At 41.1% G+C, this 142,894-nt stretch overlaps 4 protein-coding genes and 1 long non-coding RNA gene across 8 annotated transcripts; 1 reads left to right on the top strand and 4 right to left on the bottom strand.

Annotated features, from left to right (window-relative positions):
- Positions 1 to 18,980: 18,980 nt before the first annotated feature.
- LOC100645174 (protein drumstick) lies at positions 18,981 to 41,008 on the bottom strand. Of its 3 annotated transcripts, XM_020866155.2 has the most exons (4): positions 40,787 to 41,008; positions 32,941 to 33,504; positions 27,080 to 27,684; positions 18,981 to 22,873 (listed from the first exon to the last, which is right to left on the bottom strand). In XM_020866155.2, exons 3-4 carry the CDS (start codon positions 27,307 to 27,309, stop codon positions 22,798 to 22,800), a joined length of 306 nt encoding a protein of 101 aa, XP_020721814.1. In that variant the 5' UTR covers positions 27,310 to 27,684; positions 32,941 to 33,504; positions 40,787 to 41,008; the 3' UTR covers positions 18,981 to 22,797. The 3 variants fall into 3 exon arrangements, with proteins under 3 accessions (XP_020721814.1, XP_048267213.1, XP_020721812.1); XM_048411256.1 differs by lacking the exon at positions 32,941 to 33,504; XM_020866153.2 differs by lacking the exons at positions 18,981 to 22,873; positions 40,787 to 41,008 and adding an exon at positions 23,376 to 23,523 and having other exon boundaries at positions 32,941 to 33,468.
- Positions 41,009 to 43,200: 2,192 nt separating this feature from the next.
- LOC100645299 (protein bowel) lies at positions 43,201 to 50,622 on the bottom strand. The gene is made up of 3 exons (XM_012315455.3): positions 49,724 to 50,622; positions 47,189 to 47,981; positions 43,201 to 47,021 (listed from the first exon to the last, which is right to left on the bottom strand). Exons 2-3 carry the CDS (start codon positions 47,968 to 47,970, stop codon positions 46,169 to 46,171), a joined length of 1,635 nt encoding a protein of 544 aa, XP_012170845.1. The 5' UTR covers positions 47,971 to 47,981; positions 49,724 to 50,622; the 3' UTR covers positions 43,201 to 46,168.
- Positions 50,623 to 61,522: 10,900 nt separating this feature from the next.
- On the bottom strand, positions 61,523 to 119,459 carry LOC100648997. 2 transcript variants are annotated; one of them, XM_012315456.3, is made up of 18 exons: positions 118,935 to 119,459; positions 105,794 to 106,236; positions 102,777 to 103,069; positions 98,292 to 98,677; positions 93,139 to 93,480; positions 90,978 to 91,122; positions 89,778 to 90,171; positions 89,149 to 89,533; positions 88,488 to 88,703; positions 87,329 to 87,850; positions 86,976 to 86,987; positions 86,163 to 86,456; positions 85,209 to 85,512; positions 83,025 to 83,297; positions 68,280 to 68,704; positions 67,476 to 67,661; positions 66,337 to 66,683; positions 61,523 to 65,872 (listed from the first exon to the last, which is right to left on the bottom strand). In XM_012315456.3, exons 1-18 carry the CDS (start codon positions 119,100 to 119,102, stop codon positions 65,821 to 65,823), a joined length of 5,187 nt encoding a protein of 1,728 aa, XP_012170846.2. In that variant the 5' UTR covers positions 119,103 to 119,459; the 3' UTR covers positions 61,523 to 65,820. The 2 variants fall into 2 exon arrangements, with proteins under 2 accessions (XP_012170846.2, XP_012170847.2); XM_012315457.3 differs by lacking the exon at positions 86,976 to 86,987.
- Positions 119,460 to 123,355: 3,896 nt separating this feature from the next.
- On the bottom strand, positions 123,356 to 124,367 carry LOC105666397. The gene is made up of 3 exons (XR_002308293.2): positions 124,218 to 124,367; positions 123,901 to 124,027; positions 123,356 to 123,548 (listed from the first exon to the last, which is right to left on the bottom strand). It is a non-coding gene; the product is annotated as an uncharacterized LOC105666397 (long non-coding RNA).
- Positions 124,368 to 124,997: 630 nt separating this feature from the next.
- LOC100649230 (potassium voltage-gated channel protein Shaw-like) lies at positions 124,998 to 134,115 on the top strand. Its single transcript, XM_003400261.3, has 7 exons — positions 124,998 to 125,226; positions 126,784 to 127,178; positions 128,180 to 128,632; positions 130,780 to 131,067; positions 131,674 to 131,883; positions 133,091 to 133,273; positions 133,842 to 134,115. Exons 2-7 carry the CDS (start codon positions 126,882 to 126,884, stop codon positions 134,079 to 134,081), a joined length of 1,671 nt encoding a protein of 556 aa, XP_003400309.1. The 5' UTR covers positions 124,998 to 125,226; positions 126,784 to 126,881; the 3' UTR covers positions 134,082 to 134,115.
- The last annotated feature ends 8,779 nt before the right edge of the window (positions 134,116 to 142,894 follow it).

The following is a 142,894-nucleotide window of genomic DNA, read 5'->3' as shown; positions in this document are numbered from 1 at the left end:
CTTCGTAACTTCATTCACAAAATATCTCTCATTGTAAACAATTGATTCATTATTATAAGATATATTAGAAGGTGTAAATATGTAAGATTTTTGTTGTATAAAGTATATAAATGTATAAAGTATCAAACGACGCTTCACAATAGTTGCCAGTGATAACCTGATTCTCTCAAAAATTAGAGCAAATATCGACATTATTCTAAGACTTGTAAGGGAACGTTTACGTCTTAAATATACTCGAACGATAAATATTAACTCACCAAAGTCGTTTTCCAATTTCCCCAAATGTTCTCCACTTACTCCAAACGTGCCAGCTTCCACATTTTTCACTTGATAAACATGCACTTCACTTCATAAATATACACTAATTAACCTGACAAATTATGGTACTGCATACGCGCGGGATTGCGCATGCGCATTGAGCGTATCCGTTCGAACAAAATGTACGTTCGACGCGTTTACGCGGATGGGAGTGTTCACGATTGAAATAACATTGTGAGCTGTGTAAATGGCCCGGAACACGATTATCGCGTTGGAAGGGAGATGGGAGGCGAGTGGAATCCGTCGAAAATTGAATCCTTGTAGGAGCCGCGAGGGGCGCGTCTTTAAAAACACATAAATTAGAGGCAAACGACCACGCGAGAGGGCAGCATCGACGGTAAATTATGAATCGCTGACGCTGCCGTGTGTACGCTGCTTCTATGCCTCGAATGTCCTCGTCTTTCAACTCAAACACGACGATTCCCGGACCGATCGGAGAAAGTGGCTGAAGAAACCGAATAAAATATACATTTGGCTTCTCGCGATCGACCGGCGGAAACTATCGAAAAAAATGTAAACGAATCGTTATGCTCGCGTTGAATACGATGGCGATCGATCTATCGAATGCGAGTGTGTAAATGTGTAGATGCTGCGTTCAACGGGTCTGCTTCGTTCGTTCTTTTCGATCTCTTTGACAAGAAATGGAATTTCAAAACGGAGAGTGCTAATGGAGGTAAATTTTATACATCTATTATATGTATGTACACTACTGTTCAAATGTATCCAGACACTGGTTTACTTTTAACAAGACGTAATTTCAGTAAGAGGTTATGAATGAAAAATATTTTTGGTGAATCTGTTCTTTGTTATTATTACCCCTGTATATAGTAAAATGTACAAAAGAATTCGCCTGTGGAATCAGTTTATTGCCCGAGAAGTTCTCTATCGTCACGTTGTTTATTTTCTAACCTATATAAGATATTCTTAAATTGATTAGAAAACTTCCTTCTGATTATTTCTTATAATTAACTTGTCAATAGTTCACAAAAAAATGTTCTGGGTACTGATGATAGTAGAAAACATTGAAAAAATCTCATATATAAAGTATTTGTTGATATGCATATTTTTATTTATATTTTAGTTTAGCCAAAATATGTAGATATTTATTTCATACTTTAAATATTAATATGGGCTCATACATGTTGATGTTTTGAATATCGAAATTAATTTTCATTCATAGTGGAATTCATTTTCATCAGTCATCAATTCCATCGTTCATTTACTCATTTCATCAATTTTTTTGACATTATTTGAATTTTATTTTAAATCAACGAAAAATTTAAAGAAAAATTTACTTAGCAATGTAACTAAAGAAGAATTATGTATTTAATGAGAATGTACATATGTAACAAGAATGACAAGAAGTCACGGTAGGATCATCGCGAAAACCAGCGGTTCTCAGTATTCAAATGTGACATCGATAAAAATTGAACAACTATTATATTTATCTTGCCAGTTCTTTTCTGAAAACATAGGAAACAATAAATAAGTAAACAGCATAGGTTTACAGGGATTCACTGTGATCCCTAGAAGGAGACGAATGGCAAAAGTGGGGCCTGATTTATTCGAAATTACGTTAGCCAGCGGCCATCGCGCGTTACCTAATTGAGAAACGCGATGGTCGGTGAGTTATTATCGCGGTGTAGAGCCGCAAATAGTTTTACGACTGTGAGAGAAACCATAAAACTGGGAAACAGGTCGGCAGATTCGAGGAAAGCGTGGTAGACGAAACCGTGGTAGTTAGGAAAGGGTTAAGGCCCTGTTCAATTAGCGACAGGATAGCGTCAAGGAAGTTTCGATGCGGAGGGTAATTAATAAGAAACTTGTTTCCTTGCATCTGGACAGACGAAGACAGGGTAATCAGTCGTGATTTATGAAGGTAGAGCATTCTTATGGTATGGAAGGAAGATTTAATACGACGTGAAACAGAGAGTATCATTTTGTAGAGTGATGTAAAGGAACGCGAGTTCAATGATTGAATTTTTCGAACATTATGTACATGGAATATAGAGCAAATCGTGCTTTAGGAAATAATAAGAAATATTTAAAGAAAAGGATTAGCGTTTAACTGGTCCAGGGTCTTCCATAACTGGTGCGTATAATCACGGGAACGAGGAATAACAATCTTTCATAGAAAGTTTCATATTCTAAAAGATTGGCATTAAATATTATCTTAGCAAATACCTAACGTACGTTGCCTACTTACGTTTACTTATGTCTATTGCACTGGATAATGGAGAATACGCAGTGAAACAGGATATTACACGATACGATGAATTTGATTACTTTACATAGAAATTTAATACGAATGCCAGAATCGTGTATTTCACAGAGCAAGAAGCATTTTCAACAATTTTTAATGCAATAAAATATACCGTGTACGAATATCCTGTTTCATTGTTTGTTCTCTAATACGACTAGACAATTAAACTCGAAGGTGAGGAATCCATCCAATAAAGAGAAAAGGGAACAACGGAAGAACATTAGTGAACACTGGTCTCCCTCTTTTTCCTCCTTCTTTCACCGTGGTTTGAAACTTGCTTTTCTCGGTGTCTCCGCAAGTTAAGCGAAGAAAATAAGAAGGGAAGAGAAGACAGGGCTGGAAAGAAGGACGCAGAGAGAGGCGAGGGTCCGTTCTGTCTCTTTCCCTTGTCCCAGCTCTTGTTGGCTCTCCTTGTCGACCGCGACATAACGTGCCGTCGGCCACACGCGTCGACAAGTAGATAAACCGATTGATATACGACCTACATCCTACCTACCTTCTCTCTACCTTGGGCCGTGCGCTTACTCGCGCTCACGTGCACGTCGATTCGACGATCCCTCTTCATTGACCATTGCTTCTTACGATTAGAGTCGTCGTGGACATCGTGTAGAATTAACCCTATCATCGTGGTCGAATTTATACAACACAATCACTTGTCGTTAGGTTAACGCAATCGTTGAAGGAATTAGAGCTACATCATTTATTCTATCTACTTTTATACAAATTTTAGAAAGCGCGAAGATATACAATTCCTTCGTGTACGTTTATTCGCTGTGGAATTTCAGGAAAATCTATTTTTTGATTAATCGAGTAATTTTGGCGAGGATTTTATTTTCGAGCGAGATCGGTTCCTGTTCGATAATATTTTGTACTTATAGCAATGTGTCGTAACTGAGGCGTTGAAAAAACTGCACGACTGTTTGTTTTAATGGAAAGGGACCTAAGTACGATGAGAAAAGTTACAAGTTGGCTTCTCTAATTCCTAATTCAGTCCGCAAAATACACATGCTCTTCCATTCTCGTCAAAATCGCGTCTCAATCAAGCGGAGAGGAGAGGAGTTCCAAGCGAATCAACCGGTCTATTAATTTCCTTCAGCAGCATTTATTACCGACTCACATGCTAATGAGCAGAGTGAGTCAGAAGAGACAGCCAGCCTCTAAACTCTCGAGACGAAGCCAGTAAAACCGATCGTGCTCGCTTAGAAGATCCGCGAGGAAGAATTTCCCCGGATGCGGTTGCTCGGACAGGCCAACCGGCATTTATAGTCGTTCGAAAGCGGTTTCTCGGCAAGGATCTCGCGATACGCGGCACGAAGGCGACGATTTGTCCGAGAAATGGTAATCGGAGTCCCGCTGAGCTCGGTAACGAGATTCGAGCGGGCCCGAGGCCCTCGTTTCCCAGGGGGAGGATCGATTTAAACGTTCGCCAAGAAGGTCGAGATTCCTCGGCCCCGAGGAGTCCCGAGAGCGTTCCCGAATTTAGCGAAAGATTGCGACAGCCAGTCGTATATATCCTAGCATACGCTAAAACGAACACAAGAGGATGCTTTAAGCTCGATGACAGTGCTGTCAACGCCTCTGAAGGAAGTACGTGGCGACAAAAGGAGTGGTTTTAGGAGCGAGGTATTACAATGGATCGTTTCGATAATTCTTTTGTGGAAGTAATCGTTCCCAGGATAAAACTGAGAAGGTAGGATTATTGGACAACGGAATGGAAATTAATTTCAAGAATTAGAATAATTAGAATTCCTGCTACTTAATCGTCAGTTTCGTAATTTCTTTCACAAGTATCTTCCTCTCGTTCATTCATATCTCTAACGAGAAGCGCGCATATCCGAAACGAGTCGCGTTACATCATCCCCGATGAATCAACGCGGCGACCGCGGCAAGGTCCAAAGAAGCTGCGAAGCGCGTTCCTAGTGTCAATTTTACTCTGCAATTTCAGTCCATAATTCCAGACGCTTCAAGGCCGCGTGTCGGTGACAGCAGAGTTAAGAACAACGTTCGAAAAGAATACTGGAAAGGACGCGTTAAAAGACGTAGGCTTGCAACACGTTCGGAATCACGCGGCAAACGGACCGCGATGAAAAGAAAGAATAAAAAGAGTCAAGTGTACAGGGAGGAAAGAAAAGGAAGAAAAAGGAAAGAGAAAAAGAGAAACGTTGCGGGTCCGATGCCGGAGGTCGCGTCCATGTCGCGTTGCAAAAGTGTCGGTTCGCGTGCTACATCCGGCATGCAGTTCCATGCACGGTCCAACGCGTGGTCGTAAAGAAAAAAATATGGATGTGTCTCATCCCGGATTCAAATACACACCCTCGGCTCCCGGTGCCACATAAATTTAGTTCAAGCCGGTGTAAAGACAGCGATGCGCCGCATACCAAAACGTTCCTGTTCCGTGTTCTTCATGGTTAACAAAGTAGATCCCCGGGACGGGCTGGCGTTTCTCCATCCTTCGTAATCTAGAAGCGTGCATCAAGGATTCGCATTTGAATCTGGAGAACATTCATGACGGACGGGAATTATATTCGGGACCTATCTTTTCGAACATGTTTCTGTTTTGGTCGGTTCTCGATCGTGTCCGTGTAGTGCAGGTTATTTTTCGGCTTTTTTCCAAATCGTTTTGGATATCTTTAGCGGTGATGTCGAAATTTTTCTTCTTGAGCAAGATACAGGTATTATTTATTTTGTGGTTGCTGAATTGGTTGGATTTGGATTGATTGTCAAGGTACCTCTCATCATAGCCTTCATCGTACGTTTGATTTCGGTGTATACGAACTTCTACCGCGGCACTCGATCGATACATTTTCATCATTCGTTTCAAGAGTCCAATCCCAGACCACGCTGGATCACTAGGTACCCACAGGCACCCAACGTTCGAAAGATCCGGAAGGTTTAATTGGTCATTTCCGTTGGTCGATTATCGCCATTCTCCTGCCAGAGATAATAGTAGCGGCGTGGCCACAGTTACCACGATTTTTCGAGTGTTTCATAAAAGCAGCAACAGCCTCTAAACGGCAATAACAGCGAATGAATACGGTTGTTCGGGGACAGAGAGCCGAAGAGAGGAGAGCGAGAATATAAGGCAGTTATTTACGAGACAGCGCCGCGGCGTAACGAGCGTCCACGAGGCCAACGAACGACTAAGCGGCGCGACACCGATCTGTTCTGGCCACATCGTGAAATTTCACGCAACAAACGCGTTTGCGCTTACCCCTTAACCGCCTTAAACCTTTCCCGGATTGCATTCGATGGTTGATCAAATTTTACGTCTATATTCGAGGCTTACTGCCGTTTTATGATCATTCTCAGCTGGCGATTTCGTAAATGACTCGAGATCACTTCGTTAACGAAACACGTACCTTTGTATCCGATACTCTCGTGGAGAACGTAGGTCAGTAATTGTTGCCGTTATTAACCAAGTATAGTCGACTTTTTGGTCGATTGGTGAGATTAATCTGATACGTTTGAGTCTCGAATTCGTGCAAGTTTCGAATCACTCGTTCAACGAGTAGAGACCTAATCGAAATTGATCCGTCTTTACCAACTATTAATTCAGTGATCGTAGAAGGTTTCTAAAAACCCGGTAGATAAATCGACACACTGCCGAATATCTCGAAATATCATCCTGCTTCGACCGATTTCTCCGCATAACCCAAGGTCAGCGGAGAGGGTACCGACTAAAACCCTCGTCGAGAACTATTAACAACACCGGGAGTAAGCTCGAGGTGGGATCCAGGCCCGAAAGGACTTTCGAATGTTACACCACTCTCGCTCTCGGATATTTATTATCAGGCGTCGATCGCATGAATCGCCAATCGATATGCCATTCGTGGCCGTCCAAGGAGCGGGACACCCCGCGGACGTTCTTGCGATGCTTGACACGACCTAACAAATGGCTGTTTTACATCGGCCAGAAAATGAAGCGAGCATGACGAGTTGATTTTCGGTCTCGGCGGGAGTGTACACTCCGCGAGGATGATGCCCACGGGAGGACTCTCTCCTGGCAGAGACAGAGGAACAGGACGAGGAACGGGACAAAGACGGAACTCTGAGAGGAAGAGAGAAGGGAAGATGAGTCGTGAGACAGACGTAGAAACGAGCCGGTCGATCAGATCGGCTAGGAGAAATAGAGACGAAGGGAACGAGTTAAAAAGAGAGGATTCCAGGTGAGGACCAATGACTGGAGGGAAAAAGGTCGAGCTGGAGGGGCAAGCAAGAGAGGAGACACTCCTACGGTCGAGAGGAACACGAGCCAAGAGGTGTTACTTGTCAGTCCTCGCCTCGAGGCAATGACAGCCGTAGCCAGGGAATTAGCATGGGATAATGGGACGCGGTTGGCCCGGTACCCCCACGGGGGCCAATGAGCAGCCACAAAACCGTAGCTGGAGCCGGGACGACGCTCGAAACGAGAACGATCGCGCCGAAACACTCGACTGGAAACTCAAATACCTCTGAGTCATATCTACCAAGTGTTTTTCTTCTACTAGTTCTTCCCTTTTGTTTCGTGTTCCTGTCGATGACGTTGATGAGCCACGGACTTGATCCGCTAGGACGCAGCAGACCATTTCGGAGGCGTTCGTTTCCGAATCCGAAGGGGTAGCGTGGCGGATTTTACGTTCGGGCAAATATGTCTTCTTGGTTGTTTCTGGTATCGAGAAGGTTTGGCAATAAATGGGCTCTCTCGATGAAACAAGTTCTGAAAATATAGTTTGCTAGAAAAACGACACAAGTAGCGAAAAACGAAGATTCCGAAATGAGGAAAATCAAATTTTAGAAAATTTTCGGTCTCCGTTTTTCCACGTCGAACAATCGAGAAAATCTTCGAATTTCAGAAACAATTTCTACAACTCAAACTCTTAACGTTTCCACGAAATTTCTAAAATTCGGTCCCCCGATAAATTCCACCTCTTATCGGCATCGTGTCACCGAAGTGCTCGAGCGCGATGAACGACGCGTGTCCACCTCTTTCGAGCTAATCTCTCGATATGATAATTGAATTACCTCCCGTGCAGCATCGAATAACGAGAAAAGAGGGGAAGATCGAGTGGAAGCAGAGCCAGGGATCGAGCGACAGGCAGCGTGTGACGAACCTCCACGCCCCTTCGTGACACCTCCGCGTCGACCGGCTGTCACCGATCTTTTTCTCCGCTCAGAGACGCGGATGATCCCTTTGCGACACTCCCACATTCCCCGATGACGAGGCTAGATCACGTCCCTCGATAACGCTGCATCTGGGCCGCCTCGCCGCTGAATCGTTTGCGTTCTTCGAACCACAAGATGCCTCGTTGAAGACACCTCGTGCAAGGGGTGGAGATCGATTAATCCCTAGAAACTGTGACTGGTAAATCGATTTGGTATTTTTGGTGATCTTTCGTATCTTTGACAGACGCTTTCTATGATCGAAGACTATACGAGAACTGTACGACGTAAGCCAAAATTTTCGTTCTTTACAGGAGTAATCTTAAAATTCCAATAGTTTCATTTTTAACTACGTTTCAAATCTCAGAAAACTTAGTTGCTATTTTATCAATTAGAGAGTTTTATTTTATATAGTTTTAAGTTATTAGTTAGTTATTCGTTTGAGCTATTGCGAAGCTTTACGCACGCTATTTAAAAATAAAGTCTATCAAACCAGAATTCTGAAATGTATGTAGTAAACGATTTCGCACAGACGCCTATGTGAAGGAATTTTGAAAAAATATCAATGCATGCAAAAGCTTTTAGAATGTGAATAAATTAGCCAATATCGCGGATACGTTCGCTCCGACATTCGAGAGCGCAACGATCACTCTTGAAGAGACCAGGTTCGATTCGCTTCAAACATTCCCAAGTTATCAGCGTGGGCGGGTTGACAGAGAGAAAGGACGAGAAGGTGAAAGATAGAGAATAGGCTGCGAAAGGACTCGTGTAATATGTTTACGGAGAAACGTGAGTCGAGAAATCTGCTGGCCCGGTTTGGCTCGCGTTTCCGCGGCTATAATTTGCATAAAACATCACGGTCATTCACTGCTTGGTAGCAACAACCATATCTAGACGGAGATTACAACTGCGTCCCGATTGATTTCGTAAATGTAATTAACGGCCGTAGCCGACAGGCTGAAGCTACTTTACCTTCTGACGATTAAATTCTTAAGAAGCAGTGGATGTCGAGGCGATTGCTGGGTTTTCTAACTAATAGGTATCAGGAAAGGTTTACAAGGTACAATAAAATTGCACTGGAAGATAACGTATGAAAGGTCGCATTTGAATATCTTGCATTTTTCAGCTAGATTATATCGATAAATTATTTAAATTGTCTGCAATATGGTTAATATTTTATCCTTCTTTAGTTTGCATATCTCTGATTTGAAATAATATCGCGAGATCTCCGATTAATATTTTCCTCGGTGCGTGAGAGAATAAGGTGTTGTGTCTTTAAATTAATATTCCTCGAAATATTGCAATAAATATTGTTACACGCGGCACATACCTGTAATTATCGAACGCTCAATGACAAGAATTAAATGATTGCCACTCCTCGATCTGCCGATATAAAATACCTGCAATTGCGCAATCGGCATATCCTTGTATATCGGTATATCGTTGCATATATTTGTAAGTAGTAATTACCAGCGAAAATAAAATTCACAAAAATCTCGTAAATAGTATAAAATCTCATATTGGTCACTGTTCACCCAGTTTGCGGTATGACATAAAAAACGGTCCGTTTTAAAAGGGTTAACACTCTTGTTGAGGCGCGATACAGTCGATAGCGAAGTTCCACTCCGAACGAAATAGTCCGTAAAGCAACCACAACGTGAAACCAACGCAATAAGCTGCGTCAATGGCAAACGCGAAGCCCAATCGGTCCATAATTGTAGCCGTTCAAACCGTAGGCATCGTTCGAGCATCTCGCGTGTCTCGTCACCGGATTCCGGTGCAATTTTCCGCGGGACGACGCGTAAATCACCCTCGGCCGGGCCTCGCGCATTAAATGGACGCTGCACCTCCCAGAATTTCAATTACGAGCTCGCAACTATAAAGTCATTGCTGAATTATTGCCAACGAAGCGGAGTCGTAAGAAGGTCCCGATCCAGCACGTAGAATTAATTTCTCTAAAAGCGGCAATAATTCCTCGGTGAACCGTAGGTCGTACCGATCGGACAAGCGTTGCTTTCACGGTAGGAGAGGGACGTTAAACGTCAACGTCAATGTTCCGCGGGCGTAAATAATCGTTATTGTTAAAGCTCGGACCGGCAGCCAGCGTCTTTGCTCCTCTTTCTTCCTCCCTTTCTAGCCTCTTCTCCTCATTTTGCGTCTTTCAACTCTCGATGTCTCTTCCCTCTCTTCGTTCGTCCCTTCGTTCCTCGTCTCGCATTCTCTACGTTCGTCTTTTGGCTTTGTCTCCTTCTTTTCTTCCCTGGCCTCCGTCCGCGGACACAATGTCCGTTCCTCTTCGTAGCTCTTTCACTCTCTCGTCGTCCCGTGCGAGTTGTGACTGGTGAGTCACAACGAGGGCCCGCTCGCGTCGGCGGAGGTGGCTCTTGTCTCGTAATTTATAGATCGTGGCGAATCGTCGAAGGAAGACGGCGGAAGAGCCGCTGGACTCCTCGCGAGACAGTCTTCTCGATGTTCACCTCGCATATGTGTTTCCCGTCCGCTTCGTTCCATTCCGAGGTGACGATGCTTAACAGCGGTGCGTGAGGTTTATGAATTGAGAAGTTGAAATGAGAAACGATGCGAGTGGCAGAATGCAGGCGATTAGATGTGGTTATCGACGAGCTTGTAATTTTTACGAAAGATCTTCTTTCTTAGGGAAAAAGAAGTAAAGGGAACGCAATTACGTATGCGTGCTGCAATACTAGACTATGTAATTTTAACTGCATCATAGAGTAACGTTTACAACGTAGCATAGATACAGTGATTACAGTGTGTTTGAAACAGTATCACGAAACGATGTACCAACAACGCGAAGGTGGAGAAAACCTGGAACGTAGAATCGTACAAATCTCAAATACTGTTCGTTCTTGGCAGTTGGATAAATTGATAGCTCACAATTATTAATTATAGTCAATTTTTTAATCCGTTTAATTCCTTTTTACTCTCTATACCGATTCGGTTTAATTTATTACCGAGTTATGCTGTTTGAATAATATAGATTTTTCACGCGTGCACTTTACTATGTAGTTAAAAGATTTTGCAAATTCTCTGTGCTGTTTGCTTCGTACTGTTCGCCGTGTTTGATTGATAGCAGGAAATTACATATCGAGATAATAATTAAATTAACATTAGAGTGCATTCATACTTGAATTCTATCAAGATCTGTGCCCTCTGTATCATTAAACGATTTTTAACTCCAACTCTTTTTCTTTGCTTCGTGATTTCATTATTTCGAATGAGAGAGAACGAATTTTTCACAGAAATTTTATAACACGGTTCAAGCTTTTTTCATTTCAATCCCTTTGGCACAAACTTTACGCTTTAGTCGGCGGTAAACGTTTCATCCAATCAAGAACGCTTCTACGTATCACCGTAAGAACCGACGAGCTTCGCGCTTTCCAGTCGGATCGTCTATCTTCCCAACAGCTCCCTACGCCTGTCTCCCTTAATTAGCACGATGCTGGTATCAGCCAGAAAAAAATCTTGCGATATCGCCGGTTTTCTATGATCGACCTCTGCGGTAAACCTAACCCAGGCGCCACGAGCCGGGGAATCATCTCCAGAAGTCGATGGGAACCGTGGTGGCTCGGTCTTCACATATTGTGCCAACAATTAGGTGAAAGGCGCTCCCACAGATCCTAGAAGCGGCGACTCGCGGTGCACCGAGGGAGAAAGAGAGGCCAGAGATCGAGAAAGAGACTTGCAGAAGGGGGGCAGGCGGGGGGGACTGGATCGTTTAATATACTTACCGAGCGACCAACCGACCTACCTACCTACCAACCTACCGGCTGGCGATGTAGTCAGTTACTACGTCGTGTACCGAGAGCAAGCCTGACAGAGACGGAGACGCGGTCGAGCAAAACATACCTCGTGTTCGCCCAAGGGGGACTAATCTAGCTGGTAGTTTGACGTGGCGATGATGCGGTAGTAACCTTTAGGTTACTTCTCCTTCTGCTACTCTTCGACCTGATATCCGCACCCACGGCTCTTCCATTCCTTCCTTTCTCATTCATCGACCTGGATCTTCTTCGTTTATGGATTTCTAGGTTTATTGGGTAGTTGGGTGGATGCGACAAGAGGAAGGATACTTGATTCGAGAGAAATTTGCCCGAGGTTGTAATAAGAAAGGAAATAATAAAATTTGATTACGCTTAGAAAGATTTTTTTAATTTGGTCTTGGGAAGATAACGCTTATAGGCTTATAGGACATTTTTTAATAATAAATATAAAAAAGAATTTGATATTTCCATAATGCTGACGTACACGTACCTATATTATAATTCTTGTCAACAGCAAGACATCGTAATCGTAAATTAATTAACAAGGTTTAATTAAATATCGCATACTTGCCATTTTTACGCGTATGTTTATTCGTGACTTACAGGTTAATTCAACCATTAATTTTGTCTGGTAAAATAGGACTACCGTGTTTCTTCTTAATGGCCTGTTCTCACGCAGATTAGGATTATGAGTACATGCAGTGGATGCTGTTAGTAGGAGGGAATTTTTCGCATTCTTTCAACACAAGCCATCAAAACTTCGCTTTCACTTTCGCCCACTGGTGTTTACTTTCCAAAATAATAGTTCGTGTCGACTAGTCACATAAATCTGGATTTATTCCTATCTTTTAAATTGCTTTAAAAAGTTATCCGCGTGCAATGTACGTTCACAGAATCGTTACATAGGAAAACTTGTACGTAAGCAGAAACAAAATATTTTACTACAAGTCGTTTTCATTTCGAGCGAATGCCGTGCAGTATAATATCGATGGATGCGATATCTTCATTGAAAGTTCGTGACAAGGCTATTATTTGAGTGACAATCGCCATTACAACAGTCGACGAAACGTTGCCTAAATTAATTAACTATGCAACCGTAACCTTTATACGTTTCTTCCTGCATGTTGGCGTCCAAAGCGATATCTACAGCATCCATATCCAGCTAGTTCTGTTTTCAGTTACCTTTCGACCGTTCGGATCGTTTCTTGATTTGCAGGTTGATTTAGCTATTAACTCCACTTAACGAGGCGCAGCTACCAGACTCATTATTAATAGTACGTTCTCACGCGAATTAACTCCGTAGACTTCTAACGAGAAATACTGATATTATGGTCTTTCTAATTGACAAGGAACGCTTTCCGCGATTGCTTAACAGATGCAGAACACCTGCACGAGGAAAAAGAGATATTTTACTGTTGCGTTCACGCTGTCAGGCTCGATTTCTATTGTAATCGGTTCATGCAAATGAAGGATTTAATTAAATAACTTTCACAGCCGCAAACAGATACTGTGGTACACAGCTTGTCCGTGATAATGTTGATTGGTTCTCGGATGCAATAGGTTAAGAAATGTAATATCTAGTTAATTAAGCGTTTGCTTTTTCTGATATTATAGTCGAGGATATAAAGATTTCACTTTTATTCTAAACAGTTGGCGTAAGTAAATCCTATTATTTAGGTTATCCTGATTAATTAGATTCAATTTTCTATCGCCGTAACTAGCCATTTGTTGAGAACAAGAATCAGCGCGCAGAATACATGCGACCGGTAAATAAATAATATTTCATTAATTTCCCCTTAACTCGTTACCTTTCCCATGCTCCTTTAATCACGGATCAGTTTTTTATACTTGGTAGTTGTGGCGATTAATTTCATAGATCGAATAATTAATTCGTTCGTCAAGGTAGAGCTACCAGTTTCTGTATTTGTGTATACAATCACCTGTTTCGTTATTAATAGGTGGCTCAGGCGGGAATTAATCACAAACGCAAACGTTGCTGCAAGAGTTGCGGTCATTTTTACAATTCCACGCGGCGTGGATGGAAAATATTGCCGCTGCTTTCGCAAAAGGGGCTCTGTAATTAGTCACGAAAGCAATTTCGCGAAACGTACGTTTACTTAGATAATTAACAATTATAAATAATACCGTTCTGATGTCAGTAGCGAATTATTACACTTGTAATTTTCTTCTCGTTATTTATCGTAAGGTATTGAAGTAAAAGAGAACGTAAAAACTTGTAAAGTGTTTTACGATCGAACGGATCAAGTTCCAGCTTTGAACGAGAAACGGAGAAAAGTTAAAACGTTATGTTTAAAACAATTATATCTAATATCAAAGAAAATCAGTCGATCGTTCGATTTTAATATACAACACAACATTAATATACAATATACAACATAACGTATCGTACTTTTACCCATACGTGTACGAACCCTTCGCTAAGTGACTCTGTCATAAATGGCTTTTATTCAAGAATATTAATTACACTTCATCGTAATCGATATTATAGAAATCAACCATCGATCAAACAGCTGTATCGAGACGACAACTATTACTTTCCATAATTATATTTCATTCCATTCGTATATACACAAGCGGTCACGTTCGTGTACAACGTTCCGCGATTATATTACATATCGTTTTACGTATAAGGCTAATTTAATCGCGATTAATAAAATTTCAAAGAAAAGTATTCCTGTTGTTGATCGCAATAAGGCAGTTTGAATCCGTATAACCATAATTGTAATTGATAATTGATCGCGTGTCATACGTTGCACTATTATCATTGCGATCATTAATAATACGGTTCACATCAATTGTGATTATTAATAACACAGCCGTGGTGTAACGGGCAATGTAACTGGCGTTCAACTATGGGGTATTAATCTCCCTGTTAGTTTGACGTGACGATGATGCGGTAGTAACCTTTAAGTACTCTGCCTTCTGGCACTATTTAAGACGGTATCCACACCCACGGTTGCCTCTCTCTTTCTTCTCCCTTTCTATAATCCTATTTGGATTTTTTTTCCTTGGCCCTCGGTTCGTTCGTTCGTTCGTTCGTTCTCCCCTGAATACCGTCACGTTTCAAAAGTTATGTCTTTCTAGAAGTTGAAAATCCGAGTTCGTTGCACCCTCCACTGTGGCATCCGAGCTATCGTTCAATTTGATGGCACATGAAATGTGCATCGGACGAACGATTCCACGCTGAAAACGGTTGTTGGCGTTGTCGTTTATTTCGATTTTCGTTGATTAATATACGTGCTACCGAGAGCTTACGCGTTGTTACAGATACTCGGAGAAAGGTTCGGTGTAGGTGTTACTAATCGCCGTTTTCAATTAGCCCATTTGGCGAACGTTTCATTTCGTTAAAAATATATGCCGTCCATATCGAAATATTCGCTAACGGATCCACGAGGAAACGTATTAATTAATACATTTATAACGCGTAATACAAATCTCCGACAGAATAAATCACGATATCCATTCTCTTACCTCTTGGTAATCTATGCAATTCCCACAATCCTGTTTTATCCGCGATAATCTATACTCCTGGCTTAATAAAGTAATTAACGAAGTACATCGCGTAATCATTGGATACGAGGCAATTATATCGAGCGGCATTGATCGTGTCGGACGATTTTCAAATCGATAGGATCTTGGACACGTAATATGATTAGCCGCAACCCTCGCGTGCGGTCAAGACAAACAGAAACTACAGTGCTGCTTTTCTTTTCGTCCTTCTTCCCTCTCACCGTTTCTTTGACGCGACGATGTTACTGTAGTAATAACCTTTAGAGCAGTTAAGCGTTCACCTTTTGCTACTACAAAACGACGCTCGCTTTCTCACGTAACTCGTCTCTCTTTCTTTTCCCTTCTCTTTCTTTTCCTCTCTCTCTCTTTTCCTCTCTTAGCTGATTCCCTTGCAATATTGATGCCCTGCTGTCTTGACGTTTATATTTAATAACCAAGCGTTACACGGGTAGCCCCGATTGCGTGAAACTACGACCTACCGTATTCCATTAATACCTGCTGTTCCGAGTCGGCGTAGACCTGTTCGTTTTTGCTGTTAACGACCTACGATTACCGAGTAAACGCGGTGGTTATGTTCGATGAAGGGATTGACGAGCTATTTCTCGGATTATTCGGATTTCTGGCATCGCAGTCTCGTTCGGTTTAGTTGCTGATAAATCGTGATCGCGGAAGAGATCATTCAGAAACAAACGGGGGATATCGTAGTCCTCGCGTTCTCGATACCGATAAAACTTTGATTATTCGAGCTTGATTCGTGGCACACGCTGTTCGTATGGTCCAATAACTTTGCTTCTGAACGAGAGAAAATCGTTCACTTTCAACTATCTTACGATAGGGATAAAGACGTAATAATTTCTTTCCATTTCCTCTCAAATTTTTCATTAGAAAGTTCCGCCCTACTAATGCGTTCGTATCTCACTTACCAAAGGTTTCAAATGCAAAATTCGGAATACGTTCGTGTAGGTACAGGTGCATTTTAAAGAGATATTTGCAACTCAAAGAAAGAAGTGACGATCATTCTTCGAAGTGGACACAGTGAGTCGATAATCAATTTACGAGGCCTGAACGACGAACCTTGCGAACTTCGAGCACGCAAGGTCAGCCGCGTCGCACTAACGTTTCCGCGTTCGAAGAAACTGCGTCTCTGGCGGAGTGAAAGCGGCTCGTGGCATTGGTGCTATTATAGTAGCGATCGTCGAGTCGTTTTTCACCGACCTTTCCCCCCAAAACGGATCGCGGTCACGTCGGCTGCAACGCGAAGTTCACTTTCCGCCCGCGGAGGTGAGAGCTGCATGGGAAGCTTCTGCCCGCTACCTTACCACTTCGCACATGCTCATAACTTGTTCTTAAGTATGTGGAAACGCTCTCGTGCCATGGCAACGGACTTACGCGAGTCGAATTAACGCTGGCCATCGTGTGCCAATCGTTCGAGGTTAAGGGGATGCCGATAAATCTGCTTAATCCGCCGCTTCACGTGTTTAACGCGTTGTGCGCTTCATTTAGTTTTTGGAATGGAAAATTAGTATTCTTGTTGGTTCTGGTGTCAACAATTTTTGAACGGTTCTTGTATTTTCCAACATTCGGTATCTAAATAACCAATGTCGTTTAAACGTTGCTTCCTAACCGGAAACCTAAACGCCTGTAGGGAATCGTTCGACGTTTAATTCAATTTCGTTGGAAGAAACGGTTCGCGTATTTACCTCGGGCAGAGCGTGGATCACCGATCGCGAGGCAAAAGTACAAAGTGGCCGTAAAGTGGTCGTAAAACACGGACTCGGTGCCTCGAAGATGGAAGAGGAGGAGGAAGAGGATACTTAGCAGTAATGTTTCGGCTGATAAATTATTCAGAGGCGCATGTTACGTGGAGGTAAAAGAGGAAACCTGGACAAAAATGGGGCTGTAGACATTGTAAAAATATTCCTAAATCCAGGTAAGACGGGAGACACGGAGATGGACGCGGAGGTGGAGAGGCGTGTAACGCTCGTCTCGGAAAGCGCGCATCAACGGGTCGTATTCAATCACCGTGACATTCAGCTCACGACTTTTGCCCCAGGAGGTGAGAGCAGCTTCCAGCAGAAGCATAAAGCGAACAGGATGCACCGTCTGCAATCTTGTACGCCCGCGCCGTGCGCCTCTCCGATCAGGCTTAAAGCCTGTTGCACAATCGCAAAATTCTGCACGAACCACGGACGAACTATAGAAAAATCAAAGTCTCGCTGACCAAGTGAAAGCGATACGTTTTACACGTATTTCATACTTTACGACGATCTGATTCGAATTTTATCGCGCTGCCTGTTCAATGGATCTCCGATGTGTTTCGTACAAGGTCGCAAGCATTGTGAAAAAAACGAATATTAAATGGGTACCTTGTACATATCCCGTCGAATGCACCTACCTCTCCTTCTTCCTCGATTGATCGATAACTGCAGGATATACGAGTACATTGTCGTCCTTCCGATAGATCTCTCAGGTGTTGTACGTTTTAATGCGCAAAATTCCATATCGCCGGTATAAAGTATCACATTGTTCGAGGTAAATTTAACGACTATACGCGTTTAAAACGAGGTAAACGTAAAACCGAGGTAAAAACGAGGTAAAAACGAGGTAAAAACGAAGCTGTAAAAATGTGCTTAAGAAACTCATCGTGAAACGTGTACCAGGAAGAAATACGTTTAAAAAGGCAGAAACGTATTCGAGCGGAGCATAGCTAATGTTTCAATGTTTGCCGATCCCTCCTGCCCCCTCTAACCGTTCGCCCGCCCAAGAGCCTCTTCCGGTCACTGATACGTCTCTTTTTCGAATCCGGTAAAGCTAATTGAGTCAAGACGTACTGTTTCTCTACGGACGACGTATTGTGACAGGAATGATAATTTCGTGCAAACACTCGGCTATTTCACGCCTGCGGGAGGCCTGTCTCGATCACGAATACTCTGCTTATCCTTTTCTCCTTTTCTCGCCTCGTTCGTTTCTTCTCGCTTGTTACGATTCGCGTGACGACCATTTCGAAGCGATGCCTGGCTACGACTCATCAGAAACTCGTTTTAAATATACCACGATCTCGAGAACGGGACAATCAGAGACGACTTTAAATGACCCTGCGTTTCCATTTAAATCGCCCGTCCCGACGTGTTGATATTTCACTGTTCGAACATTATCGTCGTTGCCCCGTGATTTCGAACGGCTTCCTTGGCTAAATTGTGCGAGGTTTTGACGTTGAAAGCATCGTGCTGCCTTTCCTGCTTTTCACTTCGCTATTATGGACCTTATTTTTATCTTTTCTTCTTTTTTTTTTTCTTATTATTATCGTATTTTGATTCGGTGTTTTATCAATATAGTTTTATTTATCTCCAATATTGAATTTCGTCGTTACTACGTCGTAGCGCTAGAACTAAACAACCAAAGCACGAAGTTGTAGTCAGCTATAATTTCTCTTCCTTGAAACAAAGAGAAGTTGTAGATAGTCGAGACCTACCTACCTACGATCCGTCAGAGTGTTGTACACCTTCGCAAAATCCTTCCTATTGGACTCGTCCCAGCAAGAAAGAAACGCGACCTGGGCTGTGTAGCGATGCATAGATCACCGTCAAAACCCTCGAACAGATCGAAACGGAAGAGAGAAAGAAAGGAAGCGGAGGTGGAGGCTGCTGGGCCGAAGTCGTCCATCAAAAGACCCCGAGGGGCCCATTAAAATAATTCAATTAAACGGACAACAAATCAGCCTCGGTTCGAGCAGAGATGCGAGGCATCGGGATGAACATGGTCATCCGATAACTTTCATCGGCTGGACTCGTCGGCCATGGAAAAAACGATGGGACGGCGGATTTCGTGAAAATGTGCTCGCTCGCGCTCGCGCGGCCCGCACAGAAGAAGACGAAGAAGAAGAAGAAGGAGAAGAAGGAAATAAAGGCAAAAAAAAGAGAGAAAAAAGAAGAAAAAAGTGCGGAACAGCGTTTTACGACTTGGCAAAATTTATTGGTAGGCCGGTAGGGTGGGACGTGCCCACAAGTACAATGCGATTCCCCGAAAGCACACGGAGAGGTGTCACGCATACTCGTGTCGTCTTATCTCTCTTCGAGAGAAAAGCAACAGAATCACCTCTCGCTCTCTCTCTAGCTCTCATACGTTTTCTCACACTCTTTCACGCACACATACGTTCTGTCTGTTTTTCACATTGTCACCGGGCTGACCGTGCGCCTCGGTTCACTTGTAAAGCTAGCGATACAGGCATATAGATATAGATACACGTTACAATATATAATTATAATAATTATAATATAATATATAATAATATATAATATAAAATATAATAATAACATTATTATCACTTCTATTAATCGGTAAAAACGTGAATACAGCTTCTACGGGGATCGAGAGGCCTATCGATTGGCTACGATGCGCATTGACTAACGACTATTCATTTTTTTCAGTTTTCTTCCATAACGTTCGTCCAATAATTAATAATTATATAATAATAATAATAATAATAATAATAATACGCACGTGATAATCGCGTTGTTCGTAATACGATACAATAATAGAAAATATAGCGATAAATTGTCATTTTCAAGGTATATACAAAGCGCGACTTTGATTTTCTTTCTTTTTTTTCCAACTTCGCTCCTTTTCTTTCCCTAACTTCCGTTCCGTTCCGGAGAAACAGGTCTCCCGAGAGGATGACAGCTGAATTTAATACAATTTCAATACCTCAAGGGATCGAGTCAAGTTTTATATCGCTTTTTGTCGATGTGATCGCCGCAGACTTTCGATGCTGACGAACAATTGACCGATCGATCCATCTCGAGCACCCTCGAGACGTCGCAGCTTACGAAAGTCGGAGTCGTTCAAACAATTATTTTTACTTCTCATCCACGCCGTGTGTAAGTGTTTAATTTACAACGTGGACGCGTTAAAACTAGTCCCGGAAATTTGTCGATCGTGACCGACACGCGACCGTGTCAGAATGTATTCCTAAGAAGAAAGAGAATAAAAAATGAAAGACAGCTGTGCAGCTCGAGTCGCGTGTAATACATCATCCTTTCAGGGAAGCACGAAATTTAAATTTTGCGCAAGGTAATTATATTTTGATCGAACGTTCGGTGACGGAAAAAAGAAATAGTTGTTTCTTCGTCTATGGCGGTCTGGTTAAATACATTGTAAGGTGACTGGTGATTGTCGGATTTGAAATAGTTTCTTAAGGAAATTCTGTTATTTCGAACGATCGATAATTTTATACTTTCGATATTTCTTTTTCGTCCATTCATCGAAAACTAATCTTGAAATTAACAGAAAAATATCCTTGAAATAGAAAGCCAAGAATAAGACCTTGAAACCAAAAATTACCAATGACATCTTCAATGGATTCGAACATGCCTGACCGGTTTCCGTTTTCTCCCAACGCTTTTCCCAACGCCGATGTTCAGCAACGAAGCCACGAGAAAGGTTACGAAGACGAAAGAACGATACGGTCGCGCCAACGGTTGTCCAGTCTAGGAAACGCTCGATAGCAATCGATCATGCCGTTCTCGATCGAACGGCCGAGGTTTCGTATCCGCGCGAAATCGAAGAGACACTTGCAGAGTCGACGGTTCATCCACTGGAAACCGATTCCAGCTGACTGCTATCTGCGTCAGCGGACTCGCCTTGTTTCACATTTCCAAGGTCGTCTGGTCGCGTCTCCGGCTAGATGTTGCTTGGCTCGCGATTTCGGTTCGCCTTGGTACGCTATGGGACCACCGAGATATCTTGATTCGATTCTTCCCGTTGAATCGCGTTGAATCACGCGGAACCGAGCCCCCGAGACGACTCGACTGTGATCCTGATGGCCAGATGTTGATGTCGGCCCAAGAACGCGTCGCTCCAGGCTTGGGCGTGGTCCCACGGTAGCATCCGGTCCTCAGCAGCATCTTTGAAGCGGGTTATTACGCGGCCTAATTTGGAACTCTAGCCCGAGGTCCTCGTGTAACACTGTTGACACGGAGCCTTCCTTTTTTCTCCGCTTGTTGCCACCTGCTCCTGAAACGAGCGGATCTTCCAATTCAAATTAGCCGCTTCCGGGCCAACGTGAATCCCAATCGGCGATTCCGAGACCCCTTTGATATTGAAATTCAAATTTTTCGATGCTTCGTTCGCCGGATTCGTGGCCCCCGACAGGCATTTCTTTCGTCAGATTAATCAGTCTGATCTTTTAATTTATTTCGGACCACCTTTCCAAAGATTCTCGTGCGTATGGATTTCCTCGTGCGTGTTACAGTTCCTTTAATAATTTCCGATCGAATGTTTCGAATTTGGTAAGTCGAGAATGGCAAGCGATGAAATTTCGATCTTACGGACGAAAGCGTGCGATGATTTTCTTCGTACGACCTTGGCCTCGTTGCTCTGTTCCCATGGATGCTCGAACTGAATTACGGCGGCTTTGCTTTCCATGATTAAGATGTTACTTAGCTCGGTCGGGAGAAAGCAGGAACCACGGGCGAGTAGATTTTTCGAGATAACGAAAACTGGTTGGGCATATACTTCGTGTTCTTCGAACGTGTCGCTGATAACGAAGTTAGATTTCCCTGTCTGCCTTTCCACGATCTTATGCAACTCCTGACTATCCTTCACCGGCGGACATTCGTTAAACACGTTGAAGTAGAACGATTTCGTTTGTTATCTCGCACGTTCTTCGAATTGTCGAGAAATTTCGATCGAGGAATGCTTGAAATACTCTCGAAAGACCATAGAGATCCGTTTAACGAATGTGAAACGTGTTGTGATCAGATCTTCGGTATTCTAACTTCCAGCTCTCGTCTTGGTGTGAATTCAACGATTCGATTAATTTGATTTTGCATGGAATCCTCGGGAGCCTCGTGTCGATGAAATTCTAACACGGTTGACACCATTGACGTGATTCTTCTTGTTTTGTTTCTGTCTCTCCATGTCTTTTGTCGCGATGAAAAGTCTCGATGACTTGCTGTGGCTGGCGTCTAGGTGTCTAGGCTCGGAATACAGGAAAGTGGCAGAAGCGAAAAAAAATAAAAAAAAAAAAATAATCGGAGAAGCGGAATGAAGGAGCGAGAAGCGAGGTTCGTAAGACAGGCGAGGAGACGATCAGTAATTACGGAACTGTTTCCCTTGCGACTCAGTAGGCTGACGCGCTGCGTCTTTTCGAGTTGATTAATTAATCGATCGACTCGGAATACCGACAGACGGACATCGAGAAGAATGGACGCGTGATCGGGTCAAAAGATTCTCGGAATTTCGACGTGGATTTTTATTTTCATCGTTGGATCGTTGTCGAGAGCTTTTTTTCTATCGTTTTTCGTGTCACGCTCGTTCTCCTTTCGTTTCTTTCCAATGCAAGGAGTCTGAACATTTACCGAGTTCAGATCTCGTTCTTTCTACTGATTTTTCTCTCGTTTCTTAATTTTTGAATAGAACTGGAAGAAGAATAATTCAACATAATTCACTATCGACTCGATGTAAAGTAAGATTTCTAATTGAAGAGACGTTCTCTATATTCGATCGTCATTTAAAATTAGTATCTAGAAGCTAATTCTTTCTGAACAAAACGGCCGACACGTTATTCCGTTCTTACATTTCATATGCATGCTCGTATGTATAAAATTCCATCGTCGTACGTTTATGTACATACGTATAGGCTCCGTCGAAATTCCAATAAATATTTGTTGAACCACAACCACGCGGTATGAAACTAGCCTAATCAGAAACAGAGAGAAACGCGTCTCTACGGGAGAAGATTTAGGATATTAGTTGGCCGGATGGCTTCTAGTACCTAGAGTAGCCATTCGAATAGCCATTTGAGTAGCCGTTGGAGCCCTTGTAGGGAACAGAGTGTATGCTCCTGGAACAAAGATGGTCGAAATCGGAAGATGAGGAAAATTCTCTTCAAGAAGTTGTCTGCTTCCTCTCCCTCTCCCTCACTTTTTTTTTCTTCTCCTAATTAGCAAATCAAATTCCACCGCTTCGCGAATAGCGAGAGGGGTTGTCGTGCGCGCTCGTGTTAGTATCAGTAGAAATTAGAAGGCGATAAATGCGATCGTGGATCGTCGATCGTAGCAGAAACAGCGGAAGAATATCGAAAAAGGTGATAGCGTTGATAGAAGTGTAGATCTTTTATAGCATGCTGGGTGTATTCTATCCTTCGTTGTTCTTTTTTCTTTATCTCGTGGTGGCGGTAGCAATACACGGAATCGATGATCGTGCGTTGTTCTCACGATTGCGACAGGGACGTAACGCGGCAAATTTTGAGTGACGAGTACGATAAAAAAGAAATAAAAAGATAATAGAAACAAGAGGGGAAGACTATATAAGTATATATAAATGTCAAACGATAGAGAAGAACGTGGATTGCAACTTTTTGTTTTTATAGGCTGTTGTTGAATTGTTAGAATTTCTTTTTGTTGATCATGTTGATATTGTTGTTGTTGCGTGTACATTGTGTGTGTGTCAAGGTGCAGGAGGTTCAGAGCTCCCGCTCACCGCCACCCACATCTACAACAGAACAGAAAACAAGACCACCGCCGTTACATACAAGGTATCCATTAGTATCCACCAGTATCGAAGATTTATTTTATCGCTCGCTCGTTCGAACGTGCGTGCGCACGCTCGCTGGCTCGCACGTTCCATGCGGAGGCAGCATTATTTCAGACTGATTTATGGGTCAGACTGATCTTCAAAGTGCCAAGACGGCGTCATGGGAGGAAGGACGTGAACTTCGCGGATCTACGCGGATTCCCTCACTACCTTCTTCGTTTTCCTACGCGAAATTACCACGGTGAAGGTGACACGTTACCACTACGCAAGGCCAATATGCCGCGAAAAGGTCACGCGTGAAAATGACCCGGTTCGCTCGATCGTCGACGAAATTCAGATCCAAAGACAATTAGCTAAATTATCGAAAAAGTATTCTCTTCTCGTTGTCTTCAAAATCAATCGAGCAATCAATAATTTTCTAATACAAACTGATTTTCTAAAAAGTTGATTTCTCTGCTCTTCGTCCTTTCACTATTTCGTGCACGAATGCCAAATATCTCTTTTTAAATATTTTAGAACAATATTTTATGTATCCTTTTTTTTCATATACCTTTATATACATTGTGATCCTTCCCCAGCTATTAACTTTTAGAGTTTTGCGTTATGTTAGAGCGGAGGTTGCTACTAATTGTTAAATGATTTACGAAGTTGCGAGACCGGTACACGATACGCCAAATCATTCTCGTTCCTGATAAGTAAATTTCGTTTTTAATGAAGCGATGTCAACCGCTGGAGATATCGACGTTTTTATTAACTCCATGGTATTTCCGTAAAAGCAGTAACTTTTTCGTTTAAATTATACCTTTATATATCATGCATTTTATGCTAGCTCGAGCATTCGAATTACTACGTTTAATATCGAACAGGAAGAATAACAGAAGTTTCGTCTCTCAGAATTGCTTGAAATACTGGTAATTTCAGTCAAATTAAAGTTGTACGTAAATCAAGTAATTTTGGGACTTGATTAAAAATTCCCAGTGATTTTAAATTTCAAATTCTTTTCTTCTCCGTATTAACAAAATCGTTGATTTTCTTTGCAATCAGCGAAATTGCAAGAAATATAATTGTTTATCGTTTATAGGATGCAACTAAAATGAAAAATTTTTATTCATATATGTAACAACACGCGAAGTATATCTTTCTTGAAATGGAAAGTGCGATTTCAACGATACAAAATTTTATAAAAATTTGCATTGGCGGAAATATTTGGCTGTCAGTGTGCAAAAAATTACGATTATTAGGGATGTATTTTATATTCGGTTGACGTTTCATAGCCAATTCATATTTGATTGCCGATTGTCGACGACCGACGGGTCGCGAAGTTACGTCCGGCTGAAGCGAGCAAACTTTCGCTTTTCAATTCTCACGTTTTATCGTAAAAAGCTAGGTATTTTCGCGAATATTTGTTAAAACAATGAAATTCGTTGTGCCACAACACGTAAACCTAATTGACGAACAAAATTTATCTCGAAATATCTCGTCACTCGTCGAAACACGTTATAATACGTCTTGGAATAAAAAAATCTTCGTTATTTCGCAGGATATTGGATAAAATTATCTATGTTCGATATTTTACGATACTTCTAAAAATTCGTATAGAACGGGTCTACGAAATTTCACGAAGTAAACCTTTTCGCATGGAAAGTGCGGCGAAAGATTCAAACGTCAAATTCTTAACCATATTACTCGTTTTATCGAATATGAAAACTGTATTTTTATTTTGAACGAACGTGTCTGTGCTTCGTTCGACGACGATTATTCGCAACCGAGTTTCTCGTCGCGATTTCGCATTGAAACGACGATGGATCCGTCGTGATGGGAAAGGAAAAGGATTGACGAATCGTCGGTGGGAAATCATCCAGCAGGATGAATCACTAAATGAAGTACTGTCTTCGTTGGATTATACTTTTTCGTCTTACAAAAGGTCCTACTGGTGACCCGACCGGTTTTCGAAGTGGTCCCTATGTTCTTGCTCGCTTGGGTCAATACACAATATGCGCGGCTAGTTCGTTTTAAATCGATAGGTTTCGAACGAATGCACTTTCGTCGTATTTTACCAACTAAACGGGACTGAGAATCGAATGGAACGGAACTACCATCGAAATTTCGGGAAACGACTCGCTTCGAAACGTTATAACGTTGAATTTATTCGTTATTTCTTTGTGGAAATGCAATTTATGTTTCGTTTAAAATGTTGCTTCGGTAATATTGCCTTGCTTTTATTACCGAAACGTGATTTTTGTTTTACATTTTGAAACAAATGTACGAGAAGAATTTAACGACTGTATTTAAAGAAAATATTATAATGTTTGACTATGCTAAGACGATTCGGCAGAAACGTCAACTTTTGTAGCTGAGTTTTTTTCGCGAGTTTTAACTTTTCTTTTAGATCACAATTTTATTACCGAATCTACGTTTATAGTTATATACGCGAAACGCGAAGATTCTTCCGATGAATTTTCGAAAAACGATTATGTCTGTTAATTTTTCTTTCACGTGACACTTGAATTTTGCAACGTATCAAGGTTAATACTTTAGCGTTAGAAACCATCGAAACGATGAACAGTTTAACGAAAGGAATCGGAAAAAATTTGTTAAATCACTCCGCTTATATCTTTGTCATATTTCCACAAAAAAATTTTAACGCGAGCACTGCTATACGGCTATCAACGCAAACGTCACGAAAAAGATATCGATTTTTCATGTTAAAACACAAATTTCAACATTTTCTGAACGGAATTTTATCAAGTTATTCGAGAACACCGATTCGAGTACGCCCGACACGAGAGATATCGATTTATCACTGTTCGAACTTTACGTTACCGCACTTCACGTTCAAGAACATTCGCGACGGAACACGAATCGAGCACAGACACGTCTTTCAGCTACTGTCAATCTTCGAACGAGCCATAGCGATCGATTTTTCGGGACCAGCTCCGAGAAAGTGATCGCGCGATCGACACCAGACGTCGAGAAAGACGTCAACGAAATTCGTCTTCAGACACCAGGATCACGTCGAACTTCACCACAATCTCTCCTCGAAATGGCCACGAGCTCGTCGAGTCTGTCAGTGTCACGGGCACGGTCCGCGACCTTTTCAGCTCGCACTAGTTCATTCATAATCATCACTCGATGCAACTTGCTATCGCGACACGGCAATCCACGATCAACCACATCACCACGGGACCGAACGAACAAAAAAAAACATAAGAAAAAGAAGAGAAAGAGCAGAAAACAAAGTATAACAAAGACTACTGCACTGTTAACCCGTACAGAGACGAAAAATAGCGATCCTGGGTCTGATGGACGTCTGATCAGCGCGAAAATCAACCACGGAATTAGTCCCGTCGCCGAGCGGCGAATTAGAACATACTCGATAAAAAAAAATGTTCATATGTACGTATATACGTGTCTTTATATATGTATCTACATATACACGGATATATAATAGAGGCATATAACAGACGTATGCACGTACATAGATATTTAAAAGAATATTCCGGGCGAAATGTACCTGTGTTGCTTGAGGTTATCCTGTCGCTTGAAGGACTTTCCGCAGACCTCACAGGTGAAGGTCACGTCGTCCTTATGGCTGCGCTCGTGGATCATGAGGTTGTAGGGCTTCGTGAAGCGCCGCTGGCAGTACTTGCAGACGAACTCTACCGTGCACTTGGCGCGCATCTTCTGCCGGCGGCCGAACTCCCTGCCGTGCCCCTCTGTCTCCATCGGCATTATCGCGAACATCCTTATAAATTCCCACCGCTCCTTCTCTTGGTCGACTCTCTGTCTCCTTTCCCTCTACCTCCTCTCTCGCGGTCCTGCTAACGCCTCGAGTCACTCCCTCCACCAGGTTACAAGCCTATAACGGCGTCTCTGTCCCTCTTGTCCCGACAAGGGGCACGTTTTCTCTCTTTCACCGAGCTTCCTCTCTCCTTTTGGTCCCTCTCTCACGATGCTCTCTCGGTGTCGCTCTTCTCCTCCTGCGCAAACCTAGTCCCGACCGGCTAACTCCTGCGAGTGAGATCACTCGGCCTGTACCTCCTCGCGGGAACACGCTCTCTCTCTCTCTCTCTCTTCTTTTTTTCGTTCTCCTTCTTTTTCTCTCCTAGCTCTCTCTACCTGCGGGAAATAAAGGAGCAATGATTTTCGGATCGATTCCCGGAGACGCGACCGCTCGATCCGCGCTGCATGGCAACGATTAGGTACCAGAATGGTACCTAAAACCCGGCGCGGACAAGCGACGCGACGTCGTTGCGATTTTAAAACGGCGACGCTTTGCGGCTCGGCAAGATCGTATTTTTAATAGTACAACGCAGACGAGCGTGCGATCCCATCGTTGGGAATGCGCAGACGCACGTCGTCACCGCTGCGAAATCGCAATCGCATCGCTCTTTTGTATCGAGGTTTGAGGATTTCTCATAGAAATGAGAAATAGTCGTAACGATTGCAAAGCAGATACTTCTATGCAACCGAAGATTCCTAACGGACGTGTACTCGAACGAGAAGTATTCCCAACGAAAATTTCGCATTTTTACGTGATTCCAATTTACGGAATTTTGATGTTGCTGATCGTGCAGCGAAAGATCGACGGAAATAAAAAATTCGTAAGATGGAGATTGGTCCACCGAATGCGTTGGTGGTATTGCATCATTAGATATACGAACAGGCCAAATTATATCGGTGATGTGGTGCGATTCGACGAGTTTAGCTGTGATGCAAGCGATCGACGCGCCGTCGATTTCGCAGTAGTAACGCTGTATGATTCGACAGGCACATGGGTATTTTCCACGAAGAACGTTAGGAAGAGGTTGCTCGAAGGTACTTTGGATAGGGTAGGGACATCTTGAAAGAATCGCTCTTTACCGAGATACGTAGTTTTGCACGGAATCGGGCTTAGAAAGTTACCTCGAACAAGTAGTGATGGTAAATGATTACTTGTACAGTCTCCGAGATGAGGCCCGAAGCAATCGAGAAACTTACGAGTATGGGATTAATGGAGCATGCGGTGTCATCTCCTTGGACACGATTTGATCTCGTTGATCCATGAAAATCATAATTTTGCCTGTAGATTGAATACGAAGATGGTCGAAGAATGAAGCGAAGGGAAATGAACGCAAAGATGCGTCGACTTTCGAACGAACAAGATAGAAACTCCACTATCCTGGACGTGCTGTCCTTAGAACGCTAACAGCTTTTTGCACGAAAAATTGACACGTGGAAACGCGAATCCTTTTGCGTGAAAACTTGAGAAAGAAGTACTATGTTTCTGAACATTTCATCCCGTAGAAACTGGTCTCAAAACTTACTACTCGCATAATCAAATCAATTCTGTTGTACAAACTACGGCCTGCAAATGGCTTTATCGCTAGAAACGGCAAGACTGTCAACGTCGCCGGCTGTTCATCGGGTCCTTCGCTCTTCGAAGTCCGCTGTCCGACTAGTTACGGAGGAGTGGAAGAAGGGGTGTTCGGAAGTAACGAAGCAAGTTAAAAACGAACGCAACGCCGGAGGAAGCTTATTGCTCGGCGAGTCGTCGAAAAGAGAGGTCCCGCGGAGTGGAGAGGCAGCAATAAAAAAGGCCCCCGGGGTCTGATCGCGGGGTCCGCCGCGGCCATTGTGCAGGAGCCACGTCCGGTGCTACTGGTAGCACAAGGTAAGCACACGGCGCACGCTCGAATAAAGTGGCGTGTCCGAATGAGTAATAAGCGTGGCTGGGCGTATCCCGGTTGGTTAGGCTGCCTAACGGCGGTGGGGCCTAATCGGAGCTGCGTGTTACGCACGAATCTGCTCTACCCGCTTTTTGCTTTCCGCCTCTCCGTTTCGTTTCAGGCGAACCGCCAGATCGGAGCACGCATCAGTGATTCGTCTATTCGAGATTGCGTATAGGCGAAGAATTTCATTTATTCTCACAAAAATGTCGCCCTTAACTCACATATGCTTCGACGTTTCTTTCTTACGATATCTCTTAATATTTCTTTGCTATTTGGAGTTTGAATCAAACGTATTTTACGCCCGGCTTATCGCCAATTCGTAACATCGCTGATTCGTGGCTATGACGTGAAATTTACGCGATTCTGAATCGAAAAAGGGAAAGTTTATTCTTGGAATTTACTGTTATTTACGCCACCTACTTTTGGTTTAACATCGGTGTTATATGGCAAGGGGTTGATCGTCGGTTCACTGGTGTTTCTCCAGCGTCTTCTTCTACTATCACGATGTGTTTCTATAAATGCAATTGCGTTATATTTCAGTGTACTTTAAACGAATGTTGAAGTTTTATCGAAAATAATAGAGTAGAATGGCAGTCTCGATCGAAGAGGGTCTCGTTAAGTAGAATAGTCCGATCGATAGTTCGTTCCTGACTTTTCTGTATAGTCTACCTTGTTCGTCCTTTTCTATCGTCGCTGCTAGATTATCATCCTGACATTCTACGGTATTGACTTTAACTTCTAACATTCGGAGCAACACAAATTTTTCTTGCACTTGCAGATTATTTTAACGTCGATCTTCTGAATCAAAACAATTATACCGACTTCCTTTTTTCTACTTTCCTTCCGAATTCTTCCGATATCTATCGGAAAACGAAGATTCTTATTTTGAAATCTCTAGAAATTTCTACGCTGGATCGATCACGTTACTCGATATTAATTTTACCAGAAGCAATCATCCGGCACAATGTCGAAGCTCGTGTCAATAGTCAAGTTCGTACATACGCCTGTCGTAATCAAGAGGTCAAAGCTAATGTATGATAATGTATGATAATAGGATGTATATGGAAGCTCGTAGTTATGATCGCGTAGTACGTCGGAGGTATCTGCGAATGAACATACCCACGCAAATTATGTAGCCATATAGAGGTGAATTTTACGTTATCGACAAACGATCTTCGTTTACCTTGGGAAATGCGTAAGAAAAGTGAGCAGAATGTCATTTATTTTTATTCCGTCTGATCTCGGATGTTTTTTCCACTGGCCGTTTCTCTAAATTGGAAAATATCAAGCGTGTACGCTCGAAGGTTGAGAATACCGGTATAGCTTTTATGGACAGGGTCCTTCGCGCGGTCACGACACTGTCATCGTAAAATACGATTTCGATTCATCGTAAGGAATAATGGAGTTGTTTAGGGGGCTGTGAGGAGAATAAAATCATAGCGTTAAACCGGGCAACTGAGATTTCTTAATCCTGTTAGACACGCGTGCTGCAATTCGATCAGGCTGTCGCGTTCTAAGAACACCGATGCTAACGCGTGTTTCACTCGTGAACACGGGCACGTCCCACGAAAGTTAAAGCGTACTTGTCATCCGCCGAAAGTTATCGTTTCGGATCGGTCGTGGAAACGTGGTCGTGATTCGCATGGATATGCGACTGCTTCTTTTCGGCGGGAAAATTACGCTTCTTAGGTAGCCACGAGTCTATCGCGCAGATTTCTAAGTATGTAGTGTTAGATCGTATGGAATGGCCAACTTTTCGACTAAATACTACGCTGTTTAGAAACAATGCCACCATTTAACCATGTTCGTTGAATTTTCACGCTATAATCTCTCGCCATCGTCTTACAGTCAGAGACTATTCTGAGAACCCGTTCAAATCCCATTCGTCCTACATCTATCTCAGAAGACAGTCGTTTCAATCGACTCTGATAACCATAATCGCTACTTAACCCCTCCTAATACCGGCACAAACCTTGCAAGTATTTCCCATTGACCGTCAGAAGCACCTAACCCGCTTAAAACTCAAATTAGGTCAAGCTGCGCTAATGGCGCGGAATTTTCCACGTCGCTTTCGTAACGAGTCATTGACCTTACAAGAGCAACTGGATAGTCAATCGTAGCTGCAATATTCCAGTTACGAAGATTCATAGCGATTAACCCCTTGTCCAACGGTCAAGTGAAATATTCCACCCCCAAGGAACTGACAACGAGCTGGAGGGTTGTTCTCGGCTCTGGCCATCTCATTCCTCCGACAGAAGCGTTCTTTCGGAATGGAAAGCGATTGCCTCGCGACTGTCGACGAAGACAAGAGGTTCCCGCGTTTACGCTCGGTCCCTCGCGAGCAAAAGGACGGAGGGCACGGATGAAGAGGCAGCCAATCAAAGAGAGGACGGAGTGGAGCCAACCAAGAAGCTCGCCTCGACGTGCGTGCACCCGTTCTCGTATGTATAGAGGAATAAAGAAGGGAGCAGTAGCCTTCGTTCGTTCGTCGGTAGCCAACCAAAGAGAAGCTGCTACTGTGCACCGCCCTACCGCCGACTACCGGTTTTCGGCCAGTCGCTACCGAACCTCCAGAGAAATCCACCAAGCGGAACCACACCCTCCTCCTCTGGATCGACGTGGTACCCTGGTACTGGATCAACGTGCAAGGGCTTGTCCGTCTTGGAAGGGCGATTCTTTATTACAATTCTTCCCTGGCATCCAATAGGAAGGGAAATGCCGAGGCGATCGATGGCGAAGCTTTTGGGACATTGGATCGATCGAAGGGTCGACCCTTTTGCGGTCAACCAGATCGTACTCAGCGACTTAGCTTCGAAAGTTGTTGGCTCATTATCGAGTTAGTTGGATATAGTTTGATCAAGGGGGTTGAGAATGTTTGCGAGGGTGAATGATCGAAAGAATGCGAGATGTGAATGGCGAGATTCCTATCGTTGATAGAAATTTTCGATAAAAATTTTGAGAGAAAGGGTCGATTGCGAGATTTATAACGACGAGGGATCGAGAAATTAAGTATTTGGAAAATGTATATTGTATAAAATGTATATCCTGGATTAAGACTATCGTCCGGATATTATAATTCAATCAGAGCACGCGGGACAACGAATTTGAACCTAAGCCACCAGTGGTTACGTTTCGAATCAATCACGTTCCTCCAAACATAAAAAAAAAAACTATTACACCAATGGCACTGGTTTGAGAGCGTTCGACGAATAAAAGATTCGGTACAGCGTAGCCTGGTAGCCAATCAAAATGAACCAGCTACCGTGTACCGCCCTGTGGCACGCTACCGGTTTTGGGCCAGTCACCACGAAGACTCGAGAGACATCAACGAATGTGGACCACACCTTTTCCCGCCCGCGCGATTCCAAGTGCAATGAAGCGCGAACCCACAGTCACGAATATTAATTCGATAATAATGAAAATAGAAACAAATTATACGAGAAAGGAAATTACAGATAGTTAAAAATATTCCAATTTTAGGGCTTGTAGGATAAAAGATATTCTGTAAAAAGACCAAACAGTATCAAACTATTACGGTAAATAATGTAAACAACGAAGATGGAAAGGTGTCATCGGTGAATTTTCATCGTATCGCGCGAGAGCAAACTGTCACGAGCAAGAGGAGGCCGTGACCAAGAAAAAAAGTGACGAAAGACGCACTTACCGGTCGAAGTAGAAAGCACACGCTTCGTAGTTCCCTCTGAGGACGCGATGTTTGCCGGACTTCTGGTCAAATAAACGTCCCTTTGAAATTTCTTTGGAACTGCTCAGCGAATATGCGTGCGTTTGTTATCCGCGTAGGGGAACGAGGGAGTGTGAGAAAGAAAGGGAAGAGAATCCTTGAAAACTGGTTGGAGACGTTGAGATTCTCTATTGGATTCTCTATCGAACGTGTGTCGGGATGCTGTCTTCCGGGCTGACAGGTCTGGACCGTTTGGGTGCGCGGCGTCGACTGAAGCTCCGTTTGCCCGCTCGGTTCGCTGGTAGCCCGAATAGGTAGGCACACCAGAAGACGGTAGGATGCCGTGTGTAACCGCCAAAGGTCTCCTTCGTCGTCGTCGTCTCGCTTCTTCTGGTTGGAGGACCGGGAGACACCTCCCTACCGAACCAACTCACCGATGCCCACCAGTTGTGTCGTTTCGTTCGTGTGAGCCTCTCTTGATTCTACCAGAAACGCTTCAGGATCTTCCTTCCTTGAACAACGCTGCCACTACTAGTAGTAGTAGGACTATAAAAGTAGTAGTAGTAGTAGGAGTAGTAGTAGTAGTAGTAGTAGTAGTAGTAGTAGTAGTAGTAATAGTAGTGGTGGTAGTGAAGAGAAACATAGAAGAGGAGGTAAGGATCGAAGGATCGCGGAGGAGGAACGGGAGCAGAAGAAGGAAAAGGAAGAGAGGGCTAAACGAAGAGGAAGACGCGTTTCTTATCCTCGGAACTTGTCTCTCTTTCCTTCTGGTGTCCTTGTCTGACCAGTCGCCGAATAGCAGCGTGGTTATTCACAAATCCTTCGACGACGCGGCTTCCTGAGCTCCTGGGATAGTGGTCATCCGCCCTCCCCTTGCTCCAACTGTTCCTCAAGTTGCTCCCTCTCTTCCACGATCCCTTCCACCGGGGTCCGATAGGACCGCCCTCGTAACCGTTGGATCAGAGAGCATCCCTCTTCGCCCACGCGAGAGACCCTTTTCGAAACGGTCTTCCCACTCTTCGAAGAATACCGACCAAGAGTTCTTTCGTTTTCGCCCTCTCTCTGCATGCCTGCCCCCCGCGGGGGCGGTAGCTAGGCCAGGGTACAAAGGAGGTAGCGGCGCTGGCCGAGCCACCGCGACTATTACCCATTTACCGATCTCTCTGATTTTCGTCTCCAACCGCGAAAATTTGTTTCCCGTTTCGGCGAAAAGAGTTTAGCCTTAGGAGGTAAGGAAATTCGGCTGGAACGCGGCGCGAAACACCGAAAGGCAGTGCGCCGGTGTACATGTCACAGCTATGGACCTGTCGCCTTTGTCGTGGAACAGCGGCCAAAACGAGTTCGCGTCGTGTGTCAATCTGCTCGCCCACGCGAAAAAGCGGATCAGCTGGAATCGGTTCCTGGAAGAGGATCCGCGGCAGCGGTGATCTCTTTGTCTCTATCGAGGCCTCTCTCGAGGCCAGAAAGAGTGACGCTGACGAAGGTGTGGGAGGAAGCGGAGGTGGAAGGAGCGTGCAAGAACGAAGAGCGGGGGCTGACGCGATGCCGCGGGGGTTCCCAGGGCACGTGGGAAATGCACAGTAGTCGATGTCAATCCCCCCACCAGCCGGCGGCCAGCGTGGGTCCTGTCGGTCCCCGTCGGGCCCCACTACGGCCCACTGCGGACCCGGAGAGCCATCGCCAGCGTACAGGGTACCGCCCAGCGAGATCTCGCGGTATCGCTTCATTGGACGATTCAATGGGCTATCGCCTCCTTCGCGAGCCACCAGGATGATCGAGTGGTGGAAAAATTCCACGGGAAAGGCTGGCGGAACGCGTGGAAGAAGGAGCGACCGAAGAAGACCAGTGAGCGATCGGCAACAAAGAGAACGCCGACGTACCGCTTGGAATCCGATTGTAGCCACCGGGCAGCGTCTCCACGCCGGTTCGGACCGATCTAGCCGAAGATGAAGACGACAACGATGACGGGGAAAAGACGTTTCCAAGGGCTCTGTCCGACCCAACTTCTTCACCGCGTCTGATCTCTTCGATAGGAATATTTAGGGAAGCAAAATAAAAACCGGCATCCGCGAGCAAAGGATTAGGTTTCTTCGAGATTTCCCTCGCAGATACGCGGAGAAATCGATGACAGCAATTCCGATGCTGACACAGCTAGAAATTTATGGAAATTTATGACAGCCACTGGGCTACAGCCTGGATGAAAAACGGTGACGAAGGCGATCGCTTCGGCCACTGTTATTCGCGCGATTGTCATTAATTCCGTCGATGGATTCTTTGAGAAATTTGAGAAATTCGAATCCTATTACCGAATTCCTTCGAAGATCGAGCAGGGTACGTTAGAAAATAGATAAAGCGCGGCTGAATTGACTTTTGCCCGTTATCGCCTGTCATTCGGATTGCCAATCCGTTGGACGTCTCTTTTCATTACTCTTATTTGAGAATTTCCATAAATTTGCAAGTATTAAATCGCAAATTGCATCGTACGAGTTCTAGGATCGATAGGTATCGTCGATATTATATCGTCGATATTATACAAAGATGCTGAAAACCATGAAATATTGAAAATGTTATCGATTGTCTGAGGGCACTCTTAGATAACAAATTCCGCAACTGTCGTAATCGTTCTCACACAGATTGCTAATTTATGTGGGTCTTTGTGAAATTTGCTGTCAAGCAAAATGTCTGATATTGCGAGTCAAGCTGTAGATATATCGGAGGAATATTTCAGCAACAAAATTGAAAAATTCAACTCCAAATAGACGAAGAGCAACTTTCCTGAATAGATCTGTTTCCTTTGCAATTAATCTAACGATCAAATGAATGGTCCTCAAATCGAAAAATTCTTTTCCCAAGCGTATACTTACGAGGAGACGGCGAACGAAATTGACCGAAATACGTCTTGCCATTTCTTGCCGTTTCCTTGTCAATTAACGACCGTATGAGTTACGAAAAGTTAGTAGAACCGAGATAGAACAGTTCCATAAAACTTTAACCGACCGAAGGGTAAAACGGAAGTTGTTAATAAAATCCTGGTCGTAACGAAGGGAAGTAACAAATATTTTAAATCCCGTAGAACGAAAACACGTTCAGATAAAAGAAACGAGAAGAATGCGTTGACCGACAAAATTGACAGGCGACAAACCTGTGATAAGGATGTTTACGGAGGACGTATTACCGAAAACTATGCAAACACCGATCTCGAAGATAACGTCTTGGGCTTTTGATTTCCTGTACCGAGTTCAAAGAAGTATCCGGAGAAACTGAAAAATTGATCGTATATGCAAAGTCGATATATATCATCAAGTAACCTGATTTTTATTTGACTTTTAACGTTTTATTTAACCTGAACTTTCCTGCGATTAATCGCAATCCGGTAAAGAGTTTGAAAAGCTTCGTAAGCTCGATAAATATCCTCGATCTAATCTTAATATTAGTAACAAAACTTGGCGAAGCTATCGTCTATCTTTAATATCTTACATTTATCGATTTAATAAGTTTCTCTCCTTTCGAATCGTGTCGTATTGCATATTCTTCTGCAACAGCAGCGAACTAACGTAAAATGGGTTTAATGATACGTTGCAATAAATTAGTCTAGAAACACAAACGTAGTTAGAGAAAGTAAAATATGTATTAACAACAAGCAATTTGAAGCAACGCGTTAATGATTTCTGCTAGAGGAAAGTAATTCCATGATCGTCGGACGCTGTTTGTTCGAATCTTTTCGCTTGTTTGCGCAACGGTGATCCCTTGTACATTTCGTAATGAGAAATTTAGAAAGACGGCGTACGACTTGCGTGTCATTAGCGGTGGGATGACGCGCGTTACGTAAAGTTAAAATCAACTAGATGACTTAGGCTGGGTTATACACGAACTTTACCTGGTTTCAATGGACAGTAGAATAGGCCGCTGATCGGACCAAGCGTAAGTAGAACGAGCATTCGCGATGTACGGCGGAAAGATGTAAGAAGAGAGAAATATTTTATCGTATCAGGGCCTTTATATTATCGCTTTCGAAGGAATATTTCTCCTGTTACACTAGACTTTTGCGCTTAATTTATGTACGTGGTAATCCTCGGTACGAGTAAATCTACTTGCTGCTGCCAAACTAAATGAATCCCGTTTAGTGGTTCGATTTGAACGTCTCTATCTGATTATTCGTGCCATTTATTAACTCCGCTAAAGGCTAATACGATTGTCGAAAGAGTAATAATAAATATATTTCATAAATTATTCCAGCTGGAGTTAAATATAAACTTTCTTCGCGTATTGCTTCAATTCCACGATGGCAGACGATCGTCGTAACGATAGGATGGAAGAAAGATACTGAAAATTGACGGTATCTAACACGTAGTGCAGTAAGGAAGTAAGACAGCGCCTAATGTTACTTCTGGAAGCATAGTGTCTCGTATTCCATCGCGTTGTCGTAACAACTGTCGACTTGGGAAAAAAAGGAACGGAATATCGAGCTCGATGAACGTTTCGGAGTAACGCGTATTCGGTAAGCGGGGATAGATCACAGAGAGACCGCCGTGTTGGCGCAGGAAACGGAAACTGGCGGAAACAAAGGCCGGGCAAACAGACGGCATCCCATGGGGAATGTTACCAGGGCAAATAGCGCGCGTCCTCGCTATCGGCCCGGTCCGCGACAAATATTGTCACGTTCTTCTGGCACCAAGGGAAAAAGGTACTACGTGGTACATACCACGGCTCGTTTTCGACCTACGGGTCCCGTAGGCCGATAGATTAGGTCCTAGCCACACGATACCGTGAACGCCATCACCTTCGCCCGTGGGCAGAGATAACGAGGAACGATCGAGACAGGTCCACGTCGAATTAGCAGGTAGGTCCCGAGCTTCAGCATCGACGAGGGTCTGGGGCTGGCTGCTACGCGCCCCAAACCTTTTTTTTCGGCCCTCCACGGATGTAGATGTTAGTGATAATATATAATCAGAGCGTGCACTTCAGTTTAGCGTATGATTACAGGCTAAGCCCAATTAATCTTCCCCGATATTGCTCGCTATTGCTTAATGATATCGCTCGCGTCCAAAGTCGAATCGTTCGACAGCCACGTGTGAATTTTTATGCAAAGAGACCAGATCTCGATGGGACTTTCTCCGAGAAGAAGTTCTCGATGCTTCGAAATCGTTTCGCTCGTGTGAATTTCCTTGAGGCTTAAATTGGATCGTATCTAGTCGATGTCCACCTGATGAAACGTCGCTTCTCTTCGGTTTCAATTTCACGGCTCGATATCGCTCGTTACGTTTCCATCTATTCCAGAGAATCGCCCTTTCTTCGCTATCTTCGATCTTTCTATATCCGCCTATTCGAAGATCGAACAGTCAAAAGATAATTAAGCAAGGAATTAATATTACATATTCTAGCAACTGCCTGGTAATGTAAACATTATTAAGTAAAATCCTTTGAAAGCATGGATCGATCGTCGTGAACGAAGAAGGGATCGGCCAGCGGAGGATTTTTTAGGCCACCCAGTCCGCGAAGCAGCCTGATATGTCTGAAAACGTTGTCAGACACGACGATAATAAGTGTCTCCCAGAATGGCGGCTACATCAAAGCTCCAGTCGCGTTGTTGGGTCGGCGCGAAGTCGCGAGTCGCAGATACGCAGACGCACCCAATGGCAACGCGTCTGTATGCATACGTCTCTGCTTCGTCTGCCTAATGGTTCTTTCACAATTGGTCGTTTCGCAATCGCGTGAATCCTTTTTACCGCCATGCGATTTCTCGGTGGAAAACTCGCGCGATCCATTTGTACGCGCCTACCCGCCACTCTGCTCGCGATTGATAACGAACAGTGGATGGATTAGGCTCATGGTCGATGCTTTCGTATTCGTATTCGTATTCTTATTATTTTTTTTAAAAGAAACGAGAGAACTTGTGATTATTTATACGAGGCATTCGGAACTATCCGGATGGTGGTACCGGATTTTGGTTCGGAGCAAGCGACATTTTAGTCGTTTTCGAGTTAAACACAGAAATTGTTAGTTAGTCGTGACACTGAAAATTATTATATCCTTTAGATTTTCAACCATTTTGCGTATCTTACTCGATCTTCGTCTAAACGATTCGCCATATTCTTCGCAACGATGTATCGATAAAATATAAACTTTTGCATAAAATTAAATAGCAATTTACGTGAGATATAATGAGATTCAGAATACGATCTTTTACGTGCCAATTTGTACTCTAACTTGCTGGAAAGTATCGCAATTGCCACGGTTGCGTAAAAAACGAAGAAGCGTGGTTTTGCAAAGTGTGAAAAATTGTAAATTTCAAATAGTTCGGAGTAAGAGATATAAATCGTCGAAGCTTTACGAGTTCAAGCACGCACAAAGTGGAAATTTTATCCTAAATCGATCTATAAATAGATCGGCGAAATAAGGAAGCTCCGTTCATAGAATTCTGTGTTTTACTAATATCGGTAACGTCGTTCTTCCACACACGCGCGCGCACACACTCACAGATTATGTACTTTGTATTTTTACTCCACCGTCGGACGTTAACAAAGTACAATTCCATAATTGCGGCACTTTATTGTCCATCGTTATCAGTTGCACTCGTTAACAACTTAGATAAAGAGATTAGTTTCAAAATGCTCGCTGATAATCAAAATAGAACGCAACGGTTGAATCGTGTTGCGCGTTTTATCGAGACTCTATTAAAAGTTCTCAAAAGTAATTTTTACCTCCGCCGTACACACATTTCCAATTAAACTATATTACTAACGATAGATAAATGTTAGTTTCTTTATCGTTCAGTCGTAACATCTGCGTAACTCGAACTCGTTGCTCTACTATTTTCTAAGCTCGAGCTTATTCATTCGTATTTTGCATATGATCTCTATCGATCCTTTGATCGTTGAAATCGTCGAATTAAATTATTCCCGAATATCGAAATATCCATCCCAAAACATTATACGCTGACACATCTCGCAAACGATAGGGAGATATTTCCGGAGCGTAAAATTTCTCGATTGATGGCGAAGAATTCGATTTACGTCGCTGTGAACGACGCTTAATCGAGAGCCTACGGAAAGGTACCACGAACAGTTCGCTCGCATAATGGGCATAGGGCGAACCCAAGAAGAATCGTGGACCAAAGCCGCACCTTGTGCTGGCCACGTAAGTATGCGACGTGCACACGTTATAATGCTACGCCCGCGAACGTACGAGGGAACTAAGGTTATTGCGACCACCGTGGCGCTCGATAGAGCACCGCTTTCACCTACGATCCTCCTCCACCCTCGTCTCGTTCATCGATTTTATTCTGGAATTCGATCGTTCCGCGAGCCGATCATCCTTCGTCCGAATTTCGACAACGATAAAGGGAACGCGATGCGACGATTATTCTTCGCGTTCCATGCATCGTCTTTCTTCTATCGTACGAATAATTCGACTCGAAGCTATTCAACGTTTAATTCGTCCATGTCAGTCGCATCGTAATACCTATGACCGTAATTGACTGTGAATTGGAACGCGTAGGAGCGTAAAGGCAAGCGTGCGCGTCTTGTGACTTTTCCAACGAAGATTTCACCATGCAAATTTCGCCGAAGCGCTTCGAAGGCAGATAAGAAGCCCAGGTGTGTCTTTTGTTTGCTGATCGAAGGAATACTTTTGTCAGGCCGCCAAGATATCGTCAAAGTTTATAACTCAGCTACGCGTCTCTTGACTTTTATTTTCGCTGTCCGAAATATTCGTCGAAATACGATCGCTTCTTATTAGAAACTAAAATCGATTTACCAAACGACTCGCATCGTTCTAAAGACGATGGCTGTGGTGCGAGAAAAACCAAAGGTTTGACAATGCTGTTTACCTTCGGCGTCCGGCGATGTTTCCCGTTGGCGTGTCACTTTCCCGCAGACGCTAGACGCTGCGTTTGCGTTTCGATATTTGAGCGCGCATCGATCTCTCGGCAAACGCGGTTTCTTCGTGACTTGCTCCGCGAGGTAAATCTGGTTTCCGCGAGAACACGACCACGCGTTCGATGATTCGCCGACCAGCCACGGTACGCGAGTCCTACGTGACATAATGAAACTTGTCGCGTGAGATTCTTCCGCACGCTCCGACAGAGCGTTTATTGGATGCTGGAATGCTAGATACTGCGACTTTTATGTTCTTTATGACGCGCAGCGTGAATACCAGCGAATCGCGTGGACATTGTAGCTAGCTAGCTCTAACATCGTTTGTTACGTAAAAGCAATTTTACGATTCGTCGTATCGTCGATCAATCTCGTATTTCCAAAATTATCTTTACGTTTGCAGCTAAATACGCGTTTCTTCGCCCCCTTCGCACTTTCAAAAGTATCGCTCGTCCTAATATTATGGTAACGAGAACGTTAAACATCGCTCGCCGCGATAACCGCTCTTTTACTTTTCTCAAAACTTGAAAAACGTCTTAGTTCTGGGAAACGGAGGACGTGGAAAAATGTCTTCCGCGTCGACAAAAGTTACTTCGATTCACATGCGTAAGTAAAATTGCTCTTCGACGGAAAAGTTGCGTTACGCGAGGCCTAAGAACAAAGATACACATTGAGAGAGGCGATCGAGTGCTCGCACCCCGTGTAATCTCCATCCCCGGGTTTCGGATGTGGGTTTACGGCGTTTCGGGAACGAGCCGTTCAATCTTCGCCGCGAACCATAAAACGCGCGGCGCGAGACGTGCGGACGGTAGTGTATATTGCCGTGCATTTAGCTCGTCGCGCGCGCCGCTGACAGAAGAGGGATTTGCCTTCGCCGCTTTACCGGATTTACCGAGACACCTCGTGAAACACGCCCATGTTTGACTTCAGCTTTTGAGCGATGCCGAAATTTTCACAGGAACTCACCGCCATGTGTCACGGGGCAAGAAAAAGAAAGGAAGAGAGAGAAAGGAAGAGGGAGAAAGAGGGGAATCTACAGACCCGGCCAACGATGCAAGACTTATCACGCGCCGTAGAACGACGTGCCGACGCACAGAATAGATTGTTTGTCGATTTTTAGTGACCTCGCGCGCTATAAAGCCGACCGCTCGTAAAACCGAGTTGCGTTTGCCAAGCTTCGTCTCGACGTATGCTTTTTGCTACGCGCGCACGGTCATCGCTATCGAACGCAGTTTTAACCATTTCTTAATTGCGCTGCATTGTTTTTTCCAGCGATCGGTGCTAAAATTATCAGAGTCGTTAGACAGTCTCGTAGAAGTTACGTAGATTTACAACGACGCAGGTTTCCCGATCCAACATGATTTCTCGTAATTCTCGTATTTCTTGTATACTTTTCGGTTTTTCCTTCGTTTCGAATTTTCATGGTATATTTCTATGCTTTTGTTCGTCGTTGATTCTCGTGTCGTCGAGCGATGCGTACGAGTAACGCGAAGACGTAGATATTCCCGTTTCCGCTGCGTACAGCTGTATTTGCTTCTTCGAGAGAATCTAAGTCCTTCTTTCGAAAGAGTTCAGATAGACTTTCTTAGAAGCGTGACACGTATCGTACTTTCGGTTAGACGCTGAGATTTTCTATCAGAGTCGCACGCTTGTGTAACAATACGGCGGAGTTGCGAGATCGTACTTTCATGATTTGCCGCATTTATGTTAGACGCATGAATTTTTGGATGTCGGGTACACCGAAGGTAAGAGAAACAAATGAAATATACCAAGATGGACTACGGTCGGTAAGGCGAGCGTTCGTTGCATAACCTACATCCGATATAAGGAGCTATCCTTATATTACCTACGCGCAAGATGTTAGGGATTAAACGACGAACTAGGGATTAGACTTACTTATCGTCTTTTTCCGAAATACCGATCGCGCAAAAGATCGAAGGTTTCTGTAATCGCCCAAGTTGCTAATGTATTGCAACTTATCCGTTATATCTTCTCTACGATAGACCTGTGTAGTTAACGTTTCTTTTTTAAGAAAAGATCGCATAAGGTGCATCAGCAGTCGATCAAGTAGCTTCGGTTGATCAAAAATTGATCGATGGTAATAAAGTGCTTGAATTAGGTCTAGTTTATTTTCTTCGATAAAATTTACTAACAGTCGGTAAAATATCTTCAACCAGTCACGAATGTATCAACGGTGATATAGTTGTTACTCTATTATTTTTAAAATACGCATTTAATCTTTACAAGCGCGCGTATAATTTGCAACATCGATAGAAATTACAATATAGAATGTTGTTTCTGTGTGGAATATTTGCTCGTTCAAATCTAGGAGATTGTCAAATACCGCGAAGAAGGATATGCGAGTGGATGTTTTTAATATCTTTTATTTCGTTTTTCTTAATATAATTTACAAACTTACTTAACTCTCGTATAAATCTAAAAATATAGATGCTCGTGCATGGCGTAAATTAATAACATAGAAAATAACAGGAGACTTAAACCATCCGCGAATTTCTAGTTCATTCGGCGGAACAGAGCTCGTTGTACATAGTACATTGTACATTTCCATATATCACTATACAGTAGGTATATTAAAAAATAGTACAAAATATTTTAATTCTTTTGTTTCGCACTTTCTCCCTCTCGCTTTCTCTCACACACTCATACGCAAACGCATTCTTTCCTTTCCCATCACTTTCGCGCTTATACACATAGGCCTAGGAATTTCATTCCTATTTTAACGCGTACTTCGAAATAGAAATTACAACGTTGTATGATAGCTTTCATTTCGTACTCGTAAAGATATTTCGTTTCGTACGGTTTATATAATCGTCTTCCACTTCTCGACGAGCTGCTTCTCCAGATTTTCATCGTACAATGCGGCAGAAATATCGTTAAGTGTGTCGAAACATTTTCAGGCTTTTCGTAGGATAAATAATACAATAAAATAATACTCTCGATTTTTTCGAAGAAATACTTTTAATGCGTGCTGCTTCGATCTTCTTTCAAATTCGTCCACCTAATAATTAAAACCAACAACTTCTTAAAAAAAAAAAAAAAAAAAAAAAAGGTACACTATCCACTCGATGAACAAGTGGCAAGTTAAAAACTGCAAGGATGGCATCGTTCTCGGTGAGATACTGTTCGGCTCGAAGAGCTGAACAACGGGCGGCGTTAAACGCCGAAGGAAGAAGCGAGCTCGACGAATAAATTCCACAGACGTTTCTTCTAGAAAAGAAACGCGTTTCGACCAGTAGTAAAACCGAAGGGGAGATCATCGTTGCGGTTAGACGGTGCATCCTCGGTCACAAAAGGACTCTTAATGATGCTCTCCACCGGTAGAATAGAAGAAAAAAAGGGGGGGGGGACGGTCTAGGGTCAGGAATATTTTTAGAAGAGAGCAGGTACCACCTAAACCAAGTAGCTTCGACACCCTATTGCACCTGTCACCTGTGGCAACGGTGGCACAGGTTCTTCCTGTGGCCGAAAAATTTGCATTATCCCCTCCTTGAGTCGTTGCAGACAATGAAGGCGTTTTACTATCCTCCCGTTTCGATCTTTATTTACGGCGTCTCCTTTATCTTTTTCTTCTTTTCTTTTCTTCACGGGGTTGGCAAGTATCACGAACGTCACGAGAACATCGCTTCTTTCTCCTAACGAGTGTACTCGAAGGCTCGTACTATCGTCAATTTTGGATCTTTCTTCTTTTGGAAAATTTCCGAACGTGACCGAAATATGGATAAATACGCGGATGAAACGTCGATGGAGAAAGTCGTAGAGATTTTTCGGTAAACGTGCCGAGGGAGACCGAAAGAATTCTCGACTACTTCGTTGCCTCTCGTCGTCCTTTGTACGATGCAAAATAAGGCACATTTTTTCACGTTGAAAATCGATATCGTGGTTGTAAGAAACGTCGACATCAGTCGAATAAATTTTTCTACCACTCGGCGAATAGTCGGCAGAATATTCATCCGATATGACCGATAGAAAAAGTACGAAATTTACATTCGCAGCGTATAAAATAAAACTTTAGCGTCGATTAGTTGTTCCAAGATTAACTAGACTTCGCAGTTGTATGTACAAACGTCCTCTCGATGCACCGATACGATAAAATTTTGTCAATGTTAACGCTTCCAACCCCTGCACGTTGTACTTTTCTTAAGGTTTCTTTGTTTCTTCCCTTTCTTCTCCCTTATCGAATATAAAAATACAGCCATATATGTATATAACTACAGATAAAAACTTCATTCAATTGCCAACGCGACGTAAAATCGTATGGAAGAACGGTAAAAATATTGCCACGATTCGTTGTGATCGCTTTTCGATCACGTTTCAAAAAACAGATATTGTCATTTTCCTACAGCTAATGAAAATTCCAATAAAACGAATTCTTTGCAACTTTTTATAGTTCATCGTTGAATTAAAAATCAATCGCTCGATAAATTTCCAATCTTTTTCTAATATTTTCATATGTACAACAATTATAAATGCTCTTTTTATAAACGCTCTTCGTAACAATAATATATAATTAACGTGACATCTAATTATTATTATATTATCTACCAACTAATCTTTCTCCTAAGAAAAAGATATCGAGTACTTAACGTTTAACGTTTAACAATTAAGGTAATATAATGTCGATTTAATTTTGTAATAGAAAAAGATTATACAATTTATACATTGTTCGTTTAATGAACTAAAAAATACCACAGTCCGTAGCAATGGTTTCGCAATTATCGATCGAATCGAAGAAACAACACCATTCGATCGTCGTGACGATATTTCCACCGTTGTAAAACGATCTTCGTCATTTGGCATGTTTTATCCTTTTATACTACACAAAGGCTGGGAATCCAAATTGACGCGAGCTCGCTCGTAAGAAAAGTCTCGTAGCATTTTTTCAAGAACGACATTTTTTTTGTCTTTCTAGAAAAAACGCCTTTTGACGTCTAGTTTCTGTATCGACCAGTATCGGTGGAAATCCACGTGTAAGAAATAGTAACCCGATATCCGTCGGAACATTCCACGGGAATATACTCGTTCCATGTATCGCGATAAAATCACCGCGATTACCCGAAACGAAATTAAATCATCGACGTACGAGCCTACGCCACTTGGACCACCCATGTAAAAGTCCTAACACGTAACATCCTCTTCCGCCGTATTCTTTACCATTCGGATACAGATATACCGCTTACAAAATACTCCATCGCTCGGATCATATCCGAACGGCGTCCATGACGATTCCATTCGTTTGCACCAATTAGTCCCCTTCCTCGAAATCCAATTTCACAGCAGACGATCATTTGGTATTCTCCGTTGCGACATTGTCCCTTCTACCGACGCATTATATCCGCTATAGTGAACCCCTGCCTGGCTGGGGCGGGTCTGGGTGGAGGTGGCGGCTGAGGGGTGGGTGCCCTAGGTGGTCGCGACACCTCTTCCTCTCGTTCTCTGTCGCGTTCTCTTTCTCTACTCTGTTCCATCTCTCGTTCTCGTTCCCTCTCGCGTTCCTGCAGCTCCAGCAGCACCCTCGACGGTCCGGGTGATCCGATTCTTCGTCTGTACGAGGTCAGAATCAATGGCGGTGGGGGTGGGAGCGCACCAGGAGGATTCTGTGTGACGGAGTGTCCGCCAGTTGCGCTGCTGGTTACCGTGGAGGACGGCTTCACGGCCGGAAGCAGGTCTCTTCTGATTTGGAGATGAGGTCTCTGAGGAAGGGTGGACGAGGAAGTTGGCGCTGGAGCCGGTTGCGGCGGTCCGGACGAGCTTTGAGAGGGATAGGAAGCGTTCGTCGTGGAAGTTGGCAAGGAGGAGTTGGTCGTAGACGCGGACGACGACGAGCCGGCATCCTGGCAGTCCTCTTCCGGGCTGTCGTCGTCTCTGAGAGCCTCCTCCAACGCTTCGGGAGGCACGTCGCCTACCGCGTGCGTCAACGCGTGCCTCCTCAGATCGCAGTTTCTGCGAAACACCTTACCGCACGAGGTACACTCGTAAGGTTTGTGATCCGTGTGAGTGAGGAGGTGGGTCTTCAGGTTGCTGCGTTGGTTGAAGCTTCGAGCGCAGACCGGGCACTTGTGAGGAGATTCTTCCATGTGAAGGATTTTGTGCACGGCTAGGGTACGGCTTTGGCAGAAACCTTTGCCGCACTCGCCGCACTTGAACGGCTTCTCCTTGCTGTGAATATACCTGCAATGTACATAGGGTCGGGTTTAGTTTGGTCCGATAACGACGCATTCGTGCAACTGCGAGATAGCAGAGGCGTTGCTGTTTCTAGCGTAGCCTGGCTCGTGATATCGAATCGAACTCCCGCCTCTGCACGATTTCGCAGACTCGATAATAAAAAACGAAATTACCTGTGATCTCGAAGGTGATCCTGCCTCCTGAAAGCTTTGCCGCAGATATCGCACGAGTACGGCCTCTCGTCCGTGTGCGTCCGTTCGTGAATCAACAAATTGTACGACTTCGTAAATTGTCGATTACAGAATTTACAGATAAACTGTTTCTTAGGCCTGGACGCCCTTCCCGGTGCCCTTAAGAGCCTCCTATCCAAATGTTGATGCGCCAAGGGTCCACCAGGCGGATAGAGCGCCGCCGAACCACCCGGGAAAGGCCCTGCGAATACCGGGTAACCGGGCGGTGGTTCGAGAAGAGGCGGTGGAGGAAGCAGAAGTGCCCTCGCGGCTAGTTCCTTCCTCTTGTCCGCCATCATAGCCATAATTTCGTAACTGGACGAGGATTTTCTCGCGACTGACGACTCTGCGCCGACCTCGTGATCCGGATTCGACGCGTTCGACGAGGAAGGTGGTGGCCCGGTTAAGTGAGGGTGCAGGTCGGCCGGATAGGGCGCCAGGTGGAGCCTCGAGGGCACCACGGGCACGAACGCAGACGATTCGCGGTGATGATGATGACCCAAGCCGGCTACCAAGCCATGTCGATGGTGATGATAGGCAGCCAGGGCGCTAGACGGGTCGAAGCCCCTCGAAGTCGACTGTGCCGCTGATCCTGAGGACGATGCGCCCGCTGAAGTCGGTGCCGTTCTTGGTGACGGCCCAAGGCCCAGGTCTCGACCTCTGCTCGTCTCCTCCGAGACCGTAGCCGAGGCCGAGGCCGACGACGCCACGATGTCCGTCGGCATACCGATGACACCTGCAATTCCAATCAACTTCGCTGCTCATCCATGTCCCGCTTGTTGTCGGCAATCGTACAAAAGATATCGTATCGTATAGGATTTTTTGGAGGGTACAAGGGGAATGTACATGCGAATTGGGCTGAATGTTAGCTCCGCGTGAGAAAGATATCCGACGAATGGAAGTATAGGATGTGGAAGTAGTGGAAATAGAAAACGTAATTTACAAATGCAAATTCCACCGTTCGGATAGTTATTCATCGCGTGATTTTTATTACGTTAAAGTTATTATTCGAGCTTTAGGTAAAATATTCTTTCCGCTCTGTCGACGTAAATCGTTATGAGGCATATATCTTTCGTACTGCGACGGTTTTGTTATAAATCGAGAGACTGGGTAGATGCAAGCGAGAAACGATGCGTTTCTTTGGATAACTTTCGGGTAAAGGGAAGATCTAATCGATAATCGACGCGTAAACGTTGCATTGATATTAAATTACTGGATACTTGTTCTTAGAAACGATACTTCTCGGCTACTACTTATTTTTAATCGTTCGAAAAGCTGAACCGAATTAAAGTAATAAAATCGGGGAATACGTGTAACGCTATTTTTCACGACAATCGATAAAGCCATATACTTTCGTTTCCGCTCTACCTTCGTGATAAGATAAAGCTTTTACTATATACGGCATTTACCCCGAAACAAATGATTTAGGCTTCTGAGAAAAGAAAAAAATTCTAGATAAACAATACTACTACTTTGAAGCTAGAAGTTCTAAAGCGACTTTCACACCGTTGCAAAATGGTAACGTATACTTCGATTACGAAATGCCATGGAAATGCGATTCAAGGACTTTAGCTACGTTCGTAACGTTTGTTTCTCCCAACTTCCTACGATTTGTAGTTTATCGTACGATAAGAAAAAGAAGGAAGAACGGATCGACGAGAATGAATCTACGAATGCCGAATACATTAGCGACTGGTGTGAAAATCGTCATCGATAATCGATCTTTTGAAATTAAGCCGATGAATCCACGTGACAAGGTTAAGTGTAAACCACGTTAAACATATCCGCCATCTTGCTATTCGTCTGTGACTTCCATTAAACATCGATACGAATTGAATTCATAGTCCGAGAGATATCGTTTCCTCGTGATATTTTCCTCCATCGTCGTGATCGATCGTTAATTAACAAGATCCCTTATACGATGCGTTCCGTACGGTCGAGAAATTCTCTTACTATCGTGCTACGAACTAAACTCTATTTAAATATCTCTGTTCAAAAAGCATTCTTCCATGGAACCTTACTCACGATTCTACGTGAATAAAGCGATCGAGCGATAAGAAAAGCGGAATCCCCCGAGCAACGAGTCTCGTTCGCGATAAATTCAACGAACAACGCTATTTAACAGCGTAAAACGAAGCGCGGTTTCGACCTAAAGTCATGACTAATTGCTCGTCTAATGAATCAAAAGAACACGACTTTATCGCGTATCGCGTTTCCCAGACAATTGCGCGATAATGCGTGGAACCCGCTGCCGTTTAGCCAGCCGCGTGCGTTCCACGAACGTGAACTGGTTATCTCGAGCCGAGCACACCTGCCAACATGGCTTCCGCGGACCCAGCGGTCACGGCTAGTCCTAGCGGCCATGTTGGAATCGCCAATGCCCAGAAGAATGCAACGAGCGCGGACCACCTTGTTCCCTCTTTACCTCCGTATCGATCGAAATGTTCGACGCCTGTACGATCCTAGAAAGGAGCTCACCAGGGAAACGTCGGCCGTCGAGAACGCTTCTCGATCTCGCGTTTACTCTCCGCCGATATCGGTCCACCGTCGCATCTCCGCCCGAGACGTGTGATCCTGTGCAGCGATCGCTGGCGGGAGCATTCGTCGCGATACCAGGATCGGCTACATCGAGTCGCTGCCACCAACGATTCTGCTGTTCGTTCCTCGGCTGCTTTATCGTGAAACCATCCGCGAGCACCCACGTAAGCACACATACACGGATCCGCACTAGCGACACACTGTGAATCGTACAATCAAGTTGGTAGGGGCACACGATTTCGGCCACGAAACTCGCACACTCGCCGCGCACCTCCTCCAACCTCCTCGATACCGCTCGATCGTGGATCGCTTCTCCTCTTCCGGAAGCTTGGATCACCGCGAAGTCGCGATCGGAGAGGGAGATAGGTAGATAAAGAGAGAGAAAGAGAGAGAAAGAGAGAGAGAGAAAAAAGGAACGTAGGGAAAAGGAAGAAAACCGCGTAATCGTCGCGAACGTAGCACCGTACCTACGTTTCTCGATCGTAGACACGAAGGAGCGCGCGGTTTACTGCGTGTTGGACGCCGCCAGGTAGGCTACCTCGGCGCACACCCACGCAGCCGAGGCACACGCATGGTCCACACGCACGCGGACACACAGGTAACAGACCACGACTTGCCTGGGAGTCTTTCCGTTCGGCTGCCGCTAGTAGCGCTGCTGCTGGATGCTGTGCTCCGACTGCCTCGCTTCTGGCCGACGACGGTGCGACAGAGTCCGATGGAACCGGCCAATGGGAGTCCAACCGAGACGCAGCAGAACCTGGAGCAGGCCCTAGCAATGGGACCGAGACCCTTCCGCGTTCAGCATCCTGCTCGAACAATTGCCCAGCCGCAGCGTAGGGAACAAGCGCGGACAACTTTGTTTATTCGAAGAAAATTTTTCCCCACTTGTACGTACACGATAATAGGCCAAACAGGTTAATAGTATCGTAGGATTTAGCGTAATTTTAATCTGATATGGAAATCCGAAAGTTTCGGCGATCGCAGCGTGTTCGGGGCGACGTTAACGTTCGAATTAATTCAAACGAGAAGGAAGCGCGGCAGCAGTAATACGGGAGTAATTTTACTCCAACATGCATGGACACGCGAGAATGTATTTGCATAGTCTATGTACGGATCGAATTTAATTTGCATGAAAATTTAAATTATACATGCAAATAAGAGTCAGAGAGACGCAGAAGTTTAACAGGAGATCGAAGAAACGAGACATCGTTAATTCGTTACGATAAAATCGGATAACCAAACGGAACATCGAAGATAACGATTGACTAAATTGTCGAATACGTGACCGTCCGTTAGATTTGCGCTATTTCGAAACTATAATGCGAGATAATTCTATTTGAAGCGCCATGCAAAATTCATGAAACGACTTTAGATCGGATTGCTGGCTATCCAACGATAGAAGAGACATATTTAAACGTAATTTTTCATGCGAACGTTCTTCCGTGTTACTCGTTCGATTCCTCCATAGACATTCGACGGATTGAGAAGGCACGTCTCCGTTTGATAAACGATTCGAGGCTTCCCTTAAACTATACTGATATATACCGTCAGTATTTCAAGATTCTCGACTAGAAGGGCCGGTATATATCGTCGATACGATATTGCGAATATTTATGGATAAGCTGCACCTCCGTCGAGACCCTCGAAACATCGACGATATTATTGATCGTCCGAGGACACCCTATGAAATAATTCTTCTTGCAGCGTTGGAAATCCCACGAACGATCGTTCATACCTAGCTATACGTATCGATACGATGTTCCAAACTATCGAACTACTTCAAGAAAAACTCTACAGCTTTATTTATGTGTATCCGTGACCTGGAGACTACTATTACTACTACTGCATTTACTTACTATTACTACATTATGTTTTGGGTTGCAAGGTCTTGGAACGAAAGAACTAATAAACAGATTTCTACTTATGTTCCCTGTAGCCTCTAGCTGTAAGCTTGACTTATTTTGGTAATGTCCTTTTGCTATAAATATATAAACGTGCTCCCTATCGTTCCATTGTCTAGCAACACTAAGAGAGTAAGGATCTGCATCAGCGTAAACTTATACATTATATTTACACTTATACCTTTAATTATTTCAATGTGCTTTTCTATTGCAAATTCATTCACTCGTTCTTCGATCAGTCAACCTCGACCTCGACGCAAACATTTCTCCGGTCGTTGCAAGATCAAGCCTTAGATCTACCCTTATTTTCTACCCCGTATGGGTACGATCAACGTTCCAGCAACGTTTGTTCCAACTTGAAAACTCCATTCCGCGTCAAACCCATCGCTAACAGAGACGCAGAGCAAAGGGGACCAGGAACGAGGGAGGGAGATCCACGGGTATCCTATCTACCAGTGCCTACGACGCGGTGCCGCGCAGGTTGAACGCAGGAGGTTTAGGTAGAGACATGGTATGAGGAACAGGTGCGTAATACCAAGGTTCGGTGCCCCCCTGATCGATAAACATATCCATCTCCTTCGAATCCTATATTCTCTATCTACAGAGCCGGTATAAACATCCATCTCGAATCCTCCTTCGAAATGCAGCGCGCAAACACGCTGCATCTTCGCCACCGGACTATTACCAATTTGCCAAAGGAACCCGTTCGTTTACGTGCATTTACATACCTGATCGATCCTTCCGAAAGTCAATGGACCGTGCAGCAACTCGAAGACTCCTTATTCGTCTTAGATCTCAAGCACCTGTACATAAGAGGAAAGTCGAATTCCAGGAGGAGGTAACAGCCGCTCGAAGCATTATTTACTAGAAACAAAGATGAAGGTAGATCGCGTCACGTTCGAAACGCGAAGTTCGGGCGAACGGGTAACGGAAGGTAAAAAATCGTGGGGCAGGTTGTAAGTCCACCTGTAGGAAACTCGTACGGCGCCGGCACTGAAGAAGGAGATCGGTCGATGGTGGGCGGGAAGGGGAGAGACCAGCGGCCAGAGGCACTCAGAGAGATCGAGCCTCGATCTTTCTCCTTACTTCTTCTCTTCTCTTGCTTCTTCTTCCCGGGCCAGTCGACATCCAGTCCATCCCTCTCCCTCGTGGGCAGAGCACGCGGTTCTTTTTCTTTCTTTCCGTCTCTTTTCTGCTGGCAGCAGCCGCCGCCGCCGACGCCCAGCCGGTTTTACACCGGCGAACCGATCCAATCGAGTGTCTCGGAAGAACGAGGCTGGTTCTAGTTCATGGATCGTGGATTTCGCTCCACTTGCCTAGAACAACCGGCGTAATTGTTCGTCCGTGCGATCTAGAGGGATTTGCTCGCGCCACGATCGTCACGCCACGCTTCCTCGCGGAGCAACATCGAACTCGAAGGAATCCGGCTATTGGAATTACGAAAAACTACGGAGATTCGCGCGTTCGTCGGGCCGAACCGAGACCCGTTTCTCCGTTTCGGTTTGGCTTACCTTCGTCTCCTCGCGGTGGCCACGAGCAACTGCTCCGGATTCCTTCCGAGTCCAGTCGCTTTGCGACCGAACGCTTCCTGGCTGTGTCCTTCCGCGAGAGACGATTTTTACGCCGATAGGAGGTGGAATATAGTTTACGCGTTCGTTGCTACCGATGCACGTGTCGCGTCTATTCCATTGCTTACGTAGCTGCTACGTTTTACTTTCTGTACGTTCCGACGAAATAATCTGGAAAGAGAAACGAAACGGTATATCGGAACGACTATTGCTTAAAATAAGACGTTTCTAGCGAAAAAGCAGAGGTACTGGTCGGTATATTCGTCGAATAACAAGACAGCTGCTGCGATCTCGCTAAATATTCGTAATGTCCAAGATTATCCGGTTAAAATATTCATTTTACTCGTTACGCAAGGAGAATTTCCAATCGGACACGGTTCCAGCGTTATTTATGCAGCGGTTAACTCGATACGGTTCGTATTCTGGCTATTATTGGGTTTCCCTATTCACCTTGCTTTCTACTCTTTGGCAAAAATCGGTCACGAAATCGGCTGGCGAACGCGAGCATTCGCCGGTGGCTGATAGACGAGGTTCGATAGATCGGCGATCGAGACGACCTCCTGGCATGAATATCAAGACAAATTTCTCGAATATCGGCCTTCTCGCCGAGCATCCATCAGCCCGCAGCGCGATCAGATCGTTTTCTCCGCAGCAACGCCGGAACAAACCTCCCATTGATGACCCATCGATGTTCCTCGACTATTTTAATGTCCCGTGAATTTCTGTTCCGCGCCGCGAGAAAACGTACCGCTGTCCATAAAAATCGATCTCTCATCCTCACTGTTATCGCTCGATCGATATTCTTCCCGGTCGGAATAGAAGTACGACTTGTTCGAATTCGCTTTTTATTAAATGCGAAAGAATTTGCAATGATAAAAATAAATGCAGAAAAAATTTGCTTATATTTCTTTAGACAAAGATAAAGCTCCTAAGTAACAAGAAATCGTTGATGCGGTAGTTCGGAAGAATGAAACTCGACGCTTCGGAGCTTAACCTTTCGCGTAACAAATAAGCATCGAGCATCGGACCCAAGCTGGTTGAAAAAGACGATCGAGGCAGAAGCTGTTATCGATCATCGATCGTAGCTACTTTTCACTGTAAGCGGCTATCAACTTTTCCGTCTTTCGCGCGCTATTGTGCGTAGGTCAACGTCTACCTGCAGGTGCATTTGTATTCACGAGCCGGCGACACGCTGTCGGGTGTAGCGTCGTGTAAACGCTGCAGGTACCTGCCAATGTGGACGAATCAGCTGCGGAGGAACGTTTTTATGCAGCATCTCGAAGAGATAATGTAGTCGATCTTTTTACTGGCCTGCTACATTGCTCGATGTACCGACAAAGAACCTCCATGGACGCTTTTGACAAGTTTTTTCTTCGCATATTCCATTGCTTTTGTACTCGCGAGGTAGCCCGAGATCGAATTAAAACCTGATTAAGCAAACATGGCAGGATATATGGTAATTAACGCCGTAAATTGTCTCTGATTTTTTTACAGTAATCTTTAAGACCAGTTTCTTACTAAAACAATCGTTCGAATAATTTAAGTCGATGAAATTCATTTATTCTTTTTGAAAATACCGATTCTTTTCTAAAAATATGTTGGAGATCGTCGCTATTACGTTCATTACAAATTTAAGCAATTCACGCGAAGAGTAATGAGTTGTAAATGCAAAACGCTAAAGGGTTCGTTGTGACGAAACATTGAAGAATTACTGGAGGAGGCTACGGTAACGGTATGCGGTGACGAGCCTTTTCCCTAAAAGGCTCAGATGCTAGGGAGAAGGTCAACACGGTTCCTTTGCGTGAGAAAAAAAATGGGTCTCCGACGACAGGTATTTTACATTTAAATATCGGAGTGGCTCGCGGTACTCAGATGCAAAATACAACGTTGTACGTGATCTCACGTGTGAGAACACATCACGAACGAGGATGGACGCTAACGATAAGTTACAGAACAGTTTCGTATTAGAATTTAGATTTGCATTTAAACGTTTAACAGCTCGATGGTTTCAGTGCCGATACATTCGTTCGTACTTTACACGCTAAATCCCTCGATGCGAAGAATCCTCGATTCTAGACCAAAGTATAACAGTTGGAAGGGTTTTATAATAATTTTTAAACCGATAGTCTGAACCTCGATGTTCTCTTCCCGAAGGACAAAACGATCTGCTATTACCGCATGCAAAATCATAGAACGCGGTGTAAAAGACAAGACGCGGTTGCACCAAATTCCCGTTAAAATCGTACGAGAAGAATTTTTGGCTCCGCTTCGCACATCGTAAGTCATCGGAGAGTGCGAGAAAGCCACGCACCGATTAAAACGCGAATGGTAGGTTTTGGGGGGTCAGAGGACTCGATCCGTACAAGCTTTTAGGCAAGGCGACAGCACGCGAGGCGTTGCTACAGCGTGCAACTGCCTCTCCCGTCGTTTTGTTCACTGAACTAGTTCCCTCTCCTCTTTCCGCCCCCGACCACATGCAGCCACTACCACCGACGCTATCTCACCACCACCACCACCACCACCATCACCACCACCACCATCACATCCACGCCGGGAAGTTATCAAGATCACCACCGTGCTGGAAGTTGGAAGAAGACTGGGCGAGCGACTCCTTGCTTCCAAGAGGAAGAGAAACGACGAGCAGCCCGACTCTGTTGGCTGACTTTCGACCAAGATTTCATCGAATTTGATCTAATTGAGGAATTTAAGGGAAACATGGAGAGGAAATTTGCATCGAATCGTTCTTGTCAAGGTTTTTATGGAAATTATGGACGGATTTGCTTTGTTCACGGTTTATTAAACCGGTTACCTGCTATGGATCTCGTTCAGTAACTCTAGAAAAGATTCATTTCAATTTGGAGGTCTTATAGCGTCGATAAAAGTTAGAAAGTGCTACATCTCTAAATAATTAACAAAATAGTACTCTTAAGAAACGTTGGCAATCTGAAAACTAAATGTAACTTTTGTATCTCTGTTCAACGAGTGGTGTTAAGAAATACGTATACAGGGTGTTCGGTGATCTCTGGTAGCCAGCGTTTTCCTCGTAAATGGCGAATACCGGAAAAAGATGCTAGAGAGAAAAGTTCTTCCATTAAAGTCAAAGATCAGTCTGGTACGAGTGTGTGACAAATTTCCAAGTTTATTTTCCTCGGAGACAAAGCGTTCTCCGAACAAATTTTATTCCACGCCTCCGACTTATCTTCGCACGTAAAACAACGTTCTGCCGATTATTTTTGCTGCCGTTGAGTTCAGAATTATACACGTTCGAGTATGCTTGAAAACAGATTTTCAAACGTTATACGAACATTATTCTTCTCCTTATTTTTCCATAAAGAATCAGCCTGTACCCACTTGTTCGTGTTGTTCGGTCGCATTCTGTACAGTGCCGATATCGCAACGAACCTTAAACACTTTTGCACGGTACCGTATTTGGAGAAAGGTAACAATGTCGCGTGTGGATCTACCTTAAAACACGGAATACGATGCGTCGAATTTTGATGCATCGAACGCGAACAAAAGTTGGTGGTTACCGGCGAGGGCGTTCACATTGCACGCGGTGCGTGTGTTGCCGGCGAGCGTCTGCTTACGGTACCGCTTCATTTGCGACTAGCGCGCTCGATGTGCACGCGCCCCATGCGTAACGCGTGCTTGTTCGCAAATTTTCAGATGCGAATCGATTCTAGTCGAGTAACTGCCCCTATTTCCGCCCCAGTTGCGTAGAAATTGCATCCGCTCAATGAATAAATGGAAATACGAGCGTGAAACGATAATCGCGAGTCATTATGTATGAAACTCCAGGTACCGTGTTATCGTTAATGTATGGAGTTTTGATGCGCGATCAGATAGAGTTATGTTACTCGTAGACAGCTTTAATTACAGTGTCTGTGATCGATGTGCCATGGTACGCGGTTGTTTTCGGAATAAAGGGCTTATTATGTTCTTGCGAATAATCGGACAGCAGCGAGTTTAATTAAAAAAATTATGGAAAATGGTTTTGCGTCGCTGGTGTTTCTTCTCTCGTCGACAGAATTGATATCCGATATTGCAAGAAATATATTATGAACGAAGCTTTACTCGTATCGCGCAGAAATGATAGAAAAACACGACAGGCAAGAAGGAATTGCCAAGAGAAGAAGGATAGAGAAACGGAGCAGGAAGAAACTGTACAAAGAATAAAAACGCATCCCTGCCAAATGAAGTCTCCCTAAAGTATATGCATACTTTTTGCCTTGGTATTTCCATTCGTCGAGCGTTCAAGAAGATGACGAAGATTGGGGAACAAGATGAAGATTAAAGACGCACTGTAGGGAACAAAAAGATGACGGCGACGTAATTAAGGAAGTAATATCGTAAAATTTAAGCGGTATAGTAATGATTGGTTTGCGAACGTACTTGTATTTTAGTCCAAATAAACTTCGAGGGAAACGAAAAACCGTGGTGAAGTGTATAGCCAGCAGAGTGGAAATTAATATTCCTTTGACCATGATTAAGGCGTGTGTTGCTGGCTGTATGTTCGTTTCGGGTTATAAAATAGGAAGAAAAATACTAAAAGGCAACGGATAAAGATAATTAAGATTCAATGTATGAAATGGGAAGCAAACAGTGTAGTAATAATAATTATTGTTCTTCCAAAGAAAGTACCTAACGATGCAAAGTTCGAAAGAACGATATAACGTAACAGCGATAATTCACCGAACGAAAAGATTGCAAATGGCACTATAACGTACATTAATGAAGAAAACACTGAAACGAACAAGGTAAAGGAAAGTAGGAGATATAAAACGGCGTAACTAAGAGGAAGAGGAGAATTCTGGGGCGGTCGTAGAATGGTAAAATGACGCTATAAGCGTTCTGCGGATCCGCAGTTTCTCTCAATGGAACCCGAAAGAAAAGAAAAGAACGCGACACGGGAACCGAAGGAAGAAACGGATGGCCTCGCAAAACTAAAAGGAAGCGGGCAGATTAAAAAGAGGAGCGAGAGACTTCTCGCGAAACTTTAAGATAAATACGTGGCTGTTAAAGGAATCTCAAAAGGACAAACTCGACCGGGAACGAATTAAAAATAAGCCGGCAGAAATGCCAGGGTCGAGGAACTCTGTAGTCACATCTTTCCAAAAATTCGGACGTCACGGTTGCTTTTCGCTCCCGTCTTCTCTTTATCGTTCCGAAGAAGCTTCAAATGAGACGAAGAAAACCGGCGAATAACTTATGCAAAAGGAACAAACTCGTCGAGAGAAAGGGGGAGGGAGGGGCGGGAAGGGACGAACAGAAGAAAGAAATCGAATGAGATTTTCACACTGGTCGGGGACAAATGAATGTACGAACGAATGGCAGAAAAATGGTTCCACGACGAGCATAAGCTACTGGGAATATCTCGAGCTTCGTGGAAAACGAAAGCGTGGATCAAGGATAGGGAAAATGTAACGCAGAAAGATCGAATCTGTAACTCATACCCGACCAACCACGTGGTCAGTGTGAACGGAGCCTGAATCCTGATCCAAGGAGCACCGTAGAAAAGGATAAAGAGGGCAAGAAGGAGACGATGAAGAAAGACCGCGTCAGCAGAAGGAGAGGAAACGTGGTCTCGCACCGCGCACGGATCTCGAAGCATGGAGAACACGAACTGGTCGCCGCATACCTACACGACGCGTAATGAGAACATACCAGCGTCGTTCGGCCTGCTATCTGCTATCAAACGGATACCACCGGTTCAACCGCGGATAAACCGTGTACCGGGCCCTCGGCAAACTCAAATTCGTTTTACATCGAGTCATATAGTCGAGAAATTTATCGAAACAATGTCGTGTCGGAAGAGCCGTTTCACCAAAGGATCTCGCATGCCACCATCTTACGCGTTATATTCTCCCTATACAAATCCCTGATTTTGAACGAAAAATTGCCGCCGGTTACCGAGAAATTCTTGCTAAAAATTGTTCGAGAATGTGTCGTAACAGGGGAACTGTTTCACGCGGGATTTTCCTACGCCACCTACTTGCCGATTATGTTTTCTTAATCCGAAGCCTGAAATTTTACCCGAGAACTTTATTTGTTCTTGTTCTTAACTTACCTTAACTTACCTATAAACTTACCTTATCTACCGATCCTTGTACGACCTATGTATTGATTTGAATCATCGTGTTGCAAACATTGTGAATAATTTTTAGAAATTCTTTTAATCCTATAGGGTCATACAGATACCTTTTAATTCATTGGTTTAGAGAGTGGAATTATTGAACGAGGACGTGAATGACGAGACGCGAGACACAGGATAAAGGGTGCTGATTGCGAGGAATGGAGCAATGATAAGGGATAAGGAATATCGGATGTGAGATATCAGTACTGAATTGTAGGTATTAGATACGAGGTAGAGAACGTAAGATTTAGGAAATAAAACGAGGAATAGAAAGTGTGAGACGCGGAAATATGTGTAAATTCTTCAACGTAAAGTTCTAAAGTCAACGCAGTCTTAACGGTCAAACGATGATTTACTAAAAAGAGCGTATTATGCAAACAGCGTACAAAATCATCGACAAACCACTCGAATGCTTCGTTTTCAATTGTACGTGCATCAAATTAACATTCTATTCTCTCTATGGCGATGCTCTTTGTATCACTGGTCGTTCGAAAAGTTGTACAAAAATTATAGCGCGTATAGTGCTTCGGTATCCTTAGGACTTTTCCGGCGGTTACTTATCTGTGTAGAAGGCTGGCACATTGCAATTACCCTTTGATAGTCGTGGCATAGACATTATTAGGCATTTCCTCGTTCTAAAGCGATAAACGCGGCGAAAGTTTCAAATCTAAAATTAATGTAAATTATACGGCGTGAACGTCGATAATTTAACGATAATTGCCATTTATAGGAATTAATAGGTAATATCATGGGTATAGCGTAACGTATCGGTATGGGATTACGCGTGGAGTTCGGAAACCAACTAATAATCTTTGAAGCCTTTCGAATTCTATTGCGAAATTATACCTCTCGATATTGGGAGTTAGTTTCGCGAATACTTGGAAATAGCGGTTAGATAATTATTATCAATTCGAAACCACGGGAACATAGCTGCCAAAAACTACCATCGACATTGCAGCGTCGCATTAAATTAGAATCAAATTTATCCTATACCTCTTTAACGTTTATTTGTTATTTTACTGGTAGGCCTTTTTATTATATTCTATATTCGAGGGAAAATATACTTTTTGTTCCGTTTCCAATTTAAGCTATCGTTCTTTCATTTGTACTACCGATAAAATTGATAGGAACGTGAACGATAGCGTCTTATAGTATGTGTAATATACGATGACACGTAGTTCATTTAGAAACGCATTTTATAGAAAATAGGACAAGTGGTTTAAATTAAAAGGAAAAATATGTAACACGTAATGGGTGAATATTCCAGCCAGACTGTGTTAATCAATTAAGATATAATCAAGGTATTTGTACAGGCGATTTATATCTACCGACAGATAGTTGGTAAGGGGACAGGAAAATAAAGTTGATACTACCTATACTACTTTGTATTAAATAAAATTCCGCCGTCGATTATCGGTTTTTAAATATTTCACTGTTTGAACAATTTCTTTGCCACTTACTGAGCACCTTTTTCCATCTAAACAAAGATTAATTTTCCCTTCGTTAATGACTTCGTAAAAATTATAGAAATAGCTGTCACTCTCGTGATTATTATTTTTATATAGCATCTTTATCAAACATAACATTGTAAAAGAGAAAGATATCGATATGTCTGTATAAAGCTATTTTGAAATACACGAAGACAGAACAGTCAATGGATGAAACATTATCGACGAAGAGAAGCGCATGTTTTAAACATTTTGCTTAAAGGAAATCTACTTTGCTTTTTCGTAACATCAATTGACCAATCTTAGCGACCGTCCAGGTAGAAAGTTCTTACAGCTTTCGAATCTCGCCACGACATGGCGTCTGAAAGCAATTTATCAGATAATATGTGTATGATTGATTTTATTTCTACCGAGTATTTACATATTTATTTTATCTCAAAACCTAATGCCGAAGTATCATTGACACTTGAATGGAAACTGCTTTATTTTTATTTAAGGATAAAAGTAATTGAATTTATCAGAGAAAGTATGCGAAAAAGATGTTGAAAATATTCCTTTAGATCCTGATCTTCTTCATAATGAGAATTTTGAAAGATTTCTAATTGCAATTGTTAACAAATATAGAGATAGAAACGTGGCGTTATTATTAAACGGTATTGTATTATAAATGTAATGAAGAAATGCATATATAATTTTCTCTCAACGACATTTATTACAATCTCGGTTGGTTCAATTAATTAATTTTAGTTTTGGCACTAGAAAGACGGACACGGTTACATTTGACCCTTTGTACTTTTACAATCACACTGATTCTACTTTATTACAATAATGTTACGCAATCTTTTCTTTCGTCACACGCTTTATAAAAATTCTTATTCTTAACGCTTAAAAAATATCAACAAACGAATCAGTTAACTTAGAATCAAAAATGTTGTGATTTGATTTTGATAGAAACGAGGAAATGCTATCTTTTACGCAAGATATATTATCACGTAATCGCTAATATCTTTATTTTCTTCGCGTATTTGCGAATTTCCTAAACCTTAACCGATATCGTATGTTTCTTTGATAAATTGACAAATTTGAATTTGTGCGCTTTTTCTTTCTACTTTGCAAAGAGTTCTCTAGTATACAGAGTGAATCATATATTTGGATATATTCGTATTATACGGATCGAGTAACTTTGTAAAATTATTCTCTGTTTGAATATGCCAAAGTAACAAATTAACAATTTAATAAATCGAAACTTCCAAGCTTTGTTTCTTCTTTTTCTTCTTTCACAAACAGTTCCAATTACATGACTCATTCTCTAATATCATTCAACATTTAATCAAATCACGTACGGAATATACTCTACAATTACTTCGTCGACGATGAAGACATCGTAATTGTCCTCGTATTTATTCATACTCCAATCAATTATAGACACATACATCTACTAACAACACAATCAGTACACCTCTACCGACAGAATATACCTAAAGTCAAGCATTCTTTCAGTAGACCAGAAAAAACGTAAAAATTCTACACGAATAACTTATCAACTCATTGTCAAGTACGAACGTAATTGAAACGTGAATGCAAAAGTGAAACAACAAACGCGGTACGGTAGCAAACGTTTCTGGAAATTATTTGGCCATACACCAACGAAAGATTGTCCATTGGTCAAGCAAAGCGACCGCTGTCCGACTTTCTCGGCGGTAAGAGGATTCTCCTACCATGAAAAAAACACTGCATCATCTAAACAGCGATAAAACCAACGTCCTTCAAACCAGCTCGAAGGGTGACAGGTAAATAATTGACGCACTTCATTCTACAATTGTATTAAACCTCCTATTTTATTATCTGTGCATTTTTTGAGCGGTCTGTCCTTCAATTTTTGCTGGCTTCCCTCGCCTTATTCTCGACGCCATATACGAATCCCGACTCTTCGACTTGTCCTTCGTTCCTCCTTGTTCCTCTTCCGTTCTCCAGCCCTCGGAGCCCACTATTATCGATTTCTGTCGCGATCAACTCGATCGTTCTTCGTTCGAAATACTCTTCGTTCTCGCTGCTCGAAATTATTTTTCGCTCTTCGCTGTTTCGAAAGAAATCATTCTTTGCTCCTCCGTTTGTGTTCACGATTCGCGTGGTTTCTCCATATCGATAAAAATATTAGCGGTAAGAATAACGATGCAATGGTGGTAATTCCATGTACGCACGAGGGTGTGCGATTTAGCTGTCGAATCGTTCGTATGCTCACGCAACAAGCACGCGCAAGAAAGCATTCACTCGGCCAAGAGGCTTTCCTCGTTTATGAAACACTTTTGCGACGGCACACTTTTGATTTATTCCTTGCCATTGTTTTTTTTTGCCTCTTGGCACGTTTGAAGATCAGTCGAATAAGTAAGCCTTTGATATTACTCTCGCAACTTTATGATTTTTATAATGCCAATAATTATTCGAGTGACTGTTTTCGACCAGTCACGCGAGCAAACGATTATCGCTCGAACAAAGGTTTTATCCATTGCGAATAAAAATGTCATTCGTTCAATTGCATCTTATTTATCTGACTGTGATCGGCGAATGCTGCTAACAGCTCACAATTCTTACGCGTTAAACGATATTTTTCGCTCGAGTCTGTAGACATAAATATGCTGACTTAAATTTATAAAACAAGTACGGCTCGAACGACAGAACAAACTGATTCTGTACATATTTCCAGCTTTCTTTTGTTATCGTTCGTCGTGGTAGCGTATGTTTCTTCGTTTAATAAACGTTACAATAACGTTCAAGCGTTTGCTGGTCAACGCTGAACATTGAGTATATTTTCTCGCGAGGATGTTTCGATTCTATGTTGTTCGAGCTTTCGTGAGCAGTTCCCGATGGAAATTCCTGTGTAACGCGGACGACAGTTAAAACCCTCTTAAAAGCTAAAAATCGAATTCTAATTCTGTAAGAGAAAAATCGGTTGGAATCGTTCTAATTAATACAAGACACAATCGGTGAATAAACGATTCTTTAGTTCCTTCGCATGTCCTTTTTTTTTCTGCGAGTGTTCCATGCTTATCGTGTGTGATTTCAATCTCTGTGTATCGGTAAAGTATGCAACGTTTGTATATATAAAAACGGAATCCAAAAGCTGATTTTAACAATACAAAAATCTGCTAAATCACGAGCACGAGTCCTGAATCACGAAGATTACGAGTACTTAGGGCAGAACTCCATTTATCGGAACACATCGATGATAGTAAATTCCGTATCACTACCATATTCCGAAATGGAAAATTAATTCTTTTAAGCGTTTTTAATAAATACGACCGACCTTTCATATTTTGTATTACAAAATCCATTGTTATATGTTGCATTCAATATTTGTTCACAACTGTGTAACGAAGCGTTTACTCTAAATTTCATATAATATTTTTTGCTCCCTTTCATTCGTATATTATGCTTCCGCAGTTTGTTCAAATAGCAATTTCAACGAATCGACTTGAATATCCACTAGCGATTCGAATAAATGGAGTTTCACTGCGTGAAAATTTGTCTGGCTCGATACTGGGACTATTTACTTGAAACAGTATTTCTCAAGCCCTATTTCCCATTTTGCACTGTAAAAGCTACTGTTCTCTAACTCTCTTACGATGTTGTTCAAGTCTTTAATATATTCTTAGTGAATTATTATTGAAAAAGTAACGATTATACAAACGGTAAAAATTGTGCGTCGTATATCGTAGGAAAATGAAAGGGATTCCGAAACTGGTTTGTTTTGTTCGTTTCATGATCGTTCGTGATACTAGTTGCAGGAACTACGCTAGATTATCTTAATTATCTTAATGACATTGAAAGTGAGTTGTTGCTTCTTTTTTTCCTTTAAATAAACATCTATCAGAAATATAATATAAATGTCTAAAGAAATGAAATCTAATTATATCTTATAGTTTATATACTTAAAGAGAAACTTTGTGCTCATATACATTTACCATGACTCTAGAAATATACTGTTCCACTAATTAACAATTTACGATTCTTCTTCAGGAACGAAGAAAATCTATTCGATCGAGATTCTTTTGTAACTGAATTCATGAAACTCATTTGAACTGACGGTATACGATCGTGTAACGCAAACATCCTTTACAGCTCGAATAAAACGAATAGCGTAATATTAACTATTTTAAATGTAACATCTTGAGAAATAGTGTTTCAAGTATCGATTGCGCTATGTTAACTTTCGATAAATACACTGCCACTGACAACCAGCAATTATTACAAAATGGTGTTTATGACACTAAGAAACTGGCGAAGTGAATCGAGCATCGGTATCAGTTGGAAACAACGAGATCGACGAAATTCGTGAGAATCAGAAATTGCACAAACAGCTAGAAGAGTGTGGCAAAGCTCGGAGTAGTATCACTGAAATTTATAAGATAACGGACAACTTACAGAACGTTTGTAGAAAATTGAAATCGTCAAGAGGCGCCTGACAATGAATTCTTGACAAAGTTTTGTGTAATCTGGTATTGTTCGACAGTTAGCGATTAAACGGTAATTAGACATTGGCTTACGTTTGAAAAAATTTGCAATTAGACGGTAATATCTCTAATAGCAAAAAATATGGCAGATTTCAAAGAATATTATCATTAATCCTAGTTAATTAGTCGACTGAACTAGTGAAAACAAATCGATGGATCTTCATCGATGATTTCGAAAAATGTAGCGAACGAGAGAGAGAGAGAGAGAGAAAGAGACAGATATGAAGCCTTTTAAGTGATAGTAAATAACGCTAATGAAATTTCTGAAGAATCGCGAATTTGAAGAGTATTTGCGACATGATCCACGCGATGAATTTGCGAACGAGAATCGAGACGATAATGGCGACGGTGATAGATGAATTTGTGATTTTCGACAATGTTCGTTAGGAACCGGAAACAGGAAGAGGCGAAGGACATCTCAGAGGATCTTCGCTGCTTCGACTTCTTTGCTTCTTTGTACGGTAGGTCGGCCTTTGTCAACCAATCTTTATCCATCGATCGATCGAATATTCGAGCGCCGCGAGCCACCTGCAAATAAACGTAGTTGCCTCTTTGACATAAAATTCCTTCTAACTCCAAATCGATTCTCATTGATTACGAAGGAGATAATTATTTTCAAATCTTAATAAATACGCGACATTGATACCGTAATTCGAGACTATCGACATCGATGTGGTACGTCTCCTTGTAAATAATTACCACAAACTTGCCGGTGATTATAAAGAATTTCAACCCCCTGTTCGCGTTACAATAATCTAAAACCACGTTTGCGAAGTAATAGAAATTGAACCATTGGATCGAGTCGGTTGTTGCGGCGTTAAACAGAATTCAGTTCGTGCGTCAAACGCCAGTGATATCTCGAAACGAAAATATACGATGTAGTCCACTTTCATAATCGCCGGCATAAATTGCGTACAGCAAATTCTTCGACTTAACGAAACAATCGTTCAAAAGAATATAATAGAATCGATAAAGGAGACTAAACGGGTTACCGTTTCTTGTCCATTTCTGATTCGGTGGCGAAGATGTAACTTCTCTGCGTGGGGTCCGGTGGTTGCAGCTCGAACGCGTGTTTCCTGCCACCGGAAGTGGGCGCGCTGCTATGCACCCTGAACCCATGCAGGCAGGCGACACCGAACGCCTTCTCCGCATTAGCGTCGTCGTAGAAATACAATGCAGCGTCCTTTAGTACGCAATATCGCCTGGACCAACCGGTTGGTGACGACGTTTTTCTGGCGTGTTCTTGCTGCTTGCTCAGGTATCCGAAGCAATCTGGTCTGTGAATGGCGCATGCTGCTATTTCACGCATTCTCAGCGACGATTCCAGCCAGGTGTCAACCTGTAAAAACGTCAGCGGCAATCTATAGGATATACAGGAAAAACGAGGAATTTCCTTCTCTAGCGATTTTCTATTGTCTTCTCAGAGCTTCCATTTCTCTTTTATCACCTCGAGTAACTTCTTACGAAAAAATTTAGTTACTTTTGTGACGCGTTTTCCAAATTGAACTAATTGCTTCGAACCTTCGGCTTTTCACAATAAATCTCGTACAAACGCAAAGATTATTAAGGTAGATGCACAATAAGGCATATTAGTAGAACTGTACGATTCTTCAGAGCGCTGCCAGACACTCGCAGCGTCTAATCCAACTATTCAAGAAACTCCAGCAGGCTGATAGCCAAACTCGCAGAATTTAAAGGGAATCTCATTTTCTTAAACTTACAAGAACACGGACTTTCATCGTTTCGCAAAGTTTTCGAAGCTTCTTTTATCTAGATAACGATGCAAGAGTATCTCCAAAGATACATACATACATACAGCATACGCCGTTAATTGTTCAACTTGCATCATTCATCTTTCTTACTGTTGGACCAATGTAACGAAAATTTTCTTTTTAATTTAATTTTCTTTTATTTCCGAATATACGATCGCAAGTGAAAGACCACGTAGAAGGAAATACATTACGTACGCGTGTCAGTTACCGCACCAATTAAACATTAAATCGCATTCTGATCAAGAAGATCCGGATGTTCGCGAAAGGTATTCGTACGTAATGTAAACTTCGTTTACTCTTTGAGCATGACCCGGAAATAGACGTCGAGAGTAACTTGGCAAGCGACTCGTAACATTTACCTGGTCGTTTCTTTCGATCGCTTCCTTGATGACCGTCGTCCATCGAGCGGCAGCTTCCTCGGTGTCGGCCGCGAGCCGAAGCGTCGGTGCGCCCTGTTTTTTGATCGCGAAGCTGTGTAACCTCAGCTCGGGCGTTTGCTCCACGTCGTACTTTATCAGCATCATCGCCCCCACTGGCTGTGAATCCTACGGGAAACGGAATGGTCCACTGGTGAACCATTTTTCCAACAAAACGATCCCAAAAAATCCAAACGATCCAAAAAACACTCGTCGCGTCGATGGCCTCGATTAACCGAAAGGAATGCCGGTTAAATAGGTTTCGAGGGGACGCCAGGCGTGGCTGGATGACATCTCTTTAAACTAACGACGAGCATGCAAAGTTCGGAACCTTTGTGCATAGTTTGGATGACTGAACTTTCTAACTTTGTTTATTTTAGAGCAGCGTTACTTGCTCTGCCAGTTTTCTCCGAATACAAAGTACCCGATCGCGTTAGATATTCTCTATATTTTGTGTAAAATTACACAAGTTGTACTAGGCGAGTAGAACTAATTACGTACGCCAAGCGAGTAGGACCGACGCTGTAAAATACGCTTCGGCATTTCAGAATGTAGAATATGCTGATGTTAATTTTATCTTTACGTATCTTATCGCGTCTAAGTATTTGAAAATATAATTTTATTTTATTTTTTTTTTTTTTTCAAAATTACATCCTATAGATTTGCGCGCGCTAATCGACACAGTTTTCTATTCTACGAAGAATGGACATCGAGAAGAGAAGGAGAAGAGGGGATATTCGTACTAACCGCGTCAGTCTTGTAATAATAGAGGCAGTTGTCGCGACGCAGGGCGAACCATCTTCGCACCCACTTGTCCGTGTTGGTCGAGGTCGCGGATTTCCTCCATAGGTATCCGGTGCAGAGCGGCGCCTCGTCGCTTCCTTCCTTGGTACCAGGTCTGGCCACCCGCGGTGCCAGTACGTTGCACGTTCTCGCCACTTCGAGTTCAAGGACGTCGGTGCCAGAATGCGCGAGCCTCACGACTTCCGAATGCGTCGCGTCCATCACGTTCTTCCCGTTCACCGCCATTATAATGTCGCCAACTTCCAGACCAGAGCTCTCGGCGGGCGTGTCGGGCTCGATTGCCGAGACGACCACGGGTTTCGAGCCGTGAATACGGAAACCGAACTCACCTCCGGCTTCCCGCTTCACCACCACCCTTTTGTCGCTTTCTGTAACCATCACCACCACCTTCGTTATTTCGCGTCTCTAGCAGTGTCTTTCTTCTTATTCGAGCCTCATCGAGCGGCAAACGCGAACTCGTTCGCGCGAAATCCCACGATCCAAGATTCGAAATCCGAGATTTCAGGAGCCGTGATCACAGCGGATTTGCCGCGTGATAATGCAGTACGAGCAGGCATTGATATGGATCCTGCGGATGATGGATAGCGGATATCGGTAGGAGCGGAATTGGCCGTATTAGGAGGATAGAATTCCCGGTATTATAGTCGGTTCAGATCTATTTTAGCGAGCAAGGATTCGATAGAGGCGTTGAGCAGATTCGAACGCTTTTGGATAGTTTGTATCCTGTCAGGGGAATGACTGAAAGGAATGCGTGGTAGAAATTGCGAGCTGATAAATCCTATGGAGATTTTACGTTAATCACTGCTGCGAAGGAAATGTGATTCGAAACTTTACAACTCTGGAAAATGAAGCTCTGCGCGAAAAAAAACGTCGGTCTACGTTTTCGACCTATTTTTCCGCGCAGATTCACCTCCTTTCGGCTTTTACCGTCAGTTCAACGGCAGCCGGTATAAGTCTTGCATGGCTATTAATTTAAGTGATTAATGCGTTTCGGAGGCAAATATTTTTCTCATTGATCGACGTTAACGTTATTATACCGTTGAAAGGAGCTATCATCGGTTCGAATACTATCAATCTACTGCCGTTTTCCTATGTAAACAGGTTTAGCAAACAGCAAAACTGACGAATAGTAATGATACTCGAAGTTCAGTTGCCGTTTACTCTTTTACGCTTCGAAACGGTGAACAAACAGCACGTACGAATACAGAGAAAGTCATAGAATTGTACAGAAATTGCCGTTACATATTCCGGCTGCATAGATTACATAGTATTTTATTTTTAGCTTAAATCGACGACACGGTTCGGTGGAATGATTAGTTCCGTATTTATCACGAACTTGCACCACGCGATACACGATACGTTTCTAGTTTGGTATCATCCATCTTATTTATCAAGCATCGTAGCACGCAATATCGATTGCGCGTGATCGATTATGGGCGGAAATCCGAGAGTACAACAGACGGTTCCGAATAAATTATCCTGCAAGTTGTTACTACTGCCAAAATGACGAAGCTTCTCGTCTTTCGCAATAACGGAAAATATAACGTCGTTGTTAATGATAAATCGTGCAATCTGTAGAATTTATTGCGACTCGGGTTACGAGAAGGTAATATTTAGTTGGGTAATATTAGGCTATTTTATAATAAATAACGATTGTTCGGAATTTTTAGTGGCCGTTCGTTTATGGCACGGACAGGTCCATTCCCTTCTTTAGGAAACTCCGAATTACATGCCCTGCCCAAGCTATAAACCTAATGACTCCGGGGTCAGGTAAAAAACCCCGGGAAAGGACCAGCCGGAATGGCACGATGGACAGACGAAACCCAACGGCGAGTAAGGAAAATCAGCAACGTAGGAGGATAGTTCATCAACGGACATCGTACCGTGCGGGTGAAATACTTGCCAACAGGATCTTACTACCGCCGTGTTCATAACATCGCATTTCATATTTATACAAGTGCAAATACAGTGCTGCGTTACTTTAACACTCGAGCTATTAAATCTCCTTCACCTTGAGGGTTAATTCATTCGAGATACGCGATATCGACCGATCGGTTTGACCTGACCGGCTGCTCTTTAGTCGAGAATTCGCAACAATAATAAATATCCAGGAGACGAGGAAACTCCTCTTTCTAATTCCGCCGTTTTTTCTAGTTTGCAGTTTTTATTAACCGGAAGATCGTCGATGATCGTAAACGCATTGAAAGGAATTACAGAATCGTTTTTGTTCCTCTTAAACATCGTCGTGAATTAGGAAGCACGTGACGAAGAAACCAGGAATCGAGCAGTAGGAAGAAAGAGCATTGTCATCGTCGATAAGCTTCTCTTCTGACTGCCTCGTTCTCGATGTTTTCTTAGACGGATATTTTTATTTGCGATTACGCTTCGCGCGAGATAACCAACGATTTACTTCGTTCGAACTTTCAACTACAATTTCATGGATACTTTGGGAACGCGCAGTCACGCAATAAATCATCCCCCGCGGTGGAAATTTCTACGAGGAGATTTCAGTGAGGATTAAGGGTTGCTCCAATTCCTCAACCTTGTTTCCATAGCTGTGCGAGTATCGTTTCCTATTCCGTACTGTTACGTATTCATCAAACGGGATAGCTTTCGTACATTATCTCGAATCGTGCGATACGTATTAACCCTGGAAACCCGAGAACTCTACTTTACGATACTTGCTGTATTAGGTGAATGTAAAATGTCTGTACAAATAAAATTTTAACTATACGTACATTAAAGATGCAAACGTATCCGCACATTTGCTTATTTTTAGCTCGGCAAGTCTTTCTGCAGGTCCTTTAATCTTTAAATTATGAGTAAGACAGTAATTATATTCGGATGGTTGAAAAAAGAGAGAAAGAGAGAGAGAGAGAGAGAGAGATAATTTTAGCAAGATTGTGAATATGAATCGTGCTTTTTGAAAAAGAACTTTAATTTTCTGCTAGCACTGCAGCTTCATTAAGTATCCAAGAATTCTTTGATAATTATACACGGCTGATTCTGATGTTGGTCGATTCTTTAAAGTTTGGAATAAGAGTTTGGAATAAGATAATATTAATTTTTAGTGCGGATAGCGGAAAAGATATATTTCTATTTATAGCTACTTCACCAATTGGTTATTTCGCAAACTAGAGCTTTTTCGTTATAAATACATTGATAACGCGTATATCCAGAGCTGAAATAACGTTTCTTTAATTATAAAATTGATGGAACATAAATATTGTATTTTTAAGATTTGAAAGCATCCTTGTTAATTATATATTTCATGAAAATATTCAACGATTATATGTTATTCCTCTCTTAAAATTGAATTTATGGTTCTAACGAACAGGAGTCTCGAAATATCCATGCTCATTTATTATTTGCATTTCGCGATTATTTATCCAAGAAAATATTTCAGGATCTTATATCTATTTAGGTTATCGTTTGCGTTGGAATATGCGTTTATTCAATCGCCCTTCCATTTCGACCGATCCTGCGGCTCATTTCTAGGCATTTCATATAATTGAGAAATCTCATCGGTATATTTGAAATTGCTAATTAGCCGTATTAAATTAATGTCGGTCTCGCTGTCCAATTAATTGTTTCCAATTTCCTGCGAAAAAGTGATGTGAAATTCGAATTTATACGCGTACACGATTCCATTTGTTCGTAAATTTACATGTTGACGTGACCGTTCTGTGAACGCGCATCAATACATTTTCCCTATATCTGCGAGAAATTCTGATTCGCTTTCTGTATAAATGATCTCCGAGTAGCACAACGATATTTTTCGCATTAACATTAATTATAATAGTATATTTTATACGATTTGTATTCTTGCAAAGGAACGCGCGCGGTGAATATTGAACAAATTTTCCTAACAAAAGCACGACGGATACTTTTGTGAAAAAGCAACGAGTGAGCATAGAATCGAAAACGTTTCAATCGTTTTCGTTCTCATAGATAAAAAATTTCCGTAACTCGCGACGTTTATCTTGCAGATTTGAAGAGAGAGAGAGAGAGAGAGTGAGGAGAGTACTATGCGCGTCCCAAAGCAGGCGCATAAATAGAAAGGAATACTGGGTAAAAATAAAATGAAAGCGGGACGGTCTACGTCGTCGTAGCTACATAAATAAATGCATTTTTAGTTCGGTATTTGTTTTGCACTTTTTTTCTCGGTATTAATATTTGCAAAGTTATATCTAAAAATTGTAAAACAAGAAATGATGTAACACGAAGCGAAGTTAAAAATACGTAACTGAAACTCTTTTATATTATATTTCTGAAAGAAAATTCCGTTTCTTTTCCTTTCGTATGAAACGATATTCGCTTATAAATATCGGGAAACACACGCTTAATATGCCTCGTTCGAATAGTCGCATGAACGCCATAGCATCGTAAAGAGTCGTGGTAGAATTCAGTTTGCGAAGCGTTCCATTCAGAGATACGAAATGGATAAATGGTACCGAACGTAGGAGATGTCTATTTAAATCAACAGAAATTTCTTTCATTTCTACGTGAAACGATATATATTCACTTACAAATATCGAAGGCAGCCATACGAGATATTCTGCTTGAGGGGACGAAATAAAAATTAATTCGCGAGACGTAAAATGTTTAATGGTATCAAATGTTTACGTTCTAAAGGCAAAGTTTCGTCTTTTTCTTGATAAGTTTACCATGCAAGAATCAAATTGTTTCGTAAAGCTCGGAATTTTGAAGAAGTAGAGCGCTTGTATCCACTGTACGATGCTCTTTTTCGTAAAGATACAATGTCAATGTTTTCCGAGGTTTACGTCGCTCGATGTTCGTGCGACGGGGCAAGAGGGAAGTGCACGTGACTCGGTTAATACGAAAATGAAAGTTGTTAGCGATACGTAGTACGATAGAAGATATAATCTATTCGAACGTTCGCCACGTCGGGGATACGATGACGCAAGCAACTATTTTTGTAGGACGTTGCACTCGTGGGCGACGCACCGATTCTGTCTTATTTTAATTTCGTCTACCGTTCGATCTCGATTCAGTTCACGATTACGCGAACGCTTAACAAGTAGTGTGCGTGTAAACAGAGACGCGTGCGGCACGCTGTTGCTATACCGTTGTTTTGGAAATGCGAATCAACCCTTTCAAAAGAAGCTCGTTCGCGGCACGATTAAATCAGAGAAGTTGAGACAGAGTGAGAAATAAATTGCAGACGAAATCTCTTCGGGTATAAGTTTTAAAAATATGAATCTTCGCTTAGGAATCGCTACGTTTGAACAGTCATCTTACTAAAAAGGAAGTCGAGTAATATTTCAAAAAATGTTCACAGTTCCTAATCTTTATCTTTCCGCGTTGTAGCAATCGTTGTTGATATTATTTCGCAATAGTTGGATTAGCTTCGCGTACAGCGCATTCGAATTCTCCAATAATTAAACTTGCCCTTAAACTGCAAGAGCTCGTCTTACGCGAAATCGATTATCGAGTACCCATCACGGCTTCGTCCGACGATATCTTCGTCAAATGTTCCATGGATGTAAGTAATTGCTTACAAACACTTACAAAGAGACGCGATCAATTAAATTAGTAGAGCAAAGGGAACTCGATACGCGTTCGTTTTAATTAGCATGTTACTCATTAACATTTGCACATTTCGATTTTCATATTACTTCTAACAACGACACAGGCAATTTTACGAAGGAAACGATATAATTCCACGATAATTTCCACCCATTTTTCGTTTGCGTTTTAATTTTAAAATGCACGATACACGCAGACGCGAATTTCCTCGTAAACAGGAATGTAATGTGGCAATTCCTGGACGCGAAGGTACGCATTGTTACATTTCATCGTGAGCTTTAGAAATTAATATTTCTTGCTCTACTTAATTCTTAAATGCAGTTGCTAAATTCTCCCCTTTGTGCTGCGACGAAACAACAACCAGCGGTGCTTCGTTGTTATTTTTACTTTGATGCAATTAATTAACGTTGAGATTGCGTTTAGCGCTAATTGCATATTTTAAACGACGATTCGTACTGTTGCGATATAATGCTCATAAATGAAATATGATGGGATAGGAATGGCGAAACAGAAGTGATACAAAAATTGTAGTATCGCGTTTAAAAGAGTCAAGGTACCTATGTATATGTGTAGCCGTGTAAATCAAGAGAAAGCGAGAGAGAAAGATAACGCAACAAAAGGTAAACGATCGAAACGTGTCGAAGCATGGTCGAAAATGTCGAAATCCAGGTCGAAGGAAAACAGGTCGAGACGAGATTATCAAGAAACGCATCATGCCATAAAAATAATCAAGTCCTTGCGTCATCAGGCGTCGAACGTAATCGATAGTGCTCGAGCTTATAGCCTTTTTGCCTCATCATCGTTGCACCGTCGATGAGAGACGGTGAGACGCAGGGCTTCCTTTTATTTCTGCGATAAAGATGGCACACGTAACTCCCGCCCAACCCCTTTCGCAGCTGGTGTGTCAGAAATAGCGAAGATCGCTTTGTCGTCTTTTTCCTGATGGCGGAAATTCTCGCACGTGCGACATGCACAAGCATTCCAAGGTTGTTGCGTCTCACAGGGGGGAGAGCCGACGTTGTTATGGATTTTAATAGGGAGCGTGAACGACACGCTCAGGGGTAGGTAAATATCTCGCTTGTCTCGCTTTCGCTCACTTCGACTAAACTGAAAATACGAATTCGTAGGATGCCATTTACTAGGGGCGCTATTGTATTCAAAAGGTACGAATTGGAAATTGATCGTGAGTTTGTTGGTGGATTGCCGAAGCGATTCAATGGAACCACGGTGGCTTCGAGGCAGCGCGAAATTCATTTCTTTTATGATAGGTTGTCGCCAGCAGACGCAATATTACCGTATTACAGTTACAGTCACAGACGATATTCGCCAAGTATTATATATGACGTGGCGTGAAAAGATTTAGGCTTGCTTTCGAAACCTCAAATTACAGCTATTTTGATTAATTTCTTCTCTATAAATATACATCTGTATGTATAGTTGACAAATTTGTTAACTGACGCTGCTAGCGAAAATGACGTACAAACGATGTTGTTTTAAGCAGAAGCGAATTTAGGTAGAGAGAACGAAGACAAACTAATCAAAAAGTCCATCTATTTCTAGCATAGAAAATGCCTGCGTAAAGAATCCAAAAAAGTCGAGTTTTTTTTAAAGGGCAAAGCCATTCTACGAGCGCGTCTTTAGTTTCATGACCCTGATCGCGATAAAGGCACGATTGACAGTGGCACGTATTGTTCGATTAATGACAACCAAACCATGCCGTGCCATCGACTTGGCACACTTCCGATTTTATTGTCCCGACGACGATCACGTTTCTCTATAAATTTCTGAATATCGGAATTGGCATTGTTCCGGTACCTAGTAGTTGCTACTTTGTGCAAAGGAAACAAAATCCTTTGAATAAAATTTACGATATCTTGTTTCCTAATTATCGTTATTCGCCGCATGGTGTTACTATATTTTCGATGTTTCATCAGCTCTTACGTTATACCGAATTCTTTAAAATTTTCTTCGTAGTGTCGTTTCTAATGTCATTTCGTGAAACTAAAAGACATTCATTATCGGTGTAAATCTCCTTTCAGAGGAAGAAAGTGAAGACTCTGTACAACCCTCGTTCGAAACACATCGCTGCGATGTACTTGAGGAAATTAGCTGCTACTATCAATAGTTAATTATGCGGGTCGTGTTTTCATAAGATCGTACACAGTAAACTAATTACAGGTAAGCCGTAATCACCTTTGGCGTGGAAATTTAATTTTATTGTCATTAGATTAGTACACGCCACGGACGAATTTGGACGAAACAAGCAGACTAATGACCACCTTGTTCGATGTCGTAGCGGCTTCGATAAATCGGTTACAAGACGAAAATCGTATCTTGATTTTCAAAGTGGATATTTTCGAGCCATTGCCTCAGGGTCAGGCAGAAAATAATTATCGGTGATGACCGTGACTTCTTTTGACCAAAGATTCGAGGATCGAATTTTACGAAAATGATGGCGAAAGAAATAGAAATTTTTATTGGTCGAAAAGAATATTGGTTTTCATATTTTTTTACATTCTCCTTACAAACAAATCGTATTCGATCAATTATTTAATCGAATTATTTGATCGTTATAAAAACAAATTATTTCGTAAGTTCGAACAAACGACTAAAGAATATTGCGGAAGAGTATGAAATGATCGCTTAAATTTCCTGGAGGAGAAGCGTAGTGAAACGAGTTCTGTGGAAAAATGTTCATTCGATGATTTTAATCAGGCGGAATAATCGTATTTACGTATTAACAACTCGATAAAACAGCGATTAATGGTTGTTGCATAATCGCTGTTCACGTTTTCATTACACGTGTTATCGAAAACCTCTGTGCCACTGTGTGAGTTAGCTATGTTAACTAGCGCATTGAAATAACATTAAAATAAAAAGCTCTAACGAACAAAGAAGAAAATAATGTTCAAAGATCGTTGAAAAATAATTTCAGTTTTATATCAATCTCGTTCGACGGAATATTGAAAATGATCTCCATTTCTAATCTCGGATTATACGATAAAGAACAATGCCACATTTAAATTCGGATACGATTAGTTTAGTTCTTTTCTTACAGTAAAAGAATTTGTTAGAAAACTTTGGAAAACAATTTCGAAAGAAGGAAACCCGATTTTAAAGAAAATTTATGGTTCTCCGTAAAAGTCTTTGCAAAAATAGCTTCACCAGGGAATTTCGAAGCCGAACCAGTAGCATTATACGTACAAGTTTCGAAGCCAAAGAGTAGAAAAGTGAATCGCTTTGGGATACGTTTCATAACATAAACTTTGACGCCACGGAGGATTTCCTTCTGACCTGGCAAACATTCGGGAGGGTACCAATTTAATTATTCACTTAGGAAACTTCTCCGGTTTTTGATTCACCCTGTCTCGGTCCGTGAAAGCGAGCCGTTCAATATTTACAAGCACATATCACGCACAATGCAGAATCGATCACCGATAAAGAAATTAATGAAATTTCACTTTGCAAACTACGATAGCCAATTCGCCGTTCTTTCTAGAGTTAAAAGCTTTTTTGTATTTTTTTTATTCGTATGAGATCGAATCTTTGTTTACGATACTTACGAGCATCGATCTCGAATTTCTCTATTGCGATGAAATAGAATATGATTTTTGAAAAAATGTTGTGCACGAGTAAATTATTGTGTGTAAAATGGAAAAATATTTACCTTTTGTAATGTCCCTTTTTTCAATGTATCTTCTTTTCTTTTTTTTTTTTTAGTGGGTGGACGAAGAGGAACAAAAATTTGCACGTTATTTGGAACTTGTTAAACTGTAAATGTTTCTTCCCGTTTAATTAAAACCACTGGCAACGTTATCTGTTATTCCATTCAACCGGTTCAATTTTTCGCTGAATAAATATTAAATATTGGAAAATGTCATGTAACTGGGAATACAATGGGGAAAGGGCGAACAGAGATCGAATTCCTCTAGATACAGGCAAGTGGGACGAAATAATTCACAGAAGAATTGATAACTTTCTGTATCGGAAGAAGCATGATTTTTGTGCAAGATTTTGTCTCTTAAAAAGCGTCGAATATAATAATTAATTTACCATGGACGTCCGCGCCGAGCCTCGTAAGGGCTTGACCCTCCGTACACCAAACTCTGAGCATGCACTTCAGCAGCTCCTCCAAGGCCCTCTTCAAGGACGCGTCCTCTCCAAGCTCCGAACATTCGGAGGCCGCGCAATCGCACACCATCTCGCGTGTTGATGCGTGTCCGGCCACGTGACGCGTTCCAAGTGCTACGCGACTTTCTCGTAGCCTACTCGAACTTCCGGTGTATTCTTCGGCGAACAACGTATCCACCGGGTTGTCCGGCGATCGGAAAATCACCGCGTTATCGTCTATTCGCCTCCTCGTTCCCTATCACTCTCGAATGCTTTAACGATGCGGTTTCGATCATGGATTATGACACGACGAAGAATCGGAGGATTTCCGGTGTACGGTGTACACCGTCTTTTCCACGCGCTCGCCGTCCTTTCTTTTTCTACCGTAAAATGCCGCGTTAAGTCCACGCCTCGATTTGTCCACGAACGAGATACGAAAGCAGGATGCACACGCGTCGCGGAACGCGTCAGACGCAAAGGAAAGCTCTGTTCTTCCGAAGAGGATGCCTTCGGCCAGCTCGTGGAATGCGACTCGCCGCCCTGACCCACTGACTGCCAGCCAAAAGCTTCTTCCACGCCACCCTCCCTGCCTTCCTCTCTCTCTCTTTCTTCCTCTCTCCTTCACGCCTCACTCCACTTCAGTTTAACTTCGGCGGGAATATTCAGACGGCCGCGAATCAAGCTTCCACGTATAGAATCAACTCCTCCCTCTCCCTCTTTCTTTCTCTTCCTCTCTGAGCGCTCGAAATTGTATCTCGATGATACCCGATCGATGCTTCCGGTGTGTTCTAGCGAAACGAGGATCGGGGAAGGGGATCTCGATGCGGTTTTCGATTGTTGTCTCGAAATGGAACTATAGAAGAACGGAGCAGCGAGATGGACGAGGGGAGTCGTTCCTTCGACCGACTGGAGGAAACGTGCAGCAACCACACTTGGATGTTTTCGGAATATCTGGAATAACGCTATTTTACTAGGATAACATTATTTTTCAAGTTCGTTCGAGGACTAATTTTGCTTTCAGACAGACGAAACATTCGCGTTTTTCTTGGTATCGATTTTCTTGGGTGGATACGTTTCGTAGCGATTCGTGATATTGTCTTTGATAATAACCTACTACGTAATGTGACAGAGTTTCTTCCGTGGAACTCCTTTACTGGTATTTCCTTCGCGAGAATCATCTAAGAGAATATTTAACAACGTCCTATTATGGAAGCGGAGAGTATAACGTCTGGAATATTTGCCATTACTGGCACTTGTAGTACATACCGGCGTGTATACACAATTACTTATGAAAATCGCTTACAAGAGCACTCTAAAAAGTTCAGAACGAAACAAGCCTAAGGTATGCTTAAATAAAATAATTTTTCGACCTTGTATCGTGTAATCCGACAAAGAAACGAATCTGCAATTATCCGAAAGTCGTTAATTATTCCAAATATTTGCAAAGTAAACAACGATGCTGACCTACGAATAAACGCATTACTAACTTCAAACATGGATATACGTACTGTCAACAATCTGCTGTTTTCATTCATACTCTTGCCAACTAATATATCCTGTATAGTTATATTTCCACATAATTGGCTTTAGAATATCGCGACAAAGACGCAGTTTAACATGTTCGTTCTACGCCTATACGACTTTTCTTATGAAACCACTTACGAAGAGAAAGGGACGATGAGAAATAAAGCACCGACACTCTGTACATCAAAATTTACAGCTTGAAATACTAGTTAACTGGGCAATCGTAACACTGAACAATATTTATCCGTTCTCGAAATACGCGAATCCCTAAATATAGTACAGCCTGATACGATTTATCCGCAACTCTCTAATCGTAAATTATCGAATGAAATTCATTTTCCACTAAGTTTGATAGAGGTCGTTATAATATTCTGACAATGGCTAGAACCAGGGAAGCGGTTGTATTCGAGGATTCGCCTATTCTAATCAAGTAACGACCTATTCGTCACATGTGCCTAGCTGACGCACAAGCATCGTGGAAGCGTCGTAGCAGCCGACGACGCTCGGCGTCCTTCTCTCAAGCTACGCCGTTTCGATTATATTTAGCCAGAGTATTACGCGGTGCTTATTTAAAGAAACGGGAAGAACGATTCCCTCTTTTTTCTCCTCTTTCTTCTCTCTCGCTCTCTCTTGGCCGTCTCTTTTCCGCCCTCCATTTTCAGCACATTTTCCACTCTTCCACATCCACGAAAGCCATCTGCTACCGTTCACTTTCTCTCTTCCACCCACGTCCCGGCGTTCGATATGGCAACGATTTCTTTGTCTGATCTCCTTCTGTACCAGGGCATTCTTCAGCGATGCGTTGCCTCATAGCGAAGTAAATTTTAGTTACAGTAACCTCTCCCTCTTTTGCTCGCACTCTATCTCTGTCGTCAATGGAATTTCTACATTTCGACGTATACATTTTGTACGCTTTGGATAGATCTAAGCGACGTCTACTTTGCCGTGTTAATTCAAATAGGCCTATTTGATTCTACGTCAGAAGATGTTTCCGAGAAAAATGGCTTTTAGAATTTAACATCCAGGCATCGACTTTGCGTACGTCCGAAATATACACCGTTACATCCTCCAGTCTCGATGGAAATACGGCTTTCTTATTTAATGGACAAATTATTTCTCTGCTACCCGGCTGCAATGACTCGATTTTAAGCGAAATTTTCCGAATACACCCTTTTGACTTAAGAGTACTTACTAGTTTCATACGAGTTTACTGCCAATCTAATTTTTATTGTAATATCGGATCGATGGATCTAATGGGACAATTTTATTTATGAAATTTTCAGTATCGATCTTTTTAGAAATTGTAAAATGCTAAAATTTCAATTATTTCGAGGTTACACGAAGGTTGCTTAGGTTTCCATTTTCACCATCTGTTTCCCATCAGATGTTCGATCCCATTTCCATTAACTTGCGTAAAAATTTTAATTTCAACTGCCTGCATGCTTGGTCTGTGTCAAGTGTCGAAATTTAAATATAACGTTCGAAGATGTAATTTAAATTGCCTTCCAACAGAAATAATACACTCGAATACAAATTTGCCGTGTTATGTCAAGAGGGTGCATCTGCAACTTTTGCTTAAACCGAGACATTGCTGCCAGGTAAGACGAAAATAGTTTATCTATAGGTATATTAAGTAAGAAGGCTGTGTCTGCATTGAAACTGATGATTATCATTGACATCGAACGTGCGTATGTGAAATCGATGCCTGCTCGTTAAATACTAAATCCAAAGGTCATTTTTCTCAAAACCAACCTTCCCACGCCAGTGTCGGTTACTTGCTCCAAACTAGAAAAATAGGAATACTTGAAATTTCAATTGCATTCCTTCCAATCGCAAAAGTTACCTTATATCCGTACCTGACGCTTCTATATTAGTTCCCCCTTCGAACTCCCACTTTACCTTCGTCTCTCTTCATATTTCGCATACTTACACATAGTTTATCTTATGAATTTCGAAAGTATGCCGCAATTGTTTTTGCCGTGCGTTACATACTTAATTCTTTATAGGTCTGTCACGTTGTCTGAATTCCGTGTATCATACTAAAATAGTGGAAGAAAACTATTCCGTACGAAAGAATGTTTCTTTATGGATAAAAGAGATAATTTACTTGTAACGCTTTAAATATATATTACACGCATTGTGTCATAGAACAATGCAAACACGAACACAAAGTTCATCGTAAATCTACCTCCGGTATATTCGTGTACCCATGCATCGTCTCTAGTCTCCTATTACGTGAAAAATTTCGATTTATTCGTGTGACGTATCGTGTATAATTTCTCTTTTCTGTCATAACTATCTCGAGGAGCGTGTCTACACTCGGCATATAACGTATGTATAACATGTAACATCTTTGGAGCATGGTAAATGATCCTCGGAATCTCCACGGCCGAGGGCATAAATTTAGTGACAGCGTTAAGGTGTTGTGCATTGTAAGATGAATTTAGCAAATATTTACGCGAACATAACGTTAGATCTATCATAGGTGTCGCGGGGAATTTTGAACTCACCGACAATTATTTGCTCATTTCGTTAGAAACTTCGCGTCTCTTTATCGATATTCCATACAAACCATAGATTACCAATGATGAGCGGTGGTAAATATTTTCCTATCAAAATGTAACAGCCATCGTTTAAACCGTCGTTGAGGCACAAGCACAATTCCGAGTAAAGAGCAATCGGTTTTGTGTAAACTACTCTCGAGACCAATTGCGATCGTCACCGTTAAATATAGTGCGCTAAGTGGAATTTATTTAAAACGGTGATTCTTATTTTGGTGTAATCGACATATCGCTGAACCAGCATCAGATTTATTTTAAAAACGAAGCCTTTAGCACTTTTAACGCTTGTCAGGATTAAAATTGATTATGGAAAGGTTGCTCGTCGTTCGTAGGTGGCTTCGACAGGTAATTACAAATGGCTGTCAAAACTAATCTCCTTATTATTATCTTTCTGATAATTTATTTCCCCTCTGTATTGTATTTCTACCGTTAAAATATTTGGATCGCAGGTAAAATAACAGGACCTAAAGTTCGATATTTACCTTTATAATCTATGTATATTTATGTATATCGTTGAAATTACACTGCAGATCTCTATAAACAAGCAGCAACGAGCAAGCTGCGTTATAAATCGATCGATTTTAGCCTTGATTAAAACCTTCATTTTAAATATTCCTGTATATTTAGAAGAATAACCTTTATGTTGAAATTTATCCACATAGTCTGAGGAGTCAGATTCCGTGCAAATCGAGGACATTCTATTCGGCAGATTGATTATTCGATATTAATAAATACAGGAAATTTATAGACACGAAGAACCACCTGATGTAACTTAACTTCATTGTGACCGAGTAAACATTTGCCAATAATTCCCATGCATTTGCTACTATGTGCTGTAAACTACGAAACTAGAAGCAGGGAATTTCTTCTCGACACTTAATAAAAAAAGTTTGGCTATTCCGTTGAAGGCGAAATAATAAGAAAACGCAGTCCAACAACTCACCGAAACACTTGGTCTGTATCCTTTTATACATTTCCCCGCTTATCTTTCGGTGTACTATCCTCTGCGTCGTCGCCTGGTACTTTTTCCTAAAGTTTCTTTCGCTCTCCGTCGATTCCTGAGAGCCCCTTCTCTCTTTGGCCACACTTTCCGTAACTTCGTCGTCGCCGTCTCTGCTGTCTGGCCTTTTCCACACGTGACTCTCCTCGAGATCGCCGATGTAAATCCATTCGCTGCTCGTGTACGGTTCCACGTACGTGTCTTCGTCCTCCCGACCTGATATTAGACGCAAGAACAACAACTTTTAGAGAGAAAACTGCAGACACGATAAATTTCGAACGAGAACATCGTCCTTTTTTTTTACCAGAGATGATACTTTCCTCTGTGGATATGGAATAGAATTACTCTTTTTGGCAAATATTCGAGGGACGAAGGGGAAAAAGGACGATAAGATTGTCGTAAAACAACTTTTTCCAGGAGATCTAACTTGAATATTTCAAGTGCAACGATAAAGAAATTACGAATTCAATTATGTTGTTCATAACACGAAGCTTATACTTTTATTAAGCGTTGGGGAATCTAATTTTTCTTCTCGTTATCTTTAATATCGTATTTAGAATAGCCTGACACTTTCTATAATCGTATGAAATTTAACAATCGCGCAGCTACGTGCAATTATCCTTCGTAATTTTAAATTTAATTTTGTTAATCTCCTGTTTTTTAATTCTACCTTATAAAAGGTATTGTATTCCATTATTACGTAATGGTGAAATTAGACGAATGAAACAGACCTATTAAGAAAATTAACGCTTTATTCCTTCGGATCTTAGTGAAATTTATTGGATCTTAACAAACAGCGGAACAACTAATCACCTTCGAGGAAGATATATGGTACGAGAGAATCGGGGCGAACTTTTTTAATTAATGAGCGCTGTGTTCACTAAATTTTTGTTTTAAATCGCGTTTCATTACGTAACTTTTTACAAGCGCGTTACCTGCCTGCTTTTATTATGCTCGTTTCGCAAATACTCGCTACGTCCATTTACCCGTATAACGCGCTTCCCAGTAGATGTGGAAGCAGTTAATAGAGTTCTCGCACCGGAACTTTTTCACACCCTTTTTTACGACACCGTCAAGGGAATATCTTAATAAAACATACATAAATACGTAATGATCAGAGCCAACGTCGCAGTTCTTGCCGATTGTTACGATCTAAATATGGATGTTTATGTATTTATGGGAAATTTAGTTGTACGAAAATGTAAACTACACGTTACGACATTTGATTTTACAACTTAAAAACCTTCTTCGTCTTATTTAACTCAAGGGTATTTTTACAGATAGAAATAATCGAAATGTAACAACCAACACGTCGTTGCTACAAGTAACAGAGCACAAGTCGTAAAATCTTTCTCGAAGGTGCTGAGTTTTGAAATCGTTGCCTCGCCTTCGACTTATTTCCCATTACTCTCATAGCACGATATATTGGCAAAACCCTAAACTTCATACAATCCTAGATCCAGGCTATCTTTTCTTAGAATCCACCCCTTTATCTCCTACGCCACCGATGCTTTACAATACTTCAAGAGTATATTCCAAAAGATAAGCCAGATACGCACAGGATGCTCTAGAAGCCACGACAAAACAAAGAAGAAGAGGATTGTTTGTGCAAGATAAACATTACGAAGTATCATTTACGAGAAAATTCATTCCTCTTATAAATTTTAACACACAAAGATAGGCGTTCAAGCTAGCCTCGATATCTCACAAACGAAATACCGTGCAATTGCTATGTAAAGTATCTTTTGGTAGATCACATATCAAGATGAACGGAAAGTTCGTTCCATTTTTACGGCTAAACCAAAGGATGTGTTTTCTTCTTTGCGCGTGTCCTCTTCGATCACAATGTGACCATTCCCTCCGATGTTCTTCCGCCATTCGTGCCAGGCCAACAAATATCGAGTACTTGTTATGTAAAAATGCTTGTTTTACACTCTACAGTCGATCGTTAACTAATCGATAATGATTGGTTAGTTGGAGAAAAGCTAGATCGATCTCGCTACGAAAAATGAAACGAACTTTCTGTTCAACCGAATAATTTAGAAGCGATTCAAGACGGACAGATTACGTGACTCATGCTGTACGATAGACATTCTTTGCAACGTCAATTCTGTACATCGTACTAACCGGTAAGTATCTCCAAACTGACGTCGGTGCTCCTCGCGTGAAGCCTTTTTCTGCCAGCGGCGGTATCGTCGATAGATCCTCTGCTTCCTCGTCTCGAGGCCACCCTTTCCTCCGATTTCGCCCGGACGTCCGATCTACCAGCGCTGCTGCGTCGGTGCCTTCTGTCTCCTCGATCCTCCGATCGATACCTTTTGTCGAACTTCTTGTACAGCCGATGGCCGGGTACGTGTTTCGGTGTGGAGGACCTGTGTCCTTCCGGCGAGTCCGCGAAACCTGCCGGCGGTCGAACGATCTCTTCCGAGACCTCGAGGTGGAGCAACACGACGGCACGCACGATAGAGAAAAGAGGTAGATAGACCGACAGATAGAGAGACAGATCGATTCGAGTTTTTTTTTTTTTTTTTTTTTTTTGGTAGTTTGCTTGAGGTTAATTTTTAATCAAACTAAGTCGAATTTAAGTTAAAGCTGACATTTCAGCGATTTGCGACTCTCTGACCTGTTAACTCGGAGTGCGAAAATCAAAGATTCTTTGTCTTTTAACGCTAGAATCGCCAATCCAAATTCAAAGTTTGGTAATTTTAGCGTTACTGTATTATTATGTTTCGTGAAAATTAAAACAGATCCGCATAGAGATAATTAATTTTCGTATATGTTTAATTACGCCTGAGAGAGCAAGTTAACAGGTTAAGGGCTGGTTCGTTAGAAACGAGTAGGAAGAAAGGAAGAAATTCAAGACTCAAGCAACGACTAAACTACGCTATACACTACAGGCTTCTTCTATTTATAGTTAAATATACTAAAAAAAAGTACCTTCAAATCCACCATCAACTAACAAAAGAAGGAAGAATATCGTTTGAAACCTCCTACAAATGTTCTATCGCCCCTATCGTATCATGCCTTCGAACTTCCTTCCTTTCATAGGAGGAACTTTAATAAACACGGTGAATAATTTACCTCTCTTCCACAATGGTGACAATGGGGAGCGTCGAGGGCGCTGGCGGTCAAGCACTGGTCCGCGCCCTCGCTGTAGAAGACACTGTCGCTCCCTGGGCTCACGGATCTCAACGATTCCGCTGAAAGAGCCCTTAATCTAGCCTCTGGGCTCTGCGACTCAACGATCATCGCCCGTTGTCCGTTGTGTCCTGGGCTGCGTTGATAACGACCCGGACTCAGCCTCGAACACATTATGTCGTCCGCTGCGCGCGATCTTCTTCGTGGAAGACTGCCTGTTATGGCAGCGTTCTTGTCCTAAATGGAAACGATGGAATTAGGATAGAAAGTTGTTTCATTATGCCAGTATTACGAGTTGGTTTCGCGGTATTTTCAGTTACGAGATTTGTCAAAACACATGTGCATGGAATATTAAAATTTGCGTTTGGATCGGAGGCTTCGGTTTTAATTTTCGAACGAGTGCTGCTCGACATTATCTCAATCATAACGTTTAAGAAGCGAATTTCTGAAATTATTTTTCTATGGGATACATCTTATAAAACTTTACGAAATATAAGAATTAGCATTTTTTAAACGTTTTATCGTGCAACTTAGGAAGGGACGCGAAGGAAGAAATTTCCACTATCCAATACCCGTAGAAGGGAACTTTCTTTGCAAGGATTACTTTACGTTTTATAAGCGAGTTACGTACGATAACAAAGAACCAAAAGGTAACACTGTGCAGGAACTTGGATAACATGGAAAGTGATTATATCAAAGTTCACATATAACATTCAGGAATAACTTTTTAATACGTAAAAGAGTGAAGTGTCTTACGCTAAAAATCCACTGGTAGCCAAAAGATAATTTTTAGCAGATAATTTTAACACGAATCAAACTAAGTTTATGTAAAATAAGTAGAAATAGAATTATTCTCTCTCGCAGAATTATATTCGTAGTAATGTCCTCGAAATTTTCCACTACGCATATATGAATTTAAAAATACACATATCCGACATAATCTAATATTTTTCACATGCAAATTGGAATTTTCCGATAGTATATTTTTCGTATTCAGTCGAGAAAAATCGGTCAACGTAACGTCCGATTGCTGCTTTAAAAATAATAGAATATGCGTCTCTCAAATATTTTCCTTTTCTTCGACTAACGTTTCTCCAACAATGGCTTACCTCGTTGCTCCTTCTCCTAACAGAAACGTAGCCAGTGGTCTTCCTCCTGGGACTCTCCCTCGTCCTCCTGTGCCTTCCATCAGCGCTCTCGCGATGCATATGATGATGATGATGGTGATGCATATGATAGTGATGACTGCAGCTAGAATCGTCCGAAGTAGGAACATGGCCGCCATCCTCAGCTTGTTCCACGCGCCAATCCTCTTTCTGAGGGCTCCTGGTAAGCTGTTGTTGCTGCGACTGCTGCACCTGAACCGTTTGCTGCACAGTTTCGCGCTTTCTGTTGTTCTTGTGTGGACTTCTGGCGCTCGTTGATTTTCCTCTCGGTCTATGACGATGACTCGGCGTCGGGCTAACGTCGACGCTGTCTCCGTACAATTCTGCGCTGCGTTCGATGCCCGATGAGCTTCCAAGGAAGTCGAGGGTGAAGGTTTTCCTTCGTCTGCGACGCTCTTCTTCGGTCCAGCCGTGTAAATCTGGCGGAGACTCGGCGTAGCCACCGGAAGAGGAGCGGTGACCTTCCTGGAAGCGAGTAGTAATGAAAGGAGCGTAATCGATGTTTTAATCCCTAATTGGGCATCTTAGATAAATGGTAATTATTGATCTTACCAGCGATTTATTCGTTTAACCATTGAAACAAGCAATGTGACGTATGAAACGTGTAAGATGTAACGGAGAAACGTATGGATTCGATTATTTGTAACCAAATAGGAATTTAAAAAAAAAAGACAAAAATCCAGTGCGTAAAATATGTTCAAACGATCGATTACGTTATCATCAGATACGGAACCAAGACCGTGTAAGATCGAAATAGTATACGATACGATCCCAGCTGAGATTCGCATTTAATCTTCCAGAGATCGTACCTTAACTGGAGCGAGACTAATTCGACGCCATTAACGAAGTTCGGAATTACTAAATCCTCGACGACTCTCTAATACTCCCTTCGAAAAAAGGAAATAGCAAAAATTCTCATTACTTATATAGGATTTATAAGACGCCCCTGTATCTCGTTATTTTAGGCAAGAATATCCAGGAATACCAGGTTTTCTCTCGTAGAACTATCACGTTCTCCGGTCGGACGAGAATAAAAATTTGCGAGTCGCGAGGCAAGACACGATCGACAAATCGATTGAAATTAGCTTAATTATGTTCTTACGTCACGATCCAGTTCCGTCTCCGAGGTGTGTCCGCTCGGCGGTGCCGTCTGCTGCTCGAGTTCCTGACCTGGATCTGTCATCGCATCTTTCAGGTCGTAACTGCCCGAACTACTGCTGCTCGTGGACCTAGCTGGTGACGGTGGCACCTCCAATCCGAATGGACTTTCCGTTTCCTCCAATATCGGTGGTGGGCTGCATGGCTCTTCAACGACGGCCTGACGCCACACACCACGGAATTTCAATTTCGCATTCCGCGGTACTTAATACCTCGTCCTACGATTTCTTCGCTAGGTACTTATTCAACGATCGCGCTAAACATTTATTTCGTAGATAAAAACAAAAAAAAAAAAAAAAAGAAAATTATACAAATTCGAATTTCCCTAACAATCTTCTGGCCATTGAAACGAATGTTCTATATCCACGTAGAAATGCAAACAACGCGGATGAATATGCAAAGAAATTAATATAAAAGTTGTCGAGAAGTTGTCGAAAACTGACTGTTCTCGGTTCAATCAAATTGACATGGAAATAGCAGCAATAAGTTGTGACAGCGATTGAGAAGAAATAGGGTACGAAACAGACTTCCGGCGAGTCGTCTGTTCAACTTCTTCTCGAACTTCTCAACAAAAGGTTGCCGAGAGAAAGAATGGCGAAGCTTACCTCGCTGCGGGCTAGGCTATAAATCGAGCTGGCGCTCTCGAAAGAGCTTCCTTCCGCGGCAGTGGCTGTCGCCGAGGCCGAGGCCGCGGCGCTCGATGTTTGCGGGGGCTTCGACCAGGAACTGGTCGTTGCGGAAGTGCCTGTAGTGGTCCCAGTCTCGGTGGAGGTGTTGGCAGTGACATAGTCCTCGGTGGTCGAGGTTTCGGACAAGTCTGTGTTGGTTCGACCGCCCGAGTCCGTTCTGGTGAGGCTCAGGCCGAATTCGCTCGATGATTGCGATTGTGGCTGCGACAACGGCGGACCGGGACTCGGACGACGGAATCCGCTTCTCGGTCTGCCGTTCAGCGGCAACGTCACGGATGATTCGACGCTGAGAAGTAATTGCCTTTAAAAATCGCTTCAAATTTTACACGAGGTGTCTCTAGCACGGGCCGACGTTCGATGGGTGAAGAGATCGAACGATGAGGTGCTGCGGGTGATCTCGTGCTTTTACTTGGCGCCGGGATAGAATGCTCTTTGTGGCTTGTTTCGATGTTTTGTATTATAGTTGAAACGAAAATTATGCCTTTGATTTCTATGAAATCCAATGATACGAAATACATTGAAAAATAAGATCTACGATACGTTACCTTGGTGTTAAGGGTTGAATAGGTGTCGTCGGTTCCAGGCGTATCCTCGGACTCGATGGACGTGACTCCATCGTCTCTTCGATATCCAACGCTTCGGTATCCATCGAGGAACGTTGCTGGTGCTGGAGAAGCAGAAGGTGCCTTCTCCTCGAGGACGGTGTCAAAAGAGCCAACGAGTCAGCCTGCAGAACCGTCGCCTGTGACTCGTTCCAAATTCCGTCGCTGTGGTCCCTCGTGACGTCGTTCGTTAACGAATCGCTCGATGCGAACGGAGATGTGATCATACCGGTGATACTAGTTCCAGGGCCAAAGAGTAGCGGGCAAAGTCCGCTTTGCCGTAGTGGCCGTGTCGGCGACACGTAGTCCTTGGGGCTCTGTAAAGTCCTTCGTGGCGCTGCAATTTTAATCGTAATCAAGTGTCAATCGCGAGTACAAGAAGTTTCGATCGAAAATGTTACTTAGTTCGAGTTTATTAACGTAAAGTGTGTAATAAATTTTCAATACTTTGATCGTATAAAGTTCATCGAATACTACCACTTAATAAGATTTCGAAGAAATCGGGTCTGAATATTTTAAGAAGAAATAAAATCGATCAAAGGCACTGTTGCATCAGGATTTGTATCCTTTATTTGCTGCACGATTTGTTCTGCTAGCCAATCCGCTGACCTATACTTTCATCTTAAACCCGATATTCCAACTGGCTACCTCTCACGCTGCAAATTGCTTGAAAAATTTGACGGCTTTCGAACGTAGGTACGTAAAACTCATAGCTTGAAATTGGTCGAAGGTAACACAAGCGTAAAGGCAGAAAGAGTGACTTAATTTTTGGAAAATCTCGACAAACAACGAACAGAGGAAAGGAATAAACTACGTACAAGTACGTACATATGCGGTTGAGATCGATCTATCCCTAAGTAGAATCTATCTGTTTGATAACGATATAAATGAATTAATACAGCTGATCGAAAGTTTGCATTTTCGCATTCCTGATCCTTCGTATATTTTTATAAGCTCCGCTCAGTCTATTACTATATTGTTCTGGTTCGTTCCTTTCATACAGATTTTACTTCAACAGTCATAGAATTTTCAAAATATCCTACATAATTCAAAGAATTTTCGTTTGCAAACGTCACACGGTGCAATTTCTTCGAAACTGCTCGCGAGTGCATACATAATAAAAACATAGATCACATTTCGTACCTGATACCGCAGTCGGCGAAGTGGGAGACGTGGGGAGCGACCTCGGTAGCATAAAATCATCCGACGCCAAGCCTTGCACGCCATCCTCCAATGACACGCTTCTCTTACGGAACAGCCCTCGCCGGATAAGATTTTCGTGAAACTCCTAAAATAATATGCGTTGTATAATTTGTACGTGCGATGTACATATCGAGAAAGAACATCGCGATGATGCTACGTGAAGTACTTTTTCGACTGAACCCCAACATTCCCATTTTTGTATTCTTTTCCACTTTTGCGACTCTGGCAAACAGGAGAAAAATACGATGTCGTTCGACGACTATCGATTTCTAGTCTCTTCGAGTTTCGAAGCTTTAAAGTCTTTGAGTAAGGTCGATGATGGGAGCCTGAGTAGCCCTGCGGCGTCCAAACTGGGAAATTTGCTAGAATTTTTGACGTCAGGATGATCGAAACTGTCGAGGACCGAATAAATATGATATTTTTCAAGAGCTTTACACGCCGCGTTGACAGAAAGTGTTTCGTTATTTTTTGAAGGAAATTGAAGCGTTTTTTTTTTTTTAATATGTAGATATTTTTGGAAAAATTAATACCGATCTTCGTTAAGATGAATATCATCGGTATCACGCGCGATAACGTATACCCAATCGTAAGACTGTAGGTGTTAAAATCGACAAGATCGTCGAGAAGTAATCGAGAACCTGCTATTATTTCTAAGGTGGCGATCAGACTTTTTATCTTCGCTTTGAAAAGTGGCTGTATGTATATGTTCGAATGGGAAAAAAGTTACCGTTTCGTTCAATTAAAATAACTTTTTTCCGGGCTTGTTGAACCGTGATCGATTAGAATTCAAGCACCTTGCACAAAGCAGTGAATTCTTTAAGAACTTTTAATTAGTTCTACGATCTTCCAACGAAGGAAAAAGATACATTCAGTGGAAATATTACGAAAATTTACCCTTAGAAATATAACCGAGGATTAAAGAGAGTTACGTGAAGTTAGCGAATAAAATATTCCTCGAGAAGAAGTACGTTTACCTCGATAGCAAAGAACAAAAACGACAGTCTCGTTTCATAGACTGCAATTGCAGTTGGATAAATTTTAAGAGCTTCGGTTTAGTTTTAGATAATCGGCAAAGTTTCCTTAATGGTTTCGAAAATTTACGCCCGACCGACCTTTGTTGATAGGAGAAAAGGGAACTAATTAATTAGGATAACAAAGGAACAACGATCTCAATTTTCTAATAAAAAGCTTTTTTAATAAAGTGGATCAAGGGTGGCTAAAAAAAAAAAAAAAAAAAAAAACGAGGAGTAAATGAATTATTCAAACGAAGAGGTAAAGCCGAGTAGACGATCATTATCCAGGCGAAAATTTTTTTTTAATTCAAGCAATTAAGGCGGAGAAAAGTTTCAAAAGTGCTTAAATTCAGGATGCACTGCACACGTTATTAACTTTAAACTTCGATTTAGCTCCGAGGAAAGGGATCAGAAAAATTCAAGCTTTCGGTATTGAAATTTAGTTGGACTTGGAGTTCATCGAACTTTTTACCTCCTCGTTGACTTCGCTAATGTCTTCCTATCGAAAATCGAATATTTGTCCTCTTGACTCGAGTTTCAGTATCCTGCTTCGAAATTACCATAAACGTAGGTAATATAAAATTACAATTTTTACGTTCGGGGGACTAATTTTTGAAACAAAAATAGCCCGAACAAATGGATAGTAGGATAATGGTATTACGCGTCGGTTTCAAGGAGGTAAGAGTCACGCGAAAAGTTCGATAAATAGAGAGATTGGAAGATTTCGACGTAGCAAGAATAGAAATTGCACTGGCTCGGAGATTTAAAATGCTTCTGTAGCAGTTATCTCGGTATTCCATACTGCGTTGTGCTTCCATGCAACGGTAGACGAAAGAATATTCAAAGAATTACGTTCGATACGTGATCGTTGATAACAATTCTTTAACGTGACTCTACCCAGCTTTCTCAAACTACTATCGGAGACATTGCATTTCGATAGCGATAGTACTTCGAATACCGTGCAACGTAAATTTATCTGCATGAGAAGCAAAACCATATTTATTTCTACCAAGACCATCGGGAATTCCGTGCATTACGACTTAATGTCAACCGAATATAAGAAATAAAAGAATCGAGAGGATACTTACCTCTTCGGGATGATCCTCTTGGGGCGAAGCGACCCTGAGCAGGGACAGATCCTCGGGCGTCGAGGAGAATTGGACGGTTGCTCTGACGGTCCTGCCCCACGAGTCCTGATGATTTCTCCTGCACGTATGAGGGTAACTTGGCTCGCCGGCTTCGCCGATCAGCTCGCGTCTCTCCACGCGAATTTCACCGTCTGAAAGAGTCTTCTGTAAGGGCAGGAACCTTCGTGTCGTCTGGGACATACGGTTGAGAAGGGCGCGAGCGTCCGGCGAGACAGGCGCCGGCTTAAAGTCTATTAGGATCTCCTGGTCGTCCAAATCGACGGATCTTCGATGACTTAAGGACTGTAAAACGAAAGAGAGAACATGACATTTTACGAAGCGAGTGAACAACGTGGATTCTATTCGATCGTCCCGGAACTTTTACTTTTTTTCTTTTTCTTTTTTTATCAAACTCGAGCCAGTAGAACGTTTATAAACGTATTGCCAGCCTTATGACGCACGACACGTCGAAAATAATTAGATCGTGTACCTTCTTCCGGCGAGTCTGTCCATGCCAGTATATTAATTAAAATCATATCGTCAAAGAGCGACGAAACACGAAATAACGAACAAACTGGAGGACGCGCACGCATTGGTGGTGAAACGTTTCGAAACGTATAATGTCATAAAACGATGAAACATCGATCAATAAGTTAATATCCGTAACGACGTTGTGTGTTCTTTAATTACACTCCACTGACAAGCTTTCGCTCTTTCACAACGTTTATTTTATTACTCAGACAGTAATTCGATCACACTACCATTATAATTCATTATAATCTACTATAAATAGCGTTAAAATTTGATGCTTGCCCGATCTTCTGGTTAATATAGCGTAAACGACTGTCCACAGAAACTATTCCGATGATTTATGCGAGAAATGCCCCGAAGATAAATTAGTTAATCCCGTGCTACTTTATCTAACGCGTTAATTGCGATTTTTATTCGTTCGAATGTGTGGACGGAATGGCCCGCTAATCAGTGATTTTTATCCGAATAAGAAATTGAAAAAATTGCAGTGCAAATTAAAAGTTACACAAAATTTGACCCAACTACGAAGGCAATGATTGCATAGACGTTAAACATTTATCTTGTATACGTTGCACGAAAATTCCATATGACAAATGGAAAATTTGTACGAAATCAAATTTTACTATGATAATCGTAAAATAACGTAAATCTCTATTGAAGTACGCGATTATACGTTTTGCTGTGCCGCGCCATGGGATACATAATTCTCTTGCAATTGAAGAATTCATGATGCGCGCACACTACGACAGGGTCTCGTACATAAATTCGTCATTGATTGCAATCGATAAATCGTTGATAGTTAGATATAATTTCGTTGAATTCGCAACGAAGGATGTATAATAACGTGTGGCAAAATTGCTAACGTTATTTTATTAATTGTTTTTATTCGCTTGCAGTTTCCATGTGATTCTCGAATATTACGATAAAATCGAACGGGTTTCTCTCTTTTTCAATCGTCACGGCTTTCGAACGGCTCAGGTAAGTTTAGCGCAGCCACGCACGCGAATCCTATACGATTTACACTGTTTGAAATGTGAGCTTAAACTCGGTGAAAAAGCTGGATACACGTAAATCGGTATACTCGAGGATGGTCAGGTTACGTAGGAGACCGGCCGGAAAACCGAATCGTTGGCCGCCTAATCGATATCTAGTCTCGCTACTATGACAGCGGTGAGATTTCATACGTGAAATTGAATCGGATGGAACGTCGGCGAGAGAGACGTTTGATGTTACAGAGAAGCAAGCAGGATCGGCGAATAATTCGGCAGATTTTCGAACCGGTTGCTTAACCACCGTTCGAAATTGGAATCTGTAATATGTTCGCTCTCTCTGAATCGAGAGTGGCGTCAAGTAGTACCCTACAGCGATTCGAGCATCACGAACCGAGGCTGAGTCCTTTCAACCGATTCTGCTGCTCTCCAAGTAGCAGAATCAATGCGATTCGAGTCGAATAGTCCACACAGAGTGTATCGGCAATATTCCAACGCGAATCTAGTCAGCAGCTGCCTGTATGATTGCTTCGCTATCAAAGGAATTTCCTGTCGGGCACTTTGCCTGTCGAGCATCGATCAATCCACGAGGACAAGTGGCGCAACACAGGACGAAAGTCGTTGCTCGAGAAAAATTCAATTTGCCACAGAGGCGGATCGAGGATCCCGTGTCCTCTTTGTCGTGGTTATATCTGTAAAGAAAAGATCGTAGGACGCCTTGCGAGTGTACTTTTCCCCGACTGTTGATTTAGACGTCACGTTTAAGGGAAAGTTTTCTTTTTTTCCATGTAACTCGACGCGATTTTCAAGCAAACTTCCCATGTATTTTGATACGTCGAGAAAAGCGTCCACGAGCTTTTACAAAAGACGCGCGAAGAAAATATCTAAACGAGTTATTTTTATCGTCGAAGGTAGGAAATACGTATTGCGAAAATAAAATGCTTCGAATGTTGCGGTGATTATCTCTCGAAGTACCATCTTTTTTTTCTTCTCTCTTTTCACGTTTCTCTTGCTACATCGATTAACTTTTACGAGACATCGCACGAGCTTATAAAAGCTTCGTATCTCTTCCGTTAAATCGAGAATTCTGTTTAAAAAACCGTACTGTGGCACGACCTAACATTTCGCACGTTATTCGTTTGTGAAATATTCACGAGGCTGGTTGCAAAGAGCTGCGCAAAGTACCGTAACGCAGTAAGTGCAACCATAAAAAAGATCTTTGAAAGAAAATAGTTACTTGTAAAAGAACATGGAGTATAGCTTGTAATGCGTTTAATCTAAGAACCGTAGAGAAATATCAGATCATTATCCAAGTTTAAAACGCAACGCTATAAATCAGATTGCAAAGTTCTGCGAGCAAAGTTTCCACTAACGAACAAAGAAATAGTCAAGAGAAATTAAGTTATACAGTAGGCGAAGGAAATAACCAGGACGATCGAGTTATACAGTACATCCTGCGTTACAAGTCCGCGCCACATCTGTTTCTCACCGAAGCTTAGGGCACATTGTGCCGACGCGTTGCGAGCATTTAACTGGTTTATTGAATCACGATGACCTATCCAATCGATAGAATTCAAAGCGGAATTAACCGTGACACCGACTAATCGCCAAAATTTCACGTTACTAATTTTTGAAAATTTCCAAAGAACAATACCTCGACTAACTCTTTTACCAGTTTTTCATTTAGATCCCTGCAAAAAAGGAAAAATGAAATTACTCTGAAAAATATTCCAGGATTAACAAAGAACAAAAAGAATGTATAATCGTGACGACAAACAAAGAGGTAAGCGGAAATAATACAACGAATTGCATCGATAGAAAGAACAATTTGAAGGGTGAAAATGATATTTTAGTCGATAGCGATATTTCGCTCAAATTTTTTTTTTTTATCGCCTATCGATCAATGCCTGTCGTATACAGCGAATAAATTCGATGTACTTAAGGCATCCTTTAACGTTTCACATTTTTCCACGACCCTTTAAATCCTCTTTCTGCCTTCCGCCCCGAGAATCAGAATTCACGTATGACGAAATCTCGTGTGGGATTCACCGGTTTAAAAGACCAAGCAAATTCCGTGGTAACCATTAAAACTTATAATGTATCGGACTATTACTCCATTCCTCATTTAGAAGAAGATCGATATTAGATTCACGGCTCGATACACGTACTAAATTATCAAGTTAAAACTAATAATTCATTTCGCGAATGAATAATTTCCATTTCCTGACTATAATTATACTACTATTAAATTCTGCGGTGCGCTGGTTAAGCTACGTGATAAATAAATAATTTGTGCGATGAATAATACAAATAATAATGAACAGCTAGAACCTAGTTATATCTAATATCTCCCTGGTTCTACTCGTGTTACGTGAATTATAAACTTGTTCTCTATTTAAAATGTTTAAATTGGCCTCAAAGACAACATGAACATTATCGTAATATTTTTTAAAGTCCATGAGCGTATAAATATAGACGTAATAAAAATTTATCGTCGAACGTACATAGTAAAAATTCCCCTTAGAAGTCTTTGCGGCTGATGTGCAGTAATAAACGCAAATGAGTTGACATGTACGTCAACGTTCATATGCCTTTCGTAAAGTGGCTGACCACGTAAAGTATCGCCCGTTTCGGACATTCTTACTCTCAAAGTTTATTTATTAAAATCAGAAGTACCTTGGTTACAAATTCTAGCGAATCGTTTAAAATCAGAACGTACACGAACTGCAGTTTGGACACTGCTCGCTTTTATGAAATTGTGAAAAGAAAATTTGTAGATTCCTCTAGGAGATTGGATAGAAAAGTAGTTAGTTTTCCTAGGATTGATAACATAAGTTTTAGGTCTAATGTCGATCGAGCAACGAACCCTCGTATTTCATAAATTCAATTGCAACGTTGTGACTACAATAGGATCTCCATTATCCCACGTCCATTATCCAAATGTGCTTCTATTCGAATCTTCCATTATCCGAATGCTGCATTATTCCAACTGAATATTTCCTTCATTGCTATAATATGAAATTGCTATTGCGCACTTCTCTCCAAAGAGAAACGTATCGTATTAGCTGTTGATACAAAACGAGAGACAAAGCTAGAGTAGAGAGCGAGTTTCGGCTCTTAACTTATTTATTTGCAATTAATCGTGTCGTGAGTTATAAAAATTTAAGATTGACATTGTGCCTTCTGAAATACTATCAGACCGTGAAGATACAGAATATGGTAAGCCACAAATGACAAAATTCGCATTTGGAATAGATATTGGCTTTACCATCGCTTGGTTTTTCCGCTTACCATTTACCGATGTTGGACAAAATTTTATTTACCTATTAGATAATAAATAACAAATTAAAATAGCGTTTCAATTGCTAATAAGAATTAAATTTCTTATTTAAATAAAACTCATCTAAACGACGCCAAAAATATTATTGAATAATCATCACCAAACATTGCCGCTTACCGCTTTATATAGATAAATACGCTAAATGCATATCTTTGTATCTTCACGGCATTAAACTGCCTTTTTCCGTCCTCAAAGTTCAATCTGAACAATTTCTCAAGCGAAACCACATCGCAACAATGTTCCCAAAGACTCACATGGCTCATGATAGGTTCGGAGATGTCCCCGTTGGTCAATGGCTCTTCTCCGAGTCCCTGAGGGGGTGGCGTATCGACGAGGAAGGGTGACCTCGGCGGTTCCTCGCTCTGCGTTCTGTGAAGAGGCTCGTGGTGCTCCGTTTCATCCTTCCCGTTTGCACCAGCCTGACCTCCGCCCAACGGCGTACCCAGTTGACCAGCCTCCGAATAGCTCTTTGTCAGCTTCCTACCGTTGAACAGACCATTCGTTTGCGCCCCTTGCGAGACCATCTTCACCCGGTGTATCGTCCTGGGGCTGAGGGTAACGGGGACTCGACCCCGGAACACGGCTGGAATCTCCGTCTGGGTCGCCTGGGTTTTCATCGTACCGCGCTTCGGTGGCTTCTCTGAAGCGAAATTCAAACTTAAGGTCATTTGTATTATCCGCACAGACACGTATATAGATATACACAGTGAAAGCTCGATTATCCGACGTGATGTAGTCCGGACCTATCTCGGATAATACGGAAATCGTACGATCAAATCATAGAAAACATTTTGATAGTATAATATTCTGTAATATTCTATTGTATTTAGATTTAATTCCTTATGTAATCGATTGAAACTTTAACTGCTTTTTCAATATCTCTCTATTTACACTTTCGTAGTCTTCGTACTGCACACTACTTAAATGAGAAAACATTTTCATTCGATATTACATGCCTTTACGAATTGCCTTCTGTTGACTGACTGATCGAATGCCAATGTATATGTAATATGGATACTAGCGTCTGTGTCGGAATAATGCTACTGTGAACAGCGATACCGAACCGTTCCATGTCGGGTACGACGAATATAAATCAACCTTAAATCGGCGAAATCGAAGGCTAACGAGTGCTCCAGTCCACGGAAAAGACGGTTCGGTCTTGAATCTCTGGAGGAGCGAAGGGAGAAAGAAAAGTGGAAAAGGGTAGGAAGGAATAACGAGAAGCAAGGGACGCGAACGGGAGGTGGTAGACGCGACAGAAAGAAAGGTGGCGTTGCTGGAAAAGAACTTTGCCACAGAAGGTAAATCTCTTTAGCTCCGTTCGACTTTGCCGCTACTACGTTTTTGTCAGCTCGAAGAGAGACTGCTCTGGAGATGTCGTTCGAAAGATATGGTCTGCTTGTTGTTTGAGATGTGGTTTGGGGAATTGTAAATGTTTTTGGTAGAGTCTAGTTTCAACGCACCTTTGTTCTGGAGGCCGAGGAACTCGTGGTACATCCGAAATAGGTATAATAATTTATCTATTAAGCGTAGAAAAGGATTACGTGCTTTCGATTATATGTCTATTACTTATTTCGTTATTTTAAACTCGAGTATAAAATGCAAGAAGCGATATCATTTAATTAATGGAATGGGAGATCGTATAACGGGGGATACTAACGAAAAATTTAATGGAAATTACAAAATTATTTTGCCAGTAACGGAATTTTCATGGAATATTTCATTTTCGATGTTCATTAAATGTTCAAACATTATTTAATTAAACTAGTCGATTTTTTAATCAGTCGGTAGAGAACAAATAGAGATAATCGAGGAAAAATACCCCGCGTATTTTTAATATCATCCTTTTTTCCTTCAAGAGTCGGTAAATAAATTAACATAATATAAGGACACCGCGTCGCGTCGCTCAGATTATAAATCAAGCAATTTGAACGTGCTTCGCGTATTTCGTTCCCAGACGTAACATATTCTTGGGAAAGTCGTCACGCGGAGACGAATAAGAAACGGATATCCTTCGTCGTGGAAATTACCCTAGTAATATAATTTACATCAACGCTGTAATTGGACGTTCATTAGGAATTAATCGAGGAAGCGAAATTAACGCTTTCACCTATCTTGGCTCCGTGTAACTCTCGAATCGAATCTAATGTCAATGCGACGAGACTACTCGAAGCCGTTATCATTTCCTACGAGAGTTCAATATCGAGTCTCATTCGACCGACTATATTGGCAATTTGTTGGCTAATATTGGACTAACAGCCGGATCGAGGGCAACAAGTTAATACCTCATAAGAGTTTCAAGGTCCTCCACTTTACCCTGTTATTCGAATATTTTGATTCAGGATAAGGGATTGATTGTGAAGTAGGTTTGGCTATTATTGCAGCAAAATATTTTCAAAACGATTATCTAACTTATCCGGTTGTATTAAAATAATTATAATCTGTTCGATTTGAATAAATAAATAATTTTTATTTAATTATTCTACCATCAAACTATCAACTTTTACTATCTAATTATCAAATAATCTAAATCTCTATCGTTAAATAACTAAGAATTTGTTTACTTAATCTTGATCCCAATTTCGTACGATTTCTCTTATGCATATGTTTCGAAGTAGATATTTATTACGGATATCAAATCTTAGAAATATCATCCGAACATCTTCACGGTAATATCGAATAAAGCTTCCCCTTCAAAAATTCAATTCTCGATCATTAGAGTACACGATGGAAATATATAACAGTCGGCTGAGAAATAAACTCAATCAATTTCCCGTAGTACAGGCTAAAATATGAATGATCGCCTATTTGTAGATACCCCGTTCGCGTCAATCTTTTTTTATTCGTCGTTTTATAGAAGAAAAATTTAATTTACGGTATTCTCTCGTACCTCTCGTACTTCCGATCATGCCCTCAACATGCAGTATGTATGTAACTATATTGCATTACTGTAGGAAAGAGTGCAACACCTCCCTGTTAACTTCTTCCATTGCAGAATTTCCATATCGTTTTACGATTTTTTGTTCCGAGAGGATAAAAACCTAGCATTGTCTCTTCGTTGTTGTATGCGCAATATTATTTTTCTCTCCGCGAAATTATTACATAGAGAATATAATTTTACGACACCTACTTTTCACGGCTTTGACCGCTTTATATGGCAGTTCGCGCTAGAACAATAAAACTATTTCACTTTGATAAGCTGTTTCTTAATCACGAATGATTGATGAAGTGTCATCAAGGTGTCCGACTTCTTCAAGATTTCCGTTCCCACTTCGTTCGAGAACACAACTTGTGCCCACGTTACCGTACATTGGGTTTCTCATAATTATTAATAAACGAAAGGCAAGCTCCTCCATTCTTAAAAACCTTTACAACATTGAAGACTTAAAGTTCTACGTGGCAGTTTTATTCTGAATTATGGCGAAGCCAGAGAATAAACGAGAAGAAGAGTTTCGTGCTGCTACTTGCTAAACGGAGAAGCAACATAGAATGAAATTTCATCGTTTAATTAATTTCATAATTAATTTAAATTCAAAATTAATGAATGATGGGAAAATATATATATAAAGCTTCAACACGAGTTAATAACGTTATTCAATAACAGAAAATTAGTTTGTTAAACTATCTTTGTGCATGAACTATGTTTATGCTAGCACGATACGCAATGCATCAATATTTTCATAAAGTGCATTTATTAGCACTTTAATGAAATGATAGACATATATTGTCTCGTACATGGACATATTAACTAAATATTACAATTTATTGGAAATTGGACACTTTAGTTGTGCTCAAATATGATATTAATATCAGTAATAATATATAAATATGCGTATAATATAATAAATATTGAATATAAAATAGAGATTTTTGATCCAGATGCAGAGGTGTTAATTAATAATTAAATTTCATATCAAAGAGGAGGAGGAAGAGCTTTATTAAACTCTTCCTCGAAAATTTCAGCTTCGGACAACTATTATTATTAATTTTGCTTCCTTAATTATATGAGTTCTAAATTTCATGGAACTTTTCGCTCGACGGTTCAAATGCGCGTGATTTCAGGGTAAAAAGATTTCAAACAAGCCGCATCCTATTGAAACGTTTTCTCTAAAGGGTGCTATTGTTCCAATCTACAGCCTTAGCTTTAAATTACATCGTAGGGCCTATTTCGTTTCATGGGGTAAATGTGTATGTGCTTCTGAAGGACCATCAAGCTTGCACAGTTCGCGAGAAAAGATGCGAGTAAGCCGTAAAAAAGTGTGAAAGCGTGAAAATTGACCTCCAAGGTGCTGTCCCGAGACTTGTGAAAAGTACGAGGAGTTTCAATGAGACATTTTTATAACACCGAATGCTACGTATTATACAATAAATCATCTTTTATACCATCCCGTGGCAAGCCATTCGATCCTGGTTTTGGTTTATTTCGATCACAATTATCAAACGCTCGAATTATTTCAATTAAAAGTTCGAAATGGAATAAACGAAAGTTTATAACGAGTGTTTGAGCATGGTAGCACTCTTCTGAAAATTTCAACTACCATCAAATTTTCCAATCTAAAATTATTCTATCGCGTAAAAAATACTGTATCCTGATCTTGTACTATTGGACAAATTATATTACTTTGATTAATTAATTAATTTTACGTACGGTAAATACGCACATAGCGAGTTACGTTACGCGTAATTACTGCAGGCCACAGCGTTAATTGCTGTATTTGCATGAGGGAAAAGGGACTCACCAAGGACAATAACTCGGGTCTCGTTGGCGGCATACGGGTGCATCAAGGGTAAGGCCGAAGGAAGCATTGCGTTCTGTATCGTTGGCTGCGAATCTATAAGGCGTTCCTGGTTCTGCGGCCTCGGAGGGCTTCTGCTTCTTGGAACGTCAAACGACGTAAGAGTGTGCGATCTCGCGAAACTCACGTGCTTCGTTTTTGGTACTTGCGTGGTGGGTGGCGGGGGTGCTGGGGGCAATACAGGTCGAGGACCCTCCAATTTCGTCGATTCTTCGTCCTCTGGAAGCCATGTGTACCTATAACGGAGAACAGTTTCAGAAGCTCGCTTCTATAACGAAAAAAATTATTCGCGAATTATAAATATTCCCATATTTTTGTATCGTCTCTTTTCTTTTTTTTCTTTTTTTTTTTTTGTTCTTGATAATTGTTCCGATTTCAAATATTCAAAAGTTTCATATGCATAAAAGCGCGCGTTGTTTGTTTATTGGCTGAATCTACGTAAAACCGCATTCACCGGAAAATTTTATTCACATTATTGCAAATGTATACTACGATGTATACGATTCTCGTCGGAAACGAACGGATTGTTCGATTCATTTGAATAAAATGATAGGATACATAAAAGAATACAGAAAATCAGAAATTTCGTAATTAAATGATAAAGGGAACAGCGAAATGTATCTCGTTATTCGAAATGACAGAAAAGTATATTACGTAATAGTTTGGTTAGTGTATAGAACGCTGTTGCGATGGAACACAGAAATACCATTCAAGGTTTGCATTGTAATAACGAAACCGAATTTACATCGGGATGTGAGCGAAGTAAAGCGCGAGTCTGCGATAAAACGAACGAATCCATAACTAAAACATAATCAGATTAGTTTCGTGTTATTTGTTCGCGATCTTTACAAAGAGAAACCAAGTAAGAATCTATTGTGTCGTGGTCAAACACAACGCGATATTTTTTCGCAATTATACGAATTAGAAGGATGCCTCGTCTTGTAACAAAATTAAAAGCAGCAGCAAATGACATTACACACGCGTGTACGATGATCCAACAGGTGTCGCGGAAGAACGTTTCATAATCGCGAGACAAAGGATGGGGCGCTAACGATCTAAAGAAAGCACGTCGCGCTTTTTCCACCGGATGACATTAGGATAAAAGCACGCCGTTAGCACGGGCAGAACTTGCCTGCCGTGGATACAAGGCTTAATTAACCGGTTAGTCGATAGACATTTATTTCTGCCCGGGGACATCAAGCTTTTTATTTAACACGCGAGGGAGAACGCCATGCCACGGAGATATTGCCACGCACGCTGGTTACATTCTCATTTCCATTGTGTCGGCCAGAAGCCGATCCTCGCGTGTGACAGGTATTATCTTGGGGGAAAAGTGGGTGACGCCAACGTTGCTTCTGCGACGCTGCAACAACGACCTAAATAAATTGCATTTAGACTCCAGCATGATGATCTCGAGGATGCGTAGTAATCTTGCTCCGCTCTTCTTTTCGCTCAGATTTTAATAAAATAAATCTCGTTTCCACTTATTCCCTGTTCTTTTGAGAACCGTGTAATTTTATCTGGCACGTTATATATCGCTTTCACGGCGTCGAGTGATATTCAAATTTACTGGTAACTTTCTTCGATACGCTGTCAGAGTATTTCAACGCTATCTATCATTTGTCGTAAGCCAAAGGCATTTGCGAGCACGCTTCGTGTATCGAAGTTGGAGGATTTTAAGTCCAGCGATCGAGTTGTCAATCAAAATGAGATGGAGCACCATCGTGCACGAGCCATACGCGATCCACGATTTCGAGTGGCACGCGTTCTAACGATAGCTCCAATTGTCGAAGATAAAACAGGCGTGCGCTTTCTGCGAATGCTAACTATAACACGTCGATACGTTTCCCTGCCATTAAGTTCCGTAATAATTTCTAAAATCGATCAGAGTCACGTGTCCACATTTATTTCCGCTTATCTTCGCATCGACGCGTAACTAAAGTCTAAATACGGTAGCGTGTACATCAGGGAACATAATTTTTCATCGATCGGTAACGGCCTTGAAGCAACGCCGGCGAAGGCTGCTCTCTGTACGCGGCAGCAATCAGAAATAAACCAAACCCCTTGAACACGCCATCAAACCCGTAATCACTTGCCTTTCCCTTGCAACAATAACCTCGTTGGTAACGAGGTTTCGTGAAAATGTCGCGTTAGAAGGCTCGTTACGAACTTCCAAACATCTTCTTAAGATTCTATCGGAGTCTCCGTGTATTTTATGCGCAGATTCCCAGTGGTTAATTTCTCTCGGTGCCACTTCGGAATATTTACGCCGACGAATCACGACACCGTGAACGATGAGATATTTCATCGGTGTGGTAAACCTCTTTTACGCCCTGAGAATATTATCGATGCTAAATTTCGTCGTACGACTCGATATTAACGAGTTACGACACGACGGACACGTTCTTCCTCCTCCTCTTGCCTTTGTCAGAATTTATGACAAGTATACGAGTAGATGCTTCAAAGATTTTCTACGAACAATGGTTTACGATTTCGACGCAAGAGATATTTATTTTTTATATTTTTATTTATATTTTCCTAGTTTGCATTCCGGATGGCTTGTGTCGGGGTTCGTTCTCTTTATAAAATGGCCGGCGCAAATGAAAATTAACGAAGGTATTTTGACAAAGAGCGATATAGATAAACCGAAACACGTAACTTGCATTTAGACATCGTTTCGTTATCGAATCAGAGGTATATCAAGATCGATAGTGGCGATAATTCAAACTCTGACGCGCATGGTGCTTACGAGAGTCGAAAAACATGCCAAAATCTCTCTAGATCTCATTTTCCACCGGTTCTTGATTTTCAATTTTCTTCTGTTCGGCACCATCGTCTCAACCGTATAAAACGTAACATGAACGACATCGTACCACGATGTATCTCAGTCGTAATATCGCGCGAGCGAAATTGCATCCTGAAATATCTCGTCTGCGAATATCAAATGTTTAGAAACTCACCTTTTTGGATCGGGGACGGTGCAGAAAGACCTGGGTCTGCGCCGGAAGTAGGAACTCTCGATCCAGTCGGCCTCGTCCTCGAAATCGTAACGAGACAAACCCCTCGAGTAGGTCGGATAAGGTTGACGGTACATAATCTGCAGGGAGCGTCGGGGATAAGGGGCGTCACAGAGGTTCTCATCGCTGGGCACGCTTCTCACGCAGGCGGAGAGAATCGAGGTCCTCGCGGAGGCGCAAGGTGACGGGCCCCTGGTCGACAGGCATCCGAAAAACCCACCACTCGATTTCTCCACCGCGTCCAATTGCCGGCTGGTTATGCAATACTGCTCTTTAATGTCCTCGCGTGAATAAAGCGGGGTCGCCCTGCGATCCCAGTCGATGCTGATGCTGCCAGCAGGCGCTCCGAAACCACCGTGTAGATCCACCTGGGTCGAGACGTCCACCTGTCACCCACACAACGTTCGCTCTGATTAGTGGAAAATCGATGGAGGATGCCGGCTTCGATTCAAAGTGTCGGACCACGATTCCAACTAAGGTTAATTCGATACTATAGCGCTAGTCTAACGCGTTTGATGCTGTCGACGCATATAGTGCGTCTGTTCAATTACAATGGCTACAAAGAGTATTTACACGGGCCTTATTTTTCAACGAAACGTTCCTTTATCGAGTCGTACATTTCGCGATAAATATAACGTTACGTAAATATGTACTCTTTATAGTCGCTGTATTTAAATATCGATCCTTACGTACTCGTACACACCTTTATACTTTTTTGGTAGATAAGAAACTAGCCATCGACGAGTGAAATGGCTACATCTTGTGACTGTCGTAAACGAGCGTTAAAGGATTAACGGACGTGCCGCATATCTTTACATAGGATGCCGACGCGAACGTGATATCCTTTGAATAACAAGCTTCGATAAAAGCAATTTCAAGGAGTGATCGAAAAAGAACACAAACAAAAAAACGTTAAACGTCCCTCTTTCCATTTCATTGGGATCCGATTTCAGTCATTAAAACAGAGATCAATTAACAACTGACAATATCGATATTCAACTGACACCTCGGCAGTATTGCTCGTCCAGATTTATGAGCCCCATTTACGCCATCGCGAATTGCGAATCCTGTTAATTTGTCAAATCGATAAAACATCCCAGTTAACCACCAATTACGCTTCTTCTTTTCGTGTAAAAAGAGAGATATTTTTTTAGCAGGAGAAATTATATCTATTTCGTTTCTCATTCAGAATGCGTTCTGCCTGTTTGCGCTTCTCGTCTTTCGATGAAATTCATGATATCACGTCGAGCTTCCGAAAGCCTGCACACGCCGATATTCGATAGATCACCGATACTCGTCAATTTATAATTGGCTTCGAAAAATTCCGACTTGCAGTTGCGTTGTGATTTTATTTCAATTCGAATCGACAGCGTTGCAAATAACATAGAGATTGATTTCTACGTGAAAGTTTGTTTGCCACTCTATATCGTACATCGATTTCATTTTGATTTCCTTAAATCAAACTGTATGCCCCGTATGGCCACTGGTACTTTCAGTGTTACATTCGTAGGTTTCACGCTCTTACACCTTTACTGTACGCTGATATCTTTTTTAACGTTCTAATCGAATTCGTCATTTTGTTGACTTTAACGTCATTATCGAATTCCAAGCTAATCATTATCATCCTACGTATTTCGAGCGAGCGCCGATACTCGTTAATTTTTAAACGTCCTCGTGGAAAAAGGAAAGTTGCAAAGACGAAAAAGAAGAGGAGAACGTTCTTCTATTGCGAGTTAACGCGTCTGTCCCAATTCGTCTCATCTGGACGTTCTATCGATCTTCCGGATAGATCGATACCATGCGTGGAACAGAAACTGTAACGCTATTAGCGTCGCATGGAATATTGATACAGAGTGTGCGACTTAAAAGGACCGAGCGCGTGTTTCAAACGGCCGATGCGTCGACGTACCAGTGGCCATTCGAATAGGACATTTATATCGTTAGCGTGTCGACCCGGACGCACCATGTAACCTCACTCACTCTCTCTCAATCTCTGTGTATTTTCAACGGCTGATTAAATTGCGAAACGGGCACGATGCGGGTCGGTTAATAGAGTACCTACACCACTGCAAACGTTGAAGGTGGCTCGAGTGAAACTCGGTATGGAAATTGTATGGAAAAGTTTGATAAAAGAGTTATAGAGATTTTGCATAGTTCTCGTTCCATTGTTTTATCATATTATTGTATTATTGCTATATTATTTTACCTCAAACTTTCTATTACACGCCAATATCCTTTGAAATTTAAACTGATCGTACTTTACGTACTACTTTGAGAAACATTCTACGTACTAAAAATACCTATTCTTCGACATTTTCTTGTTTCTGTGTATAAGCATAATGTATTTGCAAAATGTTTCGAGCATAATTTTACGAAGTACAAAGATTGGAACAAATACGGTGTTGGAAACTCGTTCAGAACGTAGCCAATACCTCCGAAGCTTGCGTTTAATAATATAAAACGCGAGGCGATCGAAACTGTGCTGAAAGAGTTGCTAGCTCGAAGCTTACCCGTAACTCAGTGAAATGACGGGAGAAAAAGTAATAACAGTTAGGAAAGTTTAAACAAGTTGACAGTTGCTATCGTTCCTTTTACGAATTCATTGTTTTAATAAAAATACGAGAAGAATTAGCCGCGACTTGAGCTAATTATAGCAGGAAATTATAAACACAAAAATCGAAGTCTCGTGTTCACCGATATTACAAATATCTAAAAACGTAGCGAGTTTAAAGTTAAATAAAGCAAATTGCAGATGCAATTATACGAGTAAAATTGGCTCTACTTTTGTTTTAAAACAAACTCCCTGTATACCCTAAATCAGTAACACACACGTAACATTTTACCTTTAACGAACTTCACGGGAAGCCGAGCGTCGTGCAAACTTACAAACCAACCAATTCCCCATCACTAAAGATCAATTTCCCATACCATTGGCCAGATTCCGCAAGATTAACGCAAATTGCAAACACGGAACGAGATTAACAGTAGCGTTTACCAGGGACCGATTGATCAAAGGTTAACAAGTTGATTGCCACTCGAACGACGAAATTCGATGCAATGGATTCCATTTTGCTCGAACGTTACCACGCTAAACGGCCGGGACAAAATCACCAAACAGAAATGGCGAGCGTTGACGTGCCACGAAAATGGCTACGTAGGGCGATAAAATGGATTTTCTCAGCGGTTTTCCAGTATCCGCTTATGGTCGATCGAAGGAAATTCGCTTCGCCGCCAGCGTCTTCAAAGTCTCTTTGTTCAAATGTCACAAAAGGTCCCATTATTGCGGGCCGAAAGAACGTTGCTTATCACGTTCAATGTCTGTGCATGTACGAACACGGCTACACACAGGATACCTCGGGGCAGATGGTCATTTTATTCGGTCGTTTTAGAAGTTTCGTCATCTTTGTTTTGATACTAAATTGCAAAGAAGAATTATAAGCTCGACCATCGATTTTTGCGATATTCTTTCTCGTTTTCTATCGCACACCTTTCATTTAGGACATATTTTTTCGTAACTCAACTTAAGAGATCTTCGCGATTTTACTTTGATCGGATATATCTTAGACAAAATTCTTCTGAACTTCGACAATCGATCTTTGACATTTTCCGACGTCCAAACTTCGCGTATAAATTGTAAATTGTAAAATAAATACCCAAATTTCTTTAATTTGTAACTGACAACGATTCATACTTATCGAATGACATTAGGATTGTTTGAGAGTTCGAAAGGTTGCGGGAGAATAGGGTAGTTCGGAAAACGCATTTAAGAAGCTCGGAATGAGAATGGGCGAAAAAAAGCGAACGTGAAACGGGAGACGGGAGAAGTGGAAGAACTGCGGAGAACGGTGACCGATAAGAAATTCTATATCGAATGAAGAAGTTAGAGTTCCTGGAAACAATAAAATTTTGAGCAAAGTTTATGAAAATTAAGGAATCACAAGGGAGAAGAAAATCGACAAGTTTTACGTTGTAACGTGGATACAAATTTTTATAAAGTCGAATGGTAACCGATAAGAGTCCAAAAGCACGTTCGATGCATTTCGAGATAAAACTGTTTTTCAGCTACGCCGTTCTACAAGATTCAAGCGTTTTGCGTTTAACATTAAGTCGCTTTTCCACGAAATATCTACAACCTGTGTGTACTAAAATGATGTACAGCGTCCGTAGAACAATACTTCACTGTTGACTCAACTTTGACCAAAACGTGCTATAGATCCTTATTCCCGGTTCCCGCATTCCCGGTTCCCCAGCAAACGTAAATTTAGAACGTTTTGTTATAAGAAACGCAACATTGTTCAGCGCGTATGTACCGAACATTCCGTGCAAGAAAGGGTACAAAAGCGACGACAGTAAGGCAAGAGAAATTACGCAAGTCTAATGCCGTCTCTGTTGTCGATTTCCGATAGGGGAACTGATCATAATGAGCTAAATACGGCAGCAGACTGTTTTGCATTTACGAACTTCGCACGTATTAACTGGTTGGTATTAATAATGGCGAACAAATTTTCGAAAAAAGAAATTATCGAGGCAACAAAATGCAAAACGGCATTTGTACTTGGGATATGTGTTACTTGAATAATTTACGAGTAATTAATTCAGAATAAAATATTATACGTAATTCGTAAAAATTGCTTTTCAGTGCCTTTGAAAATGTGTAATGAAATTGCTTCGAGCGAAGTAGGCGTTGAACGTCATCTCTGATGGTAGTTTAGGTGCACGACTTTTAACAGAATCGGAACGAGAGATCTAGAAGTTCGTTTTCAGTCAATGACGTTCGCCGTGTCGGGATTCAATTTTCTCGAAAATGCACAGAGAAAAGAGGCAACGAGGATGAAGACGGCGCGGCCTCTTAGCTGAAGATGAAGATGTTACAAGTATACGATGCAAAATTGAAGCTTCGCGTTAATTCTTAATCCGCACTGCTTTACTATCTCGTGCGCTCGTCAGATGAAGAGAAATGAGATTGTTGGAAAGAATATACGACGAATTAATACGCAGCTAAAGGCTGTCGAACTTTCTCATGGATTAATTCGTTCGATTTAACGAAAGATATCGAGCTGTGAAATAATCATTAGAAATAAAGGATAAATATCTTTCCTGAACAAACGATATCGGCTATTTATCATAAATTTCAGTTTTCAGATGCCGTGTAGCTACTAAAACCAGAGACAACATTATCCTCTTGCATTAACGAACATCCAGGAACGACAACTAAATGACACAAACATCCACACCGCCAGGACACGATGCAGGAAATTAAAATCGAGATACTGTATATATCGATGTGTATTCCACAGCTGCAATACGATGCCACTGCGTACGCACGGACAGCCACGTTCGCAGGACATTTTCATTTCGCGCGAGGCGCGTCGAAAAAACGATAATTGATCGTTAGGGACTAATTAAGAGTTTCTGCTTTGGTGAGTGGGACATACGAGTGGTCATGCCCGTTCCAATTACATCAACGCCTCGATCTTTCATTTTCGACACCCGTGAAAACAGCGTGCCGATATCACGCGAAATAATGATCACGATATTCCGGGCAAACAACCATGCGATGATAATGGCTCCGCGTTGCAGAAACCTGGCCTGTTTTTAGGTGCGTGAAAAATTCACACCTTCCGGTGACGTACGCTGATAATGCATCCAGCTGGAGATTCCGCGCGATTAATACGCGAATTATCGAGCGATTATCGAATGAAATGAACGTTCAAAGAGAATTTGGTTTTCGAAAATAGCGCAGTATAAGGAGGGAAAAATGATGGCGCGAAAATGGACCTACTGGTCTGCTGGTAAATATATTCAGATTTAACTCTGTTGCGGTTCTTTGAGTTATTCTCAACTTTGTCGTGCTCTTTTTATACGTAAATATTTGGTATGTTTGTGGAAAATACAATAGAATGGCACGCTACATCTTCGCTTGAAAATCCTGTTTTGATCGACTGTCTAACTAATTGCAACAATATAATTTACAATACATCTTAAATGGCTGAAATTAATTCAGACAAGATTATGCAAGAATAAATTATCGAGCTTCTATTCTCTGCATAATAATTGGCACGGTTCCAAGAAATTATCCTAAATGCTGTTGTCTTAAGTAAATGAATTGTTAATCGATTTTAGGTGCGTTTGTTACAAGCGCGTCATAATATCTCTAGTATCTCTTAAACGCAATGAAACAAATTTCGTGGTGCGGGCGTAAAATATTTCCCGGTGAAAAAGTTACTATCGTTTCGACTGTAAAATGACGTACAGTTAATTACTTTCTGGGAAAAAATCGTCCTTATTTCGCCTTGAAGGGAAGGATAGGATACTGTTTTAAGAATCGAAAATGGCAAAATCGCTTTTGTCGTTTCCATTCGTTGGAAACAACGTACAGACTTATTATTCTCTTTAAAATCGTTCCTTTGCTTTTGTTTCACAAAGACCAGACGCCGTGCTTCTACTCCAATAATTCTCTTTGTTGTTATACCGCAAAAAGGTGAACAAAAATGTTCCCTAACGAAGATCGATAATGCGATGTGAGGTTCTTACGTGCACACCAAAGAAATTCTTTATCGACAAACGCGCCGCATTTTGCAATAGATAATATATGACACACGCGATTTAGAAATCGTGGGACCCATTTTTTTCGTCGAAAAGTTCACGATGAAATAAAACAATACCGTGCTGAACGCTACTTTTATATATCTCCCAGACGAATTTTTCATTCAGAATTTTTTAAATCTCTGAAAACCTTATTTTTAATATATTTCATTTGCTTGTACGCTTTCAAGCGATACACAGTGCGTTAAAATTTCATTGCTTTTAATTAAATAACGAAATATAAATAGGGTCGTGCTTGAAGATTGTTCGAGAGAAACATGACAAGTTCGTTTCAATGTACTCTCTGAGTTTAATGCTCTTTTCGTAGCTGAGACGGAAAACTTCGTTAAAGAAGTATTTAAGAATTAGACTAGTGCAGCCGATTATGATTTTATGCTGTGCTACATCTGTCTATCTATACATATAATATCACATTTTCACAAGACCGAAGACAGTGCGATATAAATGTCTACATTTCTCTTTGTACGTTTCCTCGATCTTTTAACTGTCCAGAAGAGAAATACACGCACAACTCTAGATTTGCAGTTACGCGACGAAGGTTGTCAAGTGAGGAAAACTGTTTATATAAATGGACATTTTAAAAGTTACGAGTGCCCGTCGCATATGGTCCTCGAGAATACGCGACATCTTGCGAACATATACTTCCCCTCGTGACAGTAAAGCAACGTGCTGTTATGTGACGCAGTAAATCTTTGCCTTTTATAAAATATTTTACCTGTGAGAAAGGACATGACAATTTCAATCTGTATAAATATTTTCCCAGCTAGAGAAATTACGCTGCACAACGTTGTTATGCGAGATTTACGAATAAGCAGAATCGACCGCCTGTATGTATGCTCGGGCGTTTTAAAAACATCGATAAATAAATCAAAAAAATCTTCGACTCTTCTAATTCCAACTACATAGAATGGTGGCGGGAATCGACACAAAGTCATTGCTGATATTTCACTGGTGAATCGATGATAAATTCTGTTCCCGGATAGCGACACCGTTTTATTGAAATCCGGCCGCTGAAGATATCATCGATAAACGATGTTCTCTATAACCATACCGAGCATAATCTCGCGGCGGAGAAATTTTCTAATCCGCGGAAGATGCTGAAAATTCCTCGCCGCGTAATTCCATTTATTGGAATTCGAGCGTGAAAAGATCAACAAAAAGGAACTCTTGATGAGAAAATGGAACAGACCTCTCTCTCTCTCTCTCTCTCTCTCTCACACACACACACACACACACACACACACACACACACATACGCACACATACACACACAAACACACACACTTTATCGTACGTTCGTCTGCCGCTCGCTCTCGATAAAACTGACCCACATTCGATCGGCGGGAAACGAGTCTTCGAGTGCATCATTGAGGCATACCGTGCACTTATTCGAAAGACGAGAGGATGACACGAGGATGAGTTGCGAGTTTCGATTTGAGGTCATGCACTTTCCTATTCGTTGGGGGGTGAGTGGGCAAAGAGAAAGGAAGGGGGGAAAAAGAGAAAGAAGGAGGAGAAGGAGAAACGAGAGAGTAGGTGGGCGAAGGCAGATGGCAGGGGTGAAAAGAAGAAACGAGAACTCCTCGAGCAGTAATCACGATTAATTAAAGGCTTTAAGCTAACTCGAGTTCTTACGCTTTCTAGGCCTTTTATGACACTTTCAATGGTTGGCTCGCCTTAAGGCTGCCTTTCGAGAGATTCCTTGTGAATTACGCGGTATCATTGTTTATCGAATTTCCAGCGATAATTATCGATCGAGGTCGCACAGACCTTATTAACGAACAATCCTCTACCGGGTTTGATTCGTCGCTACTGCGAGATTCCTGCTTGCAATTAATACTTACGGGAGGTTTTTAATGCGTTTGAATCTGTTGGGAAGTCGCTCGAAGGATTCATTACGACCAGGATATATCTTAATTAAATGGTAATAGATAATTTTCTCTACTCCCCAAGTGCGATTCAAGCTGAACGATAAATTTTTGCGAAATTTTTCATTTTATCCTATTGTATTTTCGAATAGTTTTGGAAGCTATGTATATTCCGTCACCTTCTTCCGAATTCGAAAAATCTCTTAAAACGTCACACCAAATTTATCGTTGGTAAACACGTAGAATTGATAGTTTGATGTGTTATACATATAGAAAGGAAAAAAGAATAAATTCAACTGCTGTCGAATGAAATCCGAATTCGTTTATATACACACACACACACACACACACACACACACACACACACACACACATCGGTTTTCATTAAGCTGCTTCCACAATTTTAGCACGCTGAACGAAATTTCACATTTTTTCCACAACTGAACGTCGAAATGGTTCCGAGAAACACCCTGCGGATATCAAAAATCCAATATTATTGGATTTTCTTGGAAATAATCGAAGTAAGCTTTGATGTTTATCGAAAATGTTAACTGCTTAAAAGGATACACGTCGCTTTAAACGCAATTCGGTCGACTGTAGCAATCGAAGTAATTTAACAACGAATTAGTATTGGTTGAGCATTTCGACCAGGTAAATCTAACGTTTAACTAATGTAAAACGTTCTACTGATAATTATGGACAAAGAAAATTGTTCGAAAAAGAAGAAGGATAAAGTTAAGTATCATGAGAAATTAATTAGGAAAATTAATCGCACAGAGAAAAACCGTTTACGCTCTCGATAGCTAATATCGTATATGTAGTTACAGTAACTGAGACAAATTAATCGTTCCTCACACTCTCCAGCCTCTGTGTATACATTGTAGTATAGCAGAACTCTGGTTATCGAGACAGTTTGCAGCTCAAAATGTCTGGACAGCGTTATGAACTTTCTGGATAAATATTTCGACTCTTGATCTTGAGAATGCACGGTTTAACGTATAGACCACTTGCAAGTGATACAGACAGAAAACAGGTCGTTCCTCGTGAACGTAAAAGCCAGGTACATAAAGCATCTTGTTTGTGATTCATTATCTTTAATGAAATTTATCTTCGAAGATTCCTTTACTATAAATAAGATGTACTATGACGGTCTCTATAGATGATTATTTATTCGTTCAAAGTCTAAATAACATTCATCAAGAGTTTGAGGTCATTAACAATATTATCGATGAGAATCAAGAACGCGTATCGAGTACGCTATTATCATAATTTAAATTTCCAACTCTTTGTGCGCGCTTGGATAATACTTCCCCTAATTATAAGGGGCTCTCGGTATTTTTACCAAGGGGAACAATATTTTTAGTGACACGTAGCTACATCTACGTGCGTACGGTATTAGGTCGAAACATAACAGATATTTCCAGTGATATTCATTGAACCGAATTTTAGTCAAGCACATGTATTTCACGTATTCGGAAAATCGATCTTCTCGAGAACAAAGGCTAATAAATGTACGTACGATCGTATTCTATTCTTTCTTTTTCGTGTAATTGCTACAGAAATGAGTTGATAATTGGTGTTCGACGATAAAAAGTATATTCTCATTATTGGTAATGGTTACTAATTAGAAATAACCACACAATTCTGTACTAATATTTATATAACTGTTGCATAAATGCATGCATTTATCGTAATATGATAACGATAAGCTATCGTAAGTTTGTTGTTCCGTAGTCCTCGAAATTACTTTTATCTATGGTGTATGAAAGATTTATAAATAAAATAGCAGAGTAAACAGTGTAACTTGAAAGAATAAATTACCTGATCCGTATACGTGGATAGATATTTAAATGACGCGATTAATTCGCAATTTAAAATTTCCCTAAAGTTACACTGTTATACCGTACTATCTTTCAATCTTATCATGGACAAGAAAATATATCATACTAAAAGTATAGTTTCTTTAAAAACTTATTCGTTTAGTTGTGGGACGCACCGAAAGCTATTCAACCTGTCTTGCATTTTCACTAAAGATTTTATAATGAAATCCACGCGTTGAATATTTAAAGCATGATTTAATTAATTCCCTGGTATTTTATTATCTTCGAAGCTGTATCCTATTTGACAGAGAACATAATGGAATTAAATTTCCTAAAATTCTATTACGACGATAATTTAAATATCTTAAATGGCTAACCGTGTTTTATCGCAATTCTCTCGAACGTTTAATTTATTTTTCACAAATTACATTTGCATACCGTCAAGTTCAATTCTTCTCGTGATAAAGATCATTGTTGCATTCCCGTTTCGTGGCAATCTAACAGAATTTTTCATTTTTCTCACTCATTTCGAATTCCGCTCGACGTTCGTTCGCGTTTTCAACATCGATCGAAAGAAGGAAATACAAGAAATTAATCAGATTAATAGTCATCGATGAGTGAATTGCGAAGCGGAAATTGCAACATCGAGAGAGGCACAAACTGCCTCGTTTATGATCCGCTTGATGGCGATAATATTGAATTACATCGATAAAAAGAAGGAGAAGAAAAAATGAAATAAGAGTATGGAACGAGAGGTCGAATAAATCAATGGATTTAAAAGATTACGAGTTTCTTAGAAAGGATCGCGGCATCCATTCATTCATGAATCCGCCCGCACGTTTTTCGAACCGCCCGCCGGCCCGACCTAATATCTCTTCGCTGAATTTAACAATAATTTATTTGCGACATCGAAAGCCTCTGGCGATCATTGAATTGCAAACGTTACGACGACAAAGGTGTGAAATGAAGAGCGACGAGGTAGGAGTTGTCGCTGTAAAGATCAAACGAGATTCTGCAAGAAATAAAGGAATAGGGTCGGCGGAGGCAATGCTCCGGAGAAATTCAGATCGTGCAATTTCGAAATCGCGCTACAACGCTCGACACCGAGCAAGAAATTGAATGGACGTTTGAAAGATCGAGTCGGATGAAAAAATATCGAAGACGCGTTAAATAGGACTCGAAATAGCGCAGAAAGTTGAAAAAATCGAATCGAACAAGAAAAAAAGAAAAAAAAAAGAAGGAAAGGGATTTTCGATACGAAAAATGGGGTTAGATCACAACGAGGAGATAAATTTTTAGCAGTTTGAATTTTTATCGGTAGGTACGTAAATTTCGCAGGTCAAAACGCATAGCGTGACAGTTTTTTGAAAAAGGATATTTTCCTGCAATTTTCAATAATTTTTGCGTATGTAATCAGAGTAATTCATCGATAGGAAAGCTAATACAATTGTTAGAATTAAATATTAAATTAATAGAAGAGTAATTAATTTTACTTTTATTTTTTTATATCGATATAAGTATATATAAAATTATTATTATTATGCGTATAGATCAAACAAAGGAAAGTGAAATTCCCCAAATTTTGATAATTAGAAAACAGTTAAAAATGTTATCCGGAAAAGCACCAGACATATAAAAGTTGGCTCGGTTCTAGAGGGAAATTTTGAAGATTTAAACAACATCTGGCAGCTGTTACTCTGTTTGAAAGACGCTCGCTACTTAATAGCCTTCGACTGATCTAATTATCTCCGCAATAAAGCATCGTAGTTAATGACGACGTAACCGGAGTCGACACTGATTAAACACGTAAACATGAAAAATTGAACGAAACAAACACGAAAAAGGTTCTAACATTGCCCTAATAATCGCAGAATTATGACAAATATTTATCAAAAATAACTCTCCTGGTTCATTAACCGCAGCGAGAGAAAGGACAAAGCAAAAAAGAGGGTGACAATCGATCGACTGTTAACCATCATTACGCGTGTAATTTAAATATTCATCGTTTAATAAATTGAAACTCGCAATTACTGATCGAATAATCTAAAACAGAGAAATGGTAGTATAGCTGATAATAACAAAGGAAATAAAAGATTATACAGAGAGACTTATTCTATAGAGTGAAAGATAAGAATGAAAGTAATAGAAATAAAAGATAAAGAAAGTACATGAATAAATAGAGTAAAAGCATCGTTCTTTAAAATCTTTACTTTTGTAAACTTGGCAATCATTAAGTCGCAGAATTTACCAATCAACGATAAAAGTAAATCTACAGAAATAGATCTTAAAGGATTATATCGTACAATCTTCTACAGATCGAAACGTGACAGTAATTAAACCCGAGAAAAGGGAGACAAACATTCGACACGATCGACTCTCCTTTGAAACTCAATTTGTTCTTAATCAACGGCCACGAAAAACAGCATTCAAGCTCAGCTGGAAACGCGATTGAAAAAAGCGGAAAATTCGAGTCGACACAAAGGGAGATTCGCACTAGACGCATTGGCGGGGATACGATTCTCAGCACGAAGGGAAATTGCCGTCGCAATCCCGACTCATTCGCCACACTCGGTCAAATTGTCTTCCTATCGCGATACAGTAGAAAACGATCGAAACAAGCTTCGATCAAAGAACCTAACTTACATCGATATCGAAACAAGAATCAAATAAACCAAACGACGAATCGCGCAGCACATCGTTCAGCTCAACAGATTGCGGAACATTATCGAAAGCATTCTGTCAGAAAAAAAAAAAAAAAACAAAGAGAGGAATCGCAAAACGTTAATATACCTGAGAATGATATATAGAGGTGGTCTTGCCATCTGTTCGGATGCTGGGAGGTGTAGTAATGTTCGCGGTTGGCAGATTCCTCGGATTCATCGCGATTTCGGGGCCAGGGTGAATCTTCCTGATCCCCTGGGTACCGGCGGAGGGACCCATGGTCGGGGCTTTCACCATCGTTGGCCGCACCCCGTGTGCTTGGTCCTCGCTGGCCCACGGAACGAAATCCACGCAAGGAAAAGGAAAGCAGGCAGGCAAGCACGCACGCACCGAGGGGTAAGCAGAGGCGAGCAAGCAAAAGCACACTGGCCGCCGCTACCGCCGGTTCTATCGATCTGTCCTTTCTCTCTTGTTGTTTTCCCCGTTTCACGGTGGCAAAACGCGTGTCAAACAGAAGGAGAACCGAGAAATTGTCCCTGGTCCTGACGGTTGGACCCGAGGAGGACCCGTAACGGTGGCACTCACCACCCAGCGTCCTCGTCGACTATCACCACGGTCCGTTCCCTCCCTCGAACGTACATCGTCTCGTTTTGCCGACCTACCCCGGCCTCCTTGCCCGACGCTAGCGCCAACATGGTACGTTCACGAAACTAGGCTAGATTCTCCGTCGACGAGAGAGGTCTCACCGCGAGCGGTGGCGAGTTCGGGGGCGGGCTGTAACGTCGGCCGGAGACAATTTCATTCCCTCGTTTAATGAATGATGCGTGAATGTTATCATTAATTCCGTGGCCTGGCGAAAGATGGCCATTCCCGCGTAGACGTGTCTAATCTTTCGTATACGCTTTTACACCGCTTGTTTCGTCCTGCTGGATGTCGTGAAGATTTAACTACTTTAGCGGCAGAATCTTTTAATCTCTGTACGTAAACGTTTGTAATTTTTACGGCCCGACACCAAACCTTCCTCTCTGTCGCAGATGAACTTCTTGAACTTCTTTCCTAACTTCTCCTGTTCCAACTTACGTTAACTGGAAGATGAAGATCTCAAGTCTGCCACAGCTCCTATATCTTCAAATTTCTTAAGTTTAAGAAACATATAAAAGTATCGCAACTAGCAGTCGTTCGTTTTTCTTATTCGCTTCTTTGTAGAGTGTACTTTTGCACTGCTCATTTTTGCAATTTGTGAGGATCGAGAGAGCGTAGGAGTTTGCTGGTTAAACGGATGTCAGAATGTATAGGTTTTCGAATATGGGTGCGAAGAATTGATTGAGAAGGAAATTGTACAATTACACGTGGCGACATGTGCGGAGTTACGCGAGACTCACGATCAGTTTGGAAATTGTTTCCCTTGCTTAAAATTTTATCCGCCTTCACATCCAGCTTCGACTAAATTATTATTCCTATATCGGAATAATAATATAGATATCGAAAAAGTCGATAAAAATGTGTTGAAAAATAGAACAAAAATATAGGAAGCGTTGATGTATGTATAGGAAAGAATTGATCAAGTATATATCTATCTTTGTTCCGAACAAATGAATAAATCGTTAACCTATGAAGTTGCTATATTTTTATTCATCATTCACTATCGCCCCCTTACTATTGCCACTTTCTTTCAATATTACTTGCTTTTATATGCGTTCTCTTATATAATATACATATTAGGTTTTCAGATATTTCCGTATCCAACTTTCGCGTATCGCTTCACCCGTATCAATTTTTCCTAATCAAAATATTTTCAAAAGGTGGAAAATTTAATACGTTCGAACGTTAAACCGCGTATAAATGTTAAAACGGACGAGATTGGTTCGTTTTGTCTCTCCTTCGTTGTTTTACAACGTCTATCTACCGATATATTTCCAACAACAAATTTGTAAAGTATAACAAACGTGAAGGAAATATCTAAAAATTCATTTCTAAATGACCTCACGCGGAAATATTTCCCAAAAGTATGATTGGTAATCATGGTGAGATCACCATCGCGGATGCGCTAGAACTTTTGCATAACTATATGTACGGACAGGTCGATTCTCTCAAATATTCCACTGTATAACGATGAATTTTACCCCGTGGTGACTCGCTGCTGCGAGTGTTCTCGACGAAGGTCGTGGGATGAAAAGGAAACGGAAAAGACCGAGGAAGAGATAGAGAGAGAAAAGCTCGAAGACTGATCGTCGCGGCGAGGGTGAACGCCACGTTCGTCCAGGGGAGAGTATCAGAATTAGAGAAGGGATGAATGGATGACGGAGATGGCAGTGGTTGCATGGAAGAAATTGAGACAGGCTATCGCGATGGCCGTTACCCGCCGACGGATTCACAGGGGTGGAAGTCGAGCACGGGCTTCTCCGATTGCCTGTTTGCCTTTCTTTCGTGCTCACACACCCTGAATCGTTTACGCTGCTAACATTTTCGTAGTCTTTAGTTAGCGATAGAAGCTCGGGGGAAAAGTCTAAGGTTCGCAAGTTCCGAGCGTATTTAAGCCTCATCTAGCATCTTGATCTAACAGAGGGTGCAAATGGAGCGCGAGTCGATATCATGCTTCAAGTACACGCTGCAATTATCGTGAACGCGAACTTTCTCGGAATAAGCATTCGCGAGATCAACTATACTGTACGTAGATTCCAACCCGACTGAAAAGTTTTAAACGCATCGCGAGCAAAGAGGATAAGGTAGAAACAATATTTTTAAATAATTTAGGATTTAGTCGAGATAGGTTCGAACGCTTTCTAGATATTTTGAGACATGGGACAACTACAACCAAAGTGACCAGGATGCAAGTGACATTTTTCTGATATCAAGGAAATCGAGTATTAAATTTCCACGTGTTTTAAAAATTTCAGGTAATATTTTCGTAAAACTTGAGCTACGTTCCATAGAAAATAGATATAGAGAATATAGAAAATTGTGATACGAAGTAACGAAGCGAAACTTCCATACTTGAATTGATCTCGATTCGGGAGTACAAATATTACAATTAATTCCATCCTTATTTCCTACTTGACTGTTTCCAATGTGTAATGAGGTAATTAGAGAACATTGGAACGGGTACTTTCTTGGGGAATGTGAAATTAACGAGAATCCGATTGGTGAAGGAATTATACGAGATATTGATTGTCCCAACAAGTGTAGTATGCTTCTTAACACGTTCGCGCTGTTTTGCATTCAAGATAACACATACACTTTCATGGTATGCATATGATATAGACTCAAATATGCGAGACAAATTAACAATCTCAAAATTTTGGAGGCGGAACAGAGGATCCATAATATCATGATTTAATTGGATATAGTATTATTATAGATAACATTCACAGTAATGATAAATGAAATTTATGGAACAAAAATTGTCTGGAAGAAAATTATAAATCTTTCGATTCGTCTAATGTCTATATTGACAAATTACACGTATCAAAGTAGAGAAAAAGTAGAGAAAAAATGAGCTATCGTGGACTATACGCGACAATAATATCTGATAGACCCGACAAACACGAGGCAGAAGTGCAAAAACCATTTGACTAGCGAACATCCATCCCATGAAAACCTATATAATAATCCTCTTCTACTACTATTCTCTAAACGAAACCTTTCCAAATATTCGACGAACGACAAAGAAAGAGTAAAGGCAACTTATGTCAAAACCTACATATACCTACACAACGATCGTTCGTCGCGATTGATTCGGCTTGCATCAAAGAAAGGAAAGTTTCTCGCTAACGACAACGTATCAACGTCATCGTTTCCCCACAAAAAGTACAGTAGGTACATATCACGGGCCGCCTACGAGCTGACGGATTGCCAATCTGGAAAAAAACCGTATCAGTCGAAAGATATTGCGAGGGAAGGGAGGAGAAAAAAAGGAAAAAGAGGAAAAAACGAAGAAGAAGAAAGGATCGCGTTTTACGTCATCCAGTATCCGGAGGCAACGACACCCACGCGAAAAACGGCTGCATACTAAGCCTATCAAGAAAAAAACTATTTTTCTATTTTTACAAAATAACTGTAATCAACATCCTGATAAATTAAGTTCATTAAGAGTAAATGCTCTTGATAGCTTTTCGCTGCTCTTCGATGCTCTTTACTGACAGTAAAAACTCATCGCGTGTGCCCGATTCTAATTATCAAGCCTTCGTGAATTTATTAATCAAATGGAGATTTACAAACTTACCAAAAAGATCGTGGAGCAACGGGTTAGTCATTGATATTGACATCGTCGCAAAGACCATAACTTTTAATCGTGTAATGGCTGTATTTCTTTTAACAATCCGTTTTTCCGAAGCACGCTTTCGCTTGCGTGATACATAGCGTTCAACGAACCGACAGGCCATATTCTATCCTAGTTTTTGTGCGCCTGCGAGTAAACAACCCGGTCGCGTGTGTTCACAATTGTTCTTGACATCGGAAGATGCATCGTCTCGTTTCGTTGTTTTGGTCCAGTTGTTAGTAGCGGTCTCACGATCTCCGATAATCTTTTTGTAGTGTAGGGTCTTCTGCATAGAGGTCAGACGTTTCGTGATTTAAAACGGTGGTTGATAACAGATGTCGCTCAATGTATGTATCTCCACCGAATGTTAACGGTAGAATAAACGTGACACGTCAGTGGTGACATTAAATAACGCTTTGTGTGTCACGTTCTGAAATACCGACTTGGAAAAAATTCGACGTGCTTCTTACGCCCTCTGCGATTCGCTATGGAGAACATAGGAATCATATTCAACCGCAGAGGGAGTGTAGTAATTTGAATTACAGACGAGTTTGAATTAGAACCATTGCAATAAAGCATTGTTATAATACAGCATTAATAGTAGTTAAAACTAAAACTAAATTTTCCTTTAAAATATGAGTAAGGTACAAAAAAAAGATACTTCAAGATTATAAGCAAAAATTTAAAAATCTATTAAGAATCTGTTTCGTTGAACTATTCGATCTGTATGGCAAATTAATTTAGTACGAATTACTTATCTCCGTGACATATAATAGTTGTACATCAAATGCTTATTACTCATGGTTCAACAAAGAAACAATATAAACGTATACATACTGCTTCTGCATTTACTACAGCGAATCGAACACCAAATCCGTTTGACAGCCATCGAATTAACCATTAACTATCATGGCGTCCATAAATTTCTGTTCTTTCGAATTCGTTTCAGTGATCAACCGGCTATCTGTGCAAGAGAGAACCGAATATTTGACATAAATGTGTAAAATTGAAACCGGTTACATTAAAACGAGACAATAAGCGAATCGAACGGTCGATCGACAAAAAGTGAACCAACAAAAGTTCGAAAAACTAATGAGTTTCGGTATAATAATGTCTAATAAATCGTTAAATAAATGCGTATTAATTAAACGAACCTAATAGTAGCGTATAATAGGAACAGGATAGCGGTGGAATTACGACGTAGTTGAGGTGACGCGGTTGAAGTGGAGAGGTACACATTGATGCCACAATTTTCGACTGTAGAATGAAGTCCCGCGACGTAACATCGCTTAGTTGATTCCTGATTGGTCGGCGCGCAACAGCACCTCTTCCAATCAAATTCTCGCGCGAGATTCGAAATACTTATACAGTGGTATATGATAAAAATTGTAAAAACCAGTGATAATAACTTGAAGATGAAATTTAGAGTATATATTTATTATTAGTAAAACTTACTCGGAATTGTTATAACCGGTTACATAAGATGTATCTCACGAAAAATAAATTACGGAGACAGTACTGAAATACTAGTAGACTACTGTATACCACAGAACACTTTGATCTTTCATTAGTTTATATTACACCTTTCATGGTTTCTATCTTGCTCTTTCATCTCCTTCTTGCAAAACTCTGCTTATCGTCACTCCATAAAAGCGTACACCCTTATGAATACAATTTACACATTAATCGTATAATATATCGAACTAGATCGAACACGTTTACATTCGACATACCGAAGAATTTAATGGTTATCACTTAGTTGATTTTCACACGAATGAACGACATTTTGAAAATAAATATTTTTCAGTTCGTTTCTAAAATGGAACAGTCTCGTCGGTTCACGTGTCGATGGAACTTGAAGGTTCGCGACTGGCCACGCAAATAAACAGTGTCGAATTTATAGAACGAGAAATCGCGTTTGCTTCGTGGGTTATTCTTCTCCGTGGAACTCGAGTTCTTGGATCGACTGCGGTGAAACGATCGACATTTTCTCCGCCAGTGGATCGTTCTGATCCTATGTGATTTTCAATTGCAAAAAAAAATTCAAGTGTGAATAATTTTTTGATCTCTCTTATAGACTGTAGATAGATATAGGATATAAGATTGTACGTATTATTTAAATCGTCATAAAAATATGGTTAATAGATGCGTAGTATATAATTGGTGAGGATTATTATTTTATCTTTTATTAAAATAAATTTAGTGCGAACATTGTATATTTGCCATAATGCTTGTGTGTTCGTGCTTAATGTGTGGAAACGATAATTTTACTAGACACCCATTATTGAAAGATCTGATTGAGTGTAAAGTGTAGTGATCGTGTGTGTTTAAGTTCCGATATATTTTTGACACCGCATGGAGAGCGCATCGAATTTCTTAAAAGCTAACTAACGCTATACTGTAACACAGCATACTATAGACTCGTATCATTAACATACAACTAGAAAATTCAGTGACAAAATACTGAAAGGAAAATTCAAAATTAAAATTCCTTCGAGTCTACGGAAAAACCATTAAGAAGATGTAAGGATTTTACGTTTGACTGAACGTGGCTTCGTCCAAATTGCATAGTTGACGGGCGGCTCGTATTTCCCCCTGGAACGGTTCTTATTTCCAACCTATTTTCCAATCAGTTTTTCCCGACGGCCAATCTTTCCCAAGGGTGTTGTAATACTCACTTCGGTCTTCTTTCACGTAGATTATATATAATAGAAAACTAGATGTCGAGTAATCAGTGGTCACGGCGAGCGTAATTGCGCGACGCTGCATTTGAAAACCTACCCCTTCTCATCATCGTAAATTTAATAACGCAAAGTACATATTGATTGCCTTCCCAACATCCTCGACTTCTATAGGAATATGAAAATATTGATCCAACGTCTGCTAACAAGCAATAAAATACGAGAATATGCATACGTCTGTGCCATCTTCTTCGATGTACAGGTAGATGCGTACATTGCGTTTTGTATATGTGTCCGGTGTGTGTTTGCACAGTGTGTAAAGTAAAGAATGAAGTATTTGCAAAATTTATCGATTGTTTGCAAAGTATCAGCTTCATATGGTTAATAGTATTGATAGACGAAATAACCACGTTCCTTACGTCGTAATATTACGAACCATAAACTGAGGGAATATCGGCAAATTTTGTTAACATTTTAGCGAGACTTTGTAAAAGAAAGCATCTTTGAAATTTATTACGTACACTTGGATCAAATTGAATTTTACGTAGGATCATTTTTACGGGCGAACCTATTTGTGCCGATATCCCAAAAGTCATACCTTAAAAAATTGCATTGGAAGTCTATTCCATCGCTATTTCTTATCCTATATCAGCTACCTTAATTTAATTTTTCCGTAAACAAGCTTCTTTCACAATTTCCTTGACAAAAGAACCACTACGTAACAGTAGTGAAACAGTATTACATTACATCACACCGAAAAAGGAAGATAAAACCTCATCTTGCATCTTAGATAAAATATACATTATCAAGATTATGTAAAATTCACTTCCTTTTAGGAAAGTATCATATTACGTAAAATTCGTTTCTATTCGATTTGTATTATATAACGTCTCTTTGCGTCCACAAATTCCACCGCAACTGCATATATAGCAGTGAGAAAATAAAGAAGAAAAAAGGACAAAAAGATAGAAAAGAGAAAAGAAAAACGAAAATTGTTCAGCTATTTCCTTTACCAATACGATAAATTTTTATTTGATAGCTCTTACCATTTCGGCGTCTGATATCAATGCCGTCCGGAAGCCTGAGTTATCATTCGAGCTTTTCCTTCTACCATGCGAACCGTGAAAATCCAGAAGGATGAGAAAGCTAGATGACGGCAGATGGAACGACCGGGTGATCCTGAACGTCGGCGGTGTACGACACGAAACCTACAAGTCTACTCTGAAGAAAATACCAGCTACTAGGTTATCGCGTTTAACGGAAGCCCTGGTCAATTACGATCCTATTTTGAACGAATACTTTTACGATCGTCATCCGGGCGTTTTTGCCCAGGTGTTGAATTACTATCGTACCGGAAAGCTTCATTACCCGACAGACGTTTGTGGTCCGCTTTTCGAGGAGGAACTCGACTTCTGGGGACTGGACTCTAATCAGGTTTGCAATTACCTTTTATTTCAACCGCGAAACGACTTCGTTTTGTGTAAAATCCTACGTGATTACTCTGATCACGCTGAATCAGGGAAAAAAGTCAGCAGATAACAGAAACAAAAATCGGTGACTCGTTATATTTGTTTGAACACTTACTCTAACACTAAAATTCTAACGAGACACGAATACCACGATCAAAAGATTTGATCGTTTATTCAGTCGTTTATTGCGACCGTTTATTCGATTCTAAACGCAACTGCATTATTTCATAACGTTTAACGATTCTGCATAATTAACGTTAGTTACCTGTCCATTTTCCCGACTAGCAACGCGGTCACAAATATGCTTTGATATCGCAGGAAATGTCTCTTTCAAAACGCAGAAATCACGGGCCTGCTATCGAGTGACCGGGTTAGAAACGTTTGTCCGACGACAGTTTCTATTGCACAAAATATCCAGCCTTTGATTTTGGGTTCTGATCGATTATACGCTTAAGTTGCGGCCAATTGCCAGACATGTGACAAATTTGTTTCCAAATTATCGATTATTTGTCTAACGTGCTCTAGCGAGCATTTTTATTTCTTGAGAAACGAAATACACATTTAAGTTTCTATACTCTTCTACGTTGTTTCAATCATCTAATTTACCATTCGTAAAATATAATTATGTAGCCAACGTGAAACACAGATAATGGTAGAAACTGGGTCTTCTATTCGTTCGTTGCGCTTTCTTGCTTAATTAATGACGTAATCAGTATCAATTAACCTTTTCGTCTTCGTCCGATCCTTTTTTCTCCTGGAGGATCCCACGAAAATCCGTCCACGCTAATTAAGGCAGCGTTATATTATAATTGATAATCTCTCGGCAATAACGCAAAAAATTATCACGACCAAGAAATTATTTGATGTGTAGCTCGAATACGAACTCTATCTAATTACGTGGTCTGCAATTAGCCAAGTTCTAATCATCGCCGGCGCGTATAATTTCCAATTATGCATACATTTCAGGTGGAACCGTGTTGTTGGAGCACCTACAGCGTACACAGGGACACCCAAGCAACGCTGGCAATTCTCGATAAGCTGGACATAGAGGGTGAGAAATTAAGCGACGAGGAGATCGCGCGACTTTTTGGTTACGAGGAGGAATACAACAGAGGGACCTTGACAAAATGGCAAAAGCTACGGCCAAGGATCTGGGCTCTGTTCGACGAGCCGTACTCCTCCACCGCGGCCAAGTGCATAGCCTGTATGTCGATACTTTTCATCTGCCTCTCGGTTCTCTGCTTCTGCCTCAAGAGTCACACGATGACGAAACAATCGAGAAACAATCAACGGAACGGTGAATCGCTGCATTTCGAACCCAACGAATACGTGGATCACGTCGATTCTTATCCGGTGCTCTTTTACCTTGAACATACGTGCAACGCTTGGTTTACTTTGGAGATTACTCTTCGCTGTTTGGTACGTAGAAAATTGTCCTATTGTTGTTACGATGGCTGGGTATTTATGGTATTCGACAGCTTGAAACCACACTTCTCTTCTCGAGTAAAGTATTGAAATAAAGTATTACTCCTTGAACGTTTGATACCTAAAACCCTTGGAATTTCATTTCATCGAGAATTAATATATAGCGTTTTCACTCTTATTTTATGCAATTTTTTAATAAATATTTATCGAATGATTAAACGTACCGCAGAAGACGAAAAGGTAAAGATCGAGTAATCAATCATTCTATACACGATCATACACTTGTATGTGTATAATGTATAACGTACAGGATTATTTCCAACTAAACTGCAACGTAATCTACAAGTGAGAAGCGAGAAAAAATATTGTAATTATAAAGGTGTGCCGTGGACATTTTATTACATTTATCAGCAAATATCGAACGCTTTACAGAGAACCATTTGGTTAATTATATTACATATCTTGCTACGACACCGTATACATTAAATGACATAAAATTATCATTAATGCAGTATTCTGCACGTGAAGCTCTACGTCTCATTAAAATCAATTAATTGCCCTAGTTTCATACATGTTTATATCATATGAGATGCAATTACACAAAACCGTACTAGAAACGAGGAAATTGGAATTAAAATATTTCCGTTTGAAATTTTGGTAGACAGTTTTTAACAGTTTCGAGCTGTGTTTAAAGAACGTAGAACAGCCAAATAAAACGTGCCTGTTTAATGTAATCATCGTACAAGCTTTCATTGTTATTGCATTTTATATAAGCTAAGAAGGAGCGAATAACGAAGTAACCCCGCGATGTAATTACGTCCCTTTCAAGTGCACGTGAGTGACAGGAGCAAAAGTGGTTCACCAGTGAAACACAATGGTACAACATTAGAACAAAGCACGTTTTTGCGCGTGCGACGTGCGGTAAACAAATTCAATTCGGTGCAAGCTAGTTCGGGTTAGCTTGCTAACACAGATAAATTAACGTACCAGACAGCCTCGACTATTTCTTGATAAAACGCCTTAAATATGAATTGCCGCGAATAACGAATTAACGGCGAAAGAAAAGAATTATTGTTAGAAATAACACAAGGCATGATATTACGGTCGAAGAACGTGTACGCGAAAACTTGTAATCGATATTTGAGAAATTTTAGATCGACGTTCAATTAACTTAACGACCGTCTCGAATACGTGTTATGTCAAGCTTACGATTGTACTTTTTTTAAAGATATATCAATACCGGAAAGACCGATTTTGTTTCTCCGTGTCTTAATAGATACACGGCGTTTCAGATTTTTATGGAAGTAAATCAGCAAAACTCCCAGGCTAGAAATGATTTACTGCTTCCAACTAAACAACGTAACAAATCATTCGTTAATTATCCCTTTATCCAGGACTCGTTTTTGCTCGTATATAAAACATTATAAAAGTACTATTTGATTTATTGGGTATCTGTATTTACTACTGTGCTTTCCAACACGTTGGAACACGTATAAATTCAAGGAAATTATAACCTGCCCGGTTTCACCGTACGCCAAATAATATCCACTGCCACGAAATTTAAAAACCATTTATTTCTACCAAGAACTAAAATGAAATGTCACGTCTGCTTTTAAACTGTCACATCATAATTTCATCTAGACCTTGATTAGTCGCAGAGTAATAGCTTGCAGTCGAGCAAGCCTTGCTTGCTTTTAAAAATCAAAACGAATATTAGAACGAAATTTAATGACGCTGCAGGCTACTCGCGAAAGATCATTCTGTGTAATTTATATTTCGCGTGATGTTTGAAAGCCGGAATACGGATTTCGTGTATTGATTTTTTTCGGCGAGGAACACTTGGGAACGTGCGAAAAATACCAACGATGTGGACAAAGTACCGAGGATTTTTCACTTCTACGCGAAATCCTGCATAAACCATACGCTCCGCAGTGATCAATAGCGCAATTATTGAATTCTCATTTACAATCTACAGTGAAACCCTCGGGATCTATCTGGTCGTTGGAAAAAGCAAATTTTCGAATAGAAGGAAACCCGTGTCTCTTCATTCGATTGGTATCGATATAGAAATTAACAAAATTTCCAATGTTGTAGCACGATCTGACGTGTAAGGTCTAATTCATTGATCGACTTAATTACAGGTAAGCCCGAGCTTGAAGAGATTCGCCGTGTCACCAGTGAACGCGATAGACTTAACCGCTACGTTGAGCTTTTACACGGAGTTCCTTACCAAGTCCAGCCTGTATCTCGAGATTCTGTCGATAGCTCGAGTCCTGCGGCTCTTCAAGTTGACGAGACACTCCCCAGGACTTAGGATTCTGATCCATACGTTCAAGGCGTCAGCCAAGGAATTGGCGTTGCTGGTTTTCTTCCTCGTTCTAGGCATCGTCGTCTTCGCCAGTCTCATCTTCTACGCAGAACGTCTTCAAGTAAGTTGATTGCGCAAAAAGGAGAATTGGCACCTCGAAAGTGCACTTCTCGAAAAGTGCTTACACTTGCTTTCCGAGAGTATACCAGGTGCAAGATTTCCAGGTTGTGTAAGTTCGACGATTGGAACGTAATAATTGGAAAAGGAGTTAAAATATTAAAGTACTACGAACGAGCTTAGCTCGGGAGAAGCTTTGATCTCCGAGCACGATCGATATTGAAACTTTCACTAAGTGCAAACGTTTCAGTTCGAATTCCTTGATTACTTTTTTGAACAAGTTAATTTGAGGAGAGGATTAAGACCGCGTGTAAATCTTTGTTCGTGGGATATAGTTTTGTAGGAATATAAAACAAGTTCTCCTTGGGTTCTCCATACAGGCATTATTTTTCATTTATCTTTGACAGTAACAGCAACATACCGATGTATACTCGTAGTAACTCGTTACTTTACCGTCAAATGCCAAGTACAATGCATTATCGTTTCACGAATATATGGAACAATATCTTCGTGTTTAGAAGCGGTCCTTTCTTCCCTTTGAAACTTAAATGTTCCTATTCAAAATCACAAACCTTAAAACGATCGTTCATACATCTCGTTTGACTGATAGGAGAACCCGCATAACGACTTCGACAGCATACCGCACGGTCTTTGGTGGGCCTTGGTGACCATGACGACAGTTGGTTACGGCGATATGACACCAAAAACCTTTCCCGGAATGTTCATCGGGGGATTGTGCGCTATTGCGGGCGTTCTAGCTATCGCTCTTCCAGTTCCTGTTATCGTCAGCAACTTCTCCATGTTTTATTCCCATACGCAGGTTCGTAGCACATTCTCAAAAGCTTAGACCTCTTCTTTCTCCTTTGAAATATGTTATACATATATATGCACGAATTTATACCGCGCTATTTCAGGACAGATAGAAAAATGGAATGGGAAAATAAAATAAATATATGGAAGGCTCGCCAGTACTCACTGACACAACGCAAGACAACGCTCTTCCTAAACTCTCCCTCTTTTAATATTCTCAAGTTAAAGATTACTCAAATTAAGCTACTTAAAACCTGAAACCACGAATCAAATTTATTTAAATTAAAGTCAATTAAATGCCTTATTTTATACAAATTCGTGGGCCAACCATAAAATTCTTTTGCTTTAAGCCTGAGTAACTTTTGCCTAAGCCATATATAATATTTAATAAACCTCGTGTCAGACACAGTTTCTTTCAACGAGACAGCAAGTTGACGCGAAGGTAACGCGCGAAGATTTTCCTTTTTTCATCAGATTAACTTGCCTTGGCTCGGGGACCAGTTCCTGTACGCTGAATAACGTGTTCACCAAGAACACGGAAGCGGGAGTCCATTCAGCCTGGCAACATGCAAACTTTTGCACTTTTCGCTAGCCAATTTGAAACTTTCTATCCGGCGAAGAAGTTTCGCCCTGGTGTCAATTTTTTATACCGCCATTAGAGCAACGGGGATACGCGTACTCGATACACGCCGCATCGACGCCGCCATTCAATTAATCGACAACGGAATATTTTAAGTTCGATGTTGGCGAACTCGCGAGTCTATACATCGTACCGTTACCTGTCTAAGAAGTTGGGTATTAAACGTTTTATCTCTGTCAAGATTAGGCCAGCATTCGCTACTTGAAACCCCGTGAGTTTAAGGAAACTCGAAAGTTTCGTCCGTGAGGTCGAGCATTCGGAAAGTTCTGCTGAAAACATCGTGAAAATTAAACGTTTCGCGATTGCACGACCTTTATTTCAACCGCTTCGTAGATTTTTTCATTTTGGCGAAGCATATTCGAGGATACTGGCAGGAGAGTAACGAAAACACGAAGGAGGAAGAACGTATCGATGAAACGAGCATGAATCTCACTGAAATAATTTGGAAAATAATTCTAACCAGGAAAGGTCACAGTCGTTGGGTCGTCGATTTTGATAGAATCTCTTTTGACGAATTTAGAGAAAAAATAAAGCAGAAATCGTAAAAATTAATGAAATAATGTAAAAATTGTTACAGGCTCGAAGCAAGTTACCGAAACAAAGGCGAAGAGTGCTACCAGCGGAAGTGCCAAGACGATCGAGATGTTTGAGTTACCCAGATGCCAACGATATTCAATCTCAACTTATTTCCAATACCTCGTCCAGGTCACCAAGACGGAGACCAGCAACCATAGGGTTGGAAAATGTTTTCAATCTGCAGGTAATGTGCTATACGTTGATAATTTGAGGTATGCAGTGATGCCATTCTGTTAGTAACAAGTAAATCGGTAAATTTTACAAGCGATAGACCAATTAAAAGAATACTGGCTGCCTTAATTACTGTATAAAATTGAATTACATAATCTTCGATGCACCAGAGAACTGTCGTTAATTAATAACGAGACACTCTACGTTCGCGTCCATTTGATTTGCATATTGAGGAACCTGAATGCTCGTAAAGGTGCAACGGGCAAACCCCGTTCCGACACGATTCATATGCCGTGCAGTTAATAAATAAAGCTGCAACAAGATTTTAACGCATTAGACATTCCGGTGAGGGAAAAGGAGGTTTCCTTTTACAATTTATGAGAAAGCAGCCAGATGCTGAAAGCAGTCCCCGCTAAGAGCTGTCTGAGCGTGTTTCGCAAAGGAAACAAAATGCAAAATGCAAGAGTACCGTGTAAAGACCGCCTACATTTAACACAAATATATTAATAACAATGTGTATACTAATTACACTTTCAAAGCAACTTGTTCATGCTTTTTTGTTGGTATTTCCTCTTACACAGCCTAATATCGTGATAAATTTGCCGCAAGAATCCACCGTCACGGGGACCATAAATTCTGACAGAGTGGATTCTCCTCACCTTGCCACCACCAATCCCGTGAAAAATGGCACAGCAGTTGATGGGGCTACGTATGATACGTATCAAAGGGAGGAGGGTAAAAAGGCAAGTTGGTTTACAGGAACCTCCAAAGATATACCTCATACTTACATCATTGTGCCAGAGACGTTGGAAACGATGTAAAAGTTAATGCGCATAAATAAATTCGATTTAATTACTCTCCTCTATTTATTTCCCTATTAAATACGAGTGACACGCTTTCTCATAAATTAGATTATTCACGTAGAATCAATGATCTCATCAGAAAACCTCGTCGAAATTAGAACCGTTTGACTAAAGTGACAGATTCGCAAATCTAAAGATGGCACAGCCATACCTTCGAATAACCGACCTATTTACCAAATTGGTGATTGATCAATCGCGTTGGAATAAAAATGAAAATAGGTGAGAAAAGGCGCGTAATGAATAAGCAGTGAACGTCGGCGCGAAATCCTCAGGGTAAAATTCATTTAGTTCGATGCGACGACGCGACGCCTGGCTACGCATCACTGTTTATGCGACAATGCTGGAAATCTTAATCCATTTCGCCTGAAATTATCTTCCCTTTGGAATAAAAGTTTCTTTCTCTTCTCCACAATGATACTCGATTCAATAGCGCGACTCGTATTTTACTCGGATTACAGCGGTGCACGTGTAAAACTTGATTCTCTGGATTCGTTTCTTTCTTACTGGAAAATCTTCTCAACGGTGTATACGCCCTTGTATGAGTGTCTATGCGATCTTTAAAATTTATGGAAAATACTTCTTCTTTTCCATCGTAGTTTTTATCGTTGAATCGTAAATTTTATTAAATCCTCTGATTGAGACTGGGGCTGGAATCCGCGTAGAAAGTTTTCGTTTTATAAGATCCTTGCCTCGAAGATAGAATTTATTTGATGAATCTTAATTAAAACTCCGATTAAGCCTCGGTTGAGAGTACAAATGTGGCCAATTTATCGCAGAAAGAATTTGGGGAATGATAAGAGAAAATATCTTAAGACTAGAATCAAGACTATCGATCATTTTGATCGTGCGTAGTATTAAAAATTCGCATTAATTGATACACGTGTAAATCACTGTACGCGGCATAACAAGTTAGAGAAATGCACCTATCTATAATGTTTCGTGCAAAACTATTACGCATGCTTGTAGTTCAACCCTTGTACAAAATAAATTGATACCCGCATACGCGAGCTCTTGTGCCACTTTGTTTCTAGTCCTCTCAATTACTTGTTTATTATTTTATAATTCTAGATTGGAGTAAAAAACTGTAAACGTTACACATTGTATCGTATATAAATTTTATAGAGATTTTAAATAAACTTCTTCGGACATTTCCTTTTATTGGTCGTAAACTCTTCGAATAAAAACAATAAATCTGGCAACTAATCGTTCCTCTTAAGCCCCCATCTTCTGGCACATTGCGATTAAACCGAGTCTCTAAAATTTTACATTAAATTGTATAATTAACTGTGCGATTAAAGAAGAACTTCATGCATATAGAACAGAATATTTATAATTTTTCTCGTTTCGTTGGCTTAACGTGCATCACGTCTTGTAAAACTTTGTTGATGTGGTGAGTTAATTCTCGTTCGGTGGACGATATGGACGTACGTAAATACGTATGTATATGCGTATATATAATCCGTGAGATGCTTTATTTATGCCTGGAGAGGCGCGTTTGTGGAGTTTTTGCGAACGTGTCGCTGTTTCTTTCCTGTGAATATTTAAACGACGAAGTCAGTGAGTGCTGAAAGGATATGAAGACTTTAAAAAAGGGTAACCTGATTATACTAGAAAAGGAAAGGATTAGTAGGTAGCAGGTAGAAACATCTTTTGAATATTTATGCTATCTCTTCTTTTAAAACTTGCTTTGGAAATAAAAATACTTCTAGAAATTGTATCTCCTTTGTAAATTAAATTAAACAATATGTGAAACGAAACCACTTCCTCATGAGCACATCCTTTTTCAAGCTGATCTTGTGTAAATATTAATAAAGAATTCCGTTGGCCACATGCTGGAACCTGCTCATTGATTATAAAGCAAAAGAAATCTTCGTCGTTTGCGAGATGAATGCAAATGACGGAATAAAGAGAAAAAAGGGAAGCAAAAATGTAGGGTCAAGGAATTTTTTCTATGAAGAAGTAAGAAAATGGCGAGTAACGCTAGCGATAAGCACGCAACGTAGCATGAAACCGAGAATGTTCTAAATCCTGAAAACTCCACCTATTATAAATGAAAAGTGTTTCAACGTTCAACGAAAGACTAATTATAAATTTGTCGAAAAGGAGCAATTCAAATACGTTGAAAATTAGAGATCAGCGAGAATAAGAAAATGATATGCCTGATTCGTATGGAAATGTACTCGTATGTATTCTGTAACGTAATTCGTATAAAACGGAGCGAAGAAAGTACAGGAACATCCCCTGCAGAAACGTAAAAAGTAAAATTATCTCGAAACAAGGAATGTTTGAACAACGAAATGTTTACGAAATTAAAGAAGGGGCGTTGTAGCTTAATTACAAACGCTGAGAGTTCTTTGTGGGAAAAGCGAACATTTGTAGCTGAAGCAAGCCCGATAGCACGAATCGAGTACGGTTCACGGTGCCCTTTCCGTCAATGAGAGGCACTTCCTGTGTGGCGGCAGAGTTTCCCTATCATCTGGCCGCAAAGGAAAACAGGGACGGCGGAAGGAACAAAAACGACGAAAGAAAGGAAAAAAGGGCTGAAAAGAAGTACATAGAAGAAAAGAGAAAAATGAGAAAAATGGGAAAAGGGCAGAAAACGAAGAACGGAAGCGAGGTGAAACTTTAATCACCGATTCAAACGCGGGGAGATTCACAGAGGGCGAAGGAAAGTTGACGCGAAGAGGGGGCGGCGGCGGGTATCAAGGCGCAAGCGTAAGGCATCGACCGGGTAGGGCAGTTTGCTCGGGGGTAGAAGAGGCAGAGAGAACGCCATCCCTCTCTTCGCCCTTTAGCCACCGTCATAGGCCCCCCGGGTATACCTTTGAACCTCTTCTAACGTGATGCGCGAGTAAACGTAGCTTCCTCTACCCCCGACGTACACACGTATCGCTTCTAGCCTCGCTCCTTATGTCTCGGTTATTTTCTTCTTTTCCGCTCTCCATTCGCTGGTTCCGCGTCCCATCACGGACCCTGCGGCTGACCAGAACTTCCCCCGTAGACGTCTGGCTTTTTCTAAGACCGGCTTACCTTTTCGTCGCGTGTCTGTCACCGTGTCCAGATGAATTACGGGAACAAGGGAGCAGAGTCGAGGGCCAAAGACGGAATCGCGGTGATCTACCCTCCGTTTCGATTTTTCTTTGAGAAGCACGACGCTAGATCTGCCGTAACCATCCTTCTCTATTCTCCATATCCTCGTTTTGTTTTCTTCATCTTTTACCTTTCGAGATTCATACGTTACGAGCACCTGAGAAACTCGATCATTCTGTCCTTTTTTAGTGCTGCTAAGAATAGTCCGGGGATCGCGGGCTTCCTCGCGGTGAATCTGGCAGGAGGATTGCCGGAGGTTAATTCGTAGCTGATTGTTGTGTAAAGAACGCGGACGATAATGGATTGTTGACGTTCGCTGATTTATTATACTCTATTACGATACGCCGCGCTTTCTCATAGACTGATTAAGTTTCTTTTGAAATCAGAGGACGCAGAGTGCTTTTTATTAATTTTTAAGATGATAAGGAAATTTATTCTTACGACATACAACGATACGATTCTTTAAGAATTTATCATTTATATTAAAAATTATTTTAAGTCATTCAAATCGCAATGTATGGAAGCTATCTCGGTCTCTCGCTACTTCGAAAGCACGAAATAATGGATTCTTCCGCGATATTTTTCTCATCTGTCAGCTTTTTCTCTCTTTTCTTGTCATCTTCCAAATTACTAAGTTAGCCTCGCAGAGAAGATTCCACCGACCTCTTTCCCCAAAATGCATTCGCCTTCTCGCGAAAGCAAAGTACAGAACGTAGAATGCCTCGCATCTGTCTCTCGAACTTCAAAAAGTATAATTTTCACTTTTAGTTTTAATTTTAACTTGGAAGATAGGTTTTGTGGCGAGGATGATATACAAGATAAGATAAAATACGGTAAATGGAGATGTAACCGGAAGCTATCCAAAGCGCAAATAAATAGAAGTAAAAGAAGATGCATGATCTAAAGATATGTCTAGAAATTTTATAATTTAAGGGCTATTTTCTGAACATTTATCTTGACACTTTCTCTTTAACTGTTTTTAATTAAATTTAATTCAAGATTAAATTTGATAAAATAAACTCTTGCAATTGATTAAACTTTTTTTAAATTTTCTCCCAATTTTCGTTTTCACGCCATATCACCTTCTGTTATTTTCTTGCTGCTTAGCGTCATAATTCTCAAACTTTCGATTGTTCCTTTTGCACCGTCGTTCACAGGGAGACACTGTATGGACGCAAGGATAAGAGAAGAGTAAGGAGCTAAAAGTGCATTATTCATTGAAATTCACCTTCTTTTCTCCCTTTCTCTCCTGGCCACACAAAGGAAACGACAGCTTCACTGCTTAAGATTTTGTTTCGTGCATACCTTGAAAACTTCGTCCCTAACAAATCGTCTTCTGTACTCGACACAATCGTGTTTTTGTAAAATCGTAATTTACAAAATTATGTCAAGGCAGGATAATTTAATAATTCGGAATATGTTTTAATTTATTAGTACAGGTAAATTATTATTGCCTTGTCATTGTTATGCTATCATAAATAACCACACGTTATTAATGTTTACCTGTAGCTAATCATTATATTCGTTTTATACTCTTCTATATATTTTGTTTGTATTCGTTTCATGGAAATGTGTTACTTATTAAATGTTTATTAAATGTTGATTATTAAATGCTCTTCCTTGGAACAGTTCAGATTAATGGATTTGTAAAATAACAGATAGGAACTTCATGAAATTACGTTTTACGATCATCGATAACTTATATTTTACGATGATAAAGTAACACACTAATGACCAGGAGATTACTTGTCTCAAATGAGTAACGATGCTGTCTTAAACGAGTAACGTGGCCAGAAGTCACCGTTCTATCATTTTTATGAATATTATTTGCCTCTACAGCGATTTTTCACTGCTTCAATTTGCAGATGTCATCGATTAAACTTATTTATTTAACTACAAATTGAAAGCAGATGAAGAATGTACTTCTCCATACTTCTCCTTTCGCTTCAAATTTTTACTTAGCACTTCATAGAATGGACAGTGCATTAAACTTCTCCGTGCAGCATATATGGAGCTCTAAATAATTGTAGATGTATGTATTTTAATTTGGAATAAACCAGCTATCAGAAGGATTACTGTATGTATTTTAAAGTGTAATAAAAAGAATGGCGTTAAATACACGGTACGTTAATAATATTCCCCCCCCCCTTCACCGAATATATCTTTTATATATTTTTCCTCGCGATATCCCAAGATAATTTCAGTTATGGATTAAGAAAGAAAATTTACTTCTTCATCTTCTTTCACAACATTAATTAAATTCGAGGGGGAAAATGGAGGCGAAAGGTTTGAATACTTTAAGTAGACGATTCCTCGCAGCCGAGAAACATGTTCTTCCCTGAATGTCAATTATTCAACACCGAACGAACGAGAATCCATTTTCTCGACTTCGTGAGTGACAATTTGTATGTTTAAAAGGCTTTGAGGAAGCTCATTGTGAAACATGCGAAATGAAACATACCTGTTCGAATAAATGATGAATTTTTAATTGACTTTCCAGGCAAGATATTACTTGCAGAGATAAAAATTGCAGGGGCTGCGTTCTTTTTTTTCGTTCAAGGGGTTCTCTAAGTGGGTCGGATGAAATTTTATGTGACATTCATGAGTCTGATCATCGTGCTATCACGATCAGGACGTCGCATGTGTACAGAGACAGGGGCAAACTAACTGTCGCTCGTTTCCGTCAGAAAATATCGATTTAACAAGAGCTGTAATTTCAGAGTATCTATGAACAGACAAGTGAAACGATTCTAATTACTCGTTTCCTATAAATCATCGCGCATATTTGTAGGCAATAAATAATACTGAATCGCGTACTACCCTGAAACGAATTGTTAAAACACAACGGGGTCGAGGAATAAAAAGGGAAAGAATATCGCAGAATCTTAAATATAGTTTTGGAGATATTTGTTATTTTTAAAGAATGCGTGTGCATTTGCCACGTATTTCGTAGCGGTTATTTGGTATCGTGGTTCGTAAAGAAAGGTCCATAAATTGACAAATACTCGACTAAACCAATAGACGTTTATCAAGACTATAACGTTAGCAATTCCATTCGCTCGATTCGTCATTAGAAAATACAGGTACAATTGCGAGAGAAGAGAAATTTTTCACATAGGAGGATCGATGGTCGAGTAACGTTCCGTTTCGGCTTGTAATCGATTAAATGTTGCATTGCGCGTCGTAGATTGTCGGCTGGTTACTCGTAATCGTCTATAACCACGGCACAGATCCGACGGTTGACTTATCGACGAGTTCAGACAATTTCCATACATATTCTGGCCAGGTCGCCAGAGCACACGAATCGCTGATACACCGGGCTGTTGCTATGGGTTCGGTATTGCTCGCCAGGTGGTTCGAGGGTACCAGGAATAAAGCGTAACTTCGAATTGGGGATCAAATTCTAACAATCGGTTTCATCGAGATATACTTTCATATAGTGGATATTTTACGTGTATTTAAATACTATGTTCATTTAACATATACATTTTTTAATTTGTCTCGTTGGTTTGTTATTAGCGTGACACGATCGAGATAGGGAAACTTGGGAAAAAATTGATTTGAAATCCGAACGTTGCTTCGACAGAATATCGATGTTCCGCTAGATTGTTACGTACAAGCCCGTATGCACGAGGTTTCGAATCGAATCATAGTAAACCAAGTAGAACGTCGACGTATTCGATCAGCCAAGTTGCGAATTTTTATGCGCTTGCTTGCTCGGTATTCAGCGACTTCGGGTTAGTTCATCGCAGTTCAGTGACTTCAATATAGCATGGTAATGTTTGTTTGGAAATACGCGACCGAACAAAAGTTCGAGACCGGTCGACTTATCGCTGTTCCTTTATGGCGTCTCACGACTAACTCTATCGAACAAAATTGGTTTCTCTGGAGAACATGGAACGGTGCTGTGATAAGGCTTTACCGCAACTAGAATTTGTAATGAATCAAGTGGAAGAAGATATCTTTACTAATAATAGGAGAGATTAACTTAGATGTCGATATGTGCTTACGTAAAACAAAATTCTAAATTACAGAGGTAATAGTTGTCTGTATAACAGAAATTGTCACATAAAGGAAAATATCACAAATTTTCTGAATGAATCTTTTCTTTGAATACGTCCATTAGAACCGATGACTGATTCGTTAGCTTTTATATTACGAACTTAAGACTAACGAAGTATAAAAATCGATGTAACAAAGTCTAGAAAATAATTTATGAGATTGCGTTGTGCAGACGCGTATGTCGCTCTAAATAATATAATTGTTCATTGATATCGATTCTATCTTACCATACGGTAACACCCGTGGGCAATATCCTCGCTGAAGTAGAACAGAAGCATATTGCTTGTCACGATACCCTAACGTAATGTATGTACGTATATGTATTGTTTCAGAATTGTGGTTTAGCAATTTGGCGCCATATGTGAAGCCAAAAGTGGTTCTTCTACAATAACAGTAGACTCTAAATTAATTCAATATTTGTGACGTTTAACCACTGTTTTCCAATCGTAGCATTATGATTGAGTAATAATTTTATTCAATAAAATTCAATCACGGCGATAATTAACATTCTTTCGAGTTGAATCATGTACCTTTCTCTTAAACGCTGTACGCTCGTTATTTTCCGCGGTCTGTCAACTACTAGGACATTTTGTAAACAAAGAGAGATAATTTAATTTATAGCTTGTACGATTGTCTTTTTCTCCTTTCCATCTACTTTCGCTGAATAACAGCATTTCATTTGCCGCTGCAACATTGAACAGTTTACATAAACAAAATGAAATATCCAGAGCGATGAATGAAGTTCTGAATTTAGCACGTATCACGTAATGCTAGCATGAATCTGTCATTACAATGCGTTAACACGCATCGAGTATGTCAATACACATGCGATGGTTAGCAACGGAATGCAAACATATTCGATTTAACCGTATGAGATACAGCTTTTAAGTATACTCATAATTTTCGTAATGCGTAATCATTTTCAAGCCTTACTATCGTCTCTTCGTCGCAATTTCCAAATTATTTGAGCCACGAATATTTATTTGTAATTTTCCTGCACGTTACTAACCCCTTTAAGGGGAGGATCCTCTTTTTTTGCCCAACAAACTTTCGATTCCCATAAGCCTGTTACAACATATTTATTCCTCTACGTAGAAACTAAATTAAATTTGACGACGTACGAAGGGACCACGGTTCGTACGGTTACTTTTTTTTTTTCTTTTTCTTTTGGAAGGATTTTTCTTGGAAGTACCATAACAGTGCTAAAAGTACAGCTTCCAGAACTCTGGTGGTAACATCAAATTAAGGAAAGTAACCTGACGTGAGCGTAATAAGACGGTAGACTGAACCGCGTTCGAACTCAACTGGAGACTGAGAAAAGGATTCGTTTGCTTTTCCTATCCTACAACGCTTGTATGATGTAAATTGTCTAGGCTGTATAAATATGTTTTTAAACTACTATAATTACGAATAATTATTCGAATTGAGGGAGCTAAATTTGCAGAATGATTAATACGAGAATCTCACGTAAGATGAGTTCGATTATATCGTCTAAACCTTTATTGTATTTGGAGTGTAAAGTAATCTCCTTTCTCAGAACATAATCGAAGCTATTTGAATACGACTCAAGTTCTCTGTGCACTGCCATAGAAACCGTATGCAGCGCCAAATCCTCGTAG

This window comes from Bombus terrestris, chromosome 13 (genome assembly GCF_910591885.1).
Source record: "Bombus terrestris chromosome 13, iyBomTerr1.2, whole genome shotgun sequence".
Classification (NCBI taxonomy): domain Eukaryota; kingdom Metazoa; phylum Arthropoda; class Insecta; order Hymenoptera; family Apidae; genus Bombus; species Bombus terrestris.
This window is presented reverse-complemented; position numbering and strand designations above follow the sequence as displayed.

Bases quoted from the DNA above. Each gene is read 5' to 3' on its own strand.
- LOC100645174 (XM_020866155.2), bottom strand. From the start codon at position 27,309: ATGTTCGCGATAATGCCGATGGAGACAGAGGGGCACGGCAGGGAGTTC. The intron at 22,874-27,079 runs GTACATTTCGCC...TCTTTGTTCCAG, and splicing joins GATAACCTCAAGCAACACAG to GAGCATACACTCTGTTCCCT.
- LOC100645299 (XM_012315455.3), bottom strand. From the start codon at position 47,970: ATGCCGACGGACATCGTGGCGTCGTCGGCCTCGGCCTCGGCTACGGTC. The intron at 47,022-47,188 runs GTAATTTCGTTT...TGTACATTGCAG, and splicing joins GATCACCTTCGAGATCACAG to GTATATTCACAGCAAGGAGA.
- LOC100648997 (XM_012315456.3), bottom strand. From the start codon at position 119,102: ATGGTGAAAGCCCCGACCATGGGTCCCTCCGCCGGTACCCAGGGGATC. The intron at 91,123-93,138 runs GTAAGTATCCTC...ATATTATTTTAG, and splicing joins AAGAGGATCATCCCGAAGAG to GAGTTTCACGAAAATCTTAT. The intron at 89,534-89,777 runs GTAACGTATCGT...CGATTTTTAAAG, and splicing joins ATTCAACCCTTAACACCAAG to GCAATTACTTCTCAGCGTCG.
- LOC100649230 (XM_003400261.3), top strand. From the start codon at position 126,882: ATGAGAAAGCTAGATGACGGCAGATGGAACGACCGGGTGATCCTGAAC. The intron at 127,179-128,179 runs GTTTGCAATTAC...CATACATTTCAG, and splicing joins GGGGACTGGACTCTAATCAG to GTGGAACCGTGTTGTTGGAG. The intron at 133,274-133,841 runs GTAATGTGCTAT...CCTCTTACACAG, and splicing joins AAAATGTTTTCAATCTGCAG to CCTAATATCGTGATAAATTT.